This window comes from Acromyrmex echinatior, chromosome 13 (genome assembly GCF_024713525.1).
Source record: "Acromyrmex echinatior isolate Ae372 chromosome 13, ASM2471352v2, whole genome shotgun sequence".
Taxonomy (NCBI): domain Eukaryota; kingdom Metazoa; phylum Arthropoda; class Insecta; order Hymenoptera; family Formicidae; genus Acromyrmex; species Acromyrmex echinatior.
In genome coordinates, this window is record NC_141864.1 from 11,928,426 (window position 1) to 12,065,824 (window position 137,399).

Consider the following 137,399-nt stretch of genomic DNA (forward strand, 5'->3'; position numbering starts at 1 on the left):
AAGATCTTATGATGTCGACAGTCAGAGATACAATGAGAGTCAAAATAATAAAGTCATGTATTGAAATAAATATAAAAATAAGAACAAAAGAGAGTAAAATTAACGTTTCACAATTCCATAAACAGATTCATGTATAGTGGATTCTCTAAAGAATACATATCATTCTGTAAATTCAAACTCTCTGTTTCTGTTGCTTTATACCCATACAACACAGAAGATTGAAGCAATATTGCTGCAATGTAATATTGCAAAGATATTACAGAAATGTAAATTAACAATATGTCTGCAAAATATGTCAGTAATATGTTTGTAATATTGCACAAACATTGCAAAACTATAATTCTTTAATTATTACAATAATAATAATATAAGTTTTTACAATATTTATTATGTAGTACAGTCTTTTAGTTTAACAGTCGTTTTTATGATATAATAATTAATATAATTCATTTTATACTTAAATAAAAAATTAATCTATTATTTGACGGCCATTTCATTAGCTAAGTTTTATATTTATTTTAATTATATTTATTTTAATTATATTTATTTTATATGAAATTAAAAAATTGTATAAGAGCGAGTTTGGATACAATCAATGCATCATTATCGGATAAGATAATAAGCAATTAAACTGCTGAAAACGATTTATCGAAATATTAATTATATGATCGATGATGTATTTATACCTAATGTGAACGCAAGGATAAATTAGCGCCCGAACTTTATCGATAAATTTCATACCGCCATTTTTTAATCGATTTCAACTGACTCGTGGTTTCCAATTAAAAAGAATCACTGCGATTTACTTAATCCATGATTTAACTTACCAAGCGACTATATTATTATATTAATGTGGATAATATTTGTGTAGTTTGTTCGAGGCACACACATACATACTTTATCCTTACGAATAAATTTATCCTTCAGAATTAATACTATATTTATTGGAATATTTTATGGTTTTATCATAAAAAAATTGCTTTTGAAAAGCACATATCACTAGAAATGTGATTTGTAGAAAAATTAAAGTTAGTGAGATATATGTATAGAAATAGTTTTCATTTTAGAGAGACAGTCTTCGTAAAAAATTTATCCAAATACATTACATTGCAATATTGCTGAAACGTTTTATTACAACATAACAAAAAGCGGACATCTTAACATTGTTGGAATTTTGCAATAATGATTCAGCAATGTTTCGCAACCACCATGCAATATTATAATGTTTCAGTGAAATCATTCTGCAATCTTTCTGTGCTGTATGGGTATAGATCGTTTGCGAAATTAGTCTTTTATTAAGTACCTTTTCCTCGTCCAATACCTTGATACAATGATTACATTTTCTCAATCAAAATCATGTTGATGACTAATTCTGTGTTCTGTTATTACGGAATGTTGTGTAGTGTCCTAATTTATGTGATTTCTATGTTCGTTGATGAGTGTCTTCAAATATCTATCTGTTTAGTCCACATATGATGTTTCACAATCTCGACAATCAATTTTATATATAACGTCTGTGTGAGATAGCTTAGGACAAACGTCTTTATGACCCCTGATGAACCCCTTAAGATTATTAATCCCTTTATATCCTATGTATATTAAGGAGTCTTTTAAAAAAAATTTTTTATCTTTTCTGATAAAAGTGGTATAAAGAGGATTGTAAAAACTTTGTTAATTTTATCTTCATTATTGTCCGTTGTCTTATCCGTAGGTGTATTACCCTAGTCATTTTATTGTTAAAATTTTTTTGATAACCTATTTTTGATTTCAGAGAATATGAGTTTCTTTTGGATATTCATTGTTTAAAAGAATTGATTTTACCCTTTTTTGTTATTTTTATTTCAATAACTACATGACTTATTTTGACTCTCATTTATCTCTGTCGACACCGTCTTGACTCTCATTGTGACTGTCGACACCACAAAATCTTTACGTCGCGAAAAAACGCTTACATGTAAGTCGATATAATTAAAATTCAGATAAATTATTTTAATAATTCTCTAATTTTTCATTTTCGTGTTTCTTTTGAATGACTACACAGCAAATCTGACAATCTGATGAGTGATTCTATTTAGTGACGCAATGTATATGACTTGATTTTACTTTATGTAAGTTTTTATATTATTATTGTATAAGTTATTTTTGATAATCATTATTGGGTTATTCATTACATAGCTAATTTGGCATTTGGATAAAGAAGAACGAACTAAATTGTCGGGAATCATCAATTTGGAATTTATGTTATTTATGTAATTTCGATTTATATTTTATATTGGTAAGGACCCGAATTAAAGAGTCAAGATATGAGACGTATATTTTATTCGTTTTGTTACATTCACACGAAAATAAAGCATCTCCTGTGCATCCGAACAGCTGATGTAGGCTCTGATAGGCTTTTTTACATTTTTCACTCATAGATTCTTTCGAGCCTCATTTCAATGTTGATTATCAACGAATGTATATCATTTGTCCACATCGCTAATTGGCTAATTTAAAATAATATAATCTCATTGGTAAAGCAGTAAAAAAATACTAGGAACCGACCGAGATGTTAATGGTGTGTGCAATTGAACTGTGTGCAAGTATCGCTCTTATTATCAACATGTAATATATCGGTAATGTTTCTGTAATATTTTATTGTAATATTTCTGATATATTGAAATATTATTGCGATATTATTGTGATATTACGTGCTATGTGGATTATTATAATAATATTCATAGATCTTCCAACAGTTAGTTTTCTTAAATGTATTAGTGACATCGACTCAATCAATAAGTCTATTTTTTACAACTAAATTAGTATACTTTTTTACTTTAAAGTACACTTTTGTGAAGGACACTTTAAGTGAAATATATGTTTGAATTTGACGAAAGAGAAGGAAAATGTTAGTGCAGTAATAAAAAATAAACTTAGCATTTATTTTACGAATGATTAGCTATAAGAAGATTGCGCAGAAAAATCACAGAAGCGTATTCTCTGGTCATATGTTTACTTTTTCTATCGTAAAAAATCTGAAATTAAAAAAGCGTGGCGAGTATCGCGCGCAGGACAGCTGCGCTGATTACACGCTTGCGCAATGTTCGGCGCCAGTGGTTCTCCATAGGCACAATGCATTCACGTCATTCGTCGCGCGTCCTCCGAGCGCGGCTGTCGCCGAGTTCGCATGCAAAGCGCGTCCGTTATACGCCTTTCGTGCACCGCAAGACCACGTGGTACCACTCGCTTCAATTCCCGCCGGCGCGCGCTAATCTTCGAAGTTGACTTCACGCGTGTCCCTCAATTGAGTTTCGTGTTCGCGATTACACCATTCCTCGTGGATAAAAGAAATCATTGACGATAAGAGAACATCGCAGGTAAATCTATCAAAATTCGAGTTCTCGACGAGTGCGAGTAGACATGCCAACGAGGAGCGGCTATTGATCCCCCGTGTTCCCGTACTTCCCGTCCACGTTCGTAAGTGCGTGCCAGTGCGGTGATATGTCCAGAAGGAAGCAAGCAAAACCTCGATCTCTCAAACGTAAGTCGCTATAATAAGCTATTGTCACGTCTTTATCATTATACAGCCTTGACCATAAATATAAAAGATTTGTTTGCGTCGCATGTTCCAACATACTTCAAAATGCTGGAGCACATTGGAGCGAACAAACTTAAATCATTCCCCGAAATATTGACGAAAAATAAATTAAGAAATAATTTGATTAAAAAATAGTATTTATTCTTATTATAATTTTATAATGTTCTTCTTTAGTTTTTATTATCACCTTTTTCAAGAAAATATAATAAATTAAAAGATGCTTTATACTTTGCCACTGTATATGTTCAGTATGAATGTTCGACATTATTAATTGGCCCCTATTTTTCTCTTTTTCCCTCATTAACAATGCATAGAAATCGATAATTTTAATTAATTGATGATCAAGTATAAACAGATTAGCTATTTAATTTAATTAATTTTATTTATTTTTAGCCTGATACTAACAGATTAGTATCAGGCTGCTCCTCGCTCTGATGAAGTGGACTGCAAGGTTCACGAAACATTGGCATTCCAAGAATGGACACGGAGGACCCGCGAAACGCATATTCTTTATAGAAAGCATCCATGGAAGAATATTATCAAACAAATTAGCCATTTAATTAAATTAATTTTATTTAATTTTTATTAAAAAGTGCCCAATAATAAATTCAAAAATATTGACTACAAAACAAATTGAGATAAATGAAAATACGTCGTATATGTATTATAGGTTCTCAATATGATGGACAATTTATAATAATACTAGAAACCTTCTCGATTCGCCGTAGCGAAAGAAAAAGATGGCAAGGGAAAGAAGAAAGCTTTGCGCGCGAGGGACAAATCAAAATAAAACAAAATGCGAGAATCTGTCGTCCCTAGGTGACGGCGGCTTTACAGAATTAACGTTCATGAGCTTTCACATTTGTGTCGCAAAGACACGCGAATAATAGAAAAGTTCGTTGCAAAGTGTTTATCCATGTGAAAGCATCGTTGTGTAAAGGACGAAAAAGAAGCCTTGGCTAAAAGGGTGCTTCGTGAAACTTCCAGACACGTGCAACTGTGCCCTGAAATAAAAGTAACGTATGATACGAGTGCCAAAAGCCGCTATTGTTGCAGAATGTCTACCGTAACGCCGTAATAATTATAAAAAAACGACCGAATTAGTTAAACTTCTAAATAACTTTAGAACTTTAGAATTCTACTGTTTTTAACAATTGTTCATTTGCATTTTATCGTACATTGTAATATCACATTATATTTTATTTTGATATGATATAAGAATAAAGCATGATTTGCAATATAATTAAAAAAGCAGGGAGTAAATAATTTAGAAAGAAAAGCTTTTTATAAAGTTTGATTTCGGGGAAAATGGATTGATAGATGAAATATATTCGCCAAATATGTAATATGATATAATTTGACAATTTGACTGATATAACCTAAACTACATATAAAGCATCTTCAATTTACTATATTTTCTCGGAAAAGGAAAATTAAGAAAAGAAAAATTTAAAGAAAAATTAACAAAATATTAAAATTGTTATAAAACTAAATATTATTTTTAATAAAAATGTTTTTTCATTAGACAACATATATTTTTTATTAGACATACAAAACGTTTACATCATAATTTGTGATTGCTTTATGCTTTTAACTAAATCTTATTTATTTTCACATTTATACATACTATTTATTTTTATTTTTATTCGTTATTATTCGTTATACAAGAACGTGTTATTTGTTATGTAGAATTACATACATTAGATCATTGATTAACTCTCTTATTAATTTTGTAAATGATTGTTGATTTTTTAAAACTAACTGAAGAATAATTGTTCTATTGACGAAAAAGAATTTATTCTTGTCAAATATTCACCTAAAGGTGATCAATTATCGAGTAACACAGCGTCTATATGTCAATTCACGATGAACAATAAAAAATAGAGACAAATAGAAACGTAGAAAGCGTTGAACTTGCGAGGATGTTGGAGTAGGTCAAAAACATACGTGCAAATAACCGAAATATAGTTACTCTAAAAAGAAAGAGATGAGACGAAGAAAACTGAGAAAAGAGCGAGTAAAAATAAATATGGAATAAAGACCGAGAGAGAAAGAGAGAGTGAGAGAGGGGGGGGGGGAGGAAGTAATGCAGAAAACGAAACAAATAAATGTGGAAAGAAAAACGATAAGAGGAAGGAAACGGAAATGTTTTGGATGAAAGAGGGAAAAAGAGAGATATTAAAGAGTTGATGAAACGTGGAGGATAAAAGGAAGACGGAGCGTCTCACTGTAAAGGATAGAAAGAGAAAGCGTAAGAAGAAAAGAGAGAAAGAGACAGGGACATCAGCAGACGTGAATGGCAGAAAGAGAGGAAATAGGTACGCGGGATAGATAGAAAGGAAGATAAAGGGAGAGGAGAGTCAGTAGTCAGCCAGGATGGAATTAGGTGGAAGCCCGCGGGAGACCGGCGCTGGTCCCCGGGGAATCCCCGGCCTCTGTAATCACCAGTTCGCCTATCCTATCCAATTCTGGTCGCACTCCTCTCGTCCTCCTCGTCCGCATTTCCTTTCGCGCGCGCATCTCTTGCTCTCCTCCAGCTTTTCAACCTTTCCTTCCTTCTCACTCTATTCTATACCGTTTCCTGCGATTTCTCTCCTCTCCTTTGAATCTGCTGTTTCTTCGAGTTATTCTCCATTTGCACTCTATGCGCAACAGTTTCTCATTCGTTTCATTTTTATTTTACAATTTCTCTCGTATATACTTTCTTCAGATCTTTATTGTTCATGCAAGAAATTTTTCCATTTACATACAATAAATAGGAAAAGTAAAGTACGTAAACTCCGTTTTAAATATGATTTTATATTTAAAGTAGATTTTAGAAATTATAGATTCTCAATTCAATTCTAACTGTAAATGCTTAAAAAAAATGCAATTTATGATCACAAAGATTTCACAGGCTAGCAATAACTATACGTAGTATCACGTATATGGTATAGTGGCTCTTTTTCACCGAAATTGCGACCGCGCCGTGGCACTCGTATCATTTCTCGTTTGTTGGCAGAATTGACGATTGAGCGGAAACGAAAGTTTTCACATTGATCGTTTCGAGCCGGCTGTTACTCGGTAGCCACATCCGGATTCCAATAGTGGACGTAAAAGGCACTCGACTGTCGAAATATTGGCTGATTGATGAATAAAGAGTGTTTTGTATGATTTGGATAGGATGAAACAATAATGTCTATTTTTATTTTTAGCGTTAACTGATTTTTACATTTGCTATAATCATTTACTAAAAAAAAAAATAACATTTCTTAAATTAAACAAAAAGATATTTTAATTTGCATCAAAATTATACATACGATAAGTGCAAAAAATATTCACATAGAGCAGATATCTTTTAAAAAGAATCTTTTTAGAAAATAAACATTAATTAATAATTTATCAACAAAGAATAAAATAGATTATATATTTCTTAAAATTACTTTATTTAAAAAGATATAATTAAAATATTGTATATTATTTTAATAAAGTAAGTAAAAATGAAAAATTGTATTATTTATTAGACGCACAAAAAGTCTCGTAAAAAATATTCATACAGAAATTTATTTTTAAAGTCATAAATAGTTATTTCCGCGAAGCTCTTTTGTTTATATTAGGATAGAATGAATTTATTGTTAATAACTATCAATTGACATTTATTTTCTACAAATAAAGCTTATATCGTCATTTATTTATAACTTTTAATTTTAAATATCTCAGTAATAAGAACTTTAATTCTTCGCATCAACTACGTTCATCTCCTGAATCTAGTACTGGCAAAGTTGTTAAATTTATGACTAGGTATATATCGAGTAGTGACAGTGTACGACATAGATTGATAGTAAAAATATCCGATAAACATTGTATATGTTTGCTTGTTTATTGCGGTATATAAACCGTCTTTTATCACATCAAGCCGACTGCCATCGCGTGGTCAGGACGTCACGAGCCAGTGGTTAGCCACGAAATAGCAAGCCGGACCGATAGTATTGCTAGTGATATAGGGTGTTGCTAATTAATGCACGATAATGAACCTGCGCGCGACCGAAGCCGTATTAATGGATTCCAATGCCCTCGTCATAACGTGGACAACCGGTAGGTAGCAGTTGAACGGAGGATAATTGCGTTAATGGGAATATATCGGCTTGCATCGGCAAGCCTCAGGTTATTTCAACTTGCATTTCAAATTCATTTTTCAAAAATTGTAAATAAAATGGACAGACGAATCGGTTAAATTTTTCAATTATCAAGATTCAATAAAATTTTTTTCTTAAAATTTTTATCAATGCTGAGTATTGCATTGAACACATATTAAAATTAATTTTTTTTTGTCATTTATTATTGTTAGCTTGATGAGAAGGAAAATGCGTCGCGTAGAAAAAAAAATAGAAAATCACTTAAATATACGTTTATGAAGTAAAATTTTTTTGTCGATTCACTTGTGGACACGGATACATTATATTGAAACTGGAAATGTAACTGTATCGATATTGTTAGAGAAATCTTAATTAATCAATCTGCACAATGCATTATTAGAGCTACATTATATATCAGATGTAAATCCGGTTGTTCGTGTGCATATGCATTTCTAATAACAAGTATGAAGGAACGCCTAAATATACTCGATATATAAGCGCATTATAATTGGTGAGTAGGACGCAATGACCTGAATCATGTGCATTATGCCTCAGGAACGTGATTGTAATTTGTGCGTACTCGCATAAATGCATAATTATCGTCCCGGAATTAATTTACACGCGCAGAAATGATTAACGATCCGGACCTCGAGCGGCGCTTGCTTATCGAATGATTATTATTTTCCTCCTTTTTCCTACGTTAAATATTAGAACTAAAACTCAATTGATTGCATTGAGGACATATATAAAGTGCACTGAGGACATATTATAATTAAAGTGAAAATTATATATTAAATTCCGTTCGAATCAGATTGCTTATAAATAAAATAATTTTTTTTAAAGATTGCTTTAGAGAAATGGTTAGTGTAATAACTAATACTTCAATGCCATACTATATCGTTTTATCAACTGCAATATCATACTTAACCTAAATTTGATTATAACTTTCATAAAAATAAATACAACATTTTTTTTTCAATCGCTATACATTAAATAATAAAACGGTGTATTTTTATTAATAAAAAAAGTTGTAAGCAATAATAAAATAATATAATACAGAAATATCGAAAAAAATTTATTTTTTAAAGAAGAATCGGATATATCATATCGATATTGAAAAGCTAATTATGATAATAGAGGGAAGGAGATAGGGAGAGAGAAAATACCATTTTGTTTTATTAAAATAGCTATAGGTACAAGTTTTTTATGCGTAATGGAACGCGTAATTTTTACGAAAAACCAAAAACGGAAAAAAAGTTGCGGTTATGAAATAAAAAGGAAGATATGAAACTATCAAAAATTAATACATGTATGTGTAATGTAACTTTACACGTATACATGCACACATTTTGTTATAAAATTTAATTTAATTAAGTACATTATTTGAAAGTCACATTCAATGTCTCTAAGCTAGACTGAAGTTACAAAATTAATACCAACATACTACTCAACATTTCAAAAATAATACATATTTGTAAAACTGCTTACTACCTGCAAATGCAGTTTTTACAGCAATTTTTATGTAATAAACACTAATTATCATGAGGTCATGTTATAATGTCTAAGCAGATTGTGCAGTAACTTGCACAGTCGCTCTCAGAATACAATGCAAACTGTACAAGATATTATATATGATATTCCACAATTTCAGTTATTTTATAACCACCTTCTTTTCGCTATAACTCATTGATAACATTATAATTAATTGATAACTGTTTTATATTCATACATTTAGGATAAATAATAATGTACATTGCTATGATGTATATCAATATCTAACATTTGCTTATATCTTTATTTTTTTTTTTTTTTTTGGTTACAATAGTGGACTATCAAAACAGACAGGAGGCAGCCACGCTACTGGTACAATGTAAATTTCCGGCTTAGCATTTTAAGCCATTTAATCGTAGCTCCTCTAAAACTTAAGCCGCTATTAGTTTTTGCAGTGACAGCACTAAGTCCTCACCGGCGGTCATAATCATTATAACGCGTCCGCTAACTCGGATTAAGTTATCGGCCTCTCGTTAAATTATTGTCTACGAAGAGCGCCTGGCTTCTGCATCACGCGGCTTCCAGTTATTCGTTTCTTGTCTCTCATTACACCCCGATAAATAATGTTTTCGTCAAAAATGTTACGTATATTAGATCTTATCTTCATTCACAATTATTCCAAAAGAAATTTTCGTATATTCTGTGCAACTTCGTTATCACTCTAGTTTTGAAATTGTGTATTTTGGTAGTTAAAGTTATACTTTAGAAAAAAAGTAATACATATCTAAGTCATAACGTACGTGTTAAATGGAGTAACCCATTGGCAAAAGTTACCTACTTGAAACCTCTTTTTTACGAGAGCGAAAAAACTTGCTTATATAATTTTTCTTATTTAGACTATCAATAAGATCTTTTTCCTGAAAAATTAAGAAAAATTCATTTATAAAACATGTATAATATAATAACATGAGAAATACAATTTCTATTTATTTAAAATCCGGATCTCTTGCATCCGTGCGAGTGTCCTGAGCCTTTAGACTACTGAGACTACCGAGATCGGGTTCGACTCCCGGCCGAGGTAATATTTTTCGCAATAAGTTTATTATAGATTTTTAAGATTAATTTGGAAAATTTGGGAGGATTATTAATATTTCAGATCAATTGCGTTTAATGACAACCATATCGGCACGTAATTATCATTTCTGAAATTAATTCATTTATTTGAAAATATATATATTAGTTCAACATCTCAACACTCAGACTATAGTGGCGGATTAGTTCGGATTTTAAAGTAATGTTATTTAACATAAACGGTCTTGTTTCCTATCTTATATATAAAATAAATTAATATATTTATCAAAGCCTGCGTTGGCTTTTATGCTCCTTCATTGTTCAAATTTGATTTGTTCGGAAGAACAAATTTTGTTCTTTAATATTTTCTCGTTTGTTTAAAGAGTTTTTATTATCGTTAAGAATGAATTACTAATGGATATAACTATTTGCAACAGTAAGAATTTGAAAATTTAACTTTTTTTGCGCATTTCTTCTTATAACAATAGAGATGACTTAACTTCATTTACAATTAGATCCACTCCCCTTGATTTTAGAGTTTGTACTATTCGTAATCGTTTTGTCCCTACTTTAAACATTCCATTCATAATTAAGGAGTTAAGGTATCCGAGATTGCAATATTTCATTTTTTTTCATTTTTTTTTGTTTATAACTGCTTTTGCATATCTGCTATTTAATTAATGACTCTTAATTCTCTCTATCGGCAACATGAATTTCAACTCTTCCGTCAGTAATAGAGTCTTCGAGAAACAATGCAAACCTTTTATTCTGGATCAGAGTTCGATATGCGATGTAACTTTCGGTCGATTTTCAGTGTGGCTTCCTGTTCCTCTCCAACTCGCGCGCAGTTCATAGTGGTCTACAGTCTATATGTCTACAGTCTTATATTCATAGAATTTGGATTTGGATTGGATTGTATTTTATTTATTTTTTACAGCTTTAAATTTATTTATAAAGAGGGAGACTTTTCATAAGACTATCAGTTTTCGGCCCAATTTCAATTTTATTTTAAATTTTCAAAATATTTTATTATTGTAAAAATTACCGAAATCAGATGATTTTAGCTTAAACGGACGTATTATCCTGTTTATTCTGTAATAATTAGTCTCATTTTTACTACCAATATTTAGTACTGGATTCAGATTTCCACCTGAGTGTCATCCAGATATCCTTCCATTCTTGTTGTTTACCGAACGTTAAGCAAGGATGATACTCGGGAACACTCTGCAATCCGATCACGCTATGTTGATCCTTGGATAGTATCTAATTACTGGAAATAAACAAAACACGCGCGTTTAGGTCACGAGGTGTTCATATGATATCAGACCTATGCTTAATGTTGTTTTGAAACCAATTCGTCAATATGCTGCGTTCACTTTGAAATGCTTCAAAAAACCCAGTAGTGTTATCAGCATAAGTGAAACCTAATGCATTTATCAATAGAAATATAATAATAATTATTTGAAAAGCAAGATGTTGCAAAAGACATTTAAGAAATATTTTCAAATAAAATGAACTGAAGCGTATTAAACACAAATAGAATGAAGATTATAAGAATGTTAAGTGGTGAAAATTGGACTAATTAGTTATATAAATAGATATTAAATATGACTGTTAATAAGCTGACATCATCCGATTTCGGTCATTTTTACAATAATAAAACATTTTTACTAATTTAAAATGAAATTAAAGTTCGACATTACAGAGATTCCTTTATGATCAAAATATCGATGATGCGTTTTAAAGACCTTAATTTCCAATGGAAAGTTAAAAATACGTAAAGATTTGGAAGAACGAGTAATATTGCATATACAAATTGCAACAATCGCGACAAGGTTAGATTGTTCGTACAGAATTAGAAGACAAGAGATGAAGTTGGTGAACTTCAAAACGATTGTCCGCGTGTGCGTGCTTCTTAATAGCGGGCGGTATGCGGAAGACTGCGTACTCCGAAGGAAGGAGAATGCACGTTACGAAAGACATATTTGAGGACGCATTCCCGCGACGACGCGACGCGGTATTCCTTTGAGAAGCGGCTACCCGTTGACAAGTCCGCAAACTTGGCATCGCTTTTGTTGCGATACACGTCGCACAACGGCAATGTCGATTTAAGAGAGTCTCTTTTGATCCTCCTGCGGAGAATCTGTTCGCTTCAAACTACACTTCCTCAATAAACAATCAAGATTCGCTCGTGAATAAGTTGAAAATAATTTATATTCAAAGATTCATTATATTCAACGTTTGGAAATTAATAAGGAAATTATTACAAGGAGAAATGAAATTATTTTTATTATTATGCGAAATATTATGGCATGTGTGTGTGTGTGTGTGTGTGTGTGTATGTGTGGGTGTGTGTGGGGGTTGATGATCACGACATTCTCTCTTTATTTCCCTCGAAACCTCGAAAATTACATTACTTTGAAGCCAAGCTGACAAACGCGCGCAGAATCGGCGTGACAGGTACCAAAGGTCCTCCGCAATATTCCCGAGTCCTTCTCGGGAGGCAGGTGCCTCGCTGACGGCGCCGGAGGGGGCTCGACGGCGCCGTCGCCGGCGGATGCTCAGATCCCTCGGGAGTCTGAGTCCGCGTCAGAGCTACCTTGGGTACGCGGTCCCTCGGGATCTCCCTCGACTTCCCTCTCTACCTCTTGACTACCCATCGCAGCAGCGGCGGCGGCTCTTCCCAATGGCGGCGGCTGTCTGCCTTCCTGCCTTCCTGCTTGCCTGCCTGTCACGAACTCCAAGACGTACGGCGGCTGCAACGCGGATAGAGATATCACGCGCGCGTCCCGGATATAACCCGCAGGGCGCTCCTTTATTCGCGCCGTATCGATTAATGACTCGCGGACCCTTGCCGACTTCTACGAGGATCGACGCGCCCCGCGGGACGCAGCCCGATACAACCGGAAGGATTTACCGATGAGGTCAACTCGCGAACTTGACACAAAACGAGAGAGATATTGTCGTAAAATTATCACTACATTGTGTTAACTTATAACCTCTTTAGGAAATCGTTTGTCCATGTTAGATCATGAAAGAATCGAGAATTTCTTGTCTTACACTTGTGTGGATAGAAACTTTTGTTTACCATAATTATGTATCAAGTGTCACGAATGTAATGTATTCGATGCAGCAGTGCACATTAAAGCCATTATACACAAATTGTACGTAAAAGTGTATGTTTAATATACAATAAATATAAAGAACATTTTGTATTTGTAAAAAACATTTTGTATTTATGTTAAAACCGATCTCTACTCAAGTTTTTTTTTTAATTTTGTGTTAAAAATTTTGTAATATATTCGAGTATTAATTTAACATAGATGTATATGTTCTTTAAATTTGTTCTTTAAACTCTTTAAATCGATATTTATATTTTTTAGTTCAAAATAACACAATTTATAAGTAAATGATAAAATAACATAAAAATAATGTATTTTAAAACATAAATTTTAAGATGAATGAAGATACTAGGAGATGCGTGTTTAATTTCATGTATTTAATTTAATGTAATTAAACATGTCAAATGTTAATTAAAAAGAAATATAGATATGTACTTCCTTACAAATTTCCTTACTAATTGTATCAGTATTATGTTTTGTTAATTTTTTCACATAATATTTTTATTTCTAACATAATCTTATGTTAAATTAACACAAAGATTTATGGATCGTTTGGGATAAGTAAAATGTTAAATTTAATATAAATTTTTTAACAGTGAAATATAAATGGATTAAATGTAAAATCAAATGATTGATTTTACATTTAATCATTTTATTATATATATAATAAAATTATATTTAATAAAATACATATTGAACATTTTATTATTCGAGATGTTTTACTTTTACAGAGATTAAATCCGTACAACGGCTTTAATATGCACCAATGTGCATTAAATTCATTTTTAATTTAAAATCGTTAATATTTTAAAGTTTCATAATTTTATCTTTTAAATGAAGCATCTACGACAATCTACGTTTTCTGCTAATTTTCCGAAACATTAAATTTGCATACATGAAGTTTTTTCTTTCATTTGTTCTTCATGTTTTATACTAAATTGTAACGCGATAGATAAACAATTTAAGTTAGCCGCACAGTAAAAACATTATGTATTTGCTTAGAAACGATCCACTCAAGTTTTTGTTAAATTTTTATGTTGAATTTTTTAATAATTAAAAAATTTTTATATTCGAATATTAATTAATGTGATTATGTTATTTAAAGATTTTATGATTGATGAATTGATATTCAACATTTCTTAGTATTAAAATGACACGATTTATAAGTAAGTAAACAAAAAACATAAAAATAAAGGATTTTAAAATTCTAAGATGAATGAAAAGCAAATAGGAGTTAATGTAACATATCATAAAGGTTAATTTTACTGAAAAAAATATGCTTCCACGGTTTGTTTACAAACTATACAATAACCCTTTGTATTTATTCTTTTATATAATATGTGTAATCTTTTAATATACTTATCTTATGTTAAATTAATCCAAAAATTTGAGTGAATCATTTGGGACATACAATTTATATTAAATTCGACTTGTTTTGAACAGTACGACTAAGGCGCTAAAAATTCGTATCAACAAAGCTGGAAACAGTGAAATCGAACTCTAGAAATTCCTAGAAATCAAGATAAAACGTTATTATTTGGAAGATGCGATATACTTCGCGGGAGGCATTATCGAGAAGACGGGTGCATCGTGACTCGAATGATCCTCCTAGAAGGGGTTAAGCCGCAATATGCAGTTATCTTGCCCGGCGTGCATGCCGAAGCCATAATAACACATCCGTTTAACGTTAGCCACGGAGCTCAGGCTGAGATTGCAACCTGTATTTTCGTGAGTTTACCTCCCTCTTCTCCCTCCGCGGCCACCTTCGCCGACCTTCTCCCGGACCATCTTGAGAATAGCGTCGTCTAGGCCAAGCTATATTACATTGGATTGTTGCGAAACGATGTACGCGCGTTATAGGAATAGCATACGTGCGGAAAGGGTGCTGTCCATTCAACTGATCCCACCTTCTACCTTTACGATTATTATCATAAAGATACAGCCATCTCATTTTCGTCAAATTGTTTACGATATTTTATGATAAATTGAATATGTCGATGTGAGTGATATCATTCTTTCAGAAATTATATTTTTGCACAGCTAAATATTATTCTATTCTATTTTATAAAAACGTGGGAAGAAAAAATTATGTTTAGCAAAAAGATTTTTTCGCGATTATATATAAAGAATTTTACATCTAAAAAAGAAACCCGAATGATAATCTATGGGCACGAATCTAGCTTTGATCTCGTGACAATTAACGAATCGACCGAAACTTGCCAAAAGTCCTCGGTTACACGATGATGGATGAAGCATTAACTGCCGTGATACCGGTAACGCGAACCGCGTTTTGGCGCGAGACACGCCTGACAGCTGACAGAATTCGTAGGGCGTCGAGGTGCATGATCGAAGGACGCCAGTACCTTCGCGTCGTGTCTTCTGGAATATTTAAGCCCCACCGTCCCGTCTGTAGATTTGACGTTCCTCGTCTGACATTTAGCCGCGCAGGTAAAGCTACATTTAAATAACGATTAGAAAAGTAATTTGTTGTGCATGTATAATATTTTTTTCACCGAAGTCATTCTTTGGTCTAAATTCAGTCTCTCTCTCTCTCTCTCTCTCTAAGTTTTTTAAATATTTTGATAGTTATAATCGGTATGAAACCAGAATCAAGACGGAAAATCATTTCATAATCTTTTTCTGAAACCGAAACTGTAACCAAAGGAGGATGTTAAAAAATTTCATTTTTGGTCCCCTCCCTGCGGAACCTTAGTTAGTTACCCACAAAAAATTGTTGTTTGGGGCCTACATGAAATAATAAAAATAGTTTTATATTCCAGAAGTGCGGGAAAAGTAGATTTTTCTGATGTATAAATGTCTCGTTTTGTAAGTCGAATTTTTGTATACCACTTAGAACTTATTACGAATCGAATGTATTGTAAAAGTTTCTCATGATAATTGTCCTTAAAGATTTTGAGGGTCGCTCATCATGATTCTGTTAATAAAAATGGCAAATTTTGGAAACCGGAAATCTAAAATGGCGCCCTTGACATTCAATTTTATACGTAGGATTGCAGTAATCAAATTTTTTATCAAAAATGAATCTGAGAGTGCTCTTTAAGACAAGTTGACGAATTTGTTAATTAAATAGAAACATCAATAATAGCAAATTCAAAATGACCAATTCAAAATGTTTGTGCTCGATTAGAGTCACATATTTAATATATTTTATACAATAAGATGAATGCGCTGTTTTGATGTTTTCCATTGCACTCCAAAGTAAGATTAAGAAAAAATTCAAATTTGAAAAAATATTGAAAAATGGTGAATAATAAACAGCTGGTAATTATTTGCTTCATCCGAAAATAAGAAAAGAATGGTCTACCACTGTCCAAAGACAACGACAAAGTCGTAGTAAGCAATTCGTAAACTCCGAGGGATCGACTGACGGAAGACAATGTGGCGGTAATATTAAAATGTATGCTCTATTTAAATTCAATCGAATTTAAAGTATCAAGTGAGCAAAGTGAAATTAAATTCTCATGTAAATTTGTTACAGTAAAAGATTGTTATAGTAAAAGAGGTCAATTGGTAACATTTCCCGAATTGTACAGGAACTCTCGATCAATTTCCAGTTTTCTTTCTCCCCCCATTAGATTGAAGTTTCTTCTTTGTACAATATATGAATCAAACATTCGTTTTGCATTGATGACCTTTAATACTAATTATCATGAAAAAACTTTTGTAATACATCATGATAAGTTGTAACGTTGTATACAAAAATTCGACTTATAAAAGAAGACACTTATAATATAAAAAAAAATCTACTTTCCTCGTATTTTTAATATAAAACTATTTTTATTATTTTATGTGGGTCCCAAATTTTTTAATGATTAACTAAAGTTCAGCAGAAGAGTTTAAAATCGGACTTTTTTAAGATCCTCCTTTTATAAATTTATAATATCAAAATTATAAATAAACGAATAAACTTATTTCCGGTTTACGATTTTTTCGGTTTTTTTTTCGATTTTTTATTTATACATAGTTTTGTTCTTTATAATTGAACTCATTGCATTAGTATAGAATTTATCTTTCTTTCTTTATTATACATTGTAAGAAGAAAGATAAATTCTAAACTCTATAATGTAGCCAGGATGAGTACATGAGAAACTAATTGAACGGATGAATACGCTCTCTCTCTCTCTCTCTCTCTCTCTCTCTCTCTCTCTCTCTCTCTCTCTCATTGTAATTTGTTCATTATTCTTCCTAATTTTATTTTTATTTTTATTTTTATTTTATTTTTATCTTTGTATTTCTCAATTTTATACTGTAGACATTACTATTTTGTGACATTATTACCGTTTTTTTTATTTTTTTTTTTACTTTTTTTTTACTTATCACTTTTATATTCTTAGAGCGCTTGTTTTACTGTGTAAAACTATTTAAGTGAATCTTATTTTACAAAGTGTGAAAGCTTACTCTTGAAGATTGAAAATTGAGCTGCTCTTTTTTAAAACTGGCTCAATTTTTACACTTCGGAATGAGATTCCACTTCATAAATTTAAAAACTAAAATATTACCAAACGCTTTTATTTATCTTCCCTCCTGCTTCTCTTTCTCTCTCTCTCTCTCTCTCTCTCTCTCTCTCTCTCTCTCTTGTTCCTTCAATCATATTATTGTTGCAATTATGATTTGAATTCCTGCACATGTGTATGTACACATAATACTATAAAACGTTGTATTAAATAATATATTTTTTAGTTTTTATTCTTATTCCATATACATATAAATATATATAGTTTAGTAGAGTAAATATAGAAAAAGTCATTTAAAAATTTTAAACTCTTCCCCTATCATGAGAGTAACTGTAACCGGAAAAAAATCGTTAAAAACTATAATTTGTATGGTTTCGGTTTTTTTTTCACTAGTTAATTGAAACCGAAACACTTATCCGATGTTTTATAAAACTGTAGTCAGGATTAAACTAAAAAAACATTTTGGTCTCTAATTGTTGCATACATGCGAGAAATTTTATCATAATAAAGTTATTTTTATTTTATTTATTGTTATTTCGATAACACTGAACAACAAATTTTGATCAATTTTTTTTCGCGATTTAATAATAGATTTTTATTTCTTATAAGACTTCTTAACTGAAAAAGTATGCTTTTCAAAAACTTCCTATTACTCTATAATATTTAAAAACTTCGCTTTAAACTTCTTATGTAATAATGTTAATTCGTAATAATATAATATAATGTACAATGAATCACTAAAGGTGTATGTATAATATATTACAGACTATTATTTTTAAAACGAAACGAAATACAAAATTTTTTTTATTATTTGTTTATTATCAAAGGTAATATTATATGAGTATATATTAATTTCTTTTTAGATAAAACTTATAATAAATACGATATTTTCGATACTAAATAATTCATCCTGTATGGCTGCTAAGAAATTTAAATATTTTCTTATATCTAATATTTTAATCTTATTATTTTTCTGATGTTCAAAAATTAATGCGATGATATGAAATTTCTTTTATTATTTACATACAATTTTATATGTGATAAGATAATAATAAAATTTATTAGCAATATTTAATATCAAAAAGTTATATTGATTTATAAAGTTTCTGTTTCAACAATAGTGATACTTATGTATTTTATTCTATAAAGTAAAAGAATAAAGTTGTAAATTGATTCAATTTGTACAATAGAATTGTTTAATAAATGAGAGTCTTGAGTTTTCAAAATCTGTAGGTGATGGAAGAATTACATTCAGGTGTTTAGAAAGATTTATCTTATAAACCAGTATAATATAAACTATAATAATTTATAAGATAGGAAACAAGACCGTTTATATTAAATAACATTACAATCCGAAGCGCCACTACGGTCTAAGTATTAAGATGTTGAACTAATATATATATTATTCAAACGAATGAATTAATTTCAGAAATAATAATTACGTGTCGATATGGTTGTCGACATTAACGCAATTAATCCGAAATGTAATAATCCCCCCAAAATTCCCCAAATTAATCTTAAAAAACTGTAATAAACTTATTGCGAAAAAATATTGCCTCGGCCGAGAGTCGAACCCGGATCTCTTGCATTCCGTGCGAGTGTCCTGAGCCTTTAGACTACCGAGACCTTAGCAATAATTTTTCGCAATAACCGATATATATCGAGAGTAACGCATTATTTCAGCGCGCGTTTATAAACAATAAGATAGGAAACAAGACCGTTTATATTAAATAACATTACAATCCGAAGCGCCACTACGGTCTAAGTATTAAGATGTTGAACTAATATATTATTCAAACGAATGAATTAATTTCAGAAATAATAATTACGTGTCGATATGATTGTCGACATTAACGCAATTAATCCGAAATGTAATAATCCCCCCAAAATTCCCCAAATTAATCTTAAAAAACGTTTTTAATAATGCGTTGCTCTCGATACATATCGGTTATTGCGAAAAATTATTGCTAAGGTCTCGGTAGTCTAAAGGCTCAGGAACGCTCGCACGGAATGCAAGAGATCCGGGTTCGACTCCCGGCCAAGGCAATATTTTTTCGCAATAAGTTTATTACAGTTTTTTAAGATTAATTTGGGGAATTTTGGGGGGATTATTACATTTCGAATTAATTGCGTTAATGTCGACAACCATATCGACACGTAATTATTATTTCTGAAATTAATTCATTCGTTTGAATAATATATATATTAGTTCATCAACATCTTAATACTTAGACCGTAGTGGCGCTTCAGATTGTAATGTTATATAATAATTTAATTATGTTGCTATTATTTGCAGGACAATTGATAAATATTTTTATTAATCTTCATAAACGTAGTTTTCAGCGTAATTTGCATTCGAACAAATTATTCAGTAATTAACAGGGAATGTTCTCACTGCTTGTCAACTTAATCAATCGTTAACAATGATAAATACTGATCATTCGGACGAAAGCTCGATAGGTGATGGAACGGACGGTTTTGACGCCTTCGGAAACTCACAATTGAAGCTCAATCGTTAGAGTAGCAAGTTATTGCGTAAACACACCATTCTCCGCGAAAAGCAAATTGCCGAGAGGATAGTAGATCGGAGACCATGCAAAATAACAAACGACCTGTTGGCCGTTCCGGACGAGGGTGTAATTTTTAAGTTTAATTCTGCTGTCCCATGTGACAAAACGGGTGGTGGTGCCATCGCCCTGCGCCACGGACCCGATATATTTTACGGCGAAAAACAACGGTCCATTATTTCGTTTTCAATGATGTTCAACGAATGATTTTCACGACTAGATAGCTTTGTTTACAAGAGTTTAAAAACGATTATTATACGTAGCGACAGATTCGATTTTTGCGTCGAGATTTAAAGCGGGAATCTTTGCATTATGTACTTCAGCGGCAGCTGCGGATTTCGCTCTTTACCGGTGATATGCAAATGTAATAGAATTAACAGTGGCTTCTCCCTGTGTGTAGGGGACGAAGAGTGGGACGACGATAACGAGCAGAATGTCCTGGAGGCGGCCGAACAGGATAACGAAACGACGACGATTAAGCGTGAGTGTTATTTGTTAGACTGCCAGCTCTCATGGACTTTTCTTTAGTATTTACGTACAACAGGTGGCAACGTTTGCACAAGTGAATTATACAGGATAAATAGAAGGTGTTTTCACTTATTTTAACACACTTTATATAATAAAAATTGGGAAAATTGTAATATAGGAATTTCAACCTACATTAAATCGTTTGCAATGGATTAATATATAATATATTATTATATATATTAATCATAATATCAAGCATAATTTATTTACTTTTCACTCGATAAACAAGTATTTATGACACATAAACATGAGATATTAAACGAAACAATTTTATTGATTATATACAATATAATAGTATTAATTATAATGTAAATTAAATAAATTAAAATTAGATTCTTTGAATAAAAAATAATTGTACGATCACATATATTTCAGAGGATGATGAGGAAGAGGAAGAAGAAGAGGAGCTACAACGAGCGTTTAGCCGTCAGTCAGAAGGTAAGACATATTTAGAGTGATATATAAATAATGAAATGTTGTAACTGCTTCTTGTCGCTTGAATCGTAATATTTATTGCGAGCACTTGCATAATTCTTTTAGCATCTGATTTAAATTCATATCTTATTCTCGCAATAAAAATGACATAAGTCGAAATTTTTCAAATTTCGTTATTATTTATTATGTGCGAATTGTGTTCTAAATATATTGACCTTTAAGTGAATTCTAAAGATGATATTTTTTCATATTGTAAGTAGCATTTACACATAGATGATTCACTGACGTATCATTACGTCAATATTTCGTTCACGCATGCCATACATACACATTTTCGTATAACAATTACGTTTTAATTGGACATCTAAATCCAATTTTAAGAATTTTACGCTGTTTCTTCATACAAATTACTTAGTCCGTGGACTACTATTTCATAAATAAGTACAGATTGCACAGCTTTTGTATGAAATGTTGTCACGACGTGATAACTCTATCATATTGGATCAAGAAATGGTAAAGATTTCAATTTTGAAATTTTTTGTTGTCCTCGGTATAGACTTCACCTCACAGACACGTATTAATGCGTATACTTTAATCCTGGAAAAGAATTCTTGAATCTGTGAAAAAGGGAAAAGGTAATTGTTATTCAAAAATTATATTTTAGTTCAGTTGGCAATACAAATGACTTTAGGATCCCTTTAAATTATGTTATTTTGACTAAGAAATGTTGAATATCAATTTGACACAAAATTTTTAAATAACATAATCACATTATATTAAATTGACACTCGAATATATTAAAAAATTCAATGCAAAAATTTAACAAGGGATGGATTATTTCCAACACAAATATAAAATGTTTTTTTTTTACGTACGTCCCAAAAAATGCCACAAAGGAAAAATGACACAAGTCAAAATAGGAACAGAGTTTTTAGAGATAACTTAATTTAATATCTATCTTACAATTTCTAGAGAACTTGAAACAAACAATTTGTTATTCTAAATTAACTTATGTCTAATACTGCAATAATAAATAATTAATTTTGAAATATATAATTTTCTTTTCTTTCTCCTAAACAATCATATATTTTTTACTAGTGTCATTTTTCTAGCAAGAGTATGACGAACATTTTTCATAACGTACAACCTTTTTCTATCAAAATTTGCAGTAAAATCGATTGCTTTGCTGCGCAATGAGAACTATCCCGTGTACACAAAACCGGCCTTCTTTGCGTAACAATGCGAAGAAATTGCGAGAGAAAGAGAAAGAATGAGAGAAAGCCGCTCGGTGCATTCTGGTGCATTACTCGAATTGCCCTACGGGCACGCAACAATGCGTCGCGATGTATTGTCATTGTTGTTCGAAGGTGTTCAAGAAGCGCGATCCCGCCATAAATCCCATGAATATGGGATTCCTTGGTCCCTTGGGGGACGCGCGGCACGTAGCTATCCCAAGCACGAATGCATGTACATCGAACAATGCCGACATCGCACATTTTTCGCCTCTTTCCCGCGCGCGGATGATGAGGCGTGCGTTGGCTTTTTGTCGACAGAATGACAGGGTTTTTAACTCCTCGTTCGTCACGCGGTTGCAACTGAATGTATGCATGTTCGATTATTTTATCGTGAAGCATTTCATCGGTATTTGAAGTTCAATGAAAAACGCAGAACATACATACATTTCGCAACAATATATTATATTTTTCATTTTTTTGAGTACAATTGTTATAAATGTCTTTTTTTTGACATAGTCTGATGTTAAGTATCCATTATTCGAAATTTTCTATATTAAAATTCGCTCCGTGAGGCTTTCTTTCGCTCTACCCTTTTTAGTTTGATCAATTCTATGAAAAATAATGGGAAAAAATTCGCATAATTGAAATTATTTTTAATAATACAAAAAGATAAATATAGTAAAATAAATGAAAGAATAAAGGGCTGCGAGCCTAAAAATCAAACAACAAAATAACAATCTACATTAAACGGTTAAAAAATGAAATAAAAAATGTCATGAAATTAAAAAAAACGTAAAATATAATTTAACAGTTAGTAAGTGAACAAGAAGAAACGTTTCGATCCCTCTTGGATCATTTTCAATGTAAAGACAAGCTAAAAATGGATATAACGTAGATAAAATATATAGAAATTAAATAAAATTCGCATACGGACGCAATATCAACTATAAAAATAAATAAATATAGTAGGCTAATGAGAGAACAATCCAATATCTGATTATTGATTGTTCATTAAATAATTGCGCCGTTTGTCGTTGCTGACTCTCATTAGCCTATTATATTTATCTTTTTGTATTGTTCAAAATTCGAGAGTCCTAATATAATTATTGTTGTTGAAATTTATTTTATTGCAATTATATATTTAATTTTCCACCGTAAATAAATTTTCTATTTTCACCTCCAAGACAGCCAACGAAACGGCCAACAGATTAACCGGATAGCATCTCTCGCGACGTCTACTTTTCGTTTTCTTTCGTAGTCTCCCGACAGTTTCTATCCGAACTATTTTTGCGCTAAGTAAAATTTCCGCGTCCCCTGTGTGCGCACAGCGTGTGCCCTACGGTACCGCCCTTGTTACGTAACTAGCGAAACTGTCTCGAAAGATTCGTACCTTTCCCAAGTATCCAGCAGTTTTCCTCCCCAAGGAGGCCAGGAAGATCAAACCTTTATCCGCTCCCCCGTACGTACGGCACGATTATTATTTCAGGTTACCTTTCGCAAAGTGTACTTGCGCGCGCGCTTTATACTCGGAGGTAAAACCGGCTTGGAGGAGCTCGCGAAGAACGAGGTTGCCTCCCGCAGGAGGCGGCCCGTATTCCCACGGGAGATGCCTCGTCCGTCTGCTTACCTGAAAACATCGGGCTTCCTTCGGCTTCTTTAATGCTCCGTGTACCCACGCCGCTCATTAAACCATTGGGACATCGTTATTTTCTCCCTTTTTTTCCTCGTTTTTCAATCCAGTGAACACACTAATGCCTTCGTTCCGCAACGATCGGTGAACGTTTTCAAAGATGGCTTTTAACTTGTTTCTTTAAACCTTCCGTATTTAATCTTTTTAAACATTTCTTTTTAATGTGCCTTCTTTAAGGATCTATATGTTTCTTCGAGCTTTTGTCCTTAAATATCTAATACTCTTGAATGTCCTAAAAAGATAAATTTCACTGTGCTTGATGATAAAAATCTCCATTTGAGAGAGATTTGAAATTCTTTGCACTTAATTATAACATTTTAATACGACAGAATTATAAAAGCACTTTAAAAACTAAATGTCAGGGTTGGAAAGTTACATTATAAAACAGTAATCTATTACCATTTATTTTTCTCTGAAAAATAACTTATTACCGTTACATTCATTACTGATTTAAACAAATAACTTCTTACCGTTACTAAAACATTAATGAGTCATTATAATTTCTATTACTTTTTTTTATCACATTTTGATTATCCTTTTTTTATACTTTTCAAAATTGTCTGTGTTTTAATTAAAATTAGGATAATGACTTTGTAAAAATAATTTGTTATTGTTACTGATTTACAAAAATAACTTATTACCATTACTGTTATTTAAAAATTAACGAGTTATTCTAAGTTTTACTTGTTCGTCGCCATTTAATAACTCTTTTTTTACAGTTTCTTTTAGAATTGTTTATGTCACTAATTAAAGTTGAGAAAATTACTTTATAAAAGTAACTCGTTACTGTTGATTTAAAAAAGTAACTGCTACCATTATTATTATTCAAAAACTAATGAGTCGTTAAAATTTTCATTATTTTTTCACCGCATTTTGATAATCTTATTTGTATTGTTTGAACTATCTTTATTACCGATTGACCAAGTTCAACACGAGATGTATGTATAATGGTTATCATGATCAACATGATCAAATATAATACTCTCTTCTCAGATTTACCGCCAGCTCAGTGCTCCCAAAAAAGTACGAATAGTGAGTTTTGTATTCGAAATAGTGAGAGAAAAGTGAATTTTTTTGAAATGCTAAGCAACAAGCTAGTTTGTTTAGATTTGATTAAAATTAAATATAGAATATATTATCTAAGGAAATTAATACTATATTATTTCGAATATTTTATCCTGTGATAGTGATACATTCATTATTTAATATTCCATTCAATCTTTTTGAATTTTAAAAATAGTATCGTTAAAAATACACGTTTCAACAGAGAGGACGACTAACAATAGAATTTAAATTCAAAAACCGAAACGATTTAGGAAACAAGTGTCTAGAGACAAAGTTAATTTTTTTTAAATTAAATATATCATTATTTAATATATCTAGTTTATTAAGATTCTATAAGTTTATATTTAAGTCTTTCATAACCAATAAAATTAAAACATATTTAAAACTTTAGTATATAATTTTCCCTTAATATTACTTAGAATAACATTCCAATAAGTTTTTCGCATTTATATAAGTAATATCATTTTCTAATAAGTTTTTCATACTGATAAAGCCATTACTTTACATGGCACAGGTATGCATATGACTACTTTTCATGACTATCGCTCAATATATTGATTTAATTTACGTGGATTGAAATAACTGTAAATTGTAATGAAATGCTTAAATGAAAATCTTCCTTACTCTTTAAATCTCATGGAGTAAAATCTTACTCGAAGAGATAATTTAGCCTGTCTTGAAAAAAGAGTGCAAGTACGGTCACTCTTATTCAAGAATAGTAGATTTTCGCTCCTTTTAGAGTGAGATTTACTCTTTTAAAATGAGATTCACTCCATAGGAGTGAAATCTCAGTCTTTTTTTTGGAGTGAGGTTCCATCTACTCTGATATTGTACTAAATAATCAGCAATGAAGTAAGAGAATCCCGCCATTATATATTCAAATTATTCAAATCTACTCAGAAAAGGGATAAAGAAACGCAGAAAAAAATTTAAAAAAAAACATGACTTATTAGATAGAAATTATAGTAAACACAGAAATAATACAATTTCAGCGGAAAAAAGTGAGAATAGTCAGTTTTTACTGAAAAATTGAACAAAAATGAGTCTTCTTCAAAATAATGAATAAAAGCGAGAATAATGACTCGGCGGCAAGCCTGTTTTCTTCTAAAATTCGCTTACACATATTCCATATACATATATTATACGTGTACAAATTAATATAAATAAAAGAAAGATAAATGTAGCTATATTTATTGTTACCTAAAAAAAGAACTGTGTTATCGTAACGTTACAAATAAGGAAATGTATTCGTGTGTCGATATTCATTTATTACTGAAAAAATATCGCAGTCACATTGCAATTGATGATGTATAAATAATGTATAAATTACTTCTCAACTCAGCTAAATATCTAATGAGAATATAGGTCAAAGTAACTACTGAAATATTTTAGAACCGGAGTTATGTTTCACTTTCGAATCTTTGAAGTTTGTCGCGTTCAAATAATGGCTGAATAATAAAGCGTGATATACACTTTCGCATTTGCTTTTTCATTAAACTATTTTGTTTCAAGTTAGATGTAGACATCTTGATAATATTTGAAGAACAACATGTATTTGATTACGGAATATTAATATTTACGAACTTCAATTTAAGAATTACAAATTCTTTTATTTGAAATGCGACATTTATTTTTTGATATAATTTAAATTTTCTAGATGTGTATTAATATTAGAAGTAGCAAATTATCATTATTGACACTGTTTCTATTTTTTAAGTAATATTATAATATATTTTTTATATAAAAAAATGAAATTCTGAAATTCTTTAACTCTTTTCAGTAATTATCTTCTTCACTGATGAAATATTTGATTTTTCATAATTTTCTTTACTTTTATAGCAACTTATTCTTGGAAGTATCGAATTTCTCATTAAAAGAACCTTTTATAGCAACTTGATTCTTTTAATGCAAAATTCTTCTTCAAAATACTTCTAGTTAATAATCCAATAACCGATTTTGGCAAACCGCGAGGCGTAATAACGCATTTACTACTCTAATTTATTTAAGGCAAGGTGATAATTGATGCGCGGCACATACACCCCGCTATGGCAAGAATTTCTGACGCTTATGACATGCTATTTAACCATGCGATTATTCCGCCGAGACATACCTTAGAGATGCACAAACGCATCGATTCCTTCAAAATATCAGTTTAATCGCAAATAATATATCAATAAAATTACAAGAAAGTATTAAACATAAGAATATTTGAATAAGAAGTATGCCAGATGATGTACACTGAGATAAAAAAGTTGTTAGACTTTTAGATTAAATGCGTTTAATTATTCTTAGTAATTATTTAGTTCAAGTATTTATATAGGGTAACTTCGGCAAATATGCCGCGCTGGGATTTACGCGGCAGAAAAAATAGGAGTGGGGATAATTTTCCCGCTCTGTTACATGCCTTTATGTTATATTAGTATTGTGTTATGATTTCAGTTTCTCATTAGTAATATTAATGACATTATTGTGAGTTGAATCGATTTGTCACTGTGTTAAGCGCCAGATCATAAATTATAATCTACATAAAATGATTACTGTAGGACGTGCAAAAGACTTAGTGGTTATTTCGTAATACATGAGTGTAGAGAAATAGTAAAGCATGTTATATAACAAAATACAAGTACTTTGCTCTCGTATTCTTTGTTTAGTTTGCTGTCTTGTATATCCCACCTTTGGAATATATGGCATTTTTAACAAGTCACATTTATGCCCAAAGCATACAAAGTGCGCAAATTCAGCGCACTAAATATAATAAACGCATTACATGAAATATGTACCTCATGTCATAATACTTGTAATACATCTGGGAAGATGTAATTATTATTTATTACTTCATATACATATTTATCATTCTTATTCTTTAATAAAACTTTATAAATGCATTTTATAAGTTATTGTGTCATTTTACGTCTTATTTATATTATTTGTAAATTTTTTATGAGCCCCCCCTGCCCTCTCCTCCTATGAGTAGCCATGTATCCCACCCCTATGGGATATACGCAAAAATGCAAAGTTTAAAAAAGTTCATTTTTTAATACGAAATATAAATATTTCGGATTTCTAATATTTTTTTCATAATAGTAGACAGTTTTTACTGATATAGTTCGTTACTTTAAACATAGTAAATAATACTTGATAAATTACGTTTTTGATAGGCGTAGCTTATATATCGGAGTTACTTTATTTAGGTTAAATATATGTGCGTCATATCAACACAATTTTGTAATTTAAAACATGTTATTTGTTTGAATGAACAAATATTTGCAACATCCCGTAATCGCTGCATTTAGTTGTGAGGGAGTGAATGAGAGTGAGAAAGAGAGAGAGAGAGAGAGAGAATCAATTAAATATATTCTTTAATTATACGAGTATATATTTAAATATCAGTTGAATCAATTAATATTTTCTTAAAAAGCATAAAACTAAAAATTAGTAAAAAAGATTTTTTTTAATCAGCAACTTGTTTTTCACAGTGAATAAGGGAGGAGCTTTTTTTATCTTACATTTTTATATATGTAAAAATTTATGGATGTAGTTCCAAGTCTCAATTATCTCTATAGTCTCAATTTCGGGAAATGAAAAAAAAATGTTTTTATATGACAATATTTATCGATTAAAATCCGGACTGATTAAGGAAATGCGACTTTCCACGCGAAGCGACTTTCATCTCACCTCCTTCCCTGCTTAGAGGTGCACGACTTCCACGCAAAGCAAGATCTCTTGAATGAAAAGTAGAAAAAAATTAAAAAAAAATTTTTCCTGAAATTGCGACTATACATTTTTTATTTCTCACATTAAGTAGAATTTATGTGCAAAATTTCAAGTAAATATCGCAAGCGGGGGTCATTCGGAACTATATCCAAATTTATACGTTTAAGTTTGAACTTTCCAAACAATGATTACATTACCATGTTATAGTAAGTTATCATATTTAGTTATATACATTTTGGTGAGAATGGATGATGTCAAAGCGTTACTTTGGCAGCATATCATTGAACGATATTAAGTCTGTAATGGGATTTCGGTTACGGGATATCGACATAATATGCAACGTGGGATCACCTTTGCCACCTGCGCCATTCTATCGTCTTTTCAAAAGGAATTATCTTATATAACAATTCTCTCTTTTCATCTTATTCAGGCTCATCTAGAACTCTCTAAGTCGAGGGGGTAACTTTTTAATGTAATCGTGGGACAGAGTTCTCTCGAAATTATTATAAAATTCATATGAAATCTCTAAGTATAATCCGATAATTACATGTGCAATCACGAGAAATCATTATATAATTTCAAATAAAATCGTATATTTTACCAAATGACTTCATATATTGTGAAAAAATTATTCGTAATCAGATAAAATCGTATAATCTATGGGACAATATTTCAACTAGTGGTTACCCCCTCGCCTTAAGTAATATTTTAAAGCAAAGACGTCAAATTAGCATCTCTCAGTATTCTCTTTCTCTTTGAAATTCAATTGAGATGAAAAATCGAGAAAGTAATCATTTCTACAAAACGCGTTTCTTAGATGTACGTAATTATCTAAGAAAAATATAGAAACCCTTACATTATATAGCGAATAGAACGTAAATGCACGTTTTGCAAATCGGAAAATAATATACATTCGCTTCTAAAGATATAAATACGAACATCATATCTTGACTCACGTGGGATTGCTAATGACTTCACAACGAGCTTCCGACAACACGACGAAGACAAATGTTTAAACATCCTCGCGTCTGTATATTATTATCATCATCCGAGGAATATCTGAGGGCTTGTTTTCTCCATAAAGGTACGTTGAAATATAAAGACAAGAACGATAGAAGAAAAGAAAGAGTGCAAGAAAATGCCGACTAACACCTTATTACAACCTTCTTATTGCAACCAACTGAAGAAAAGACTATAGAAAGAAACAAAAACAGAGAGAAAGCGAAGGTGAAAGAAAGAAATTGAAAAGAGAATTTGAAAAGCTAAAGTCACCCTTATTGAGACTCGATTATTCAACCGGTTGAATTATCTGCTCGATTTTCCGTTTTTTCTATCTTGTTATTATAAAAGCAATAGTGTTCATCAATATTTTTATTGTTAACGCTGCAATTATTTTTACATTCAATCTCGATTTGCTTTTTATGTGGATTTCAAAATAAATGTCTAAGATATGGAAATATGTCTTGAGATCTATTTTGAAACTAATTTTGGCATTCACATATGAAAAAAATAATATTGCTAAAGTATTCAAAAATTTAGTTATATATAGATACAGATCTAAAAATAATTTTGTTTACTTATGAAAATTATGTTGAATACTCAAACTAATTGCTAGAATGTTAAAACTCTTTGCATTGTCATCAACTTGAGCGTTCGACATATCTAATTATTTTGATGATCCAAGAAAATTATTTTCAGATTTGCATCTAGCTAAATTTTTAGATACTTCAGCAAAATCGTTCTTCCTGTGAGTCTAGATTTAAAGTTCCTAAACTATTTTATTTATATCAAAATAGATATTAAAAGTGGAGAGATTGTTCTCCTAAAACTTATCGCAACTTTTGACTTATATTTGACTAATGATTGACTTACGTATGAATCTCTTATCTAGATAAAATGTTTCCTTCTCTCCCTGCACTGACTGAATCGCCGGCGAAAAGTAATGCGAGCTAAACCTGCGCATGGTGCGCAAAACTTTGGCGGTGCTTGCCGTGGAAATTGCCGTACGGATAAGCGAAAAGTCGCCGAGCCGCTCTTGTGACAGATTGAAATCTCTGACATTAAGAAAATGGGGGATCTCGAATTCCGATGGGAAAAGTCGGCAACTCCTCAGGCCCGATAGTGGGTGATGGCGCGCGGTGGCCGGGGGTCGGCGTGGCGTGGCGGCGGTCGACGGGGAAGATTGTAACATCGCTCGAAATATCCTTCTCTCTCGTGAATTGTTTCGCTGGATATTGTAATAATTGCTGTGACAGATTTGAGTAACTAGAAAGGATACGGATAGAAAAACATTTTTTTTCTTTGTAATTGAAATAAGTCCAATTTATTACATAGAAAATATAATATCATTATTATAATTACGTAATATATAATTTTATTTGCATAAGTGAGAGGAAACCAGAGAAAAAAAAGAGAGTTTATTTTAAGAAGCACATATAGAAATAATGTACACTTGATCGAGAAAAGATCAAAGATGAATACAGAATATAAAAAGAAGACGCAATTAAAATACAATGATTTGTTGCATTTCATATCTCTGCGCGTTTCTGATTTATAATAACAAGGTACACAATGTAAAATAATCAACGTAAAATAATCGCATCGAGCGGTCTTGATCTTGACTCCCCTCTGGGAAGCTGGAAAGTCCTGTAGAGCAGGTCGGTACAGCTGCGACCAAGCGGGGCTGCTGCGGAGGAGGTAAAGAGGGCGGCCGAGGGTAGCTCCAGGGGTGCGGCGGGGAATTAGGGGAGAAGAGGGTATATTATGGGGAATGCCAGGGGAATCCCGAGGGACGCTAAGAGCAGCCCTGTGCGCATGCGTCGAGCTGATTAGTTCTCCCCTACCTTCCTCTCTGCTCTCCGCTGCCGTCCTCTCCCTCTTTCGCGTTCCCGAGTGCTGGCAGCACCAGAGGAGAGCACCAAGTCCCTCAGGACCTGGCCCCGCTGCCTCTTCGCGCCCACCTACCCTCTTCTCTTCATCGCTGCGTCTCTCCCTCTGCCTCTCTTTTCCTCCTTATTTTGCCCTCTCGATTTCTCCTTTTCCCTCCGTCGTATCTCCCAGTTTCTTTTCTCTTCGTGATACCTTCGTCTTTTTACGTTGTTGCGTCTTATATTCCCGATACTGGCACCTTCTAATAAAACTCTCCCTTCCCTTTCCCCCGTATCTATCTTCATCTCTGTTCCGCCTTTTCCTCCTTTCAACCCCTTTCTCTCTGGCATGTTTCTTCTTCTTCTTCTTCTCTTCATCGGGCTTTTCACGTTTTATGCCTTACGTCTTATATTCCCGATATAATACCCGATATAATACTAATAAAGCTGTATTTCGCAAGCCCCTGTGGATTCTCCGAAACATTTTGGGAAATCGCTTTTCTATCGCGCGGTCACATAAGGTCGCAATTGCACGTTTCGTCGGGTCAACAATGAGTAATTCACGAATGAGGCACGAATCGACAAAATATAGAATAATTTTCCGCTTCTTGATATATTTTCTCGAAAAGTGTTCGCACGATTAATACTCAACTACTTTATCATCTTTATATTTTAAACATTATTTAAACTGATATAAAAATGTGGATGAAGGAAATGAATCCAATTAAAGAGAAAAGAATGATTATACACATATGTTAAGGTTTATAACTTATTGTTAGTCTCGCAATGAAAAAGTAAAATTAACTGTGATAAAATTTACAAATAACAAAAATTTTCATAATATAATTAATATCTTACTACATTTAAATCGAAATGACATATCTATACAGATACAAATCTCTCTCTAATGAATACTTGTGATGTCAACTATTATTTCGTCAGTACAGGAATAATTAGAGGTGCTCAATCAAAGTTCATTCAAAAAACAGTTGATCAGCTGCTATATAGGATTCGACCATCGATTTCTTTCTTATCCTCGCTGGACATTCACGACGTAGCGAATCTTCGTGACAAGCAGGCAGAAGTCACGAGTCTCAACTGACTCTTGATCCAGAAGCAAGGAGAACTGGCTCCACGTACAATGGCGCTTTCTCGACACGACTGTACTTGGCGATATAAGGGTGTCCCAGGTGACGAGCTGCCTCGGGCCGTAGCGCAGCTCCTACGTATCCCTCGGGACTCCAAGTCCCTCTATCTCTCTCTCTGCCTCCCTCTCACTCCGCTCGTTCCTGTTGTTACCCTTCATCCCCGTCCTCCGCCCGTCCTACCCTCCTACAAACCTATACGGTGAATCCTTCGTGTACCTGTATCTTACGTACACTCATACGCGCTACATCCGCGTGTGTATCACTTGGATGCGGCGCATACACGCACGTCGCGAATATGGTCGAAGGTACTCGAATACACGCGAGTAATCCGTCTTCTTTTCCCGGTTGCATCCTGCGGTATTGTGCGCGTGGAACCGGGAACGTATTTTCGCAGACGCGCAAACTGTACCGGTCGACGGTCGGCAGTGCCGGCAAACACGGAAAATATGACACGGTCTCATTATAAACTCGCTCTCTCGACACTGCCACTTCCCGCATCGTACGTAATACGATTGCATCACCGTGCATCGCGTGATAAACCCCTATAGATGCAGCTGCTCCCGTGATCGCGCGAAAATTCGGCATGTGACTGTATTTTTATGAATCAACTTGCCAGGAATACTCTGAGAAGATTTTCTGCCAATTAAAGCAAAAATTTAGAAATTGCTAATAAAATTTTATTATATCGCTCACTCGCGTTGAACAGTGACACAGCTCGAAAAATTAAGTTTCCAGGAAAGAAAGAAAACTGTTTTTGCAATTTGACAAAAAATTATTGACTGATAAATAATATTGACAGGAAGAATATATTCTTAACATGATCAAATGTCATTTTTGTTATTTTTGCTTCGTAACCTTTAAAAAAATCATACCTTTAAATTGTGACGATTTTTTTTAATCATTCTTTTTTATGGCAATTTTGATGAAATTAAATTAATTTTCTTTTGATGATTGATAGAGTAATACCTAATTTATGGTAATAACTTAAAAATCACATTTTTTGAGTTGTAACGCGTTTAAAATTAGGGAGAAATATTCAGTTTCTTAGGTTAAGAAAAAAAATGATAAAAAACAGAGATTAGTCTCGTCGTAAATTTTTAAAATTATAAAATATTTATTTTAAGATAAACTACTCATAATTATCCACTTTTCGCATCTAGTAATAAAACATGGCTCAGAAGAATATACGGACAACCTTCTTTGCAGAACGTTACTTTTCTGATAAATCGTTTTCACTGCGCAAAGAGGCTTTCCGAGAAGCGTTCCCAAGTGAAACGGTATTACGAAGTGACACTTCGGTCGCGCTTTAAATTGAACAATCCGCAGCGTCGCAGTCTAAGCGACCGAAATGACGAACTCTTCTTTCGAGTGTGAGATTAGCGCGACGAGATTAGTTCGGAGACTGTAATCGCGGTTTCTCTCTTGTGATGGATAACCGACAAAGGACCATGGAAGTACTACCTGTTATTTCTCTCTTGCAAGAACGAAGGTAGAGTAGGACCGCGAAAAGGACCTTGTCTCATAACTACTCGCTCAACCATTAACTAATAATTCGTGGCACTTGTCAAGGCGCTCTCTTCAGTTTTTCCCCGATAACTTAGTAATTCGAGGAGATAAAAGATATCAGTATCCATAACGATTCTTTTTTTATAGCCTTTTGCCATTTAAGATCTCTTTAAAATTTAAAATCTTTTCAAAGATGCTTTTTTTTGATTCAAAAATCATTGCTGAATAATGTCTTTAAAATATTTCACATCACTGTCATTACGATTCATATCTCAAGCAAAAATTTAATCGTTTAAAACCAAACGTATTGATCCTTCTTTGTTGACCATTTTCACAGCCATATATAAAGCACTGTCACAAGTTAAAGTAAGCGTTCCATACCTAACGAAAAATAAATTTAAAAAATAATTTTATTGAAAAATAATATTTATTTTTATAATAATTTTAATATTTTGTTAGTTTTCTGTTGGTTCTTAATTATTACCATTTTTTTCCAAGAAAATGAAATAAATTGAAAATTGCTTTACTTATGGCCAAAAGAGATTATATTTTTTAGATTAATATTATATTTTTATGTAAAAAATAGGATTCTATTATAAAATTTTGGACTTTTCGATAATTGTATCCTTTATTGTATCCTTTATTGTATCCTTTATATTGATGAAATTTTAGGGGTTCATCACTTTCTTTATTTTTATAGTAATTTATTCGCTCCTTTAATCATTTTAGTAAATTAAAAAACATGCATCTATATAACTAAAAATAAAAGTAATTTTTTTTATATTACGAATTTTCTGACACTCTGCGCCAATGAATCGATGTTCGTAAAAGTATAACGGCTGATTGCCACGAATGAAATCAGTCATAGCAATTAGATTCGCGGGATACCGAAGAAGTGAACTTTTTCGCGCGAGCAGAAAAGAATGCGTATTATCGAAATGTATGCGTAAGAGATGATTTCGTTTCCTCGGACGACAATGATGCTCCAGGAATGTACCGGTGTGCTTGCATCGAAATATGACGGAAGCAGTCATATTCGGGTATCTAGGGACCTGAGAGCCATCGCGTCGCAACCCAACTTAACTTTTGCGTGAACATACGATATCGGGTACCGCGCTAACTTTATGCTAATCTTCCCTCCTTAGGCTGTATACCGGCACTTCGCACAATGAAAACCTGCGTCACAGGAAACTCACTTGCCCGGTTACTCATATACTTTCCGCAGCTCAAATTCCTAGTCGAGTTAAGAAGATATGAAATTCTCGCACGAAAATCTGTTATCTTCATCGTTCGCTCAATTGTATCGAGAAATATATTATTAAATCAAATTCTTTCCATTAGTTAACGATATTTTAATTTTATTATCAGGATTAAGGGATTATGAAATAACGGGTTATTTGTAACTGTTCATTATTTTTTTAGTAATTTTTAGTAATGAATGGGTAATGATGTTGTATTTCTTTATTCGTAACATTAATGATAATACAATTGCATTTTTTGAGTAACGAATATAATAAAATTATTTTTATCGTTATTTTGTACATATACAATATATGCGTTTGAAATGCATAAATGAGTTTTAAAAAAAGATTCCATTTAACCACGTTGCTATTAACAATCATTATTTCTGTGAACTTAGCGACATAGGCATTAGGTGTCACTCTAAAAAGACCAGTGATCCTTTTTTCACGTACACCCAAGAACTTCAATTCTTTCCCTCGAAAATTTTCATAAACTGAGAAATGACCACTTTTCTACATTAATGTTCATAGTCCGTGCGCGATTAACGACACGACTAAACCTTACGTCCACTTACAATTAAATTTGACATAAAAACGAAATATAATCTGAATTTTTGAAAGTTTTAAAAAAGTAACCGAGGGAAAGAATCGAAGTTCTTAGGTATACATCTAAATGCACGTGTTACATGTGTAACTTTTAATACACAGACACACAAGTGTCCCTATAAATATAGTAAATGTTAATTATACGGATACTTTTGTTATACAGAATGTCTATAAAGTCTGTTATCACTCCTATATTTTGGAAATGGTTCAAAATTACGGAAAACCGCGAAATACATGTTCGATCATTTCGAGAGGCTACTCTTTTAAGAGGATTGGGGAGATTGCTCTTCACCCCTCCGGGGAGAAAGGTGCTCTAATTTAAAAATTTTTAATGGAACTCTCACTATTGTAAAATATCATTTGAAAGGGCGAATAAAAAGAGGCGACACCTCGAGTATGACTGCTTTCATATTTCGCTGCAAAAGCTCACCGGTACATTCCTGGAGCATCAACTGAGAAAACGAAATCATCTTTTATACAATGTATTTCGATGCGTTCTATGCTCACGCGATAAAGTTCACTTCTTCGGTTCCGTGAATTTAATTGCTGTGACTGATTTCGTTCGTAGCAATTAATCGTAATACTTTTACGAACATTGATTCATTGGCGCCGAGTATCGAAAAGTTCGTAATATATAAAAATTATTTATATTTCTATTTTCAGCTAGATGCATAAAATTTCTTCCTTAACTCAAATTAGAAATACCAATGTTTTCTAACTTACTAAAATGATTAAAGGAGTGAATAAAAAAAGAAAGTTTTTGATTAGGTTAATACATTGACTCGTTCGGGAGTTATTCAGTGTCAAAGTTTAAAAAATTCTATTTGTTCTTATCTTCAATATATTTGGATTTATCGCAGTAAGGCTTGGTTGCACCAATGTTACTTTAAGCGAGACTTAGAACTCTATCTGTCTCGTTTTAAAGCTAAAAAGAGACAGATACTGAAAGAGTTTTAAATCAAAGTAACGTTGGTATAATCGGGCCTAACAGTTCAAAATGGGCATCGTTCATTTCTCGGCAGTAAAATAATCGATTACGAAATTTCTGTCTTTTGTTTTACAATATTTTCTTAGATATGTCTTCACAAGTTGCTGTAATCCGTTGTGATTCAGAGCGCGCTCGAATGCACTTATAACAATTTCCGCGAATACATACCTTACGCAGCGAAAAACTGTATTTATATAAATTGTTCGAAAATGCTTTGAATATCGACAGTTCATGCAGTTAACTTAGATAGAACGTTTTACAATTTGAAATCCAATTACTCTTTACTATGGATCGATTATTTTACTGCCCAGAAGTGAACGGTATTTTGAAGAGTTACTGCAATAAGTCCAATATATGTATATTAAAGATAAAAACAAATAGAATTTTTCAAAACTATGATTTCTAAAAAAGATATTACACAAAGTTATAACTTAACTTGTCTTAAATTTAACTTTTTGATAAACTTAGCAACTTTGAGATAATGATTGTATGGATTTTGAAATCTTATCACTCCTATGGAGTTCATACCACGGCCTGCGGATTGGACTATAAAGGAGTGCATACACCTGCGTATCGTAAACGCAGGTTATGAGGTCGTAAGCTTTCGCAGAACCAGTTAACTGGGGAATTAGCGAGCCGGTGAACTCGAAATTACGGCGCGTACGCGGCTTTTGACATGGCCGGAAAGGGTGGACTGTGGCGACTCTTGACAAACGCGGCTGCGTTTGTAGCTGAGGGGGCTGTGTATAAATTTCGCTTGATGGTACGCTTCATTTAAGTGTGCCAGACAGCGGTCGACATTAAACCCGCTTCAACTTTCAACTTAATTCTCAAGACGTATGCCGGAATCTTAATGTAGGGGATACGATTGCGATTGAATAAAAGGAATAAAATGTGTAAAATTGAAATAAACGTTTTTAGAAAAAAATATTAGGTGTACAAATAAATTTCCGCTGTTTTTTCTCAAAAATTAAGCATTTATTGTGAAAGAACGATACATAATGTTTTATTGATGTCAAAATGTAAATGCAAGTTCTTTTTGCGTTTGGCACGAATCTTCATTCAATAATGCTTCCAATTCCGCGTCTTCGTACACTTTCGGCCTTCCGCTACGTTCTTTGTTTTCGACGTCAAATTCATCGTTCTTAAATTTTTGAAACCATTCACGACAACTCTCACTTAAGGCAGCCTCACCATATGCTTCTACAAGCAATCGATGAGCCTCAGCTGCAGATTTCTTCAAATTAAAGAAGTAAATCAAAAGTTCCCGCAAATGACGCTTATTCGGCTCAAAACTCGGCATTTTCACAAAAAAAAATATATGATGCTGATACAAAATCGCTAGTATTTCAAGGTTCATGTCAATGTCGTTGACAGATGTCCAACCTTACGATATAATGTTTTACATCAGACAATTTTAACCATAGCTTGCTAGTGGCGCCGTCTTTTGTCAAACGGCGGAAACTTATTTGTACACCTAATATGTATTTTCTATAGTTGAATAGTAAGTTGATATGCACACAAAAGTAGATATATTAATAATTAAAATATAAAACTTAGATATTGAAACTTTTAAATTACTTAGTTTCTTGATTTGAATTGAATACTTAAAAAAATGTTCCAAAACAATTATGAACACTACAAAATCAATTAAAAAAGGGTTTAATTACAAAGGAAGTTAAATCCTACTATTATAGAGAAAAGAGTGCAAAGTTATTAGAAATCCTCAAATCCCTACTATTGCAAATGTAGTCATATAAATCAGTCATATTTAATAAAAATGGCAAACATTTTGTTCCAAAATCAGCCAAAATCCTTCCTCCAATTGCAAAACCAATTAACCAATTAATGCTCTATTTTATAAATAGAAATCGTTACTATATTATACATGTTTTATTAACTAAAATAATGAATGAACTAAATAATGAATTTCTTAATTTTTCAAAAAAAGGATCTTCTTAAGGAGATCCTAAAGATAATCATGATTGTAAATAGCATTTACACACAGACGACTTATCATTGACACATCACTACATTAATACCTCACTCACATGCCACACATACACATAAATTTTCGTATAACAATTACGGTTTGATTTATAGATGCTAATTGTAAGTCCAATTTTAAGAATTCCATGCTGTTTTTTCATGCAAAGTACTAATTTGTGGATTACTATTTCGTAAGTACAGATTGCACATCTTTTATACAAAGCAAATGTTGTTACAACATGACAATTATGGAGCGCCATATTAGATTAAGAAATGGTAAAAAAGATTTCAATTTCGAAATTTTTTGTTATTCTTAGCATAAACTCCACCTCACAGACACGTATTAATGCGTGTAATACTTTAATCTTGGAAAAAGATTTTTAAATCAGTAAAAGAGGAAGAAAATAATTGTTATGCAAAAATTATATGATTTTGTCGGTAATACAGACGGCTTTAGGATCCCTTTAAGAGATCCTATATATCATATAATTTTTGTATAACGAATACTTTTTTCTCTTTCACAGATTCGAAAATTCTATTCCAGGATGAAAGTATGTGCATTAATGTTTGTGAAGTTTATGCCGGGAACGACCAAAAATTTCGAAATTGATATATTTTTTACCATTTCTTAGTGTAATATAGCGTCTCAAACTATCAAATCGTGACAATATTTGCTTGATATGAAAGTTTTACAACATGTATTTACGAAATAGTAATCCACAAACACATAATTTGCATAAACAAATAACGTCGAGTTTTTAGAATTAGACTTAGACGCTTTATCACGACGAATTTGTTATACGAAAATTGATACGAACGTGCGACTGCGTGTATCATAGGTTGCGTAAGATATTGATGTGGTATATATAAAGACAATGTCAATGCGCTTGAAAAACAGCGACCTTTGGTGACTTCGTCGAGGGAGTTCGAGCTTTAGGATCTTTTTAACAGCTTGAATGAAAACAATTATACAAATTTTTTTCGCTCTTATCAAAAAAGTTTTAAGTGAAGATAACGACTTTTGGGCTGCTTAAATAAACAAGTTTTTTAATTTTTTATCACAAGATTGAGTACAAATTTCCAAATATGGAATGTTGGGATTCGTCATATTTGAAAGATAACAAAAGTATTTACTATATAGAGGAGACCGAGGACAGAAGTAACATTTTAAAGTGTTATAATATAATATTTACATTAAAAAATATGTATTTTTAGATATAGAATTTATTTAGCTACAAAATTTTTTTATGTAATTAGAAAAAAATTATGTTTGTTTAAAGACTGTGAAGAATTTTGTTACAATCTCCAAGGATAAATATATGATTATAACAGTAGAGGGGGATAATTGTACCACATTTGCTAAAAGTACATAACACAACTACATAAGTCAACTACATACTCTTTCTTGCAGCTGCACGAATGGATAACTGGTCCTTTATAACCTCTTTATGTCTGTTTGTATAAAGACATTTCTTTTATATAGTTATTCTCTTATTATATAGTTTTTCTTTTATCTATCTTGTGTTTTCTTGTTAATGGGATTCTATGAAGAAAAATACAAATAACATTGTACAAAATAATACTAAAATCAAATTAAGTAAGTTTAATGGGGATAATTGTAATGTTACGACTGACAAACATTGATATTATTACTATCCCCTAATGATATTTTATGATTTATAGTAATTTTTAAAAATAAAAACCCAGATAAAAATCAACCCAAATATGCAAATCATCAACGCAGATATTTATTAAAATATATTACTATAATATATTATAAACCTTCATTATAAAGAAAAAAAAAATTTTTTATTTTGTGCACGCAATAAAACTTGATGCATGAAAAAAGTAATTTCTACTCCTGCACTCGTGCACGTTCCGCGAGAACCAGCATGTAACGAACGATTCAATGCCGCGGATCTGTCTACAGAATTTTACCATGCAGTCGCATACACATATCTATTATAGTTTAAGAAATATTAACGATGTTACTATTGTCCCTTGTTACCTTTGTTCCCGGTCTCTCCTAACTCTCATTTTTATTAAACTATATAATAGTCATCCGAAAAATCGGTCGCGTATGAATGATGTCGATGAAGAAGAAACGTGCCCCAATAGGGACATCGTGCCAAATTAATTCCTACGAAGCCGATGTCACGTATATACATACATGTGTACGCACAAGAACACGTCTAGCACACTTTCAATGTGTACGTATAATACACGCTAGAATACAGGACTGATAGTCCTGCAACGGCGAAGTACAAGGAACAGCCATCTTTCTCAGAAAGAAATTAAAGTTTTCCCTGAGGTATAGTCTTCTTCTCCGTCTCCCTCCGACCCCTGTCGTCTTTCTCTCTCTCCTCCTCTCATCGGTGTCTTAGCCGCCAAGTTCTCGTGTTAAGGCCGGGTAGGTCGAAGGATACTGCCATGGGGTGGTCGTAGGGTGGCATCGGCTAGCCCATTGCTATTGTTTGTGACGTTCCCTGGGGACGGACCTGCCCTTAACAGTGGCATGTGCCGATGACACTGTACCGGGTGTCCGCGATATCATGGCACTTGCCTTCGTCGCCCTCCATCAATAGCGATCCAAAATTCTACTGATCATAAGTGATCATCGTATGTAATCGTTACGCAATATCTTGCAGTCTCGTGCAAAAATTTCACATTTAGAACACCAACATTCTGTTTTTAAATGATTGTACACGGTTGTACGTTTATTTGTAGACGTGGCACTTTGTGCGATTTCACCGCGTATATATTTGGACCGGGTTGTTACGAATTATGAAAGCTCATTTCACGCGCAGTCATTATGCCATACCAATGGTCGAAATTAGCTTACGGATATGAGTACGCCGACGGTGTTTATTATTTCCGGCTGAATTAGTCAGTTCAGAAATCGGTGATGACGCAGCAACTGCAATTCCATTTTCTAGCGAGAAGGAACACCGCATACTCGGGTTTTATTCCGTCGATGGTTTCGGCGATGGTATCGGGCCGAGACGGCCAATTAAAAACGTATCAGCCATCAGGCCGCTTCGAATTTGAGTACCAACAGAATTGAAGAGCCCCCGAAAAATATATGTTCCAATTCGTAGTATTGTTTCGCGTAGTTAGGTATATAAAGTTTTTGTAATACAAAAATTTCAAATCATACAAAAGTCCTAAATATAGACATCCAAATTTTGATAATTCTTGTTATTAAATGAACTGAAGTACAAATTGTATGCTTTTTTAGTTTAAAAAAGATATAATTAAAAAAACATGATTTTTAAATTATTATCGTTTATGAATGAGTTAAATAAACGTTATCCTATCAATCAAAAGTTAATTAATTTAATTTCATAAAAAGATTACCAAAATCATCATAAAATGGATGGTTTTAAAAAATGCTCCAAAATGTCACAACCAAAAGGAGTAATTTTCTAATGATTGTGAAACAAAAATAACATTTGATTATATTGAGAATTTCTTTTTGCCAATATTGATTTACTTAATAATTTTCTGTCAACTTAAAAAAATAAATTTGTCCTTTTCTGAGAAAGTTAATATTTTGAATTCATCACTTTTGAAGTAAGGAAATGATATCTTTTTTTAAATTACGTTTATATCGTAATTTTATAAATATTTATATCATGATTTATAATTTCTCAATTTTTAATATAAAAAGTAACTATTATAATATCTCTACACATTTTTATAAAAAAAGCAATTTCAAGTTTTGAATTAATTATATTACGGGCTATTATGTCACATTTGTAAGATCTTTCATAAAAATAGAGATCTTAATAAGAAAAATAATAACAATATATAATAAGGCGTGAATTCATGCAATAATGAAATTAAGCATATCACGTTAAGGAGACAAATATAAATTATAGGGTCAGCTTACCATAATAATTTGCATTGTCACGTGATGCTTTTGCTCTCCCAATCTAGGGGTCGGCGACGCTTAATTGGGCTGTCATTATGACGCCTTATGGGACGCGGGACTCGATTTAAATTACGTAAAATCATAACTCATTAACGTAAAATGATGACACATATAATTTATAAATTATTTTCCCACTTTTATTCTCTACAATTTAAACCTAGTGCGATCACAAAATTGCGAAACAGATTCAAAAATAACTCTCACAGATATTTGTCTTTGTAGATAGACACTTTGTTTTTCAAAATGTCTATCTAAATGTCGAAAACAGAAGATCGTTACTCGAGTAATGATATGATCGCCGTTGATGTCTTTATCTTGACGTTGGTAACTTTACCTTTGATGCTAGCTACGTACGAAAATACATTCGACACTCCATTTAAATGTCACAAGCATGTTTTCCTTTTTCCTTCGTTGTCCTCACAGGCGGGATCCAATTCCAACGAAATGAGAACCGCGACCGTGAGAGCCACTGGCGCGATCCCGCGGGACTACTGGGAGCAGTGGGAAGCCTCTGTACCCGTGCTGGGGCTATACCGGGCTACGCCGTGGAGAGGGCGCTCCCCAAGGAGGTAATTACCCTCCCTGCCGCCGCCCGACCACCCACAAGCCATCGCAACTTCAACTCCTGCCGGAGTTACATGCTAATACAAAACCAAAACCGGTTCCCAACAGCTTTGCTAGCCGTCCGTCGAATTCCCAAAATTCATATACGTACGCGCATATACATATATATGTCTACGTACGTATACACGTGCACACAATGATGAAAGCCATGCGCGAATACGTGAAAAATGATGCTGGACGTCGCGGTGCACAATCGATCCCCAGTATTTACGTGTAATATCTGACCGATGCGACGCGACAGTACGTTTAATATATGTCGCGTCGTGTAGAAATTGCGGTTGTATTTTTTTATTCTGCGAATTAAATTATTGCTTTCCCGCGAAGAGAATCACGTTGAAACGCCCGTTATCCGCGTTAAAAGAATTTTTGTATTCCGCGCAGTGTTAGTGTATCGTAACAGTTGTGCATATACGTGTCCGCACAACGAGAATTTTCGTCAAAAACGCCAAAAATGCATACGTTGCTTTAAACATAACAGCAGCGGGATTAATTTTGCATCTAAGGATAATAAAATAATAAATACCTGACAACCTGGAAATTAGCGTGCAGTTACACTGCGCTTTCACATTTTCACCTTTTTTTTTTCCCAAAAAAGAGAACGACAATGATTATTTCTCACGAAGGAAAATCCCCGTGTATTTTTTTTTCCCAATTTCCCGTGTCCCGTTTTAGAGTTTCAGGTAGAGCGGAGTCTCTCGCGGAGAGTTTGTTTTTCCACCAAAAAAAACTTTTATATCCCCCGCCTGAAATTTTTATTTTATATTTCGTGCCGCCGCGTTGAGCCACGTCGTCACACGGCGAATTCGTTTTTTAATTGGCAAATTTATTTGTTGTGTCCTGTACACGCGCGCGTCAACTGAAATGCTCGCACCAATGATACAAGAATATTACGATTTTACGTTCGCAACACGCGTGTGTCACTCGATAACATTCTAGCCGCATGGCATACCAGACGTAATAGTTCGATTTAGGTATCGGATGACGGTGATACTGGAACGATTTTGGGAAACGGGAGAATCTGGTACGGTTTCCCGTGCGGTTCGCGGCGCGAATTAAATATTCGATGAACAATCTAGAACGCTGCAAAAATTCGCGATTGTGTACCTAGAAAAATGAATGAAGAGAAGCAGACAGAAAGAAAGAGAGGGAGAGAAGGAATCAAAATCAGAATTGTCATTTATTAGATGCTCCGGAACTAAAGCATACAAATCTTATTACAAAAAAGAGCAATATAGTTGTTACAATTATAACATGAGATGCAAAAACAAAAATAAAGAAAAAAATATAATGTAATATTGGGTCATTTAAAAAGTATCCGCGGTTTTTTCATTCAAAAATTGAACAAAAAACCGCGGATACTTTTTAAATGACCTAATAGATAATGAAATAAGATTTAAAAAGAAAGAAAAATGAATATTTGTATGTATATTTGTGTGTGTAAAAGAGTGTGCCATGGGTGCATTATAAAAGTTCCTATGCATGTATGAATGGACAGATAAATTAAATAGATCGTTACATACTTACGGAAAATAAGATTTTCAGCGCTATATAATTTGCAATATACAGTGTGCTGAAAATATATTTGCTGCAGCAAAAGAATTCGTCACTGTTGCCTTACTACATTAGTCTTTTTTAGCAAAGTACAATATATCTACTTGTTTGCTATGTGCTAATCATAGAGATTATACAGATCATATAGACAGATTTTTTCTTTAGACAGATGTACTTAAAGCAACAAAAGTACATGTTTAAACTAAACATGTTTAAATTAAATTTTTCATTAAAGAAACTTTTCATTTACCTGTGAGCAATATGCGACATCACCAATAGATGGCGAAGTTAAATTTTTCGTATTTAAAAAACCCATATAGAATGGAATAAAAGACACAATATTATAAGACTTTTTATTCACATCATACTAATGAATGATGAAAGATTCCTTCAAAGCGAATTACCAAAATGGGTTTCATAATGAAAGTAAATGAGATATATCTTTGACAGTGCAAGTTTTTATTTATGTAAAAATTCAGGAATATGAACTTTTTGGGAGGAAGTTTATATGTTTCAAAATGTGTAATAATATAATGATGGTATCTAAAATATTAGAAATATCTAATGTCCATCATAATGAACGCCTATGTCTACTAATTGTAATGTCTGCACACTGGACGCGATGAGTGATGAGTGACGCGCGATCTCTAATGAAAACTTTGCTTTTTCTCACCTAACGATGTAACAGAGCTCTCATTGAATATTGCTCGTTGTTCATCACTCATTGCATCCAGTATGCAATAGACATAACGCGTTCATTAAAAAGTGTTTGGCCGTAGCTAAATTTTTATGATTTTTATTTATAACGTCTAATTAAAATTAACTACTCTATTAAAGGTATTCAGATGTTATAAAACTAAAATTTAGCTATCACACACAGATTCTCGTTGCTGCAGCAATTGATCTTTTTTTTCGTGCTTAACTATGAGTTAACAATGATTGCGACAACAGACTGCAGATTACAGAATTTACTCTTAAAACTGCAAAGAAAAAAGTGTAAAGAAAAAAAGAGAGAAAGGGGTTAAGAAGAAAGAGGATGGAAGACCTCTTTTTTCCTCTCTTTCTCTCTTTTTTCTAGTTCGCTCAGTGCATTTCGGTAACAACGACGAACTGATTACCAACGCGGCATCCCAAGCGTACAGCCTTGGAACTCCCAAAAGTCATACTCGTAAAAAAAGGGGGACTATTGTGCACCGCGGACTTCCGGGTTATTTATACGAGTTATCTCGTCCCCGAAGCGCCGCGAACCGCGCTCGCTCGCGCCACCCACGTCGCGCCGCAGTTGCAGCTGCAATGTTCGCGCCGTGACTTACGAGCGATGATAATTCCAGCAGCTTGAGTGCCGCGGCTTTTCGTTCCATCGCGGTCTTAACGTTTTATTCCGCCGCGGTTCCTCGATATCGTCTTATCAGTGAGTTATTCGCAATGTAGAAGCAGCACGAAAGAAGAATTAACCTAGGATTGTGATTCGTGAGTATCTTTACGAGATTTAGCTGTTAATCTCAGTGATACAACTATAACTATATATCTCACTAATGAAAAAAATATGAGAGACTAAGGCTAGTTGTAATAATTTTTTATTAGAAATTTTTTCCTAATGTATACATATATTTAAATCAATGAACATTCACATTGATACAAATAGGGACTATTCCGTCAGTTTCAACTTTAAAATAATATGAAAATTTATGATAGCAAACAATCTCTCTCTCTCTCTCTCTCTCTCTCTCTCTTTGCAGTAACGTGTTTATAATAACATAATACAATCATTATTATTCCTTGAGAATACAAACGCAACCTTTAAATAATTAACATGTTCAGAAACATGAATATTATCACAAGAAATGGACAAAAAAGTCCCGCTATACTCTATATATTTAACTAAACAGTTAATCCTTTTCTAATTTGTATCAACATTTTTAAACATTGAAAATTAACATTTTTAGTAGAAAAAACTGTAACAACTTACTTCATTATGGGGCAAGTTGTTATTAATACATTGAACGCCGATTAATTTTTATAGGTGTACATTTGTAATGTATGGTGTGTACCGTCGTGCGCCAGTGTTCAATTTATTGAAAACTGGAACAAATTATTTACAATATTATATTTCAATATTACGATAAAATTAAATATAAAATGTTTTATATAGAATCAACATGCATACGTAAACTCATTGCATATTCGTATTGCTACGCGAAAAAAAGACTACGGTTGCCATGATCAAAAGTCGCCATCAATACATTTTTTGGTCATAAGAACTACAGTACGATTGTAATAACCGTAAGATTGACATCTTAACGGTAATGACCGTAAAGATATGTTCTTATTACGGTTATTATAATAAAATGTATTGATGGAAAATTATCATTATTTCTGGTTGTAGCAACATTTCATTTCATTTTCTCTGTATCAAGTTTGTAATACTACCTTTAGCCGAAATTTTTTCGTTTTTCGATTAAAATTATTCAGAAACTAAAACTGCATAAAAAATCCGATGTTACTTTTTTCTATATAATGTCGATATGATCTATTGATTGCGACCAGTTCGAATAAAATTAGTCAACACTGAAATCATGATCGAGCGAGTCCATAAAACGTAGGGTAAAGTCGTCCATTATGAGATACTTTTTTAAAGATTTGTAATTTATTCAATTTCTATCTTCATATCAAATTTATGGAAATATATTTAAATTTTAGCGCCAAAAGTTAGCAGTCGGTAATAGTTATACAGTCGATAATAGTTATATAGTTTGTTGTTTGTAAAACTTTTTACCAAAAGTACCGATTTTTATCATTCAAAAAAAGGATTTCTAACGAGATACATGAGTTTCCTTATGTGAGGTGGTATCTCATAACAGGAAACTAAGGAAAAAAATAAAGATAAGTTTTTTATACGCTTTTATTATATTAAATAAAAATAGGAACAAAAAATTTAAATGTTATAGGGTAAGATCGGGTATTATGAGCAGGTAATATGAGCACCCTTTATATTTCTGTAATACTAATAGTGCCAACTGTTGTGAAAAGATGCATCTGTCTTCACGAATATCATCTTAATGTACTGCGAAGTTTAATTTAAATTTATACTTTGGATATTTATCATATTAAATAAGTAGTACGTTATTTTTTATTTTTTCGTTTTTCCCTAACTAACTCATAAAGTCCCTAATCTACATTAAGATAAAATATTTTATTGCATATTAATATTTGTAAACAATATCGAGTCATTCTAACTCATAAAGTCCCGAGATCATTATTTATTTATTAGTCACGGGAGGTTTTCGGATAGATATGTATGGTTGTGGATTATGAGCATCTTCATTATTCCTTATCGTACATTGAAAAAAAGAGTCTGGCGAGGGATCAACTACTGTGGCAATCAGTGTACATTTCTTTAGAAATACAATAAATATTGCGACAGTAATAAAATAGACAATAACTAGCAGTAATAGTACTAGCAATACATAATAATATATAGCAATACATTAACAATACTTAGCAATATTGCGCGCAATAGATTATAATACTGTTCGAGAGCACGCAACAAACACGGATAAAGAGAGCGCACAAAGTATGCTGGTGTAACGCCACGAAAAAAGACATAAAGTTTATGCACAAATTTATTTTACACTCAGTTCACTATATATAACTGAATTTCAGACGGAACAAACTCACGACGGAAAATACGTGAAACTTTTCGGTGAGAGACTAGGAATTCTTTTCGGCGGTTTTATCTCAGCGATTTTTCCGATGGATTCTACGAAAAGAGAGAGCTACCGACGACTGACTTGCCTTTTTATCAGCCTGGCGAGACAGAACACTTTCTCGTTAATTGAGAAGGTTCTAATAATTAAAAATTTGAGATGACCCGCGGGCGTCAAGAGCGATTGACAGTTCAGGGCCGTCTTCGTGAAAAGGAGTCTTGTGATCATGCGCGGAAGAAAATTCATGAACACGATTGACGGCTAGATCCGCTGTTAGTCGCTGAAGCGCACTTTCGCTGTCTATAGTTAGACTCGAGTAACCATTAGATAGCTGGATGTTTATATATCACACATGGGCTCTTTCTTTTTTGAGAAGGAATAAACGCTAACAAATATTTAAATGTCATCGATGATTATTAAAATTTTTTAGAAGCCCATATCATACACAAAAAACAACGAAATAAGGCTTAAAATATGAAGGATAACGTATGACAGAATTTATGCAGATTTTTCTGCCGACATACAATATTGCGGGACCATCTCTCGATCTTAAACATTCCCGCCTCATCTTTACGGTGACGAAAAGGCTGCCTTCAGTGCTGTTGCGAATGTCGCGACGGATGATGGTCGATAATTGCGAGAATACAATTGATCGATCGGCGCTTCGATTGTTATAGAGATAGTCCGCGATATCGACGCGGCTATGTGCGAGCTAATATGATTAGGTTATAATGCAGTATAATTCAGAGTGATAAGTTTCTCATTCTGCGAAAATTGCCTCTGCCACCGCGTGTGGTGTTTATGATTTTACGTGAAAGTAATGCGTGGCGCGACAGAATGATGCGAGTGATTAAATTGTTAAGAGACATGTGAAGAGTGATAAGAATTAACTTGTGAAAAGTGAATAGTGAAATTTCATAATAACAAGAAAAATTACTGAAAATGATAAAAGGTGCGCTCGAAATTTTAATCGGAAGAATTAAAGAAAAGATGAAGAAATATACTGAGAAATATACGTGAAATGTGTATATAGAGAGATATAAATGGAAAAATATGCGTTTGCTGGTTACGCGTTTTCGAACAAAGTATTCGTGTTTGAATCAACCGGCAGTAACACCACTTTGATTAAAGGCCAGATGAGCTCGGATGAAGTTGTGCGAAGTCATCACGGATCATACCGTCATCGCCAGGGTGCAACTTCGTGATGCGTGCCAGAGGCTATCTGCAGGGCGGCGTTGTTTCGGAACGGAAGAGACAAAGCGAATCAACGCGTGGTGATGTCTCCGATTTGATTCACTTCAGACGGGCAGTCAAAATATGGAGATACTCGCGTGACCACCTCTGTCAGAAGTGAGCAGCTTCTGGATGTGTTGCTACCTGGAAAGAGAGTGATTTATCAACTCTGGCTCGGAGACAGCCAACAGGGCCGATTAGCAGATATTCAGAAGTCAGTGCAACAAAGTCTGGGTCATCGGAGAGAGTGTGCAACGGGAAGCTTCAGACAGGTTTCCACCTGTGCCAAGAGCGTGCTTATCTCCTCGAAGATGAGCTTTGTTTTGGCGATGACTCGTCGCAGGTGATACTTTATAGATTTTATCGCCGCTTCCTGGAGGCCGTCGAAGTGCGATACGGACAATGGATTGAAGTGCCAGTGAATTCTCTCTGTAGAAACGGCGTGAATGATGCGACGGCCGTCGGTTGACAAGGCATAGAGCATCTCTCGCAGTTGTCCACTCCTGTGAAGTTCGTATCGCAGTCCGAAAAGATATCTGAACAAAGGCCTCGATGCGAAACGGCAGAGTTAGGTCGCTAGAAATGCCTCTGTTGTATAATTTGAGATTGCCACGATATGGACGACCTTGGAGCAGAGACAGATGAAGATGGCGATGAACACCTTATCCTCACCCCTTTCACGGATAAAGATGGGCCCGGCATAATCGACATCAGTTCAGAAAAATGGACGTCACTCGTTCTAGAGGCAGATCACCTATTGGAGGCTGCGGCGGGACTGCTCTTCAACGAATGCATCTCACGCATCGATGCAACAACTGTTTTACAACGGCTCGGTCCCGTGGGATCCAAAAGTAGAGCATGTTAGTTGGATTCCTCCATGTAAAGTGCGGCGGTAGCAAGATTTTATGATTAAGCAAATCAGTCATGATTCGAATAGCAAGATTAATGAATTCGTTCGTCGACGAAGAGTGCAGCGTGCCTTAGACGTCCTTCGACTCTGAGAATTCTAAGATCATCAACGTAGGGATTCAGTGTCTTCAGCCGAATTTGACATAGAGATGTGTGTTTGTTCTTGATGGCGGTCATCTTGTTCGGGTAGTACAGAGCTTACACACAGAAAAAATGGGTCATCGAGCTCGTTGGGATAGGTCTGCTCCCTTCGAGATGACAGGATTCTCTCGGCAGTGGTGCCAGTGAAGACACCAGAAGGTGACCCTTAGGAGGTGATGCAGTGATAAAAACCGGCGAAGCATCTCGGGCTCGGTGACACTCCGAGCGGCGACGTGTATAACAGATCTCGTCTCGAGGAGATCCTCTATAGGAACCTCTTCGTCTCCGCTCGGAGCGATGTCTCGAGAAGCAGGATCCGACCAGGCGTGTCTCATTCATCAGAGGGGATGGTTTACAAGTTCATTCGGTGTGATTCCCCGGAAAGCGCAGTCGATCGGATTCTCCTTCCCATGCGTGCCAGGGAGGCGTTGTTTCGGAACGGAGGAGACAAAGCGAATCAATGCGTGGTGAGGACTAATCTCCGATTTAGTCCACTTCGGACGGGCAGTCAAGATATGGAGATACTCGCGTGACCACCTCTGCCAGAAGTGAGCAGCTTCTGAATGTGTTGCTACCTGGAAAGAGAGTAATTGAAGTGATTTATCAGCTCTGGCTCGGGGACAGCCAACAGGGCCGATGAGCAGATGTCCAGAAGTCAGTGCAGTAAAGTCGTCTGGGTCGTCGGAGAGAGTGTGAAACGTGTCACCATTGAGCTTCCGGGAGTAGTTCCTGAATCCATGACAAGATTGGCCACGTAGATCTTCTATTTGGAAGCTTGATCTTTGATCCAGTAGAGGGTGATCCTGGAGTCTAACTAAGTGTTATCAGCAAACTCATAACGGTGAATACATGAGCGGTTAAGCTTGTAAGAAGTATCGCGGCACAGAGCTCTAATCGCGGCAACAAGATCGACTTGATTGGTGCGACCTTGCTCTTCGCTGCGAGCAAGCGGTGATATCGTCCGCAGTGACGATATACAGGTAAATCGCGGCGGTATAACCTCGTTCGGATGCGTCGGCAAAACCATGAAGCTTCAGACGCGAATCCTTATCGTCACTGCTTAACCAGCGCAGAATGCGGAGACCTTTGAGCTGCGCGAGTTTGTCGAAAAAACGTCGCCACTGCAGGGCATTCTCCGACGGAAGAGGAACATCCCATTCCAGTTGCCGTAACTAGACTACTTGGATGAGTATTTTGGCTCGCGACGGGCGTCAACCATCCGAGCGGATCGAACAGTCGAACCGTTTCCGCGAGAACACGTCTCTTAGTGTATTCCGTGATGGTGGGAGAGTGTATCGTGAAGGTGAACGCATCATCGGCAGGGTATAAGCGGAATCCCAGTTTGTCATGACCTTCATGCTTCCATGAGTGCGAATCCTTTGTGAGACAGGATGCTTGGATGGAATTCCGGCAAGAATTTCACAATTGTTTGCAGCCCATTTTCAAAGTGAGAACTCGCCCGCCATGCAGAGTCTGCGGAGTTCGGATTGCATCGTGATCGCATCTGCTAGCTGTGTATTCTGTTCGTCGACGTAGCGATCGCGGCGCAAAGCAGCGGAACCCTGCAGGAATCGAACTTCCTTGTCGTCGGCAAGTTAATGAAGTGTGTGGATGGCTAAGAAAGGCCGTGATTGTCTTCAGCTTATACTCGTGGAGCCTTATAGACTCAGTGTTGGTGTATTGCCAAAATATGCGCTGGTAATCACGATCTTCTGGAAAGACAAGAATCTGGTACATTTTCTCGATGTCGGTCACCAGGACGTAACGATGCCAACGCCAGCGCATCAGTACGGCGTTAATCTGCGTCCGCCAAAGTCGGAATTAGTAATCTTGAATTGAGCGACTCATCGGATTTGATGCTTTGTGATCCGTTGACGACGACCTTGAGCTTGGTCAAGGTCGTCGTCAACGGATCACAACGTATCAAGAGGTGGTAGCGCTAGATTTCCGGAGCATACCGTGATGAAGTAGGTAGCACTTTTCGTGTTCGAGGCCAACGAGTCTTGCGTCAACTCCATATGGTCTAAGTCCTCATATTCTTGCAGAAAGAGTTGCACGAGAGTTCTCCAAACTGGGAATGAAGGTCGCCCCGTCATTCCATTGCAATTAGCAACTGTTTTGCTAGTTTGCGAGTTTCGATGAGGGTTGTCGGCGGAAAAGTAAAGAGCAGTCGCACCATGTATCATCCTTTAGCTGTGCGTTCATGGGTTTACACAAAAATTTCCTCGCACCGTTATTCGCTCAGCGTGAGGAAGAGTGGAGTAGCGACTTCTTTTTCTTGTTCCCAGAAGCGCTGAACGAGCGTTGCCAGATCGTTGTCGGCCGTACACTGCAAGCTGTATCTGGTTGTCGCAAACGCCCCGTCGCAGCCCCCGGAAAGAATCTAACCCAGAAACGAATTCTGAGCGATGGGAACTTGTAAATCTCCTTTGCGGAGATCTTCCTGAAGAATGAATAAGCATATCTCCGCACCGAACAGCAGCTCGTTGGCAATAAATTGCGGGTCGGCCAGCGAGAGACCCTCCAAGTGAGATTACTTCTGCCCTTTGATTTTACACCTTGATACAGCAAGAGGCGTGAAAAAATGAAGGCAACGACGAATCTGGTATTTGTCATTAACGATGTTATGTCGAGAATCACCTTTCCTCTACTTGGCCCGGAGCACTTGCCATTAATCCCACAAATCGAGACGGCGGTTCGGGATCATGACAGGCGCAGATGTTGCACTAGAGCTTCCGAAATGAGAGACACTTCAGAACCTGGTCAATGTTTTAATCTGTGCTGATTTCCATGGCGGTCGGCGATAGACACTCTCGCTGTTACGAAAAGGATCGCCTTGTCTTCATCAAGGCGCACAGCGGATAGTGCGCTGACCTCAGCGGGTTTCGATGAAACGTACGCGTCATGAAGCAACAACGAGTAGTGTCGGGTTTTTCACGTCGTACATGTTTTCACGAACTGATACTTCGCGATTGGATGCAATCCCAAACAATTGAAACGGTGTGTTGCCTTGCGTTCGATAGCGGATTTTGATCGGAAGTTCTCGCATTATCACATTATGTCTTCCTTTGCGTACACACACTGTGTGACTTCGATGTTGCGTTTCGCGTGATGGGATTTCGCGGTTCGCGACGAATCTCCAGTAGCCTTGTCGTCTTCGGTTTCGCGGCGTTCAGAGTGCTCATTTAGTGATGAAATTTAAGAGTGTCTCGTGATCTGGCAAATCATTGGACTCACTCGTATGTGACTCCCATTCAAGACGAGTCCTTGGATCGAAAAGCTCGATGACAGAGTGATTGAAGATGTCGAAGCCGTGCGTTTGGATTGGCCTCCCGATGCTCTTCTACCGTTCACGACATTGGTGACTGCGGTTCAACTCTTCAGCGGTATCGCTCTTCATCTTTGCCACGGCGGTAAACGTGGAGAAAAATTGGAGCGCGCTAATTCTTTTTTGTTTTCGTAATATTTTTTTACACAGCAATGTTCACGCACATGGGTAATTGTCTCCGATCACCGCTAATTAATTTTTCAATGGGTCCCTCCAGGCAAGACTTCAAGTAGTGGAATCTTTCTACGTTTGCGACCGATGGATTGTCCCCGACGATGGACTGGAAGGTGTCGCGAAACGTGAGTCTTCAAATTCGCCCGAGAAGGACCAAAGTTTCAAGCGGGGCAGAGATGTCTTGGAGGAAAGTTCTGAGACTTGTTTTGGAGCAGAATTTGGCGCGGTGACCTTGAGCTTGGTGACGTATCATTGAGAAGGCTTCGCTGTTGCACGTACGTGACTTCGGCAGACTCAACGAATCCAAAAGTATTGTATTCACTGTCGTTGTACTATTCTTTAAGCTCGAATAAGTTCATGCTGAATCTCAAATTATGTTCACAAACAGTTGAGGAAGACGATGAGAGTTTCGGCGGCGTAAAGAGTGATATTTTCGGCTTCTTCAAGTTTGAGACTGACTGGATACGACCATGGATATCGCTTTGGGCGGTCAATAAGATAGGCAAGTCCATGCTCATGGCTTACTTACTTATTTTTTCTTTCAAGTAGGAATACTGAATGCGATACTTCCGAGATCGCGATTGCTGGCAGAGAATCCAACTCGAAGGACCAAAAAATGTTTGAGGACGCGCGACAAATGCGGATAAAGAGAGTGGATGAAGTATGCTGGTGTAACGAAAAAAGACATAAAGTTTACAGCACACATTTATGCACAAATATATTTTTACACTCAGTTCACAACATATTATATTAAAATTGTCAATATAAATAAACATTAATATGCATGTGTAATAATATTTGATGTAGACAAAACAGATAAATAAAAAAAGTGAAAAAGTGCACGCATATGCGAGAGGGAGAGAGAGAGAGAGAGAGAGAACGAGAAAAAGCGAAAGGGCGAGAAACGGGAAGAACACGAGACAGAGAAGAGAGGGAGAGAGAAAGGGAGGGCAAGTGGCAGGAAGGAACCTAACAGTGCGAATCTCCATAGTAAAAAAATATAAATCTATGAAAGACGTTATATAAACTTATTGTAAGCTAAAAATACAAAATAGAAAAATTTGGTTGTGAAATGAGTGGCTTAGGAATGCATATTGGTTTTATATTTCGATAAAAGTTCAAAATAATGAATTTAATACGCTGGACAGAATTTCCCTAAAAAAATAATTTGATTATCATTTAATTTTCCTAAAAAAATAATTTGATTATCATTTAATTCGATTTTAGGAAATTTTTAATTGCGATATATGTATATGTATGTAAAACGTCAAGTTTCTACTTTCGCTTTATTTGAAGTTTATCAATACTATACAAACACTAATTTCCAAACTGACTTTCAAACTTTGAATCCTGTGATATTAAATCCTCCTTTAAAAGTTACTATCCTTTTGAAATTTGAGACATTTTCAGATTATACATTCAAAAGCCAGTGATATCAAGAATCTAAAATCGAATTTCACAATAATCAAATTATTTTTTTAAACTTGAGTTTAAAAATTCTTAGGCCAGAATCAAATACAATGATCCCAAAAATTCTTAGAAAACAAAGTCTTCCTTAAAAATAAATTATTGTATTAGAAAGCTACGTGTTTCAAAAAGTTAATTGATATTTTACATATTGCTATCAGACATTTTATAAAATTTATTTCAATCTCTCACGACAAGTTTCGCTCGTCTATATTATAGTTTAAATAAAAAATCCTCCGATATACATATAGACTATTTTAATAATATATATAGTAATATTTATAGGATAGACAATTTTAATTTTTTCACGGTGAAAACTCGGAAAGGAAGCATTTTTCCAAAAAAATACGAGCGAGGAAAGTTGTGTGATTTTGAAGGAGAAGAAGTTTGTGACCTTAAATTTGAACTTGAAAGCATATTTTATTATATTATTATAATGTTTTGAAAAGCTCTCGAGGTATGCTACAAGAAAAATGTAATGAAAAGGGGGAGGTTCCATATGAAATTTTAAAGTTGACCTTCAAATGATCTTGAAATTTTTTTTTTTGATCTTTATAGAAAAACGGCAAAAGACAAAAATTGATTATTTTCTCTGAGAAGTCTCATAGAATCAACTTTTTAGTATTGCATTTTCTTATTGGCTACTATTTTTACCAACATGAAAAAATACGGTATCAAAAAATGTTGAAAGAATTCTGAAAAAATTCTCAAGATTTTGAAAAGAAAATAAACAATGAATAAAAACTTATTGAAAACCAATATTTAGTATATAATATCTTGTTAAAATTGCAAAATGATAGAGGACTTTTCGACTCACATTCAGTTTAGTCCGTTCTATCTACACACGAGCGCTTTGTCAAAACTTACCGGACACCCTGTATATATGTAAAAAGTATGTATAAAATGCGCGAATATTTTATCATTGATGTGTGCATATGCATGCGTGCGCGCTAATAAAAATATGCGTTGACCCAACTAGTAAGCTATCTCGACATGTATTACTAATATCATGAAGACGTGCGGTGTAATTTTTTCCATCGCATCGAGGCGGACGCCGTAAAGTTCGATTATCGATGCGAACTGGTACGCTTTGGCCGCCGCGGTTGTTTCCCGCAAGTTGTGCTTAAAGTCGCACGTATCCCGATGGGAAATTTGAATTTTGGCCAGTCTTCCTCTCATATACGTATATGTGTTTGTGTGATGTACACGCGCGCGTATGGATACATTGGTCCAAGGCGGCTGGGTCTCCTATGCGCAGGAATGGCTGTGGGAGCCAATATCACCGGGGTATGACTCCCGTGGGATCAACGCCGTACCGCTCTTTTCCACCCTTTCCTGTATTATTCGCGTCCGCGCGCAAGCGGCATCATCTGCGACGCAGGCATAGGCCGTACGCAGTATCTCCAAACTCGTTTCGCTCGATCGCCCAAAATCCCATGAAATTTCAATGCGAAATCTCTATTAAGATCCTGGCGGGTTATAGACGCGCAGATCTCGACGCCGGACTAGACGGAACGCGGCGAGATTGATGTAACCGCGAAGACATCTTCGTCAAATCTGAATCTTAACTCTTGTAAGTTGAGTTTTGTGAAGACGTACGAATCTTCTCATAGCAAGATCGCCATGAGTTCTCAAAACAAAATTCGACAAGTCTTCGAGGCATTTTTTTCCATAAATAACACTAAACAACAAATTTTAATCAACATTTTGTTTTTTAAAGTAATAAGTGTTTCTTATAGATTTACACTGAAAAAAGAATACGTTTTTAAAAAACTGCATCACTCTTTAATTTTTAAAAACTTCGCTTAGTATTTCTTACATAATAACGCTAATTCGTAATATATATATATTATATAATCAAACAAAATTTAAATATTTTTAAGGCGATGCTGGAGTGACGGCTGAACTTGATATCGATATTGACATCGATAGAACAGACTTTTTTAATTTTAAATAAAAAAAGTCAATAATAATAACAATTTAATTCATTTCCTATATTATTGTTCTGTCTCACTTAAACATATACATCTGTCTTATCTAACATATTGCAACGCCGTCTCCTGCAATATCGAGTACTTACTGCTAGACACAATTACTGCTTTGTTTATTATTCTGAGTTTTTACTATAAGGCGTACACGTAATTTGCAGATCAATATAAATCTCTCTTTTAATCTTTTAATCTTAATTTCATAAACTCAATATTGTTTATGCACGTAATACGTGCTACACTGTTCGTTTTGTCCATACGAACTATGGTGGAATTAATAAGATGAAACATTACGCATAATGGCGATAGCATTATTGGAAATAACCAATCAAATGTTTCTCAATATGCACTTTCCTGCTTATAATAGCACTGGAACAGTCAAACGTTATCTAAATTCACTTTCTTGCTACGCATCCAAAAGAATGCGCTTCACCTTATTAATTTCATCATAATACAAGCTATGAAATTTATATATATTAAGAAAACATTTACGTCAAATGATAGCTCTACGAATTGAAAAAATGTAAGTTTTAATTTTTTTTTAATTTTAGTATAAAGTCCATTGCAGCATCTTTTACCTTTGCTTATATTTTAATTCCTGTGAAAGAATTTTTTATTCCGTTCAGTCGGAAATTCGGAGATTTTTATCGATCTGCAATATCTCGATAATTTAATAATTACTCCAATATCCCTTTAAATATGAAAATAAATGTGATGTTATAACTTATTTTGTTTATAAATAATTTTAAATAATATGTTAAAACAATAAATTTATCGGCTATACTTAATATTAAAAAGTGACTTACAGTGATATCTATTTCTCAACATCTGAATAGTAATTCTTATGTATGTTACTCCGTAAAATAAAAAGAAAAAAATTGTATTATATATTATTTGAATTTGTAGAATTTTTTAAAAAATAAAGTCTGTGATTTCTCAATACCTGATGATAATGAAACTTTTTTTGACCTATTATTTTTTCAGCAGCTAAAAATACATGAACTGCATCACTATTTGATAACAAGAAACAGAAATCTTGTAAATCAATAATTTTTAATAATTTAAATTAATTAAGAAAGTTAGATGTAATTAGACTGTACTAATCATAACATGTTTAATGTTTCAGATTATTTGCAGGATGGCAGGTCAACTTCCGTCCAAGGCCCTGATCTAGAAAATCAGAATAGTCTTGATAGCGGTGAGTCATGTTTACTCGTTAAGTTTCAAATAGATATACGTAATGTGTCACATATTTGACAAGCAAGATTCTTATAATTTGATACTCTTACTTTGATTGAAACTTTCAATTTTAATTATCTTTTCGTAAAACGATTAAAGTCGCCTAGATCCGTATAAAGATGATTCTTAGACCTTAACAGGTGCCTTATCATGTGATAAAAAAGGGTTATTACTTTTTGCACTAGAGATTGCTTATTTGACTGGCAGGAAATTTGTAGATAAGATTTTCAAATGGCATGGCAGGTTAGAGACGGAAGGATTTAATTTAAGAAGACTTTACGAGAAACTTTGAATTACAGCATTCGAACGGTGTCTCGAACAGAGAAAGATTCCCGCTTCGACGTCGAAGGGATAAGTATAAAGTAGAATTGACCTCAGAGGGAAACCATCGCTTTTATGCTCGAAGGGCCCGAGAGTTGCCTCGAAACAACTTCGATGCATTTAGGTCGAAGTGTTTTCAGTATATCCAATTCTCTTTGCGAATATTTCAAGCAAGGTTGAAAGCTTCGGCGCAGAGATGCTCGAACCATTTTGTAACGATTTGAGAAAGTCAAAACGAATTTAATTTTCTCCCAAATAGCTGGAAATGTTTATTAGATCCTTCATTTCTTGTTTTATGTTACATATCGCTTGCTTACTTCAAAAGTGACGTACAATTAAAAAAATTAGGTACATTTCCCAGAAAAGGGGAAAAATATTTTAACTTGACAGAAAATTATTGACTAATCAAATAATATCGGCAAAACGAATTATATTCTTAATACGATTAAATGTTATTCTTGTTATTTTTATTTTACAATCCTTAAAAAAAGAACTTTTTGAATTGCGACAATTTTGACGATTTTTTAAAAATCACTCTTTTGAGTTGTAATGTTTTGACGATTTTTGTTGAAGTTAAATTAGTCGATTTTTGATGATTGATAATATTTACCTGTGTCTCATTTATAGTAATAATTTAAAAATCACGTTTTTTAAGTTATTTTGAAGTAAGGGAACGAATATTTTCAATGCAAAACGTAAATGCGCTAATGCGAAATTCTGGAGAAATCGGGTTTCCTTGCGGCTTAGTGGCGAATAGATAATGCTCTCAATCTCTCATCTCTCTCTCTCTCTCTCTCTCTCTCTCTCTCTCTCGGTCCGTGAGTCACAGATACATACAATGGCTCCCATGCATTCGACATATGCTCTCTGTAATTCGATTACCTTGTAACTGCCAAAGCTTTGGTAAGGGACTGAGAGATTGAGCCGACTTAAGTTGACTAATCTCTCGCTGGCTCCACAGCATGGGTAGACTAGTCCTCGATAGATAACTCCGTGAGGACCACAGACACACTACGCAAATAGATCTTTTGTTAAATTCAAAAGCGATCATTATTGAATAATTACAATATTTTTTGTCATTCATGAAGGAAACAGATTAAAATATTATTTTATTTTAAATTTCTCTTATCAGGAGACATGGTAGTGTCTCGGCGCTAAGCATAATGGCGCGAGACACTACCGGGCCTCCTTTTAAAATTTATATAAACATAAATCGAAACTTAGAATAATTGCAATTAATGCAGGAATAATTTTTATTTTGTTTAAATCTTTTACTTTGTAAATTATATTATTAGTAACAGTCCAAATTTGTAACTCAATCATATAATAATATGCGATATATATACTTTGTTGAGTATAGCGCGTAAAAATTTCATCACCCTATTTTTCATGTTAATAATAGATAGGAGTGTCTTCTATCAAGCTTATAATATCATCGAGAATCGTTTGACCCGTTAGCGAGAAAATTTTGCGGAAATGCCGACTCTTACTTCTCCGGAAATTCGCGAGACTTTGCAATGTCCGGCTCACCCAACCACCGAGCTCCCCGATGACTGCGCAATAATTGGAGGATTACCGCTTTCCTAATGGCTAACAGAGTTTCCGTGAATTCGACATACGCTTATATGCGCGGTTATTCGATTAGCACGGACTAACAGAGGAATCGAGCTTGAGTTTGAAACGAACTGGCGAGGTTGACCGGCCCTGGTTAACATCAAGGTTGGCAAAAGGGAGGTCGCTGACGAGAGTTGGGGTCGGTTGGATGGTCGGCCAGCTTGGCCGACGGCTAGCCGGCTAGCTAACGCACTCCTGGGAAGACGTAAATGTGTCCCTTTAGTGCCAGGCTGCCAGCTTCCGTTCTGCAATACGTCTACCAAAAGGGCTTGCTCGCTTCGTCTCACACACACACACATACACACACACACGCGCGCGCGCGCGCGCGCATACGCACGCACGTGCACGCGTTCTCTCTCTCTCTCTTTCTCTCTCTCTCTCTCTCGCATCGAATAATGTTTTAAAATTTATTGACGCACATTTTGCCGCAGGATTGTACGATCGTTTGCTTCCTCGAAACTGATCAAAGCGTCGTGGCTCTCATCAGGAAACTTCATTTGATAAAGCTCATTGACTATGAATGTGCCCGTAAAAGGATCCACGTATGCCGCTGTGTGATAATATTCAAATACACTTGAGAAACATAAACGATTTATGCAATTTATATAATCTACTTATTTCTACTTTTCTATTTCTACTTTTCTGAAGATACGATAGTGTTTCGGCGCTAAGGCCTGTTAGTCCGCAAACACAATAGAGTAGTAAGCCTTAAGAAATTGATCAATCATAGTTGAATGTGAGAAGAATAATCAACTATGACTGGTCAATTCCTTAAGACTTAAAGCTTACTATATTTCGGACTTACACAATAGGGCTTTAAACCGTAAGCCATAAGAAATTAACCAGTCATAGTCGATTATTTTTCTCATGTTCGCCTGTAATTGATCAATTTTTTACGGTTTATGATTTGCGACTCTATTGTATAATAGGCCTAAGCAAGCGAAGCATCATGGCGTAAGATACTACTGTTCTTTTACGCGAGTCAGCGAGTTACGCCAGATCGAAATAATCGGTAATAATCATCGCATTCAGCAGAATGTTTATTTTATTGTTGGAAGTTTTCTTCGCTGAGATAGATCTATTCCTTTAGATCTAAAATGATATTTAATTCAGCTCAAAGCGCTTACAAAATGTTAACTTCTGTTGAGAATATTATTGACATGATGGTCGTATTTATTTGTTTATGAGAAGTTAGGTGACTATTCAGTGAAAAATACATATTTGTGGCAACTATAAAGGTAACAACATATAATACAAATTTTATACGTACAACTAGGGCACGGTTTTATTTCAAATAAATTTATTTAAAATATACATTTAAAATAAAAAAATTAAACAGTTATTTATTATTTATTATTAAAAATAACTTCGTTAATTTTTATTTTTTATTTAAAATAAATATTATTTTAAATAAATTTTTGGAACTTATTTTTTATTTTAAATAAGTTGTATCAGTTTTTTATCGATTGTGAATTTTAAATAATTTTCTGGAACGTATTTTATATTTTTTATTTTAAATAAATTGTATCAGTTATGTGACCAATCCATCGGTAAAAGTGACAGTAAGTAATTAAATTATACTTATCATGATGTATTGCAGTATGGAATATGAGATATATTTACATGTGATCCATATGTTGATTTTCCATCTGGTTCGTGAAAGGTTAATATTAAATATTAATTATAGGTCCTGTAGCTATAAAAAAAAACTGAAATTTTATATTTAGAAATATATTTAGAAATGTATTCGTATATTCAAATAAACTCATTAAATATATACTCAAATAAAATCATTAAAATATTTTTTATTTAAATGCTACTTGAAACATTTATTTAAAATACATATTTGTTACTTTATATTTTAAATAAGTTTCCGAAATCTATTTTTTAAAATAAGAAATAGCTTTCGAAAAACTTATTTAAAGTAAAATACAAGTTATTTTGACATTTTAAATAAAAGTTATCCTATATTTTAAATAAATAAATGTATTTTCGGATCCTTTTTATATTTTATATTTTAAATAATTTCTTGTGATCTATTCCTTATTTAATATAATTTAATATTTAATATTTTAAATAAGTTTTATGGAACTTATTTTATATTTTTTATTTCAAATAAGTATCAGTGATTTTACCGACTTCTATGATTTTATATTTTAAATAAGTTTCTGAAACTTATTTTATATTTTTTATTTTGAGATGTTTGAAATCTGCAATCTCAAGCAGATGCTGTTTCGCAATCGTTTATACTCATTTCAATCCGAAATCTCCTATTTGCGAATTAAAAATATCTTCAGAAATAACGGTTAGCTCTTACTCCTATTTTAAAATTTCGGTTAATCACCCCCTTAAAGGTGTAAATAAAAGGAAAAAAAAGTATAAATAGGTACAAGTGATGCTGAATTAGATGATAATTTCTCTTTTTCGGAAACAATAATGTCTCAAAGTGAGGTGATAATAGTTTTTTAAAATTTAATTTTGAACACTTTGATCTTTTGAAAAATGAAAAAAAAGATGGTACAAACAAGTGCAAACCAAATTAATGTATTGTACGTTAAAATTTTTTTTTTTAATTGAGTGTTGAGTTTACATCGGTTTTTTTGTTGAGGTTACTAACATGTAGATTGAAAGTATATACTAATAAAGTCATTTTAAGGAGAAAAAACGTAAAATATTAACTTATTTTTTCAATGGTACAAATTAGTACAAATTCAATCCTGTTTATTTTTACTCTTGCGTTGTTTTCTTTATGGTCCTATACTAGTTTAAATACACTGAAAAAAAAAGATTGACTACTGCGGCAAATTAGATGGTAAAATATGGCACAGCATTTTTAGTTGCAGCAATCAATTTTTGGTTGCGTTTTGCCTATCGAAATTCTATACTGACATTGCGGATAGGCTAACGCAACCAAAAATTGACTGCTGCAATTAATTAAAAATGCTATGCTATATTTTACCATCTAATCTGCTGCATCAGCCAATCTTTTTTTATACTATAAACTTTATATATAGTAGATATATTTAGTTATATCAAAATGTGAAAACTATATCAGTTCTCGCAGCACTTGTTGCTTTAATTCAGTTTATAGTTACTCAAACGAATTTACTCATGTTAATTTTGTACTTATACGTATATCCATGGTTGGCAAGTAACGCGTTACTTATAACGTCTTTACTTTGTTGATCATTAGCTTGTTGTAACAATGATTTGATAATTACATTGTGATTTTTTTATAATGATGATGGTAACATCAGAGTTAGAAAAATCAATCGTTACTTGTAACTAAGAATGCACCGGATATCCGGAAAGTATCCAGTATCCGGTCTTATCCGGCACTTTTTTACTATTCGACCAGATAATTGGATCATTAGTATCTGAAAATATATTCGATTAAAATTTGATTTCAAATTGATTAATCATTAAATTGTTGATTTTTTTTATACAAATGCTAGAAATAAGTATGCATATTCATGGTAATATATATAATATGTTATACATTGTTGCAAAATTACAATTTTTTTCTCTATAGATTTCCTTTTTTTTTTTAAAAGACATTTTCCTGGAATCCGTTTGGATATCCGGAAAAGTCGGATATCCGACTCGAAGAAATTGCCTTCTCGGATATCCGAATCCGGTAATTTTACGATCCAATACATCCCTACTTGTAACAGATTAAAAAAGTATATTATTGAAAAAAATAACTTTTTCCATTAATTTGTAACGCGTTACTTTTTATTCACGTTACTTGCAATAAGTAACGTTACTCGTTACTTATTACTTTTTTCAGTAAGTAACGCTTAATGACAACAAGTTACTTTTCAAAGTGACTTTTTTAATTTCAGTATCACTTTAGCGTTTAGTTAGTTAGCGGTTACCGTCACAAAAAATTGCAACATTGTCAAATTGTTTACTGTAAAAAGTAACGGCAAGGTAACTGAAAACCGAAAATAACGTTGGCCAACCCTCCGTACATCAATATTTAATAAAATCATTATAAAATTATTTATTAGGAACACGCGCCTCAACTAGCAAAGAATTGAAATAAGTAATAAAGCCGCTGGAAAAAGTAATAAAGCTACTTCGCCAAAAGGATAATCTTACAAAGTCAAAACTCACGTATTCGGATCGTCTTGAATTAAAACGGAGTTGTTTCAACCCTTCGCAGCCGCACTTCTGAAGGTAGCTTATCATTGTGAGGAAAGAGAGAGAGAGAGAGAGAGAGAGAGAGAGAGAGAGAGAGAGAGAGAGAGAGAGAGAGAGAGAGAAAGAGTGTGTGTGTGTGTGTGTGTGTGTGTGTGTGTGTGTGTGTGTGTGTGTGTGTGTGTCACCCAACAACGGTAAGAGGCCGTCGTGGACAAGTTCGAGCTTTCTGTCCCGGCGGACATTCTCGGATTCGCAGAGATCCCAATCTCTTAGGCGGGTCGCATCTCTTTTCGGTTCCAGTCAGTCAGTCACTCGACCCCGTTCACCCTTCTCTGCTTCCTACACCCACCTCCGTAACCTCCCTTCCATTCTGTACTCTGGAGACCCATTGCAACTTTAAGCGCCTCGCATTACGGGCGTTCGACTCGTTTCTCTCGTTTCGGGCTTTGCTCGAGGCTACCTCTCCCTTCTTTCTTGTGTGCTCTTAATTTAGCCATCTACTACCCTTCTGACTTACCGGTTTGCCACCCCCTGAATTCATTTTAGATGTTTATCTCCAACGGGAGAAAATCGACTCAAAAACGGATTAATCTCGGACGATCTCTGGTACAAGTTTTGTTTGTTGAGATCGAATATCATATCTTAGATCATCACCAGTTTATCTGTGTACGATATCAGATTATTCTATTATAAATGAGAAATCTTCCAAGAAAAGGCTCCGCAATAATTATATGAAAAATTGAGTAAAATGAATTATATAATCTAGATTATAGTGTAGTAAACAAAAAAAATGTCCTAGACAAAACTCAATGATGAATAATTTTTGAACTATATATATATCAAAGGTGCTTATAGAATACATTTTACATCTTTGATATACCATAGGTAAAAAATTATCCATTATTGATTCTTGTGTAACATCTTTTATCATCACACCATAATCTATCTATACTACACATGAAAACTAACTCATTTCATTGGGACTCAATTTTATAATTAATGTGGAATCCTTTTTTAGATATGTTGTTGACGAAAAATTATATTCTAAAATTTTTTTTATCAAACTTCCAATAAAAATAGGTAATAGACACATTACTTAAGTAGAAAAAAATAGTTATGAACAGACGTTTCAGTGGTGGATGTAATATGTATTTTATTAATAGCTCTGATATCTTCATAATATATACATGTATATAATCAACGTTACTTAAATTAAGCCGGATATTATTTTAATAACAGTAGCCGGACAAATAATTGCGATTTTACTTGTTTCGTTAGCCGATCAATTATTGAAAGTCCGAAATGAGATAAATAATTAATAATTCACGAGTAAATGAATTACACAACGAATCGATTAATGGGCCTGCATACTTTAAATTGCAATTAGTCAATTGTAATTAATTCGTAATCAGTCAATGAAGCCCTTTTCAATCATACGGGACTTTGGAATGATAGGATTCGCATAACGCAAATGAATATCATAATTTCTCTTGCGTTCTCGCATTGGACGAGGTTGCATCGAGATTGAATAGCTTCGCTTGCCAAACCTTTGCATGTAACAACCTTTGCATGTAACAACCTCAGTTGACATGTTGAAAATTTAACTCGCGTCCGTCTTTGGACCCTAAGGAAGCTCCGAAGTTCATCGTTCATTATTCCGCAGGAGCATAACTTATCTTCGACTCGACATCCTTAAGAAGCTGGAATAAATGATGAGACGCTACAATTTCAGCATTCTTGTATTGTAATTTATTATATTATATTTATTATATTTGTATTATAATTAGAAGGTTTTAATTAAATTATGTTTGAATGGTTAGTTCAGGTGAATTTAACGATTCAACATTTTATATTAAAAATCAACAACTTTACCTCCATTAAAACTTAAGAATGTATTATATATATTTTTGAGACAATAAAAAAAATTACTGATTATTACATTTCAAAATAATACAGAACATTTATCGCTAATTGAGAACCTGGATGAAAAAATTATTTCTATAAAAGATAAAAGTATGTATAAAAAATAAAAGTATTCTAAATGTAATGAAGAAATGTAATTAAGAAATAATGATAAGAATCTCAATTTTGTTATAAATATTTCGAGTTTTAAGATTTATGTAAAATTTCATTACGAAGTAGAGAAAGATTAATTCTTCTATTATATAAATAAATAAAATCTATTTATTTGTTTATTTACAGAATAATTAATCTCTACCTAGCAATGAAATTTTACATAAATTGTCTTGAAAGTATTTATATAATAAAATTACGATTTTTGACATTGTTGTTTAAAATAATTTAATTTTCAATACTATAAATAAAGGAAATAAAAATGCATTAATAAAAATTTAACGTTATTCACACAACTTTCATATATATAGTTTAAAAATAAATCTTTCGCATAGAGGCAGAATGGACTAAACTAAGAAGAAAAGTTTACCATTTTGCAATTTTCTCAATAGTTAATAAGATATTAATTGCTATAAAAATTGCCGAAAATTGGTCTTCAATAATTTTTTATTCAAATACTATCAATTTTATAGAAAAACTGCAAGAGACAAAAATTGTTTATTTTCTTCTCATAGAGTTTTAAGAATTTTTAAAGAATTTTTCCAGAATTTTTTAATACCGTATTTTCTCATGTTGGTTTTAAATAAATGTTGTATTGGTTTTCAATTTACAACATTAAATATCTTGACATTATATCTCCCCCGAGTCAAGATTTTGTTGAAGTTAGAGATCTTATAAATATTTAGCAAAAGGGTTTTAATAAAATTAGTGGAGATAGTCATCTACTTTTTCCTTCTTTTCTGTTTTTTTCTCTCTTTTTCTGAAAATATACGAATAAGTCATAAAAGACATAAATGATGATCAAATCAAAAGACCGATCAACTTTGACCAAACTTTTTTTATGTATATATATATATATATATATATATATATATATATATATTATATATATATATATATATATATATATATATAATAGAATCTCTATTAGTGAAGTTCATTTAAACTAGATCAATTATTAATGTACAATATTATTGGTTGTTTCGAGGTGATTGAATTTTCAAACTATTTTTTTAAAATTATGTAAAGGAGGCATCAATCATTGTATAAAATAATTGTACGATATTTAGCATTAAAGGGAATCCTTAAGATTGACAGAAGAATTGTTGGCTTTAGTACACAATTTATTGGCGCAATACTGATTCAATATGTTCCCAACGTTTAAGCAATGTATCTCTAATGAACTAAGGAATGAAATTACAATATAATTATCGAATACATTTCGTCATTATTGAGAATGTTCTAAATCCTCCGCGATGACTCGTTGCCAATTGAAAATAATCTCATCTATAAAAACGTATAAAAATGACAATTAGTGAAATCGATGATTCGCAATGGACACTTTGCCGAATCCGCGTCATCCGCGGTACAGCACCGTTAACTGACAGCGTCGCAGGATGGAAATTGTGTCAGTCGCGCGAGCGCGGACGAATACGTTTATAATATCGATCGAGACGCGCATCGCGCGCGGCGATGATCGCGCCAGTTAATTTCGTCCGTTCACAGACGGAGATTCGCCGCCTGTCCGCCGGCGTGATACCCGGTGGTCGGTGCGACGGTTAGGTAATTAGCACGGACAGACGTGGACACGAACGAGCACTTTAAATGTCTGCCTCTACGGACAATGCTGTGTCGGCTTAACTCACTTATTATTTAATAAACTTTGGAAGTTTCACACGCGCGTGCATACATCATAGTCGGCGCCGGTGATCAGCCGAATCTGAAATACGACTCAGGTCGTCGCCCTCGACGGCATATCACATTTTAAACGTTTCATTTGAACTTCTGCGACCAGTTTTAATCGGATTATTTGATATCAGCGATCCTGTTGACATCAGCTTTTTATTTATCAATAAAAGAATTTGAACTTTCTGAGAGTTGATTATAAAATAAATGTTCTGCAGGTATCTGCTGTGAGAAATCTATCTTGATACATATATAAGTTAGATGTTGAGAGATTTATTTTTTAGAAGAAGATTAGGAAAACAACAGTATCAAAAAATATAATACAACTGTCGTTAATTTAAAAATAGGATAACAATTGTTGCTGTGCTCTCTATATTTGCAATTTGCATTTTACATGACTTATTTTAAATAATATGATTTCTTGTACGTTTTTTCATATACTAATAGCTATTTCTATAATTTATGAATAAATTAATATAGTTATCTTCAGATTTCTAAAGCTTTATCGACTGATGGTAGGATAGATTTCTCTTTGCAGTGTAAGACATCACCGCTGCAGCGTTACTTGACCGGCAAACTTTTGAGAAGTGTATGTATATATAAGAAATATTTTATATCTTCTGTTATATAAAAGAATTACTAACAACAAATCCTTTTTATTTGTAAATAAAATCTATAAATTATTTTTTAATAATTTTAATTTGATTACAATTTTAATTTTATTACAATTTTAATTTGATTACAATTTTATGTAATTATACACATCGTACATTAACTTAAGTATCTTTTGTCACGTATAAGAATAATTGCTAACAATTTTTTTCTCTTATTTAAATAAAATGTACAAGTCATTTTTTAAATAATTTTCACTAAAACTTTTATTTTCGCTTTATAAATTATGTACTATACAATTTTAAAAATCAATATAAGAAACCATTATATCGTAAAAAATTATCAGAATCAAAATTATATAATTTAAAATATAATAATATAATTGACAAATTGCCAATATTTTCAATTAAACTTTTCGTGATTCTAAGTGAAAGAACCATGTTCATTGTATCCTTTAAAGAATTAATACTTATATAGATAATATGTATGTATATAAACTTCAATTCAATATTAAACATTACTATCGACATAAAAAATTAAATCCAAATATGTTCTGGCGAAAATAAAAATCGGAGCGTAAATCAAATATAAGGAGAGAGTAACAGAAGTGCAAACGCCTCTTTACGTTTCGTTGTTTCAATTTTTGTTTGCTAAGAATGTTTACTGCTACCGTTACTCTCCCCTTACATTGACTTATGCTCCCATTTATGTATATTTTCATCAAGATATAATTGGAGATGTAATAATTACTGAATTGTGCCAATGTTTCTCGTCAAATTCTTTGTACGTTCATCGTTGCTCGAAGAGAAAGGGTCATTAGGCACGCTCGTTGCACTTCTAGAGGATTAACACTTGTGTTTCACGCCCTCTTCCTTCCGCTCAGGCTTTCATAGCTTCCGCGCTTGGCGCTAATAAAATAATAAATACACATCGTTGCAAGAAAGAGAAGAGGAAGTGTCAGGAGGATTTGAGAGGGCGGAAAGAGGCGACGCGCATTTTACACCTGCAAGGTAGAAGACCGACGCCTTCTTCTACTTCTTTTCTTCTTTTTCTTCTTCTTCTTCTTCCTCATCCTCTTTTGCGTCTCGTTTCCCTTCCTTTCCCCACCAGGTTTGCCTTTTACACCCCCTTACAATACCTCAGCGTGCATTACATACAACTCGGTTATTTCTCCAGGGAGTTTTCTCACGTGAATGCCGCGAGAGCACGCACATTTGCGCGCGCGTCGACACCAAATCCACGTGTATATATTCACGCACACCGATCCGCACAGGATCTCAGTGGATCGCGAAGCGAAAGGATGCGAGACGAGAGAGGAAGCCTGCAGGAATCTCGCACAGAAATTTTGTTCGCCGCCGCGAGATTAGCTTTTGGGAATTATTAATTTTCGAGGGAAGCCGCAACGTCCTTGTTAGAAATGCGCGATAAAAAAAGATTAATGAGGTTGTACAAACACATAGGCAGGTGCAAATTGCCTGATATTATCGCAAGTTCATTCCGGTGTTTGAAATACGCTTGTCGAATTATAAGAGCGCGATTCACGGTAATCTAAATTGAGAATGGATTATTATACTGTGGTGAAGAATCAATCGCTTAATAAATATGAATTTACATTTAACTAAATAGTTATACTAATCTAATAAAATCATCACGTTTTCTTCAAGATCGAAAATATATAAATAAAGATTTATATAACAGAATTATATAAAGGTGCCAAAGGGTTTGCGGATTATTGCTTCTGACAGCTTTGAAATAAATATCCTTAGAAGTATTATATAAAGAATTATAAGGGAAAAGTTAAATACCGACGATCATTTATCAATGTATGTTTATGAAAGTGTTTATTTAAAAGATATTATCTTCAACTGCAATAATTAATATTTAGAGAAAAGTTGCCTATATCTCTTAACGTTTAAACAAAATTTTAACAAAAGTAAAGAGATCAGAATATTTCTGTACTTACATTAAACTTTGGTTCATTGAAAATAAAGCAAAACGATACTTTTACGAAAATAAACATTAAATTATTATTTAAATTAGATTTTTAAAAAAGTAGCTTTTGATACGATTTGGTGACCGGGTCGTTAAATTGTACCACTGGATTGCTAAATCGTACTTCTAGCAAACAAGCTGGTGTTATTTTTTATCATTTTGACATCAAAATAACATCTTTAATGTCAAAATAACGACAAATAACATCAGCTTGTTCATTGAGAAGTGAATAAAATTAATTTTAAAACTCATTTATTAATATATTTATTTTTAATTTCAAACTGAGTACAATTCACGTATAGCAAGAATAAGTCTTAGTTTTGAGTGGAAACGCGTTGAATGAGCCTAATTTCATTAAAATCGAAGGTGAAGTAGTGGTCTAAATAAATACTGACTAAAATACGTATACATAGCATTGCATTAAGTTGATGTGACAAATTTCCCCTAACCTCAATAGTCGTCAACTTTAATGTTTAATATCTCGCTTTGCAGTCCCGCATTTTTTTCGGTCAGATTTTTTCATTTTGTGCAAAATCGCATCGAATGAGTCTAATTTCATCGAAATCGGAGATGAAATAATTTTTCTGGATAATTACCATCAAAGTAATATATTAAAATTTTGGAATCCTTATATTCTTCAAAGTTTTTGTATTATAGGTTTTTAAATAATTCTTCGCATTCGATGCTAATCAAACATAACCTAACAATGTGTATATGCTGCGAAGAGATAATGGGACCTCGCTTCTGAAAGTCATACCGGTCGCGATACAATATAAAGCCCAGCGACAATCCAATAAGAAATGATAATAAAATCGATATCGAATCGACATCGATTTGATGTCGATTTCATTATCATTTCTCATTGGCAAGTGCGATTTACTCAACTCTCTCTATTTTTACAAATTTACAATAGTAACATAATTTACAAATATTTTATTAATTTGATGCTATACTCAAAAAGAGTTTAAATATTAATTATAATCCTGTAGTACACTATAATTAAATTATCCATTTTGTACTGATAACACCTTGGGTAAAATGTACAAAACTTAGATTAGACACCGAATAAAATCAATTTTGGCATTCGTAAATAGACGGCTTGAAGAAAAAACAAAAATGACAGTTCTTAAGCCATGTTACTAGCATCCTCATCATAGCATTATAGTGTCATCATTTTTAAAAAAGAATATTTGTTTAGAAAATACAATGAGGTACGATATAATCGTTGGTACGACTTAACCAACTCCACCTTATGTATTATTAATATGAATTATAATTTTAAACAAAAATAGAATCTAATTTCGCATGACAGTCAATAATTTCAAAAGACAAGCCTTTTTTTTATTTAAAGTTAATTAAGTTTTTAGTTAATTATAGTTGTTGATGATATATGAAGGTTAATTATTGTAGTTTAAAAAACCTTTATTAAATTTTTCTCTTAAAATATTCGTAGTTTCTTCATTCTTCCTTCAAAATTAATCTTTTCTTACTTCTTTCAAAAAAATCTTAAAATTCTTTTTATCATTCAAAAATTTTCAATTATTTCACATGGTTTCTTGTTTCATACATATTTTCTGATTCCCTGTTTAATCTAAATTCCATTATTTTTGGATCGATGTATCGATATTCCTCATTCGAATTTCGCAGCGATGGCATCCCCCATGTGCCACAGCGTCCATGTTATTGGGGATGTGTTAGTAGCGGTTCCTTACGAAGGAATGACAGGGTGGCAAAGGCGGTGGTTGCAGGACAGTGTGGCGATTCCTCCACTCTTTTTACTCTCTTCTTCACACACACACACGCGCGTGCGCGTGTGCGCGATACCCACGGGAATTTAGGCGAAAACTTTTGCCAGGCCGCCCGAAGGTGACGGAATTCTTACGACGCTGGAAAAGTTTGAGCCGGGCAACTCAGCAACGTACTTTACCGCTCGGCGATTCCGCGTTATCGCCCAGCTTCGACAACGCTTATCGTTCCGTTGCTTCGCCGAGAGAATGCTAGAAACCAGCACCAGATCGAGTGAGCACGTTGATGCAGTTTGCTTATTCGCTTTAATTCTGAATCAGTAATATGAAATATAATAAGATAAAATGTAACCTGTAATCTTCTTTATAACATTGTCCAAATATCGCTGACATTATTCCTATAATATACTTCATGGAATAAAAGTAGTAAGAACATATTAATCTGCGATAAACTTTGATTTTAATGATAAAGATTCCTTTTTTAAAAGAATATATCAAAGAGAGATAAAATGTAGTTTGAAAAATCTACAAACATTTCTAAAGGAATTATCACATTTTTCTCATTATTACTTCATGTATATGTAAGTAAAGTTAAATCTTATATTAGCTGTACAAATAAGTTTCCGCCATTTTTAATAAAAAATTAAGCATTTATTGTGAAAGAACGATACATAATGTTTTATTGATGTAAGTCAAAATGTAAGTGCAAGTTCTTTTTATGTTTGGCACGAATCTTCATTCAATAATGCTTCCAATTCCGCGTCTTCGTACACTTTCGGCCTTCCGCTACGTTCTTTGTCTTCGACGTCAAATTCACCGTTCTTAAATTTTTGAAACCATTCACGACAACTTCTCTCACTTAAGGCAGCCTTACCATATGCTTCTACAAGCAATCGATGAGCCTCAGCTGCAGATTTCTTCAAATTAAAGAAGTAAATCAAAAGTTCTCGCAAATGACGCTTATTCGGCTCAAAACTCGGCATTTTCGCACAAAAAAAAATATATGATGCTGATACAAAATCGCTAGTATTTCAAAGTTATGTTGTTGACAGATGTCCAACCTTACATAATGTTTTACATCAGATAATTTTAACCATAGCTTGCTAGTGGCGCCGTCTTTTGTCAAACGGCGGAAACTTATTTGTACACCTAATATATACATATCCGCTATGATAAGTGATGTCACATAGTGCACGCGCCGAAAGCAAGTGAGAAGGAACGCTTCGCTCAACGCATCGCGGCTCGAATTGGACAGCGGCACGAAGACCTAATGAACGGCAGCATTTCGGAATCGCATGCTGAGCTGCCGTGCGTAGCAGGACAACGAGCATAGCACCATTAAATTAATCCGGGCGAAGCTGAGTGCCCGGTAATCATCATTAACTCAACCTGGGCGTTCGCCGAATTATTATGTTTTCCACTCTGGCTTCCGTTTATGATAATGCTTCCGATGCTCGCTGCATGTTTTCGTCTTATGGCATATAAGACAATCGTCTACACTGAGAAAAAAGATATAGTAACAAAGAAAGAGAGTTATTCACAAATGGCTGATTATCATTGGATTATTTTGTTAAAATAATAAAATATAATATTTTTTTGTTAGATGAACAAAATTTTTTTATTTAACACTATAAAGGATCTCTCACTAATCTTATATGAAATTGAGTCCCGATTTTCTCACATATTATAGCTTATGACTTATTAAACAAAACATATATATAAGTTTTAGCGCAAAAAAATGGACAGTTTTTGTGTTCGATTCACTTACAATGACGCTGACATCTCATCATAAAATACTCAGTAATTTCTAAACGACTAAATGACCTAAAATGGATAAAATTATAGTGTTTTGAAAAGGCCTTAACAAGGACTATAAGAAAAAATGGAGAGTCTTACTTAAAAAATCCGAGTTGAATTTGCCCTACCTTGGCGACGTCAAAATCAAACTGATGAAACCAGCGGCTAGGCCTTTTTAAACTTCATAACTTTTATCTAAAATATTTTTTTATAAAACTTATAGTTTTTCAGATATTTTGCCGCCTCGGAACATTTTATGTTCCTTATATGATTATATATGGTTCCACATATAATTATATACAGGGTTGGCCATATTCGAAGGAAAGATGTTTTTTTTTTCAATCATGGGAAACGTCGTTACTCGATCTAACATCTCTTTCCCATGATTGAAAAAAAAAACATCTTTCCGTCGAATATGACCAACCCTGTACTATTATATATAATGTCCAAAGTATGTATAAGACGGTACTTTGTTACAGAATATGTAATGTAATTCCCGGGATCTGAATGATGAAAATAACTTAAATAATTGTGAGAAATAATTAATTTTTTATTAAGTAATATAATTGCCTATCGCATACGTACGCATGAACACACATGCGCGCGCGCGCGCGAAATCCTATCACGTCCATTTCTCTGGATTATGCTAAGAGTAGGGAATTACACTACATATTCTAACAAAGTATCATCTTATACATATGTACATACCTTGGACATTATACATGATAGTATGTAATTATATGTCGGATATAATTACATATGATTATATAAAATGTTCCGAGACGACAAAATATCTGGAAAACTATAAGTTTTATAAAAAAATGTTTTAGATAAAAATTGTAGAATTTAAAAAGGCCTAGCCGCTGGGTTCATCAGTTTGATTTTTGATAGGGTTAAATTAGGTCGCCAAGATAGGACAAAGTCAATTTGGAATTTCTAAGTGAGATCTCCCACTTTTTCTTTCATTTTCTTATAGTCCTTGAGATTTTTTTCAAAATATTATAATTTTATCCATTTTAGATCAGCCGTTTAGAAGTTATTGAATATTTTATGGTGAGATGTCAACAACTGTAGGTAAATCGAACACGAAAACTGTTCATTTTTTTTTGCACTAAAACTTATAGGTTTTGTTTTACAGGTTTTTGTTTAGCAAGTCATAAGCTATAATATACGAGAAAACTATTTGATTTCACCAAGATTCAATTTCATATAGGATTAGTGGGGTTCTTTATTTGGTTACTTATGTTTTGTAAATAACAATGTGAAATTTGATTGCCATTACAAAATAAGTATTCTTTTAGTAATTTCAACAAAATAATCCACTATGGTAGAGCAAGGAGCATTTCGCGGAGCTGTCAGAGATGGCGCGTCTTTTCGTATGAGAAATTCTACCTGTATAAAGCCGGGACGATTAGAGACTAATCTCGTGGATTTCTCGGTTCTCGCCACACCATGATCAATCATGGTAACTAGTTTTTCAGAGCGTTTAGAGATTAGTAATTTCAATTGCTCTAAATCTATATATATATATATATATATATATATATATATATATATATATCTTTGTTAAGCTAAGGAAATTAAAAAACCCCAAACATAATTTTACTCTATAGAAAGTGAGAGATATATATTATTCTTATGTAATCGTTTGATTCCGATAACGAAATGTTCTATTTCTAACTACAAAAGATCTATAAACATACAAAATAATTTTGTACCATTAAATTATTAGTTCATTTAATAAATTCAATAAATTAATATTGTCGTGATAATCAACAGTTTGATTGATATCATATATCATATACATCAACAAATGGTTTTTGTATTAGTAACAAAACTTTAGTTATTGATACAAAACGTTTCTCTCGGTGTACTTGCAAAATTAATTTGTTTGAAAATCATTCCGATTTACAATAATAATATTATTCATATAATACATATTTCATGAAAAATGCCCTTTGCAGAAATAGGAAGTTTCATATTTTTTAAGTCTCAATTGAAGTGATATTTTTTGCAATAAATTCTTTACAGTGTTTTAAGGATGCTTAACACCTGTATTTTATTAATTCGGAAGGAGATACCTGATTTTCTTTTTATATAAACGATTATTTCGACTGTTTTTTCTCAATTAAAATTACTATTACGAAGACAATAAGTTTTTAGAAAAACATAGTAAAACACATTTTTTTGATCGATTCATTTTTATTTCTCAACATAGTCTCCTTTCAGCTCGATACACTTGATCCAACGATTCTCCAACTATTTCAAACCGTCCGAATAATATGATTTGTCCAACCCTTCAAAATAAGCCTCTGTTTCGGCGATGAGCTGCTCTCTGATGGTGAATCTCTTTTCTCTGAACTTTCTTCAGGTTTGGAAACAGGAGATAGTCGCAGGGGCTAAATCTGGCGAATATGCTGGATGGGGAAGCAATTCGTAGCGGAATTCCTTGAATTTGGCCATCGGTGCCGGACACGTGTGAACCCGTGCATTGTCTTGATGGAAGAGCACTGTCTTCTTCGCCAAATGGGGACGTTTTTTCTTTAAAATGTTGTTGAAATGGCCAATAAGGCTACATAGTAATTGCCATTGATCGTTTGCTTCGACGGAAGGTAATCGATATGAATTATCCCAAGAAACTGTGCATCACCTTTCCGGCCAACTTCACGGTCTTTGTCTTCTTCGGAGCTGGTTCACTTGGTGAAGTCCATTGTTTTGACTGTTCCTTTGTCTCGTGTAAAGTAATGGATCCATGTTTCGTCCACAGTAATGAATTGACACAGAAATTCATCTGGATTACGTTGAAACATCTCCAAACATCGTTTTGAAATCATCACACGGCTTATAGTCCATAGTAAACAAACGCGGCACTCATCTTGCCGATAGCTTTTTCATACCCAATTGTTCGCAAAATTGAAATCACTGTGCCATGTGATATGCCTGTGGTCTCAATAAGCTCGCGCACTTTCACTCGTAGATCAGTCAAAACAATATCGTGGACTTTGACTCGATGATTTCTAGCGTAGCATCAATCCTCAATTGGACGTCCCGAACGAGGTGCATCACATGTAGGTGTACAACGTTTAAATTCATTCACCCAATTGTACACAGTCGCAAATGCTGGTGCAGATGTGCTATAAACATTATCCAACTTGGCTTTGATTTTTTTCGGCGTTAACCTTTCATATGTAAATGTTTGATCACTGCACGAAACTCGTTTTTTTCCAATTTGCAAAAAATACAAAGGTTGTTCGCTTTAATCATCTATAGAAATGAAATCACGAATTCCGCTCAAAATTTGATAATAATCAGCTGAAAGATGCTACTTGTCAAAAAGTAATGTAACATGACACTGCGAGTGTCCTCTGACAGATTTTCTAAGAACTTATTGACTTGCCCTGATATTAATCTTTTCATTACGTTGCCGCGACTATCATTCCTCTGTATAGAGGAGCCAGCCGTGTATACATACTTTGCATAGATGCTGAAGAATGTGATAGATAATTATGTGGTTAAAGTGAAATGTGCGCGTAATCTTATACAATTCTGAGTATTAAATAAAAACCTATCTTAAAGAAAATTAATTATTTCTTTAATTATAGAAGACGTTAGTAAAAGTAAGTAACTGTTTTAAGTATAAAAATTTTTAATGCGCAAGTAATACGATATAAATCAAGTGATGCGATAGCGGCGCGATGCCAAGTAAGAAAAAAAGATTGATCGAATGGGCCATCTAATGTGAATGTCACTACGTAAACAAATCGCGCCGCTACCAGGCTTATCCAGAATTCTTTCGTCAAAACTTATTTCGGTTAAAATATCTCAGAAACTAAAACTATAATAAAAAAAATATAATGATTTTATTATATATTCAAAGTACGAATTTTTCGATTGCGACTAGTTCGATTAAAATTGATATAACTCAATCCTGTGAGATTTCTTAACTATGAAAAAGATCGTTTACCTTATTTTCCAAGTTTCAGACTCACATGTGCACACACAGATCATTCAAGAGGTTTTTTTTCATAATGATTTCATAATGATTTCATAATGTCTACGGCAAAGATATCTGTTATAAATATTATGTAAAAATTCGTAAAAATATATAAAACTAAATGTGTGTATATAATAAATAAAATATATTATAAATAATATTATATAAGAGTAAAAATATATATAAGTCTGTGAATGAAATATTATATGAATAAAGATATGTAAAAATATCTGTTAATAATATATCAAACTTACTGAAAATATATGAAAATATTTTTAAACGTGTGTAAATAATTGTCAACAATTTTAATAATTTTATTTATTTAATCGAATAAATTAATAAAATATTTATTTAAATATTATATTTCAATATTATTTATTTATGTATTAAAATAATATAATATAATATTTAAGTTAAACCTACGGATAAAAGAACACCAACGAGACGTCAGACTGAAACACGTCACACAGTCGGCACTATCAGAACATAACGTCGAAACAGGACATCAAATACTGTTTGACCAAGCAACCACGATAACCAACACCACATCATATTTCCCAAGAAAATACAGAGAAGCCATAAAAATACAAAAACACCCTAACAATCTAAATAGGGATAATGGCTATAACATAAGTAAGATATGGAAGACCATCCTCCCGACCAGCAAAGACCGATCAAGATTCCACTATCTGTCTCCCCCATCACTCTAACCCCCCCCTCCACCACCAAAAAACTCCTACCTCAACAAGTAGCGTAACATAAAAAGGAAGGACCTGAAGGAACAGCTCAGTATCAGGCTGCTCCTCGCCCTGATGAAGACTGCAAGGCCCACGAAACGTTGGCACATCAAGAATGGACCAAGACATGGAGAAAACCCGCGAAGCACAGATTAGTTATAATATAATATTTATTATATAAATGATATATTTACATTTTAATTAATATTTATTAAATAAAATTAATTTTATTTATTTTAACAATTTTAGTAAATCAAAGCCTTAGACGGTTTAGTTGGATCTTAAATGCTTCTATGATTCTGAGTGAATTATATACTACTATGTGTTTTTTTGAAACGCGCGTTTGAGCGACGACGGCGGCAGAAGCGGTGACAACAGGAGGAACATCGGCAGCGGCAGTACGTGGAGGAGCGTTGGCGGTAGCAGGATATAGAATTCGTGATGAAATATTGGCGGTAGCAGGAACCAGTAGAGAAGCATTGGCGACAGTAGAACATTGAGGAGCATCATGATAGTAGAAAGTGGAACCATAGAGAAGTATTGGCGCACAATGGGTGAGCCAGAACTTATTCTAGCCGGCCAAAAGAAAAAAAATAGATTGTCGTATTTTTTTATGTATAAGATTAAATTAACTTTTAATACAATAGAAGTATGTAGTATAAACTATAAACATAATTTTTAAAAAATCTTTAAAAATATTTGAAATAACTAGGATCAAATTTTCATTATGTAGTCATATGGCGAATCGTTCTTATAAGTGTGTCCAAGATACAATTTAATTTTTTATAAACAACATTATATTCAATAAACGATTTTCTTCGAAAGTAGTAATTATTTCCTCTCATATTAATTAATCCATTTATTGTAAAGTTTTATAGTTGTTGCTCAAACTTGAAATGTGTTTATGCTCATCATATTAGAATCAATTTCATATCAAATAAAAAATGTACTATCGAATACTATCATACTTTCATTCACAAGAAGAATATATGTATTAGAACTTTCGTGCATAGCAAGAATGCGCACTTTTCCAGCACTGGAAATATGACTTTTTATCCATGGTATATCCATCGATAGTAATAGCAATACCAATGCAGACATTTTTATTTTAATTAATAAGAATGTCTGTATTGGTTCTGTTACTACGATGAATACACATATGTCACAAATAAAGAGCTATATTTCCAGAAGCGGTGAAAAGCACACATTCTTATTATGCACAAAAATTTTAATACGTATACTCTTCTTGTGGAAAAAAATACAAGATGATTTCGATGGTACATTTTTTTATTTGACATGAAATGCTAATGTGATGAACATAAACACATTTCAAGTTCTTTGTTCTGGGTGTTTTATACATATCTGGAGACACTGGTAATGTCTCGGCGCTAAGCATGGCGCGAGACACGGACGTACCTCCTTTACGCAAGCCGAGTTGCGTCAGATCGAGGTCATCGGATCTCAATAACGGCTGCCCCGATCGAGTCTTTAAGTACTTAATCGATAACTTACATTCCGATCGTATATTATACATGCTTTTATTTTTTCCCTATGTGCCCTACAAGCGGAGATATTGCGACGCAAAGTTCCGAACTGCCACTTTTCAGATTAAGATACGTCATTATCGTCGACCGCATTCCACACATTCCTTTTGTATCTTTCTGACATTCTTTACGCAAGGAGCGCTAGTGATATACATGATCAGCTGGCGCTGTGACCTGGAGACAAGATAAAGTCACTAGATTAACAAAATACTAGAAACTATCGCCATTTTGACTCCATGACGCGCGATTATTCAAAACTTCAGCTTCTTTCGCTGCGGTTTTTGCAATTTTCAACACAGCAACCGGGCATTTTCGATAATAATAGAATCAAGTTCTTCTTCTTCCAGACCCCTGTATGGATTTCCGATCTTTTAACAGAATCAAGTTAGGATAGCACTTCGACGCCATTTTAGCTCCAAATGCTAATTCAGTGAATTTTCTTATCGCGGTACTTTGTTAATCTAGTGACTTTAGAGACACGGCAGTGTCTCGGCGTTAAGCGTAAGTTTGTACTACGATAGTGACGGTTTTTTCAAAACAACAGAATCAGTAATAATGAAACACGCTAGTAATTGCTAACTAAATTAGGAAATGATAATGAAAAAACGATTTATTCAATCTCGATCTCCATTTGTTTATAAATTAATATTTAACAAAAGAAGATCGAATGGAAATGAAATTATACACTGTTTGTTAACTAAGTTAGGAAATGATAATGACAAAGCAATTTATTCGATGTTATTTGTTTAGAACGTAATATTTAATAAAGGAAATCAGATGAAAACAAAATTATATGCTGATATTTATTAACTAAGCTAGGAAATGATAAAAAGAGATTTATCCAGATAAAAAAGCGTGACAGTCCAAAATTGAACCAAGAGTATAAAAATTTTAATCTGGGCATATTTTATATAACTGTAAGTAGGACTCATATATCTGTGAGAAAATTTATCCTGGTATTTCGTATTGTAAGAAATAAGCAAGACAAATATCAGAGTGCTCCGGAATTCGAACCGTGGGTTGGTCTCCTGCATATTGGTAGACTTCCGTCCTACTACAGAGCTTGACACTGATAGCTTCTCTAATTGTGCCTATTTTTTCTAAATTTCTTACAATATTACCCCTTTATGGGATTGACTGAGGCACCCAAAATAAAGATTTGTCAAACTCATTTAAAGCATAGTTATAGGATTCTATAGGTTCTATAAATTAAACTATTATCAGAGAAAATTTGAGATCAAATTAAGTCTTATGGGCTACAACTCAAGTATAATTATCTTGGAGAAAAAGTGAAATCCAAACTAAACCCTGCACGGGCCATGACTAGGAAACTTAAGTTAAACTATCCTAACTATATCCTAAATATGCATGAGTTTGACAAAGCTTTATTTTGGATGCCTCAATAATGTCCATATGGGGTCAGTATTAAAGTATGGAATTCCCGGATAAATTTCCCGGGAAATTGCTCTTTCAATATAGGCGTGAAAAGGTTAAGAACATATTGCATTATTTATTGTTTTTCGATTTTCCAGTATTTGAGATCATTATGAATATGGATTTAATTACAATTTTCTGAAAAAATAAGTAGAAACCAAACAAATATTAAATGGAATATACACTTTAAATAGCTTATTATAACAATATTTTTAAAAAATAAAAATTTTAATTAATATAATGCTTTTTTATTGCAGATTTTCGATAAAATTTATATTTAAAAACTCGTAAAAGATAATTATTAAAAAAGAAAGAAAATATGTTCAATAGTATTCATATAAAACAATATTTCACAACAATTCACAGTTTTTCGTCGTGAAATGTAAAGATAACTATTCGGGTGAAATTACTTATCACTTTAATTCGTTATATTTAATGGTTATTCCGCGATGTCTTCCAGCTTCCGACGTTTCAAAATTGATAAATAAGTAATTAGCGCGTAGTTTGTTCGAATTGGAAATTGTATGACTTATGCAAAGTATTATTAAAAGTGCCAAGATCCACTTTAACCAAATACAATCTTCTTCAGTAATAAAAAAAAAACAGACATCAGATAACAAAATGTTATATTTCATTTTTCAACACAATCCCCCATGATTGTATTCAAATATTTTCGGATTTAAAGAAAGATAACTTTATTACGTGGGAGAAGGGATGTATGGATATAAAGATAAGTACAATAGTAATTTATTTTTAAAAAATAATACTATTACATATTATATTTATTATTCGAAATGATTTGCTTTAATAAGGAAAATGGTTTCTTAAGAAACGCATAAAGTTCTTTAAATAAAATCAAAATTAATTTAATAATTTTTTGTTGCGCGTGCGCGCACACGTATGTGTTTTTAATATTATTTTTAATATTATTTTTAAATATAAGCTCAAAGTTGAATTTTTTTTGCTATTTATTGTGTTCAGAGAGAATTCAATTGTTGCATTGCTTCCTGAAAGCAATATTTATCATTTTGATACATTATATTCTATGATCCTGACAAAATAACATATTTTTCAGCGGGACATTTTTGCTATTTTTTTTTGCTGAAATCTGGACATTTGACATATTTGGCGGAATAGCGGGATAAACATCCCGAAATGTCAAGACGTCTTGATCACACTACCCATGATTTATTATTAATACATTTACAATATTTTTGATACAAAGCCTCAAAACTTTTTTTAAAGTCTGTACCTACGACGCAAACTGAAAGTATGATATCAATATTATAATATTATAATTCAACAATATAATTATTATGTAGCATGTGTTATATTTCTATTGTTGAGTACAAAATTATAACATCGATGTCATGTTATTTCTGGTTTGTATCAACTGGATAGTTAAAATACTGTTCAGAACCCAAAAGAATACAGTACAAAAGATTGCAATGTAACATTGCAGAGATATTACAGAAATGTAAATTAACAATATGCCTGCAAAATGTCAATAATATTCCTCAAACATTGCAAAACTATAATTCTTTAATTGTTACAATAATAATAATCTAAAAATATAAGTTTTTACAATATTTATGTAGTACAGTTTTTTAGATTAACAGTCGTTTTTATGATATAATAATTAATATAATTTATTTTATATTTAAATAAAAAATTTAGTGATCTAATTATTTGAGTCATTTCATTAGCTAAGTTTTATATTTATTTTAAATATGAAATTAAAAGATTGTATAATATTAAATTTGGATACAATCAATCCATCATTATCCGACAAGACGATAAGCAATTAAGCTGCTGAAAACGATTTATCGAAATATTAATTATGTGATCGATGTATTGCCTGATGTGAACGCAAGAATAAACCAGCGCCTGAACTTTATTAATAAATTTTATACCATCATTTTTTAATCGATTTTAATTGATTCAGAGTGGTTTCGAATTAAAAAGAATCACTGCGATTAACTTAATCCATGATTAACTTACCAAGCGACTGTATTATTATATTATATTGACTGTATTATTAATGTGGATAATATTTGTAATTTGTTTGCGGCACACACATACTTTATCCTTACGAATAAATTTATCCTTCAGAATTAATACTATATTTATTGGAATATTTTATGATTTTATGATTTTATCATAAAAAATTGCTTTTGGAAAGCACATATCACTAGAAATGTGATTTGTAGAAAAATTAAAGTGAGATATACGTATAGAAATAATTTTCATTTTAGAGAGAGTCTTCGTAAAAAATTTATTACATTGCAATATTGCTGAAATGTTTTATTACAACATAACAAAAAGCGGACATCTTAACATTGTTGGAATTTTGCAATAATGATTCAGCAACATTTCGCAACCACCATATAATATTGTAATGTTTCAGTGAAATCATTCTGCAATGTTTCTGCAATCTTTCTGTGCTGTATGGGAGGAATGTAACGAGTGTTTTGAATAGTATTCTAACTACGGATTTAAAAAGTTTTGATATATTTTGTATCAAAAATGTATGAAGTATGCTAATGTCATCAAAGACTATTTTGAAAGTTAAAATATGATATTACAATATAAATAATATCAATTCTTTTCGCTCGTATAATTTACAATAAATTAATAAATAGTAAAATCCAGATCAATATTAAACGAGCTATAGCTAGATGTACTCACGGAGTAATAAGACCTCAAATTTGAGGTTTGAAAGTGGACTCGAAATACAGTATAGGAAAACTCATGGAAAATTCGGCAGATGTGATTTTAGTGCCATCGCGCCTTGCGGGAAAAGTTGAAAGTATTGACTGTCACGTGGTCACAAGTCACACGTACATATGTATATATGTAGTAGTACATATGCAGTAGATATATAATATATCTGTGACAGTCAATACTTCTAACTTTTCCCGCAAGGCGCGATGGCACTAAAATCACATCTGCCGAATTTTCCATGAGTTTTCCTATACTGTATTTCGAGTCCACTTTCAAACCTCAAATTTGAGGTCTTATTACTCCGTGAGTACATCTAGCTATAGCTCGTTTAATATTGATCTGGATTTTACTATTTATTAGCGCGATAGCACTAAAATCACATTTACCGGATTTTCCACGGATTTTCCTACATCATATTTCGAGCCTACTCTTTTTGTGACCAGCCACTTGAATTTGATCTCCTTCTTATTACTCCGTGGGTATACTAAATAATATTTATTAATTACAAGTTAATTTTCCGACGATAAATTTCAATGGTACGTTTCTATATTTAGTCCTCATCAGCTGCAGAAATACATAAAAATTCAAATACGTATAATAATTATATTAACATATTAGATGAGGATCTCACGTTATAATAGATAATATAACAGATTTCTAAGAATCATCTCACTTTCATGTTGAGTGTAAAAATCATTGATATTAAAAAAAAGGACAGTATATCGCAATCATATCATATGTAATCAAACTTGATAAATATTAGATGCGCAACTAAGTTCTCGCTGTTATTTTGATGAAAATGCCATCAAAATAACAGCGAGAACTTAGTTGCGCACCTAATATTTATCAAGTTTGATAGTGTAGAAGAGTCATAATTCCGACCAATTCATCGATTAATAGCCAGAAAGGGCAGTATGAATAAAAGAATAAATTCCAGTTGTATTAATGTAGCTTGATGTCAGATCATATAAATGGTTGTATGTGCGTCCTTAATAATATTGATAAATAAAATTAATATGAAGGCAAATACAAATTATATATAATGATAAGTTAGCATAGTTTATTAAAAATGTAATATAGAATCAATTATATTCATTGATGCAAGGCCGATCTTAATTGTGAGAGAGTATAAACGCAAACGACGATAAAATATGATAATATAACAATTTGTTATCCCAGATGACTGTGTTTTTATTGCTACAGTTAAGGAACTTTATTGTCAGACCATGTATAATAATCAAGTTTATATTAGCAATTATGAAAATTACATAAAAAATCAGCAATTTAGCATCTTATTAAATATGTCACTGGCCAGATTCTTATTTCTACTGTTATTGTATAATTAGAATTTATTTTGTCTCGAAGAAATCTCTTGGTGAAAATAGAAATATGACAAAGTTTATCGATATATTATTAATAAACATAATTATTAATAAACATAATTATAAGAGACGAAAAAAACGAGTTTGGATTCGTAGGTGACCTCGCACTGACAGTCTTGCCGGTGCATATACCGCGTATATATTGCGGAAAACGAAATACAAAACAAAGTTAAGGACAAACGGACAGACGGACGTACCGCGCACAGGAATGTCCTGTACGATAAAATCTGCCGACCTGCACCTCCAGCTCCTTGGCAGAAAAATCGCTGACCACTCCTTCTGCAGCGGCCAAGCAGCCGCGTTCCTCTGTATTGAAACAAATAGATACGCGAGAACGATTGCGCGCCAATGGATCGCAGATTAATGTGAGCGATAAGGAATTAAATCGGAACACTTAGTTCCGGCGCTACCGCGCCGGCTATAATTAAGTGCACACGTCGTTCGATGTCCTCGCGATGAAAACGAGTTGTGAACACAAAACAACCGTGCAGAATATCTCCACTGAGCAACATGATTTATACGTTTTGTATACACGTATGGAGATGACAGTTTACAATAAGAAATCTTTGTGTTATAGGCTAAGAAACTTGAATCGATGCGTGTTTATGCAGTAAACAATTAAAAGTAACATAATATCAATGAATTTTACACTCAACAATGTAAATAACACGTGTATTACATAATAGTTACATTGTCGCGTATGAAATTATATAACATCGTTATATTACTTTAGTTTGTTTTTAAATATTTAACTCTCTGAAGCTGATCGTCAAAAATTTTACAATTACTGACACTAACAATGAATTTGTAAGATCTACTTCAATGATTTAAAAGATTGATTAAAAGACACTAATTAATTTCAAGGAATCAAAATGACATAATTTGTATAAAAAAAGAATAAATACTAACAATAAGTATATTTTAATACAAATAAAATTGCAGATGTAATATAAAGAAAATTGAATTGTTTGACATTTTTGACAAAAAGATTCATAATTGAATGAATCCAATAGACCGTCAGCTCTGGAAGATTAATATGTCTAATATTATTAAAGACATAAACTATACATCCTTAAAATATAATGTTTAATAAGTGAGAAGTGAATTTTTTTTAACAAAGAAATTTATTTTTTAACTTTTAATATCAAGTTAGCAACATACTGCGGCATAAGTATCACGTAAGTGCATTTAGGATTGAAAACATTAGTCGTAACTTATTATCTGTTACAAATGCAAATTTGTGAAACATAGACGAGTATCAAAGGATACAATAGAGACTGATCTTACAGAGTTGCCCATCTGGATGAACTCCTGTCGATAGCAGGCTGAACAACGAATAGAAACGCGCGTTAAAATCGTCACACGATGCAGATTTCCTTGTATTCTGACTGAGGCAAAATACTTTGCTCGGTTAGCTGCTTAATGCTCTGTATAAAGTCATCATGCGAAAGTGGCACCCATGGCTTATGGCGATATTTATAGTTGGATCTTATATTTAGGATCTTAAGTACAATCTCAAGATGTTATGAATCAACGGAGGGCTATATTAGCATTTTAAGGCATTACTTAAGACGTTGTTAAAATAAGAATCGACTATTATATAAATACCGGCTTTAGTTGCATAGTGACATCTACATGTGAGCTAATAATCTATCCATCCGATCTGTGCTTGACATTAATCAATCATGTAATTGTTTTCAACGTTTTAATTAGTACTTGCAAGGAAACGAGATATAAAATAGTGTACTATATCAAACGCATACATAAAGTAAGGATGGTAACATACTCCGCTTTGCATGGAGATATCTAGCATTAGAGAAGTTAGCATTAGAAAATGCATCATGCATGCTCATCATTCGGGACATCATATGTGAGTATAGCTTTATTACGCCTATCATGCGTGTATGCATGCGTTCACGCCTCCATACTTTGCACATGGTCTAACAAGCGATCTGTCATGCTCAATTCTTTTGTCAATCAATTCTTCCTATCAATTAAAATACATATTTGATGATATCAAAAAGATTGTTATACGTATTAATCTTATCAAAATCAAATTAAAATGAGAAAAAGTTAATAATTATTACACAAGATATATGTAGTTATCTCAAAAAGTTTGAAAAATATAAAAAAATGTCTGCTCGAGTATTTGACAATGTCATGTTTTTTTCCCAATAAGGCATGGTAATGAGATAATTTGTATATCAATTTGTGTGGATTTAAAGATGAAATACATATACGATAGATACAAAAAGTATTTGTACATAAAGAAAATTTTTATAATTAATGTGTAGAAAATCAAGTGACGCAATAGCGTCGCGACGCCAAGTGCATAAAAATATAACACGGGTCGCTTGACCGCTTGACGCGTGAATGTCATTGCGTATATGTTCGTGCCAAATTCGCAACGCTATCACTAGTTTTATCTGGAGTTTTGATATCAACAAACTTTAGATAAAAATTACTCAGAAATTAAAAATCTAAAAACATTTTTATTGTATAATGTCATCGGTATCTTTCGATTGTGACCAGTCCGAATAAAATTGATGCAGCTGATACTGAGATCTGAAGATTGTGTCTTGAAAAGAGACCAGTTCAGTTTTTCAAATTTTTTCAGTCGTATGTGTAACACATATAAAGCGTTTTATAAAGCGTCCATTAAATTGCTGTTCGCAATGCCTTCATACAATTTTAATTTTAATATAAAATTAAAATTAAATTAGCAACGAAAGTGAACCTTGATGTGCATACAGGTATAATTTATGTACATGAAACAGACAAACAGGGAGAGGGCGAGAGAGAGAGAGAGAGAGAGAGAGAGAGAAGCAGCATTTATTATGCGCTCTGGGACAAGTTCCCTCAAGCACTAAAACCAAGATGTAGAAAAAAATCAATTAAGTATACATCAAAAAAGACGCAAATTCTGAAGAAACAATATACAAAGATTTTAAAAGAAAAATATGAACAAGCGTATTCAATAAAGATACGAGTTTACGTGAATAATAATCATACATGCAGAAAAAACTAAGATATCGCATTGATATTCATATTATTAACACGCGGATAAACATGCAAAAAGATGGAACATCTCAAAAAACACGCATTATTATAGCAAAATTGAGAGCTATATTAATTGAGGCTAATATTATTATGAGAGGGAGGGAGGGCGCGAGGGAGAGAGAGAGAGAGGGGAGGGAGGAAAAGGGGAAGGGGAGAGGGAGTGTAAAAGGGAGAGATTGTGAGAGAACAAGAGTGTAAAAGTGAGAAAATGAGGGCAAGGAGAGAATGAGAAAAGGCGAGAGAGAGAGAGAAAGAGCAAGAAAGATTATAAATCTTAATATTAAATCCATATATTCTCGTTAAAAATTTGTATTGGTGATAATATTTATAAAGTTAACAGAGCGATTCCTCGTCACGGTAAAAATATAAACAAAAGACATTATACAAATTTATTGCGAGCTAAAGGACATCCATAAATGATTTAAAAGTTGAGATATGTAAGTGGCTTCGAAATGCTAAGAGTGCATATATATTTTTCTTAGAATAAATCTGAACAGTTAAATTATCAATAAATGAATTAAATCAATACAATGTGACTTAATATTAAGTAAATATAAATTTACAAAGTAAAAATTTTAGAAATAATCTGTATTCAGATTAGAAGATTTAAATTCTACATTATTACATTTTTAAAAATTTACAACAAGCAGTGAAATTCCAAAAAAAATATATCCAAGTGCATAAAAAAGATATTAGAAAGAAGAATACATTCTTCTTAATAAAAAAAGGATATAAAGTAGATATAATTAGCCAAGTATTTCATTACGCAAGACACATAAGATAGAAAAAAGTGACTAAAATTAATCAATATATTAATATAAATTAGTCAATATATTAATATAAATTAGTCAATATATTAATATAAAATTGTCAATTATTATAGAGAAGAAAAAATTTGGCGTGCCCGAGTAATATTAATTGTACTTCTGAATATATTGTTTTAACACAATATTTAACACAGTATTATAAATTTAAATATAATGACATAGTTTGTAGTACATAAAAATATACTCACAAATAATAGACATGATATAAATTATGGAGGAATAATGTGTAATAATATTTAGATGTAACATTATAGATAACGAATTTACAAGATTAGTAAGCAATTATTAACATTTCTTCTTTGAATTACTGTTTTCATCTATACGTATATCTGCAGAATATTGTATGTAATATTTCCTTTTTATTATTTCGTATTGCAAATAATTTCCGTACTATGAAAATATTGGTCCTAGAATATTGCGTTTTAATGCGACCGGGCATGCCAAGTTTTTTCTTCATTATAATCCATTAAAAATTTTATATTATTCTATATTGACCATTTTATTCACTTTCAATGTATCTTATGTGTTTTGCGTGAAATACTTGCCTAATTACATTTATTTCATGTTCGTTTTTGATTAAGAAGAATGTATTTAATACTTTTTATATATTTAGCGTATATTTTTTCTTTCTTTCAAAAAAATTTTTTTTATAAATATTAATTAACAATTTTACACAATGAGTACATTTTGTCTTAATATAAATAAGACAGATTTTCACTCATTTTTTGTATGTGATCGTAAACATTTTTCCACTGTGCGAGTATTTTTTGTGCGTCTAAATAATAAAACTTTTTATTTTCGCTTATTTTTAAAATAACATATTATATTTTAATTATTATATTAGGTGTTGGAATTAATTCGTAGCGTTTTACAAGTGATGGGAAGTACTTTCATTAATGTATTTTTTAATGCTCATGTGAAATAAATAACATTCTTTCATTAAAAAACGCTACGAATTAATTCCAACACCTAATATATTCTTTTAAGAAAAATAATTTTAATATATACAATATTTCGAAATATATTATTATATTTATTTCATTCTTTGTTATTAAATTACTAATTAATGTTTACTTCTTAAAAATCAAATCTTTTTTAAGATCTCTCTCCTGATGTAAGAATACTTTTTGCGTTCATTATATATTTGTTCAATTATTAGATAAAAACGGTTTAATCACGAGCTGTTACCTGTCGCAAGTCGTTACTCTCATAAATCTTATACAAACAAATATTCTCAACAACAGTATTTAAATTAATATCCTAATAACCCCTTCTTTCCCCCCCCCTCTCTCTCTCTCTCTCTCTCTCGTAATTCCTGCTAAACTTTAGATCCCTTGATTCATTTATCTTTCTAAAATTTTTTCCCAAATCCGATCCAATTACTATTATTAAATAGTGCAGCGTAGCAAATTACTTTATAATTTTATAGTATTAGTCCGGTCACATGTTCGTCCATCCGATTGTTCGTTTGCAAGATTTCTCAAAAATAGTTTAACTTTCAAATTCCATTTTCAACAGATACTCAAAGATTTTATCTACAAAGACAAGACAAAATATCTTATCACCAAGACAAAATATAAGTCAAATCAATTAATTGTAAAATAGTTAAGAATCAAAAAGTCAATAAGATTTTCAATAACATTTTCAATAACATGCTCGACATTGATTTTGTCTTTGGCTTATGAAGTATCATTTCCGAAGTATTTTTTGACGCTGAAAACAATGTTGTCCTAAGAATTTGCCTATCACATTTCCGAGAAAATTAAGATAATACGAGTATAGACAAAAAAATAATGATTTTTACCCTATTTATAATGATATTACGATTAAGGAAATTTTATTTTGTCTATTTTGCCTATACTATCTTAAAATGCTATCTTTTAACTTCAAAGTGAGTTTTTTGTTTCTGTACGATTTTTTATGACCAAGTTATGTGAATTTAAAGTTATCACCGTTTATTCGAAGTCGGGCAAGATCCACGGTATGGCGAAATAATAAAAATAAAACAAGGATAAAAAATAAAAAAGACATAAAAAAGTAATAACAAATTTTAAATAAAAAAGAATGTATAAAAAAGTGTAACAAAGATAGCCTCCATGTAATGCATTCCAGAAACACATATTGTGATTAATGATCTTCTAGCAACTGTCATGCTAATCTTGGAGTGTAAGGATGAACATCTTATGCAAATCAATATGATGTTTTTTTCAGATGATCATTGGTCCAGCGGTGTTATGCTATATTTATGCATCTTATGTCATTTTGTATGTGGTGATCCTAAGAATTACAAATCAAAGTATGACACTTATTAACTTATATACATGATAGAGAGACACAGTAGTGTCTCGCGCCAAATGAATACGCAACACGATAGCGACAGACAGCGCATGCCTAACTTCGAATCTATTTAACTTGATCATAAAAATTGTACAGAAATAAAAAAAATCTCATTTTGAAAGTACAAAAATAACAGCGTAATATAGGGTAAATAAAATAGCTTAAGAATATACGAAAAATTTCGAAAATTTTAATCAATGACGAAAAAAATTAATTTAATAGGAATGACATTAAGATATCATTTTATAATTCGAATAAACTACAGAAATACATATATTAAAGTACATAAACCCTCGATCTCATTTTTCAAAAAACAAAGTAGTTTATAAGATTAAGTGTAATCATTGTGATGCATCGTATGTAGGACAGACAGGGAAACAGCTAAAAAGCTCAGAATACCAAAATCATATACGCTGGAACATGTCTTCCCGTTCTGTTATAATTGAGCATAGATTAGAACTAGAACATGATTTCGATTGGAATAATATTGAAATTTTTGACGAGGAACCATGTTATAACAGAATTATGTTAATTTCGGAGGTGCTACATATTAAAAAACAAAAAAATAGTCTTAATCTCCAAACCGATATTGAGGGTCTACATAAAGCATTCCGATTGTAAACAAAGTCTAATTTTGCTTTACCAAGATTATACTCATTTTATTATTTTTCTTTTAATCAATGTTTATTCATCGTAACAGTTAAACATTTTTAGTTTTATTTCTTGACTGATTTTACATTTTATAATTTAATTTTTATTTATTGAAGAATTCAATTTTGTGGCTTTGTTGTTTTTATTTTTTGACTACGGCTATGTATATTATTTATTATTACATTGACTATTGAAATTTTAACGAATATCGTTTCATCTAATTATAATAACACATCTGACAGATTGGTGAGTGTTCTAAATGACGTATTGCTTACTTTTTATAAGATAATTGTAATCAAATTTATAATTCTATTAGAACATTAAGAAATTCTTTTCAATCATCGGTCGTCTAACCTTTTGGCGAGCAATTTCCGTTCCTTTGTGTAACTTTCAACTGGTCTCACGACATATACAATAAATTCCATGTATATTAACACTGTTTTATTGTGGTAACATCATTGCATTTATCATATATCTGAAGAAGTCTTAATCGAAAAGTTAAAAAATGTTATAATATAATATAATTAATCGATTAGAATATAATGATTTCTATTTTTTAATATCTCGATTTTTTAACATAAAATTTGTATTTCAAATTCTTATATGCCCTTTTAGTATATTTATTTTTTAAGAATGTTTGGTAAATATTTCGAAATAATAAAAACATTTTGTAAAATTTTCAAATTATTCTAAATCACATTTAAAAGTGATAATAAATTTTTTTTAATAACGGTTTACTATTGGATGTTTGAATATGTTTCCTCCGCTTTTTTATATGAAATTTTGCTAGCAGTTGATTAATCAACATTTAATACCTCTAACAATTCTTTCAGCATTTGATATGGATCTTTATCAATAATGTTTTCAGTTGTTCATCTCTTTCAATTTTTCGATGCATTTTCACGTTTTTTATCTTTTATTGAAATCATCATTCGCGTTGATATCACTCTTTGGAGCATGCTCTCCATACACTTCCATAAGCAAATTATAACTTTCAGCTGCACTTTTTTTAACAATAAACAATACAATAAAACTTTTCGCAAATGCTGTTTGTTGGTACAAAAAGTCAACGTTTTTAATACAATGACAAAACTGTTATTTACACGTCCATCAAATGTTATGTATTAAATATGAAAGCTTGTGTATAGTACTCTCAAATACAACAGTTGCCACTGAAATTCTATGCATGTAGTACTCGTAACGACGTCTCTTAAAAAATGGCGGAAACTTATTCAAACACGTAATATTTGAATGGAATAAGTTCATCTCAATAAGAAATAGTATTTTTTCAATCTGTGTTCTATATAATAGAAATATATTGAAATGTATTATAAAATAATAAATGATAAAAAATCTCAATCTTTTAATATAAGTACTTCATACATTTAAGATTATTTATGTAAAGTTACATTGCAGAAATTAGTTGTCCAGTAAATAAACAAAATATTTATTTGTTCGAAATTTTTCTAATTAATCGGCGAATCGCAATGAAACTTTATAAGTTATTTTGAGTATTTAAAATACAAAAACATTCAGGGAATTTTGTTATTATTTTTTATATTTTATTTTATAACAATAGAAATAATAACAAATAAAGAAATAAACTATTAAAATATCTTGTTCAATAAAAATAGAATGTTATGAACACAACTTTTATGTGTGTATATAGTTTTAAATATTAATACATATGTGCTATACATGTTATCGATCAGCATCTTTTTTCAAATTCTGGGTTTTCGCTGCACTACTTCGTTACATCCGTTGCAACAGTTTATTAATTCTATCGAAACAGATTGACGTACCATATAGAGTTGTCTTTAAACATTTAATACTTGAATAAACCATTGTATATATTTTAGTTTTCAAGCATACTACAAAACTTTCTTAAAAAATATTAGGTGTTGGAATTAATTCGTAGCGTTTTACAAGTGATGGGAAGTACTTTCATTAATGTATTTTTTAATGCTCATGTGAAATAAATAACATTCTTTCATTAAAAACGCTACGAATTAATTCCAACACCTAATAGTAACAAATAATTCCAATAAATTCCCAGTCGATGATTCTGCCACAGAGATCTATGAGTTAATATGAGAACTTTAAATTGTATGGAGAACACATGAAGGACTGGATAATCAATTGATTTAAAGTTGATTAGAAGAAGAGGAATATGTAAGATAGATCTAATGAAATATTAATTTATATTGTATAATTAAATTGTATGCTTTCACTGAAGAGAACTGTTATTAAAGTTCGAAATGTTGTATATTAAAACTTGTTTATATTATTTGAATGCATATTATTATAGGTTATTTAAATAGGTTATAGGTTATTTAAATTAGCGCACGTTAACTAGCTAAACTCCGATAGATAACTAACTCCTTACGATATATGATGTCGTCAGTGTTTTTATTTGATGAAAATCTGTGTCCTTCGAGCCTAGGAAGCAGGAAAAAGTCGTTGAGGATCAGATCTAATAAATACGGTGAGTAGTTGATTAATTCGAACCGCAATTCATAAATTTTTGTTATGGAGATCGTCGATATTCGATTTTTTCCATTTTTAAAAAAATATTAATATCGACTGGCACAAATAACTGTCAAACAACAACTGAGCATCCACAATGGCGACGATTTTCACAGGTATCTTGCAAAATATGTACGATTGTAGTACCAGAATGGCTTTAACGAGTAATATCATCTTCATATTAAGGCTCAAAACTTTTCAAACAACCCTCATATATTTGAAATTTGAATTAATAAATACTATTTTAATTTGTTATAGTTTCTGAAATATGCTAAATTATTCTTTTTACAAATAATTAAAATATTGATTGAAACAATGTTATTTTGTTATTATAATTAAAGAATCAAAACCTGGTTATGAAAAAAACAATTTGTATTATACTCTTTCCTATTTTCTAAAAACCGAATCATACTAGAATACATCGCATTATTGGTCATTATTTAACGAAATTTCGTCTCTTTCATTTATACGAATATCGATTTCTCTCAATCTGGAAGTTAATTCACGTAGTAACGAATGTGTGAATTTTTCAATTTAATTTGCCTGTATTTTATCAAATAAAACCTCTGATAAATAAACAGTCCTCTACTCTCAATACCCCAAAATATTACATGAAAAGAATAGTTTTGTTCAAAGTCTAAAAATTTTAAACAAATAAAAAATGGGCAATTAAGAGCCTTAATACGCAATAATTGATGCGATTAACATATATTTTTTTTTGTATCTATTACATAATCTATTACATAATATAAAAAACTGAACGTTTCGGCTATATTCAAGCCATCCTCAACAACAGTCTCTAATCCATAGCAATAATTGATAACAATTCAATGTTCATAACGTCAAAGAAAACGAGTGTAGTAAACAAGTCTCACAGATTACTAAAAATTTAACTAGATACAGATCCAAAAATAATGTTATTAGACTATTAAATTATTATGTAAAATGTGTGTGTGTTTGTATGTGATTATGTAGGAAACTCAAGCTGATTACTGGAATGTCAACATTTTTTGTAGTGCATTGCTCAACTAGAATGTTCTATGCAGTTATTTTGATGATTCAACAAAATTATTTTCAGATCTGTATCTTGCTGAATTTTTAAATACTTCAGCAAAATCGTTCTTTCTATGAAATACATTTCGCTGGTAACAGCGCCTACGATTGAAACACCCAAACGCCTTTACGATCAGGATGGCCAAGTGGTAACGGATTTCTCAGAGACAATTTAATGACAGCGGGCGCACGGAATGCACGTCGGTCAGCCTCATGGCAAGGATTTCAAATGAAAATTCCACGGAGTTAATGCGCACGGCACTTCTCAACGCGGCTCAGTAGTGTTTGGGGGTTTTAGACCGTATAGGTGCAATATAACTTCCAAGTACTTCGCATAGCGTTAGGCATATCCTTTTACTATTCTCGCGAAACCAACCGCAAATCTCGTCTCGACGGTAATCCTCCTCTCTTTCTCCTCTCGGATAACATAATTGCAAAGTGCAAAGACAATGTCTTTTCTCGCTTCTATCCTTAGACGGCGCGGCGAGCACTTCCGTGCCATTATCCCGTATTATTTTTCCGCTGACCGTATCGTTTTCCCGTTCGCTAACATAAGCCTGCGTAAATTTTTTCTTTTTTAATTCAAGAACGCTCATTCGACAGCGTTTAAACGACAGCGTATTCAAAAGCACGTACACAAACATGCAAAATTTAAGTTTGGAATTGATTTAGTTTTCTGTCTTGCCATGAAATATGCGTTGTCAACATTTAAGGATTACGACGCTACTCCAATAAGGCTTTTTTTACGAAAATTCAGAAAGTCATATTTAGAAGTCGCCACTGCGCTGAGTTTTGTATCCTGAACAACGATTTTCATTCAACAGTACCGCAAAAATTTCTAAGATATGCCCTATGCGTTAATTACGACGAAAATGTGTAAGATCTTTCACATTTCTACTTAAAAATATATTTATAATATAAGAAACTTATGTAAACTGACTCTACTATTCTAATTTTTTAAACAATAAGAGTTTTATCGTACATTTGAAAATACAACAATAAGAAGTAATAGGTAGTTGTAAAGGTCAAAGCTAGATCTTTAATGCTTAAATGATTCAACATCTTTTTAATAGATTTAATGCCTGATTGAGCATACAATTATTAAAATTGCTTGTCAATTTAATTCGTGATATTACTACAATAGTTTATAAGTCCGGAAAATCAATTCGGTGCACAGTTTGAATGACTATAATATGGTATATATGTAAGTATATATATGTATATATATATGTATATATATATATATAGTATATATGTATAGTAATTCAGATTGAATTATTTAAGCATTAAAGATCTAGCTTTGACCGTTACGGTCATTACTTCTATTTCTAATTTTTTAATAAGTAACTAATATATTTTTTCTAGCTAATATATATCTATTAATATATTTTAAAATGAGATTTTAACTGATATTTGTATTTGAAACTTTTATGTTATAATCTTTACATAAAAATATAATTTAGCGCAAAAGAGCAAACTAGGTTAAATGATTCAAAGGATTATATCCTACATACAATAATTATTTAAAATATGTGAATGTCTTTTGCTCCTATAGAGCTATTTTATTTAAAAATATTTCTATATTTTATATGTATGTAATACATTACATATGTGTGTATGTATATATATATATATATATATATATATATATAATGTATATATATGTTAAACATATATATATAAAATATAGAAATAGGAGCAAAAGACATTAATATTTCAAATAATTATTACATATGCGATGTGATTCTTTGAATCATTTAAGTTTGCTTTTAAGCACTAAATTATATATGTATAACTGTTTTATATTATTAAGTTATATTTTTTATATTATTAAATTTTATGAGTTTTTACGTCAGTTGTAACATAAATTTTACATTATTAGTCTCTTAATCGCTTTGTTTAAAGTTTTGATTTTGGTTTAATTTCTTTATTGGTTTGTATATATACGAGCGATTTATATATTTTTGAATACTATTAAATAATTAATGTTTCTAAATAAAATTAGAAAAATAAAATATCGTACTTTATACGTGTCTAAAATTGCAAAAATAAAATATCTACCCTCAAGGCCAAGTGATAAAACTAATTTCTTGAAACACTTCTGCGCCTATGGACGCAAATGATTGCAGTTGGCTAAAGAAGAGTCGAGATGGTTGGCGCCCATCTGATCGGCCGGTCGTAGGATAGCAGAGGACGCGGCGGTAGAATGTCATGTGTAAGGCACGCCAGGTAAACTACTGTGGGAGCTAGCCGCATCGCGGGGTATAAATAAAGACGCATCCAATTAGTATTTGGGTGGTGGGCCGACCCAGATAGAATCTACCACGTTCATCGCGTGTTCGATGATCCCGATCGAGATTCTAAACTACGTGTTCATCCCATAGATCTATTACCTATAGTGACTTCTTGTATTCTCCTGCGTACACCTCGAGAATTCCTCCCGATTTCTAAGCGAGACAACTATATTCACACTGACAATATTTTTCAGCGGTTCTCTTACACTCTTAAGATCCGCGAATTTCATATAAGTATCTATTTGAAATAAAACGACTTGCATCTCTCAACAACAATCGTTGCCAGAAGGGTAGAAATTTAGAAGGTTTTGTTTTACTCAGAGAAAAATATAGTGTAGCAACTATATAAATTTTATATAAATTATTGTAGAATAAATGTACATAATTAAATTAACTAATGTACATATAGTTGAACACATTATTTTATAGTTATTGCAAAAAAAAAGAAAAACATTTCATCTTAAATGAATCTATTAGGTGTACAAATAAGTTTCTGCCGTTTGACGGTGTCACTAGCAAGTTATAGTTAAAATTGTCTGATGTAAAACATTATATCGTAAGGTTGGACATCTCAACCGTAAGATTGGTCAACAACATAACCTTGAAATACTAACGATTTTGTATCAGCATCATATATTTTTTTTTGTGCGAAAATGCCGAGTTTTGAGCCGAATAAGCGTCATTTGCGGGAACTTTTGATTTATTTCTTTAATTTGAAGAAATCTGCAGCTGAAGCTCATCGATTGCTTGTAGAAGCATATGGTGAGGCTGCCTTAAGTGAGAGAAGTTGTCGTGAATGGTTTCAAAAATTTAAGAACGGTGAATTTGATGTCGAAGACAAAGAATGTAGCGGAAGGCCGAAAGTATACGAAGACGCGGAATTGAAAGCATTATTGAATGAAGATTCGTGCCAAACGCAAAAAGAACTTGCACTTACATTAGGAGCGACTCAACAAGCAATTTCACATCAATAAATGCTTAATTTTTTGATAAAAAACGGCGGAAACTTATTTGTACACCTAATAATTCGAAAAATGTACCATTGTCAGAGGAAAAGACATGGTGGTAGTAACATAAAAATGACAACTATACAAGTTTTATATGTAAAATTAAAATGTGTTTACGTACAGTTGAATAAACTCATTTATAGTTATTGCTTAATTTTATAGTTATAATATAATTATGTATAACTATATATATTATGTACAACGTATTATCACTATGTACAATACATATGTATTAAACATTTGCAATCTGCGTCTTCTTTTAGTACACTTCACAAATGAAGAAATGAAGAAAGACGATAAAGTTTGATTTTCTTATTGCTAAATTGTACATTTTTAAATAAATTTTCATTTTTTCTTTATATTTATTCAAATTTCATTTTATTAAATAAATGTTTAAACATTTAAGATAAAACATTGTTGGATAATACAACAGAAATGTTCAAAGCTAACTTTGAAATTTTCCACATATTTTGAAAATCTCTATCAGTAGAAAAACTTGAGCTAAACAAGAAATCTAAATTGCAGATGAAGGAAGTAAAACTACATACGGAGGACTAATTTTACATATAAAATTTTGTATAATAGTTGCCACCTATATAATTGCTATCGCTATCTTTTTCTCTGACAATGAATGTACATTTGCCAAATCAGATTCACTCGAGGTGAAACTTTCTTTTTTTCCTTTTTACACGTTAGTTTGAAAGTGCGACTGCCCATATCCTTATCCGCGTTTAAATGCAGAACGCATCTTAGGTACGAGTCTCGTCTCGTCACGTCTCACTGTGTCCCGCGCGCCGTTTAATTGTCGGTTCTTGAGCAATTGCGGTTTCAGGGCAGTTGAAGCAAGGATCGAAGTAATTTGCCCTTTTGGTCGCAGGGCACGGAGCATGAGAAGGATGAAGTCTGAAAAAAAAAGAAGACGACGCCACGGGATCATGCGTTGCGCAGTAACTGGCGCATTCTACACTCGGGGATGCATGCATCCTCTTCGCAACGCATGCATGTCGGCGTTATGCGCGCTCGCCCACGTGTCGACCGCAAAGAAACGCTTACAGTTAATTGAATTCGCGTTACCCGGCGAGAAAACTTTGGAACGACGTGGCTGCTTCGAAACCGGCAATAAAGCAGTCTCGAAACGCGACCGGATGCGCGTAGACCAGATTGCTGCTGCGGCGATTCGACGTTAGCATCGACTTGCATAAACGTCGATCTTACAATTTTACGCAATCATAAATTAGATGTGAAACTTCGCAATGTAACGCATTACTCTTTTATGGAGTGGAAACTGATAATTATTTCAAATATATAAATTAATTAGTGTATAATTATAAGTGATGCATTGTAATAGAGATACAATTCACAATTTGCATTTGCAAAGAAACAATTTGATAATGAAATATTACATCTCTTGGAAAACAATATATGAAATGAGACTCAGCGAATTAAAATTCAATAAAAATCAAATAATCAAAAACAAGGAATTGAGCCAATTTAAGTTGTAATATTGACAATAATACTATATTAAAATAACAATAATATACAATTATTTTGTTACTTTAATCCTCTAACGGTATGGTAGATTTTTAGAACATATTCAGAAAGGTGAGGTCGGATCCGACCCAAGGTTTTATTTAATCATTTTTTATTTAATGTATTTTATTTGGTATATAAAATTGATAAAAAAAAATAATAATAAAATAAAAATTGTTCCTTGACTTATAGAAAAAAATAAAATAAAGTTTATTAATCGATTTCAAATAATTGCAATAAAACAAAAGAACGCTTTGACTAACGGAATTGTGGGCGAAGACGTAATGATATAAGCATTTTCTAATTTTGGAAAAGAAAGAATTAAATTGTATCAGTATCTCTTCAATGGTGTGTGTATGTATGTGTGAGAGAGAGAGAGAGAGAGAGAGAAAGAGAAAGAGGGAAAGAAAAAGATACAAGCTATCTCACTCTTTCTAAACCAATAATGACAATTTCATAGGAATACGCAGCCAATTATTATTACGTCTATGATGTAAGGTCACATTTGACCTCGATCCTTAAAAAGGTTTAATACTGAAAATGATCTAATAAAATTTTGTCATGATCTTTTTAATATACAATATCACATTTAATATAATAACATTGTTATAGCATCAGCTTAGCTTATAGCCCTTCATTTTTTATTGTTTATGTACTTTGCATTGCAGGATTGTTATATGTCAAAAATTTCGTAAAAATTCCGTTATTAATTTTCTCACATCAGCTACGTGGAATGACAAAATAAGCGCGACGACAAAACTGCACGCTCGGCTACAAGCTCCTGGGTGATGCTGCACCTCTCCAACTCGATATCCCGACATCGCGACGTCATTAATATTTCCTGATCTTATCGTTCACTCTGTCCACGTAATTGTCTGCTTCGTAGCATGTCTCGCATCCCGCGTGTAGTGTTCCATTCCTGTCAGCCGCCTGATCATCTTCCGCCCTCGTTGCGACGCGAAACGCGGAAAGGGGCGCCCACCGAGGAAAAAATTCTGCATGCGCATTAGCGCGCACGGATCGTCCTATAATTATCCGCTCGTAAAGCAGTAACGGACAACTTGTAACGGAGAGAAGAGGAAGCGCGCGTTATTAAAACTTCGCTTCGCATATATATTCTGTATCTTCCTTCCTCCACCTTCTCCATCTTCTCCTTTTCTTACTTGATCTTTCTTCTTGAGGGCGACAACGAATTCGATATAAGAGACCGCGACGACTTGTGAACACGAGATAATCTTGGCATCATTGAAACGCATAAACTGGGTGCAACTGATGTGATTCAAGAAGAAAAAGAAATTTATTAAAACAAAAATATAACTTATTGTTATAAACAATAGTAAGTAAAAATCAAGAGAAATATCCGAAGTAACCGAAGAAGGCCATATTTATGACGGATTTTGATGCTAAATAATATCTTTGCGTCAATTTTACAATTTCCAGTTCAAGCAAACTGCGCGCCGATTAATTATTTGTCGGCCTTGAAAGACAGTCTTAAACTGAAGCTAGAATATGTAATATATTATATATAAATATTAAGATTCACATTCATTGCTATTTCAGATTACGATGTTAGAAGCAAGAAAATATTCCCACAAGAAAAATTTTTGCAACTTATATTTAAATGGAAACTTTTTTCAATTAACATTCGTAATCAATAGAATAGACTTATAAAGTATATCCGAAAACTATTATTGTTTTAGAAAAAAATTAAATTAGATCATATTTTTATACATATATACCTACATTATACATTATTTTTTATTTATTAATGTAACAATTTGTAAAAGCTATAAACATAGCTCATTTTGTTTTTAATTAACACAATTTATTTTTAATAAGATACCTACATATAATTATTTATTGCCTAACGAAACAAAGGAAGGTTTTTGAAATACTTTTTTGAAGTCGATTCTGTTGATTGCGTTGTTTTATTGAAACGTAAGATTGTTTTCTGTTCCTACACTGGATGCACTAATTCAAAAAGTGTACACTAAAGCGTTTTCTGTTTCCTAAAATGGCGTCAGCGACGGTGTTTTTTGTTCCAATGCAACAGAACTCAGTGCACGAATTTACTGACTGCACTAGGTCTGGAGTCAATGTAAGCAGTATAAGCACTAGTGTACATCACAGTTCACACAGCTACAGAAAATAGACCTTGTACAAATAGTACGAGAATTAGTAATTATTTAGAAGACATCCTTCACCTTCAATTTGAAATTATGCTGATTCGTCGCGTTTTTGCATGAAACGAAAGAATCTGGCAGTAAAATGTTGTCCCGCGAACCGAGATATTAAGCATTGAAGTTGACTATTGAGGTTAGAAAATCTATCAGCTGCGAAATATCGCTATGAAAGCATGTGCTTCGATCACATTTTCATTCTTTATGACTACATGTGCATACGTTTTTTACTAACTTGCTTCTACAGCGATATATTAATGTTTATTTATTAATATTCAAATCGTCTCCCTTTCATCATTTAGAGGTTTACTTTTCGCACATAGCAGGCTTTCGTTTTGAATAAAAATGCATCGAATGAACCTAATTTCATTAAAATCAGAGATGAAGTAACGATTCTAAATAAATATAGACTAAAATACGTGTACATAGCACTACATTAAGTCGGTGTGACAGATTTCCTAATCACAATCGTCAACTTTAACTTAATATCTCGATTCGCGGGACTAAGCATGACATTTTATTGCCAAATTCTTTCGTTTTAATGCGACAAATGAGCATAATTTTATTAAAATTGAGGGTCGTCTTCTAAATAATTATCCGAGAATTTACGAGTAATAAAATGGAAAATATATATAAATATATATAAATATATATAAATATATATAAAATATATATAAATATATATAAATAATAGCAAATCTACATATAAAAACATTTTGTCATCATTATCTTTAATTAAAAAGTTTTTTAATTAAAATTTTTTTAATTAAAATTTTTGGAATTGCATTCATTTTCATCACACAAATATAATACTTCCATATAAACAATATGGGACGCCATTTTTATCTTGCACTAAAATGTTTTTTATTCCTTGCCTGCACGCTTCCACTCGTCAGCTCTGGATTGTACTAGTCAATTCAGTTCAGTTCAGTAGTGTAGGAACAGAAAACAAATCTATATGTTCACATATATTTTGCAAGAACTTTTATTATACTTATACTTTGTTTCTGATATAGTATAGCAAGAATGGGAAGTAACACGTTACTTGTAACGCCGTTATCGTTTTCGTTACTTACTTTTTTCAGTAATGATCGTTACTTTTTTCTGTCTGTAACGGTAACAGTAACGTCGTTACATTTTTATAGTAACGAATTTAGTCGTTACTTTTACCGTTACTTCAGTTTTCTATTATTTTCTTATTTTATAATTCTTAATTTCTTAAAAAATATTTTGTACTTAGTATCTTATACTGTGTAGTATCTTATACTGTGTTCTAATAGGCACTGCTAATGTTGAAAATATATAATTCACATTACATATATATATATATATATATATATATATATATATATATATATACTGTACATTTTTGGTACGGACAATAAATATTGAAATACTCATAATAGTAATCCTGATGGAAATAAATTGTTGAAATCGCTGGAAATCACTGAAATTTCTATCAATTGACTCATTTCATTATGAATTGTACTGAAATGGGTCTATTGATAAAGATTTCATCGATTTACTTCCACCAGGGAACATTAATGTTTAAAAATAATGTTTAACCTATTATTTGTTTAATCTAAGTTTTTATAAAAATGAGTACATTAAAATAATATTATCTAAGTAAAATAAAGAATTAATAAAACTGTAGGTAAGTTTAATATAGAGAAAAGCTTGCTCTATATACAAACTAGTTAGTAGAGAATTTCAAGTTTGAATATTTATTTCACATTTAATATTAAATTAATTATCAGCTAATGTAATTTTAAAATCTAATAACTTATTTTAGCATTATAAAAAAAAGTAATGAAAAAGTAACGAATCGTTACTTTTCAAGTAACGATAACAGTAACGCGTTATTTTTCGAAATTGGTATCAACTGATGGTAATGAATTTTTTTCAAAAAGTAACGATAACCGCCATACTTTTTTGAGGTAACGCGCATGACTCTGGTATATAGTATTCATAGTATTCATAGTATGAGATAGTATTGTAATAGTGAATAAAAAGTGAACCTTAATTGACGAACAGTCATTATATTTTAACGAGCAGTTATTACATTTTAAATCTAAGTATGAGAGACAATAGACTCTCCAAATTAAAACAAAAATAATTCAATAAACAGGCAATTGAGAGTAAACTACGTGGTTAAAGGTGCGCTATAATAACACTATATATATATATATTCTATAATTCAAATGTATAAACAATAACGTATGTAAATAACACTTACGTATGTAAGTAACACTAGGATCTTGAACACAATTTATCCTGATAATTCTTCAATGATTGCATCTTAATAAACGATTCTTTTCAATTTTTGTTGGAGGGGTGCTACCGTTAATATGGTCCCAAAGACTCAGCGAACGATAGACATAATATTATCACCAAATTTAAATTAATAATCCGACAATAAATACTATTAATTAATTAAAAATTAACAGGTGGTTGAACGTTAAATGAAAAAAAAAGAATTGAGAATGCAAATTCAAAAAGAAAATTGTAAATAGTTAAGTCTTGTTTACTTCTTGACTTTGTATATAATGCTTGAATAATATTCGATCATAATATGTTTACTGATCTGACAAGTCACTTATAATGATACATTTTTTAAATTTGATAAAATTATTTATTAAAATTCTACAATTTTCCTCTTGAATTGCATTTGGGGAGTTCTCAATTTTTTTTTCTCATTTAACGTTTAACCACCTGTTAATTTTTAACTAATTAATAGTATTTATCGTCCGATTATTAATTTAAGTTTGATTACAATATTATGTATATAGCGTTCACACTGAGTCATTTGGACCATGTTAACGGTAGCAGTTTTCCAACAAGAATTAAAAAGAGTCGTTCATTAAGATGTAATTGTTGAGGAATTATCAGGATAAATTGTGTTTAAAGACCTAGCGTTACATTTACGTATATATAATATATTATTAATTCATTTAAAATAACTGGAAGTCAGTCAAAACGTCTGAAAATGGAATATTATTGTTTATACATTTGAATTATAGAAAATATATGAGTACAACATACGTTACTTTTTTTTATTTTAATTTGTAATCATGCGTAGTTACCGGTAACTTTTTTAAAATTATTATTTATACATTGAAAATGATCTGATAAGGGTCAAAATGTCTGTACAAAATTTAGATTGTTAATATAAATATTTTTACTCACATAAAAACTTGAGTAGTTCGTAGCCCTTATATTATATTATTAATTAATTTACTTTTATTTTATTTTTATAAAAAGTAAAAATCAATTTCACATTATAAATAAAATGACCGTAAAAATATCTGGAATAGTGACTTAAGTCAGCTTTTTTACGATCACTTTATTTATGATGTAAAATTGATTTTTATTTTTTTGAACATAAAAACAAAATATAAAAGTAAATTAATTTATAGATAAACCAAACATTCTTAATACTTTCTATAACAGACTCATTTTTCCTAATTTTGGACTTATGCCACTTGTTAACTAAGAGGAGCTCATAGTTTATTATAGCGCACCTTTAACCGCGCAGTTTACACTTATTTGCTTGTTTATTGAATTATTTTTGTATTACATTTTATTTGTTACAGTTACAGATAACATTTATTTCTTCTAAATAATATTTTTCCTAATAAATTAAACAGTTAATTTTCAGATCAATAATCCTATAATAAAAATTGTTATGCTACATTTAATTTGATGTAAAGTGTTCCGACGAGGCGAATTCTTATTTCAAAAATTTGAACGTAAATTTTATCACAGTATAAAAATATATTAACTTTGCTTTAATTCATACCTGTGTTCCTTGACGCGTGACTTGCCGCTTAAAATTGAAAAAAGACAAGAAGCGACGATCGCGATCAACGAGCTAAATATGGCACGGCGTCAGTGTCTTCGTTTAATCACGGTTGACGAAACTACCGTTTCATCTTCTCGATCATCTTCATCTTCTCTACTTCTCCTTTTGCTCTTCTCTCTACTTCGCCTATATCTCCGCGCTTCGATATGCATCGCTCCTCTTTTCTTCTTCTTCTTCTTCTTTTCGCCTTCTGCCAGTGCCTTCTTACTGCACCGCGTTCCTCGCACGACATCCTTAATATTCTCTTCTCCCTTCCTGACTCTCCTCTTTTTTTTCAAAATCTTCCTGATCTCGTTTTACTTCGTTCTTCGTACCTTCCTTTTTCTCTTCGACACCGTTCTCCTCGCCTCTTCTTCCTCCTTCTGCATCTCTGTCGTTTTCTTCATTTCACTCGTCTCCGAAGTCTTCTTTCTCCCTGACTCATATTGTGCTTCTTTTCTTTTGTTATCACATACGAGCAATACGCGAGTACGAAGGCCGCCGCGCGTCGCGTCGCGTCGGTCCGGACTCAACGTTCCGCATCGTAATTGAAAGAGAACATGATAGATAAGGACTCGTTTTTCAAATGAGAGGACGAAAGAGAGGGGCTGTAAAAATTCCTTAAGTCTCATGCACACCGCGGATTTCACATTTCAAAAGAAATTATTAATAAAAGCAATATATTTATATCATATCTATTTATATCATATTTGCGCATTTCTATTAAAAAAATTAAACAGACAATTTTTAATGCTGAGATTCTATTTCTATAAATTATGTTTGAAAACATAATAACAATAAACGTAAAAAATGTATAACATATAATATTAATATACTTACACATAGAGATAAGAATATTATCTTATTGATAAAGATCGATTATAGTTTTCAATTACTTTTTTTTAAAGCAAATTTCATTAGGTGTACAAATAAGTTTCCGCCGTTTGACAAAAGACGGCGCCACTAGCAAGCTATGGTTAAAATTGTCTGATGTAAAATATTATATCGTAAGGTTAGACATCTCAACCGTAAGGTTGGTCAACAACATAACCTTGAAATACTAGCGATTTTGTATCAGCATCATATATTTTTTTTTGTGCGAAAATGCCGAGTTTTGAGCCAAATAAGCGTCATTTGCGGGAACTTTTGATTTACTTCTTTGATTTGAAGAAATCTGCAGCTGAGGCTCATCGATTGCTTGTAGAAGCATATGGTGAGGCTTAAGTGAGAGAAGTTGTCGTGAATGATTTCAAAAATTTAAGAACGGTGAATTTGACGTCAAAGACAAAGAACGTAGCGGAAGTGTACGAAGACGCAGAATTGGAAGCATTATTGAATGAAGATTCGTGCCAAACACAAAAAGAACTTGCACTTACATTTTGACTTACATCAATAAAACATTATGTATCGTTCTTTCACAATAAATGCTTAATTTTTGATAAAAAACGGCGGAAACTTATTTGTACACCTAATAAAAATGTATTTTAATATACAATATTGTATAATATTCTCATTTTCACGTTTTTATTCATCTGTGAAGACAACTTTGTTACAAAATACAATTGCATCGCTCTTCTTTCTCTCTTTAACTTTTTTTCTTATTTTTCTTAATGCTATGCTCATTTTGCAACTGTGTGAACGGTACCTTAAAGTGGATTTAATCATGACGACAAGATACGAAGCAGAATGTTGCACAGTTGTCACATGCTTGCTACGCGAAGATGCGATACATTTATTTTTTCGTTAACACGGATTGATCGATCACCGACCGATACTTTTGTTTGTTATATCGAAAATATTTAAAGGTTCGGAAAGCTCTTTGTATCATACTTCTATGGCGTTTCACATCTTAGATTCTATATAGCAAGAAAATACATCTTCCGAGATTTATCGCAGCTTTAAATCATTATCGAAAACTATCTTTGCGTTTTGTTGATTCAGAATTACATACCGATTTTCTTAATTTGATCTCATGTGTCTAAAACTTGTACGCACCATAAACAAAATTAAATTGAACATAAAAAATTGCGCAATAGTTAAGAATATTTTTTTAAACTATTAACTCGAAAAATTTTAATATTGATTGCAGAAATTATAAACAGAGAGAAAAATTTTTGGTATTTTTTTATCACATACTTACATAGTAACAAAATATGATTAAGAACTCTATTTAATAAATACTTTATCAACAGTTTTAGTCATAAATATAAACACTTTTTTTGTCATTGTCGATGTTTCCAAAGAAAAGAGAGTGTTTCTCTTTTACCACTTTCTTACCCTTACTAATCTCATTTGAATCTATTCAAACCAATTTACTTTTCGGAATGTACACATTCGGAATGTTTTTTTCAGGATCCCCTACCATCGCACGATCGTTCCTTATCGCGTAAGAACATTCACAATCGGTTATGGGAATCGCATGGTCTGCTGTACAAGGACCATTGCGTTAGGTGGCGGCAGGTTGAAGGGGTGGAGTAGATTGGGTGGATTCAGAGGGGTGGGAAGGCGGTGGGGTGGCCGGTTACATATAAAGCATAGGTCTCGAAACGAGACCTCGGGGTGCCGTGCCGCGGACCCAAGGGGTCCATGCTGGAAAAACTCAGCTGTTAACTGCTCCAGCCGAACGGTAACCATCGACCTCCACCCTCACCTTGTCCTTCTCCTTATATGTATGTAGTTGCGTGTTTGCGCGTATGCATTTACAAAATAATGGAACAGAAGGATTTATGAGCGACAATTTAAATTAATGACATATAAAAGCTCGATGGTGGTCCTGCTTAATTTAAAAATTTAATGCTGAACCCTATTTTCATGTTTTCTACGCTGTATGTATGTTTTAGTGATTCAGTTGTTAAATGCTAAAAACTAAGGATATTATCGAGATTTTTAATAAAATTTAACGATTTCCGCTGTACCGAGATGAGATCATGATTACCATTACCTTTGGTTTGACAAATTTGTTTACGGATTGAAATTACCATTAGGTCACAGGCATATTCGTAAGGGGTTGGAAATAAGTAACGAGATCGAGCAGAGTCGAGGAGAGGGGCAGGACGAAAGGCCAGGGGACCAACAATCGGAAAACAGCGTTGTTGGTGGTCGGCTGTAGCCAACTGGCAGCGGCAGGAGCCGACGACGCGAAAGTGCCGTTCGAGGATTCCTATTTCCCAGGATCCCACGGCTGCCATACGCGTCTGCCCGCAATACTCCGTCTTTCTCTGCACTGCGGTAATCATAATTACACCTGCGGGTGTCTTCTTATCGCCGCTCGCTCTCGTCCGATCCCTCTCGGCCCACCATCGTCATCCTTCGAGGATCCTTATCCTCCTTCCATGCGACTGTCCGCCGTTCTGACTTAGTCCGAGGCAAGAAATCTCAATCTAAGATAAGAACGATCTTCAACGATTCCTATTAGAGATATAAAGGATAGATCGTCGAAATTTCAATCGCGTTTAATCGAAATTTATGATAATTAATTATTATATATTATTACACTTTATTATATACACACTGAGAGAAAAGTATTTGGTACTTGATGATTATAATTAAATAATAAAATATTTATGATTAGACTGTATTGTTACAATTATTATTGTTCTAATAATAGTAATAATAATTATCATATTAAATAATAAATTTTGATCAGCATTATTTCTAAAAAAATAATAAATTAATATTTTATGTAAGGCTTTTTACACTGAAAAAGGATATTCTTTTCAAAAAATTCCATCACCCTTAAACTTTTAATTGAATTTCTTGTGTAATATATGTGATATATACCTATAAAAAATTTATAAATTTTTTTACAACATATGAAAATAAATATAGTGATATGAAATACCTTTTATTGTTTATGTGTAATTTTAAGTACTATTATATTAAAGTCATTGAATTTATCGGTAATATTCAATGTCAAAAATTACTCCGATTTATAATGTTTCTTAACACCTATAAATAATGATTATTATGTATTTTCTTTTGTAAAATAAAAAATTCGAAATTGTTTTATTTGTAAATTTTTTTTTAATGAAGAAATTCTTAATTTCTTAAAATTTGTAAGTATTGGAATTTTTTAAATTTTATCTATTCTTTTTTTAGTAGCTAAAAATACTAAAAAATCATCATTTAGGTATCGAAAAACAAAAATTTTGTAAATTAGTGTAAATATATTTATCGTTCTACTAAAAAAATAGCTGACATCACAAATTACTTTAAATTAAATTATAATAATTGCAATCATTTTTCTGAATACGTATGTTATTATTATTTATTTATTATTAATGTTGTTATTATATATTTATATATTATATATTTTATTATACAGGGTGTCCTAAACTTTTTGACACGCCGCTTATGGGTAGAGCAGACCAAATTGAGTCAAAAAGTTTTCTACCATTTTGCAATTTTTGCGTTTTTTTTTATCCGTTGAGCAGAATGTCTAATAATCAGCTCTAAGATATCTTTAAATTCTTTAAGAAATATATCTTTAAGATATTTTATAAAGAAAGACACCTTATCGTCAATTTTACCCGCATATTCGGCAATTTTAAAAAATTAATATTTCGTTAACTATTGCGAAAATTGCAACTTAATTTAAAGTCTACCTGCAAACAAGAAGTGTGATAAATAAAAAGTTTGAGTTATCTTATATATTATTATATACATATATGCAGAGTTGGGAAAGTTACTTTTTAAAAATAACGCGTTACCGTTATTTGCGGTAAAAAGTAACTCGTTACCGTTACTCGTTATCGATTTTAAAAAGTAACTTTCCCAACTCTGCATATAACGCGTTACTGTTACTTAAAAGCAATAATAAAAAATCGTTACTTTTTGTTATTTTCTTTTTTTATGCAGAATATCGGCCTTCTCACTGATTTTGATAAAGTTAGAGTCATTCGACGCATTTTTGCACGAAATGAACAAATCTGGCAGAAAAATAAGTGTCGCTCTGCCTGGCGAACTGAGATATTAATGATTAAAGACTGATGACTATTGAGATAAGGAAATCTGTCAGATTCATTCATTTCATGCAAAACGCGTCAAATGAACCTAATTTCATCAAAATGGATGAATATGCCTGTCTTCTGCATAATTACATCTTTTTTAAATATTAAAACAAGCTTCTAATGAAGAATGCTAAGACAGAATATAAATTAAATATAAGAGATTTAGGAAGATGTTTATCTTTGAAAATTTTTATCTTTTATTAATATTTTACATACTTATGTTTAATTCTATGATATTTAATTATGTAATAGATATTTTAGTTTTTAGTATTCTTATGCTAAAGCGAGGATAATGAATGAAACAAAAATAGGCAAAAAGTTTTTTGTTTATTTATAACCTTATTTTTCGTGATGACCTATAAAAAAGTAACGATACAAGAGAGAGAGAGAGAGAGAGAGAGAGTAACGGGATCAATTTCATTACTCGTTACTAAAGAAAATGTAATGTCGTTACTTTTTCATTACTAATAAAAAAAGGTAACGACGTTACCAAAAAGTAAGGAAAATGTATACGTAACGTCGTTACAAGCAACGTATTATTTCCTAACTCTGCATATATGTGTATATATTATTGTATACGTAAATGGATATTTATTTCTGTCTTACTACATCTACGTTTCACTATGAAGTAAGCTGGAGCATTTTATAATAAACTGCAAGCATTTTTACAGAAATTTTACATGTTATATTCTTTTAAGATACGTGTGGAAATCACACGTATCTTATTAATATTATTACACTGTTTCCTTAAGTGTTGAGAAAAGACAGAATACATAAAAGTGGAAGTGGTTTTTATGCCATATCATACAGAATAATAGAAACCGACTACAACTCCGATTAATCGTGTGCGCACCCTCGGTGGAAAAGAGTCACTTTTCTCGTTGTCCGCGGTCAACCACCGAGATAGATTTCGCGAATCAAATTCTAGAGGGTCGAGGAGAGACGAAGTGCGATGAAAGAGATCGAAATCCAGCATCGAAGGGAGCGGGTCGATACACATTTCGCGAGCAGCGTTTCTCGGTTAGCCGAACGACGGATATATTCTGGGATCGAGGGGGAGGGAGGCAGGAGTGTAGATATAATGCATTGAATTAGACACAAATGCACCCTGGGCGCCAATTGGCCGGGCTTCCCGCGCTTCGTGCTCCATCTCTCCCTCGAGAGGACCACCGCCTCCTTCTCGAGTATACCACAGGATGATGCTCGGACGCGATATCACGGACACAAGAGCCCTTCTCTCTGTCGTGGCGCCAAATGAATGCCAGCAAATCTCGGGTATTACGCTAACGCGCTTGTCAATAAAGTCGGACAACATATTCTTCATATTCTCTTCCCTATGCTCGACGTTCTTTGAAAGCATTTCTAACGGACGCAAGTTCGCTCGTGGAAAACTTATTGATGAGCTTTAGCATGCTGTTATAGATATGTTTTAATCTTTCGTTGGAATTTTGCACTTTCCATTAGAATTTAAGTATTTAAGAGGATTGGAACGACGGCAATTACAGTACAATAAAAATTTTCAAACTGGCTTTATTAATTGCAAAATTATTCATAGAATGAAAATATTCACAAAAATAGACAATACTGAGTTTATACAACTGACAATAAGATTGAAAGTCTAGAAAAAATATTTTAGTCAGTTGCTTGAACGTAATTCACGTGTATACTTAGCGAAAATTTAGAATAGTTAACTAAAAAGCAATAATCGTGTCTAGCAGGTGCTCGATTTTTCAAGAGATAATGATGCAATATGTCAAATAAGATATATGTATTTGAGTGAGACAGAACGGTAATGTAAGACATTAAATTAAAGATATTATCGATATTTTTAATTTAAAATTAAAAAGTTTGTACTATCGACTTCAATTAAGTCATCCAGTCATCGCTCTCCTTAAGGGATTGCAAGATTGACGGCCAAACTTGATTGATAGTACATACTTTTTTAATTCCAAGTTAAAAATGTCGATAACAGTGATATCTTAATTAATTTTTTACATTCTAGAAGTCAACTGCCTCATCTCTTAATAGTCTTAATTTTGCGTCTACTTCAATTCTGTGAAAAAATTTTTAATAATCAAGGAATAACGATGTTATATTTCCTTATTTGTAACACTAATTATAATAACAGAATTACTTTTTCGAGTACGATAACAAATATAATTATTACTTTTATCATTACTTTGTACACGTACATTGTATATCTGTATGAAACATGCATAAAAAGTTTTAAAAGAAGAAAGTATTATGTTTGATCATATTGTGATTAACTGCAACCATAATCACTATATTATATTATACTTATTGAACTGATCAATTAATGACTAAGTCAATTGGATCTTGAAAAAGGGATCTTGAAAAATCATTAAAATTCGATGAAAATATAACGGAAATTATAATAATTTGTTATTCTTTAAGTAACGGTAACGATAACAAGTTTTTAAAATCAGTAACGAGTTACTTTTCAGAAAAAAGACGTATCAGTAACAAGTTACTTTTATAAAATAATTTTCTCAACCCCTTTGTATATTTTAAATTATGTCTCGAATCATGTCTGTACGTTTAATAAAAATTAATTAAAGTTTTGTATTTGAAAAAAAAATATCATACGCATAACCCGTCGTGTTATGTGATTCAATTGTACTTAATGCTTCCGTCCAGATAATGAAATATCATCATTTCTTTTGTCTAGTAACGACGATTGCAGAAAAGAATCGATACGGTTCACCATGTTTTTTCGACATTTAACCCGCGGCACGTATTCACCTGCAAGAGTAGAAACCAGATACTCCAATCATCTTGTCACGGTTTATAGAATTGTGTACAAAGGATGGACCACAATAAACCGCCTTCGTAGGACACTCGCATCCACAATCCGAGGACTACACCCATGTAGGAATATATGTATATTGCTCTCTCACGATTCGTGATACTATATATTCACTGTACTATTTTTTTTTCCTTTATATTAAAATCATTCTATATCTCAAAATAAAGATTTGCTTTGTTAGGGAAAGTCGAATTTTAAATAACCATTATATTACATAATTACAAATTTTTTAGAAATCTGATTTCTATGATTAAATAATGTATTTTTATTCTTTGATAGGAATCATTATAGTGCTAAATTATTATAGCCAATTGAATAGTCCAGTTAACAAAAGTTACTATATACTTGAAATTTTTTTGCGAAGACGAATTTGTTTAATTTTTCTTATTTGAACTATCAAAGAGATTGTTCTTTAAATTTAAAAAAATCATTGTTTTTGAATTAACGAAACGTATGTAATATGACATGAAAAATTATTAAAGAAATAATTAACAGATATAATTACATTTACAACAATAAAAATTTGGCGATTTAATAAACTTTTTTTACATTTTTTTTCTGCAAAAATAAAGATTATTTAACTTCTTTTCCGCTTTTCTCTCTTGATTTTAGAGCCTGTAACTATTTAGCACATTTTTAAAACCTTCAATTCATAATCAAGAAGCTGAAATCTAATGATTCTATAACACCTAATTTTTTATGTGTTTTATAGCTATTTTTGCATATAAGCTACTCAATTATAATCTCTAATTACGATATCCACATCATTCGAATTGTAATAATCGTAATTTAGCATTCTGCATGTGCAACCTGGCAAAGTCATTCCTCGATGCTGTCGAATTACTTGCAGGCATCTCGTATGGAGCAGCACATACGCGTTCTTAAGGATCCCACCATCATATCGTCGTGAAAGCTTCGCCCTTTACAACGCTCATATTTTGTTTTAAACCCCCTTGCTAGCGAACATATCGAGTTACACGCGCCACCTAATACCAAGCACATAAAGGGGACAACACGGACCGTGAGCCCCATCGGTTCTCTGTGGACAGGATATCCATTCTATATTATCCTAAATCGTCTCTTTCTTGTTTCCGTCTTCTTTCTTGCCTTCTTCTTCCTTCGTCTTACTCCTCTGTCAATTCGAACTGCGGTGGTCTTCTTGCAGAAGGGAATCATCCGGCAAAAAGGGGTGGCGTATCTTAAGAAAGGGCGGCGCTGATTTTCGTCCTCGTGCGTGTTCTTTGTAAGCGCCCGCTCGCGGGACATCCGATACCGTCCTTCCGAATGGCAGGCATTAACCGCTGCGAAATGGAGCGAAACGGCCCGATTCGAAGATCCACAGGCGTCCTTTCGCTCCCCAGGAAACTTTAGAACATCCGCCGGAATTATCGATCGCTTGCCGACTCGCGTATCTTGGTCGCGCTTAATTACCTTAATTGCATCCATCGTGCAGGAGCAATTTTGGATTGACGGATTTCGTGATCAACGTCGTTTATTACAATCAATACCAACATCAAAATAGATGTTCTATTTTTGGAATTTGGAAATGCAGTCAGAAAAAAGATAGTGACAGCATCTATAATTTATAAGTCTATAAAGGTGATAAATAGTGATGACAACTATATAAGTTTTATACATAGATTAGTACATATATGGTTGAATAAATTTTTATAGTTATTATAATTATAAAATAGGTTTATACGTAGAATTAATGTATGTACGCAAGTTTTTCTTTGAGTGTACGCATGAAAATTCTATACTGGCAAGAGAATTTAGAAGTGTAAATATTACAATAATACCAACTTTTCAGATTTATTCCTTTGTGGAAAAGTGATTTTCACTATTTATAAACTCTACCTTTATGATATAAGCAAAAAAAAATAAAAATATATATATATCCAATTTTGATCATTGATCATGTTATTCTGCCAATTCTTGTTTTTTTATTAAAATGTAATTTTTCTAGTTGTATTAATACTGCAAAGTTTGTAACTTACACCGATAAAATGATAGAAATATGGCAAACATGCATTATTTAAACATTGCACTGCAATTATGTTCTGAACATGTATAGTTCATGTCATACACATATTATATATATATATATACATATATATATGTATACATATATATATATATATATGTGTATGTATATATATATATATATATAATAGAAAATCTATATATACATATATAATATACATATACAGGGTGTCCCACAATTCGTACCGAAATTTTAACATATTCTCGAAGGAATAATCACTATTTGAAATATTGTCTCACAGATTACATGATTTCATTTGATTTCATATGATTTCATCTGATTACAAATAATCTTTAATCATTTGGTAAAATATACGATTTTATTTATTATACAATAATTTTTCGTGATTACATATGTAATTATCGGATTATACATAGAGATTTCATTTGAATTTTATGATTTCGAGGACTTTCCTACGATTAAGTGGTTATACTCCCTCATATTTCTGATTTAAAAATAAGACAAAAATTTTAATACCAAAATGTCGAGGCTATAATAGTTTTTAAATTAATAGCGGTTGAAGTTAACTAATCATAGAGCTGACATTTCGTGCGCTCAGGGACAATACAAGCGAATATTCGTACGGTATGTTCATTCCATGTGAGATTGAAATAATAATGTAATACTTCACTGATCATGTTTAAATATAGAAAATAATTATATATGCAACGTACATAAAAATATTACAGAATATTAAAAATAATAAATAGAGGAAAGCTCCTTATTATGGGGTAGACGCTAATATGAGATAGCGGCGTTTCTGCAAAACTAACAAACGCTATTTATTAATTCCATCATGAATTTATTGCTCTTGGATCGAAAACTATATTTAGAAAATTATTAGATTATGCCTGTAGTCATTGTAAAAAAAGATTTTAGAATTTGAATGTCTTCAAATTTCATTGAGATGAGCCTTTAAACCTTGTATATTATTTAATAAATAAATATTTGGCAATAAATTCTTCATATATAAGATATATAAGATAGAGTAAGGTCATACTAATAGAAAAATACAGGATATGTTGGATTGTTTAATTACAAAAATTAGATTTGATGATTGTAAAATCGTAAGACGTGGAAATCGTAATATGAGATACTCAGAGTATTTCTAATATGAAATAACTTGCTCCTATGTCATAGTGAAAAACATTATTAAAGTATAAATTTTATTGTACAATAATAAAAAAAACAATCGGAATGAACGTCAAGTGTTTATTTCTGCGATGCTTAATTCCTAAAGACGAATCTGGATATAATCAAGGAATGGAAGTAACTCGTTACTTGTAACGAAGTTACAAGTTACTTTTTTGATAATTTTACTAGTAACTGCGTTACCTTTTTTATTTGGTAACTATAATAGTAACAAAGTTACATTTTTTTAATAACGGTAACAAATTTTACAGTTACTTTTATCGTTACTTTGCACACGATTAGATACGATACGACACAAACCACTCACACTATGAGTGAACAAAATTTCATAAATTTACACATATAATAAATATAAAAATTACATGATTAGTCCTTTAGGGATTAAAAAGCTTGGGAATTAAAAGAAATTGAAGGTTTAAAAGTATAGGGTTCAAAGTTTCGTACGCTGGTTGCTATATAGGCTGCACTATTTCGAATTTCGAATATTTTGACAGCATATTCGTAATCAGCAACTTCGAAAAACCTAGAAGTAATCATTTTCAAGTCAATTGAGGATCAGTACAGTAGTTTCAGCAAGAAAATGTTACATTTGCATGCGATATTTATTGCTTCTCAGCGCCATATTGGATCCGCCATATTGTATCTCTCAAAGCAGCACATTTCTTTCGAAAGTACATGCATATACGAATAATTTGAGACCTAAAGCTGCGTACAGACTTGTATCAGAATACCATTCCTGAACGCTGTTGTGAACACCGTCGCGAACGCTGTCACGTCAATGCTACTTTTGTTGTAATCACCGCCACACCGCCGTGAACTGTCACGAACATCATCGAGAACGCCGCCGCGTACGGTGTTCTAATGTTTCGTTTTAATTAGTTTGCTAAATTTGTCCAAGTCCGAGACCGCATTTATAATCATTTATATAACACCATTTCTAACCAAATAAAGTACATTAAGTAAATTATCACAATATACTGCGATGATTCGTTTGATAGTGAAAAATTCAAGGGGGTAACTACTAGCTGAAATATTGTCCCACAGATTACATGATTTCATATGATTATAAATAATTTTTTCATTCCATATGAAGTCATTTGGTAAAATATATGATTTTATTTAATATTATACAATAATTTCTCATGATTGCATATATAATTATCGGATTATACAGAGATTTCATATGAATTTTATAATGATTTCGAGAACTCTGTCCCAAGATTAAAATTGACTCCTTGCGGCCCTGGCAAAAGGGCCCGATGTTCGCGGCGACGTTCGAGACAGTCGAGACAATGTCCTTACTGGCGCCGACTTGTTCGCGGCGACGTTCTTGATACAAGTCTGTACGCGGTTAAACAGGAACGTTGCGATCATTTCTTTGATGTGGCGGCAAAAAAACCGATCGGCCCGATAATACGCGGTGATGTTCGCAACAGCGTTTAAGACACCATCCACACTGCACACGTTTTGTTCGCAACAACATTTGCAACGGCGTTCTGTTACAAATCTATACATGATTTTATGCGGTGATGTTCGTGGCAGCGTTCGAGACACTATTCATATTGCACTCCGTCTTTATTGCGACGGCGTTCTATTACAAGTCTGTACACAACTTTAAACATTTATTATCATTGCGCTGATTTTTGGACATGCAGGTTGATGTGGAATGTCCCATATATGTTTCTTAATACATTACAAAGAGAATTGAATAAATAAATATTGTAAAAGATTACTTTTTTTAACAAATTGAATGTTAAATATCTATTATTTTACAAGAACATGTATCCAATATATTGAACGCGTTTGGAGAGAAAAACGAGATAATATTCAAAATAGTGGTAAAAAATCCGATTATTTCTTGAATATTTGATCGAGTACTTGTTCAAACAACGTTCATGAATGGAAAACAAGAGTGGGAATTTTCTTTGATGTTGTCAAGAACATTGGAAACGATCCACTCTCCAATCAACACACTACTAGGTGGGGTGAAAAGTAACCTCCTTGGGAATGAAAAAAATTTTTTTCTTATGCAGAATCTCGCCCAAAATATGGCGTGTTCGCTCAGTACTAATCTTTGTAGCATCTGTTAGCTCGCGCACCTTCACTTTCCGGTCAGCCAACACCATTTCATGTATTTTTTTGACATTTTCCTCGGTAACCGCATCGGAGGGCCTGCCGCTGCGGACTTCATCGGTAGTGGAGTTGCGGCCACTACGAAACTCTCGAAACCAATATTTGACAGTGTAATCTGACGGAGTATTAGCCACATAATATTTATCCAACTTTTCTTTTGTTTCCTTCGCCGTTTTGCCTCTCAAAAAATAATGTTTTATGAGAGAACGAAAATCGTTTTCGCAAACACGTCAACAACAATCAGCTCTCAAAACAAAACTAAGGGCAGTATCGCACTGCCACTTGGCATGTCTGCCTAAATATGAACGGACTACAAGGCACCATAAACTTTTTTGCAGTAGTGGCGCATTCTGGCGGTCAAGGAGGTTACTTTTCACCCCATCTAGTATTTAAAAAATTATTAAATATTTTTACATTAAATAAATATTTTTAAATCGTTTTAAAAATATTGTCTGCTGACTGGGTCACATTTTTATTAATAATCAGTGTTCAATTTTTTAAATAGTTAAAAGTTAATTTAGCATAATGTGATTATGTTATTTAAAGAGTTTGTGTTAAGTTGATAAGCAACATTTTTCTCAGTGTCAAAATGACACAATATTTATGAATAAATAACCAAAAACATACAAATAAAGTGTTTTAAAATGTAAATTTTTTGATGAATTGAATAAAATATGAGTTAAACATATTATAAATGTTAATTTAACTAAAAAAAATATGCTTCCAAAGTTTATTCATAAACTGAGTTAATATTATCATTTTTATATTTATTCTTTTACGTAATATTTGTGTAACCTTCTAATATATTCATCTTGTATTAAATTAATCTAAAAATTTGAGTAGAAGTTGGGACATGCGATTTATATTAAATTTGATATATTATTTTCTAAAAGAGTAGAGGAAAGTCTCCTATAATAATATTGAATTTTATATCATTATCGGAAATAATATATGCAGAATTTAAAAACGTAGTAGGTTATTTTGAAGAAAATTTAATAAGTTTCAAGATACTGAAATATAAAATTTATTTTAAATATTTTTTTTTTGAAAATTACAAAAATGTATAAAAAAAAGAGCTGTACATAATATCAAAAAGTTCTTACATAATATTATTAGTACAGTTTTTTAAGATTAAATTTGAGAAATTTGGAGGGATTATTAATATTTCAGATTGATTGCGTTGAAAGTCCGACAATTATATCGGCACGCAAATACAATATATTTCTGAAATTAATTTATTTAAATGAATATATATAACAGTCATATAACATATACAAGATCTTAACATTCAGATCGTAGAGGCGCTTCGTATTTAAAGTAATATATCTAACATAAACGGTCTTATTTCCAATCTTATTAATATAATTAAAAATTATTCTCGTATAAGATATTACGGTATGTAGTGTCTCGCTAAAGCAAGCGCAACGACACTATCGTGTTCCTTTATGCGAGACTATTGCGGGGGATCGAGATTATTGGATCTTAATAACAATTGAATTGATCAAGTTCTACATATTGATATATAGCTCAATTGATATATAGCTTCTACTAGAATTGTATAATGAAAGTAAGTAAAGCTTTTATTTTTTTCCCTACATGCCCTACGGAGATATTGCGACGTGAAGTCCCGATGTGAAATTTTTAAGATATGTCGTCGTTGTTACGATTATGTTCATTATATTCATCGACCAGCCAGATGTACTGTTTGATGTTTTGGCGCGAGAGTGCGCTAATCCAGCTAGAATATATTGTTAAACGTTTTGGCGCGAAAGTGTATTAGCATATTGATGCAAGGAGCACAAGCGGTGCATAAGTAATCAAAAGTATACGCTAATATTTATTAATAACTTAGCTAGGAAATGATAATAAAAAGCGATTTATTCGTCGCCGATTTCTATTTGTTTATAACTTAATTTTGAACAAAAGGGGATCAAATGGAAACGAAATTATATACTATATTTGTTAACTGTAAGCCAGAAGATGATAATGACAAAGCGATTTATTTAACTTTGATCTTTATTAATTGTTTACAACTTAATATTTAACAGAAAGAAATTGGATTGAAACAAAATTATACGTTGGGATTTATTAACTAAGCTGAGAAATGATAATGAAAAAGCGATTTATTCGTCATTGATCTCTATTTATTTATAACTTAATATATAACAAAAGGAGATCGGAAGGAAATGAAACTAAGCTAGGAAATAACAGTGAAAAAGCAATTTATTTGACATCGATCTCTATTTGTTTACAATTAATATTTAACAAAAAAAGATCGAGCGGAAATTATACACTGTATTTGTTAACTAAGCTAAAAATGCGACTTATTCGATCGTAATCTCCATTTGTTTATAACTTAATTTCTATAAAATAACGAATATAACAAGTAATATTTAAAATCGGATGGAAATGAAGATATACATGTAATTTAACTATGTGATCCAAAAGTATGCATTTTCAGAGAAAATGATCCGAATAAAAGTTGTAAAAGACATAAAGAATTATCTTTTGATAACCTAGAACTAATCTTGAATAATTGTTTGAAGGTCACATAATGATTTTTAATTTCTTGAATGAAATCTCCTATTTTTCATTAAATATTCTTGTAGCTAACCTCGATGGCTTTTTAAAACACTATAATAAAATATTTTTTCTTTCGGTACATTTCGAGTTATAAGGCTTGAAAGTTACAATACCGCCGGTATTAACATTACGCAAGGTACCCCTACAACTTTTATTCGGGTCATTTTCCCTGAAAGTGCGTACTTTTGGAGATCATAGAGGAGTCCCATTCTTTTCGAATATCCTGTACATGTATATAGCACATAATACGCTCGTATTCGTTAATTATTAGATATTTTTCGGAACATACATATGATAAGACTATCGTCTTGACATTTTTGTCAACTCAAGTAATTAATTACATTTTTAATTCTCCTTTAAAGAAAATTTATTATGCAAAAATTATATCACAAAGAAAAAGGGTCAATAAGGGTCAATTTTGGTCTCCTCCTAACACACAACACACACAAAACATACACACACACACACACACACACACACACACACACAATTTCGTCTAAACACATGAGAATCTATTTCTTGAGATCAATTATAAGGTAAACTATTTATAGGAAGATGTTCATCACTAAAAATGCGTGATATATCAATTGATATCAAACTTATCTTTTAAAAAAGATAATAAAAGGCGCTAAGAATATGATAATAAAAGGTGCTTCTCGAATAAAACCAAAGTGTTCAACTGAATTAATAGTAGTTTTAATTCTTTTTCAAGGAAATTAAATAAAGAATACAATTCATAATTGCGTTTACCTTATTCTTTCAAGTGTTACTGCATAGAGTTAAAGAAGTAAACACTTGGCGCTGCTAGATCACAGTATAACATACTGCTAAAAATATGAATGTAATATTTAAAATAAGAAAAATGAGAAACATTCCCATGAGAATAAAAGTAGCGTAAGTGTGTATTCGATTGGGTTAACAGTACAAGTTACTTAGAAAGTTGTGCAAATTATCAAGTTTAATTTTAAGATATATAAATAAACCTGGATGTATAAAATTTGTGTTATAAAAAAGAAAAAAGAACTAAGCAGTAAATTTTATTTTTATTCAGTGTAACATTCAGATTAAATTTATTGTTACATTATTTCTTCGTTGACATACTGAGTGTGAATCACCCATAAAATTGTTTTAACTCTCTGAAACTCAATTTTCTTTTATTTTGTAGAACAAAAATACAATTTTTATAAAAAAAATCTTTGTTTTTTCAATATTTTCAAAATAGCCTATATTCAATATACAAAATAAATAACCTTTATCCAAAACCAACTTACAAACTAATTTTTTTTTTCAAAGTATCATATCTGAACAACAATTCTGTAAACTTTTAATATTGAATTTTTTAAAAGTTACAATTTTTCAAAGATTTTACTAGTTTTTTCTCTATTTATTGAATTTTTTTCAAAAACAAAAACTATAATGAAATTTCCATCAAAAATTTTAAATGTATTCTACAGGCCTTGAAATTAACCCATAATTTGTTTCATATTGATTGGATTTTTTAAATAAGAATGTTTAAACATTGCTCTGAGTGTGAGCCATCCAATGTGTCAAAAAGCGATCGAAAAAAGAGATGTGTCAACGAAGGATTAAAATTGTAATTATCTTTCATTATTTAATTTTTTAACTATTACTACAATTTTGAATTGTTTTTACATTTCAACAAGTTTTTATTATTCGATCTAGCAGCGCAAATGTTTACTTCTTTAACTTTTTGTGATAACACTTAAATGGACAAATAACGCAATTTTGGATTGTATTCAAAATTTAATTTGATATGGAATTTAACTTGGCATCAGGTATTGATCAAATTTTTTATACGAATGATACATATCATTAGAGTTAAGTAAACAAGGATAATTAGATTTTATCATTTGGATTTTACTTTTTAATTTGATAAAATTTAACTTGATTAATTAAAATTGTAGCATCTGAGTTTTAATTTTTCATTTCATATTAGTTTTTTTCGAGAATTAAAGTTGCCATTACTTGAATTGAATAAGAAGATCTTCAATAAGAATATCCTTGAAGATGAATTAAACCTACTATTAATTAGTTGGACACTTAGGTTTTATTTGAGAATTATATATATTTTCAGCGCTTTTTTAAATCTTTTTTAAGAAGATAAATTTGTGATATGAGACACCTTAAGAAATCGTTAATAAAATGCAAATTATATCAATATTGCAATTAGGAAGCTTTATTTAATGTTTCTGAAATACAATTGTAATGAAGGAGCTTATTTCCAATAATCGCAAATCTACTTATACCCAATATTTCCAGCGCAGCCAGTGTGCTCCCAGCATGAGCATGCGATGCAATTTCGTATGAAGCTTCAATTTCGTATGAACTTACAATATAATAACAGATTATTTCATATTAGAAATATTATATCCTATCTCATACTACGAGCACTACGCCTTGTGATTTCAGGATCACCATCTACAATTTAGCAAAATTTAACATATTCCGTCCCTTCATTTTTTATTAATACAATCTTACTCTATCACTGCATATGTAGAATTTATTGTAAAATAATAATTATTTAGTATGTAATAAACAAGGTGTAAAAACACATCTTAATGAAATTTGATATTATCAAATTTTGCAAATCTTTTTTCGTAACGACTACATTACATGATGTAATAATCAATTTTCTATTAAATAGATTTCAAGAGCAATATAAGTTCATAATAAAATGAATAAATGGCCCCTCTATTAATTTATCAAAAACTTCGTTATCGCGGAGAAGATTGTCTCATTAATAGGGGACTTTCTCTAAAAATTATACTTAAATTGTAGTAATTACAAACATTAATAATAATAATAATAATAGTAATAATAATTATATATTATTTTCGTTGTTACCAACTATATATTTGTTATTAGAACCACGTATAATAATAATCATTATTAATATAGCAATAATAATCATACAATTATGGTAATATATGTATAAAATATAGTCATAAATCCCAAAAACTCTTTTTTCGGAATTTATATAATATGTAGATTTTAAAAACTATTCTTCAGGTGTTTAATTAACTCGAGCAAGTTAAACTTATCGCATGAAACACACAATTGTTCTCGATTATAACAAACTCATTATAGCAACTATAGATTAATGATTATTGTTTCATCAATTGTAAATCATCACTAGTATATGATACTGTCTCATACAGACAGTGGCAGTTTTAGTTTCGAACAGTTTGTGAACCATCGGTCAGTACTCGATCGTCCGGATTGGTTCTAGATGAATGTTTCTACGAGGAGCTCGCATCAGGAGATGCCCGTAGATAATCCACCGGGAAACGATGAAACGCTGGCCGTCATAGACGAGCGAGAGAGGCGTATGCGGGAGGGTGCAGAACGCGACGTATCCCGGATCCCATGGGGTCCGCGTCGAGTAAGATTGGCTTCGGGGCTGTGGCCCCACGGGATCAAGACTCAATTAAACTTTAAGATGATATGCGCCACCCCGCGCTCTTCCCCTCCGTTCCTCGCCAACGTCGTTTCCGTCGTCGCCGCTCCGCCTTGATCTGTCTCATCGAAATCCTACGATCGCGACTTCGACGACGATGACAATGAAAATGAGAATAAAGATCTATCGGCATAATTTTCAAACACTTATCGCAAAAACCTATAATTCCCAAACCTGAAACCTATAATTTCCAAAATTCTATATTTCCTAAACTATAATTTAAATATTAATTATTATTAATATTTTAAAGCGTTAACGGTTAATACAACAAGTTAACTTACGAAAATGATTTATTAATGCTCTAAAGTTACAGAAAATCGAATTTAGACGGTTAAGTTTTCTGCTAAGCGTTTCGATTAATTATCAATTTCTTAATTTTATCTCTGCTATAAGACGGAGATAACATCACAATTTGAAATATTTGAATTATTGGAAATTATATCGGAGACACAAAATTTTAACTATGAGATAAAAGCAGTCTTTAAAATATTATCATTGGTATGTCAATATTAATTTTATTAATTATTAATATATATTTCAATTTTCTACTTTATTTATCCTTATATTTTCTACTGATATTTATAAACTGAGTAATCATACGAAAAATATTTATTATTTTTCTTCCCCTCAAATCGGCACAGCATAAATTATACCTTCATTTTATTATTAATATAGAATCTTCTGATTTAATTGATTTTATATCAACGTTAAAATTGCCAAGATATTATCACAAGATAATTCATCTCGGTATCTCGCATAAAGTAATCCTTAATATATTATTAAAATGATTTTTCTAACGCCGGATTGATAACGATTTTTGCGATCTATCGCGGTTTTCCGAGCTTTAAATAAAAGACGAATAACAGAACCACTTTTTCTACCAAAGTGTTTTACCTCGATTGAACTATAAATAAAACGCGCCGGCGCGGCGTTACACTCTCTTCTGTTTCACAAAGAATCGTGAAAAGAGACGCGGCTATCGGTTAAAGAGCGCGGAGCACAGCTTCCCACACTCTAGCCGCGACCGACCTCAGCCCGCGGAACTTTTCTTGTGTCCTTTGTCTTGTCACCTGATTCTCCTCGCTCTGCTCCCACGAAAAACGTGACGTCGCTGCTTTAACACACAGGACTCAACTCCTCATCCCAAATACCACTTCTCCTTCTGCGAAGCGACGCAGTATTCAGAACCATTAATTGTTGCGACGAGAATTATACTATAATAAAAGTTGTTAGCAATGTCTACTGAAAAAAGCAGATTCGAACAAAATTTCAAAAACATTATTTCATTTAAACTTAAGCAAACTTTTTATCGTGATAATAGAAGAATGAAAGGAAATGAAGACATGCCGCATAAAAGATAAAAGTACGTAAAAAAGAACAACTTTGCTGAAGTATCTTTAAAATTTGGAAAAATATAGATTTAGAAATAATTTTGTTGAATTATCAAAATAGTTACGTAAGACGCTCAAGCGTGATGAACAATACTGCAAAAATTTTGACATTCTGACAACTAGCTTAAGTAAAAATGTATTAGGTGTACAAATAAGTTTCCTCCGTTTGACAAAAGACGACGCCATTAGCAAGCTATGGTTAAAATTGTCTGATGTAAAACATTATATCGTAAGGTTGGACATCTGTCAACAACATAACCTTGAAATACTAGCGATTTTGTATCAGCATCATATATTTTTTTTTTGTACGAAAATGCCGAGTTTTGAGCCGAATAAGCGTCATTTGCGGAAACTTTTGATTTACTTCTTTAATTTGAAGAAATCTGCAGCTGAGACTCATCGATTGCTTGTAAAAGCATATGGTGAGAGAAATGCCTTAAGTGAGAGAAATTGTCGTGAATGGTTTCAAAAATTTAAGAACGGTGAATTTGACGTCGAAGACAAAGAACGTAGCGGAAAGCCGAAAGTGTACGAAGACGCGGAATTGGAAACATTATTAAATGAAAATTTGTGCCAAACGCAAAAAGAAATGCAAAAAGTAACTTGCACTTACATTAGGAGCGACTCAACAAGCAATTTCATATCAATAAATGCTTAATTTTTGATAAAAAAACGGCGGAAACTTATTTGTACACCTAATAATTATTTTGATAGTCCGGTTAAATTATTTTCAAATCTGTATCTAACTAAATTTTGAATAATTCAGCAAAACCATCCTTCTTATGTACTTGCAATTCTCATTTAATATTCTGTCATATACATTACACGCATTATATTTTATTCCTTTGTATTATTATATCATTTTCCTAATTGTATTTTATCAAGATTATTCTTTTATTTACAGTCTTACACATAAAGATCCCTCTTAACAAACACATTCGTAAGAGAAGAATTTTGTACACGGTGTTACTTAACTAAGTAACGAAATCTACTTGGTGCGTGATGCTCTAGCTACATATATACAGTGATCATGCGTGACTAATGCAGAGGAAGTGCGTCTGTTTCTTTCTGCGTGTGTACGACGGTCTCCAAATAAATGTCTCCGCGGTGTGGCTCGTGACAATGACACGACAGTTAGCATGGTACCATCGGTCAGCAGGAGGCCATGTAGCTCCTGCGGGGGTCCAGCACAAAGCCGTGCCCTAACCCCGTCAGCTCTTACTGCTCTCACGCATGCTTGCTCTTCTCTTTGGTTCTCTCTCTCTCTCTCTCTCTCTCTCTCCCCCTTCCCCTCTCTTTCCAGGGACTCTGATAAAGTTGGAGAATCAAGGACCCCCTGTAGAGCAACAAGGGAGACGGTGTCACTCCGTTGTTGCCCTTAACACCCACGCCGTCTCTTACTGCTCCCTGCTCGATTAAAATATCTATTTTCTTCTAATTTGACATAGACGTAATCCAGTTTCAAATTAATGACTATCGCTTCTATAACTTGAATTTCTATGATTTATTTTTTGTTTTATTAATTAGGTACTTTTTATAATAAATGTTATCAATATAGCTTTTTATGTATTAATTATATTTTGTTTGCGAGATGAAAATATTATTTTTCACGCATAAAATAAGCTTTTTTTGTGTATTAATAATTCTTTCTTATTAATAAATAATCTAACAAATTGAATTAATGTTTTATTTAAAAAGCAAATGTCGACCGCATATATATAGCATTTCTTATTAATTGTTAGTTTCCACATATAAATAATGGAATATTCTATGAATATATGAATAAAATATAAAGTACCTAAACTTAATTTTACAAGATTTTCTTAATTTTTCAGTCACTTATGCTCGAACAGTCCAATCAAATAAGAAAAATACGCTTCGCAGTTAGAAAGCTATTTTGTAGATACAATATTGAAGATGAAAGAAAGAGAGAAAGGAAAGAAAAAAATAGATAGGGAGAAAGAAATATAAAAGGATAAGAGGGAGAAGATACTAAGCGTAAAGAATGAAGAGAGATACGGTGAGGACGCGAATAGCACAAGTCCGGAGAGATTAAAATGTCATGCGTATACCCAGAAACAAATACGCCGAGCCAGGGAATACGTGCTGCGGCAGGAACCTGAAGAACCTGCTGCGCTCGTGCCACCTTCGGTTCATGCCATGAGGCTCCAAGATCCGAGAGAAGAAGCCTCCTCACTCTCCACAGGGCCCTATCTCACATTCCTGCTCGCCGACCCGCACGTAGATAAGCTTCTAACCGCAGATAAATCGTTCTCCTATTCTTCGCAGCTTCGACAAACCACGATGATCTCCGACAATCGAAGCGAATTTGTTGAATCGAGTCTGTGGACTCGATTGATATCTTCATCTCATATAGCATAGACGATGTAACTACCTGATTTCCTGATCGTTTGCTCAATACGAAATCCAATTGCGAATTGACGGAAAGAATAGTTTTAGTAAAGTATCTAAAAATTTAACTAAACAGAGATCTAAAATAATTTTGATGAAATGAACACTTTGCGACAGATATAACAACTAGTTGTAAATAGTGCAATGAAAATCTCTCTCTCTCTCTCTCTCTCTCTCTCTCTTTCTCTCTAATTATTAAAATATCTAGAATAACTTCATTAAAATTGACCTTGATTTAATCTTTAATCACTGCAGGATAATTAATTTGACTCATATTTTACCTCGATAGATTTAAGTTTCTCAGACATCTATTGCCGAAAACAGAATTTTAAAAAGTTAAGCTGTCTTTGGAGAAATTTTGCAGATAGACAATTGAATGGACGAACTGAATAGACAATTGAATGGACGAATGAATTTTCTGTTTAGAATCGGAATATATCAGTGCAGAAATTCACATGGTTCTTTTTATATTATTAGGTGTTGGAATTAATTCGTAGCGTTTTACAAGAGATGGCACAAGCAGTACACTATTTCGTTGTTACCTATAGTTCTGTATACATTGTAAACATCTATCATAGGACGTCATTTGCCGTACATAACCTTTCTTGAAATCATAAATAACAATACTGTATAATTCATTGAATATGTCAAAATTTGTGCCAGATAAAGTGTTTTTGCGGGGAGTTTTGCTTCATTACTTTAATATGAACAAAAGTGCAGCTGAAGCTCATCGTATTTTAGTGGATGTGTATAGTGAACATGCTCTGGCTGAGCAAACGTGTAGGAAGTGGTTTGCACGTTTTAAAGCTGGTGATTTCGACTTGGATGACAAGGAGCGACCTGGTCAGCCGAAAAAATTTGAAGATAACGATTTGCAGGCACTGCTCAATGAAAACTCATGTCAAACACTTAAAGAATTATCTACGTCATTGGAAGTTGACTTCTCAACAATAGGAAAACGTCTTAAAAGTTTGGGCATGATCCAGAAGGAAGGACATTGGGTCCCATATGAATTGAAACCAAGGGATATTGAGAGACGTTTTCTCACGTGCGAACTGCTGCTTCAACGGCAGAAAAGAAAAGGTTTTTTGCATCGGATTGTTACCGGTGACGAAAAGTGGATCCATTATGACAATCCAAAGCGCAGAAAGTCATGGGTTAAGCCCGGCGAACCATCAACATCAGTGGCAAAGCCCAATATCCATGGCTCAAAGCTCCTGCTCTGTATTTGGTGGGATCAGAAGGGTGTCATATACTACGAACTGCTAAAACCGCATGAAACCGTTACTGGAGATCTCTACCGACGGCAACTGATGCGCTTGAGCCGTGCATTGAAGCAAAAACGGTCGGAATACTTCGAAAGACACGATAAAGTCATCTTGCTGCACGACAATGCTCGCCCACACGTTGCAAAACCGGTAAAAACATACCTGGAAACACTTAAATGGGAAGTGCTACCGCACCCGCCGTATTCTCCTGATATTGCACCTAGCGACTACCACTTGTTTCGATAAGCTCATAGCTTGTGCGAGCAGAAGTTCACATCTTACGAAGATTGTACAAAATGGTTCGATTCCTGGATTTCATCTAAAGATGAACAGTTCTTCCGACGCGGTATTCATTCACTGCCCGAAAGATGGTCAAAAGTAGTAGAAAGTGATGGGAAGTACTTTCATTAATGTATTTTTTAATGCTCATGTGAAATAAATAACATTCTTTCATTAAAAAAACGCTACGAATTAATTCCAACACCTAATATTAATTAAGATTGCGGTTTTATACATATATGAAATCAAATGGAAAATCACATTTTTATATCTATTAAATATAGAATTCATTTCATTACAATAGAATAATAAATAAAAATTGTATACATATATAAATATTGATTAATGATGTATGTAACTTTCTTTTTTATATTGCTGTATAGAGTTGCTAGGAATAATTATGACAGGAGTAACTGTGGGGTAAATGTGACGTACAATAATATTTGAATAAAAAATAAATTTTTGAATTATTTTTATCAAACACATTGAAAGTAATTAACAATTATACTTTTTATGTGTTTGATAAAAATAACCTCAAAATTTGTTTTTCATTCAAATGCATGTCACATTTACCCTCAGTAAGTGTCACAATTACCCTTAATAAGTTTTATTTTTTAGTTAAATAATATATTGTGATCACAATAATATTATTTAAATTATACTTTAACTATATTAGCATTATTTATATTTAGTATAATTATGTACTATATACATATTGATTTGTTTGATTAAAAAAGTGTATGAATTAATATAAAATTAATTTAATAGACAGTATTATACAATTTATTTATAAATAATTAACACAAAAGTAAATTCATTACAATTCAATTGTAATGATAATTTTATTAATGTAATAAAGGAAACACAAATGTTCGTTTTGATTTAAATTCTTCTAAATTTAAACATAGTGAAACGCATTTTTGTTTAATTAAATTTACAAGATACATTAGAAGAAAATTCGAGTATCTGTTTAAATTTCCTATTCAGGATCTGTTTAGATTTCCCATTTAGAATCTAGTTTACAAAACATTATATTTCTGATTAGAATAGATTTCCCAACAAGAATCCATAATTTTTGTAGGAAATCCTACTGGATTCTAATCTGACTAAACAATATTCTATGCGAGAAAGTTTCATCAAAATAATTCAAATGGTTTTCAAAATTTTTAGCAAAAACGAAATTTTTTCCTCCAATTTTTCGTATATACTTTGTATAAAGAAGAGTACTACTTTTTTCGCGATCATTCGAGATTTGTTTTATTTTTACATTTTCTTATGTATTTTTCTTTAGAAAAATTATCATGTAATAATGACGCTACACACATCCAAAGAAAAATTAGTACCTTAAAATAAAATCAAAGTTGAACCTTTCTTCTTCAGCAGAATTGTTCTTTTCGTGTTTATATTTCTAGCGTGCCATTTATTTATGTAGAAAGTACGAACTATTCATAAACCTAACAAATGTTTATTTAACATATTTTTATCTAAAAGTTTTTCTGCCAATAATCGATCTTTTTTTCAGTAAAATATGATGGTGTACTAACTGCACATACAGTGTTCTTCTCTTTCTACTTAAATCGTCTACAATCCTTTTTAGTTTCTCTTTTTGCCCTTCCTGACAACTGTATTACCTTCTTCCTTTCTTTCTCGCCTCGCCGTCTTTTTCTCAATTCTCTCTTCTTCTTCTGCTCGTTGCTTCTTCATTTATTTTTACATCAGTCTTCCTCGTTCCACCTACCACCGTACGCTCTCTTCGCCGCCGTTTTGTAAACGTGTGCACGCGCACGCGTTGCTCGAGGACCGAGAGGCTCTTAATCTTGGCACCATTCCCTCGGGAAGATTGTAATCTGAGATCCAGGTACGCGACGCCTCGAGCACCCACGAGGAGGCACCTATCTACCCACCGCAAGTATGCCTACCGAGATCTATCTTTATTCTACCGCGAATCACTCGCTCTATAGCCAATCGTTGCGCAATTGCCCGATTCACACCGGGCTTAATGGAATTTATTTGTAAAAAGAGAGAGATAATTTATTCGTACCGATATGACGCACAATATTTGTACGGAAAGTCAGAAGAACTCTTCCAGATTCGAACTCTGGCTGAGGCAATATTTTTCGCAATAAAAATATTTGTATATTTAAGATTTTCTAATTATTAATATTCTTATAAAAATGCTTATAGTTGTATCAAAATTATTAAATTGCTTGTCAATTAATAAATGATATTACTACTTTGGTTCTGCTCATGATAATGCGTTCAAGACCGAAGACGATTTCGACACGCAGTTAATTGCAGAATCAGATATATATATATAAATTCACATATAAAAATTTAAGTACTAAGATCCTCTTTGACCAAATATAGACATTCTCTTATTTAATGAGATTTATTCTTATCGATCCTAATTCGTATCGTATTTGTATCATATTGATTTTTCAATATCACGTTTAAGTCCGTCTCCTACTATTTTCTTTATTTTAAACCGTGTCTAAAACATGTCAATTTTAGAAATTATAGTAATTTTCTTTTACATAAGTGACCTTATTTCCTTCATTTTATACTAATATTAATATTAATATTTATTTATAATATATACAATATTTTGCCACTTAAATTAATAAGTTAATACTATTGTAATAGCTTAATACTAATAGGAATGCGATTTATATTCTGACATAGACTAAAAAAAATGCTAGCAGCTATAAAAAGTGACAATTATATTAGTTTTTACGTGTAGAATTAATTTACATATATATAGTTGAATAAACTTTCTTATTATAATTACATATTTTTATTCAATATTTTTATTCAACTATAAATTTTTAAATAATATAATATTAGAACTGTGATGTGTTCCATGAACGTTTCTATCAAATTTCTATGTCCATGCATTATAAAATTCTTTAGACAGTCAATGTAAATCCGTGATGTAAATTATATGACAACCTTCTCTGTGATTTGTCGTGAATAACAAAAAAAACATGGATTTTGATGCAAATATTCATAAAATACTATGGTTTTAGAGCATACATCTTTAAGACGAATGATCGATACATAAAAGGACTCGAAATTATTGTAAAAGATTTTCATATAAATTTGCGCACAATATACAAAGAGGAACTACTATGCACTCAACTATAATTGTGTTTTGTTTTAATCAATCCATCATTAATTTCTATGCTTATTGTATCGTTGAGGATGACCATATTAAAGAACGTTTAATAATTAAATGTTAACCTCTTCAGACCTGATTTTATTTATAATACTATATTAAACAAATATTTTTTAATTCAATTTATGCGCATTTTAATAAGCAATTTATATTAAACGGTTAATTTTTTTTTCAAAATTTTGATTGCTCTTCCAATATATACTTTATTATGTATCAGATCTTAAATGATGTCGATAGAATTAAATAATCTCAACGAATAATATCTTCAAGTTTAATGTACATCCAAGGACTTCGACTCTTTCCCTTGGAAATTTTCACAAACTGAGAAATTACCACTTTTCTACATTAATGCTCGTAATCAGTGCGCGATTAATAACACAACTAAACCTTACATCCGCTTACAATTAAATTTGATGAAATAACCTGAATTTTTGGAAGTTTTAAAAAAGTAACCGAGGGAAATAATCAAAGTACATTACAATATATTTACTGATTTGTTTATAAATTTGCACATCTATGCATATGTTTATAAATTTTAAAACATCTATGCAAATCGAATAGCCCTAATAATATATTATTTGAATTTATATTCTTTAGAACCGTACATTTACTTAATTATATAATATATATTACAGTTACTTAATTATTTAATCATGTACATTAATTCTCCCTACATATAAAACTTATATAATTGTCATCTTTTTAGGTCTTCCTCTGAGTGTATATTTTGTGAAATTGTTTTACTTATTATTTACATAATAATTTCCTCATAAATTGCTGCTACATGTGCAAAAAGGGTACAGACAATAGGGTCAA

General features: G+C 32.3%; 1 protein-coding gene and 1 long non-coding RNA gene across 5 annotated transcripts; both read left to right on the forward strand.

Annotated features, from left to right (window-relative positions):
• Window positions 1-2,257: 2,257 nt before the first annotated feature.
• LOC105154982 (uncharacterized) lies at window positions 2,258-118,555 on the forward strand. Of its 4 annotated transcripts, none has more exons than XM_011070821.2 (5): window positions 2,258-3,520; window positions 20,819-20,899; window positions 21,322-21,384; window positions 59,613-59,684; window positions 60,025-66,843. In XM_011070821.2, exons 1-5 carry the CDS (start codon window positions 3,481-3,483, stop codon window positions 60,078-60,080), a joined length of 312 nt encoding a protein of 103 aa, XP_011069123.1. In that variant the 5' UTR covers window positions 2,258-3,480; the 3' UTR covers window positions 60,081-66,843. The 4 variants fall into 4 exon arrangements, with proteins under 4 accessions (XP_011069123.1, XP_087268783.1, XP_011069122.1 ...); XM_011070820.2 differs by lacking the exon at window positions 60,025-66,843 and adding an exon at window positions 116,531-118,555 and having other exon boundaries at window positions 2,259-3,520; XM_011070822.2 differs by lacking the exon at window positions 60,025-66,843 and adding an exon at window positions 67,470-68,360 and having other exon boundaries at window positions 2,260-3,520.
• On the forward strand, window positions 86,456-103,019 carry LOC147907658 (uncharacterized). The gene is made up of 3 exons (XR_015547204.1): window positions 86,456-89,294; window positions 100,110-100,209; window positions 102,159-103,019. It is a non-coding gene; the product is annotated as an uncharacterized LOC147907658 (long non-coding RNA).
• Window positions 118,556-137,399: the final 18,844 nt, after the last annotated feature.

Bases quoted from the DNA above. Each gene is read 5' to 3' on its own strand.
- LOC105154982 (XM_087412657.1), top strand. From the start codon at position 3,481: ATGTCCAGAAGGAAGCAAGCAAAACCTCGATCTCTCAAAC. The intron at 20,900-21,321 runs GTGAGTGTTATT...CATATATTTCAG, and splicing joins CGAAACGACGACGATTAAGC to AGGATGATGAGGAAGAGGAA. The intron at 21,385-59,612 runs GTAAGACATATT...TTAATGTTTCAG, and splicing joins GTTTAGCCGTCAGTCAGAAG to ATTATTTGCAGGATGGCAGG.